The sequence below is a fragment of the Papio anubis genome, chromosome 8 (genome assembly GCF_008728515.1).
Source record: "Papio anubis isolate 15944 chromosome 8, Panubis1.0, whole genome shotgun sequence".
Taxonomy (NCBI): domain Eukaryota; kingdom Metazoa; phylum Chordata; class Mammalia; order Primates; family Cercopithecidae; genus Papio; species Papio anubis.
This window is the reverse complement of record NC_044983.1, coordinates 71,743,864-71,888,042: the sequence shown is the minus strand read 5'-3', so window position 1 is coordinate 71,888,042 and position 144,179 is coordinate 71,743,864. Positions and strand designations below refer to the sequence as shown.

Sequence of the window (144,179 nt, the reverse complement as noted above, 5' to 3'; positions counted from 1 at the left end):
TTGTTTTGTAGAGTTCTTTCACCTGGCTGGCTAAATTTATTCCTAGCAATAAATATTTTTTAATCTATTATAAATGAGTTAGCCTTCTCATTTCTTTCTCAGCTAGTTCATTATGGGTGTGCATAAATAAATACTACTAATTTTCATGTTTACTTTTATCCTGCAACTTTACTGAATTTATTTATCAGATCTAAGAGCATTTTGGTGGAGTCTTTATGTTCTCCTAGGTATAAGATCATATCATCATTTACTTCCTCTTTTTGAATTTAGATGCCTTTTATTTCCTTCTCTTGGCTGATTGTTCTAGGTAAGACCTCCGGAGGATTCCTATGTTGAATAAGATTGATGAAAGTAGAAATCCTTTTCCTATTTCAGTTATTAGAGGGAAGGATTTCAGCTTTTCCCCATTCAGTATTATGTTACTGTGGGTTTGTCATATATGGCCTTTATTACACTGAGATATGTTCCTTCATTGCCTAGTTTGTTGAGAGTTTTTAATCTTAAAGAAATTTTGAATTTTATAAAATGCTTTCTCTACATTTATTGAAATGATCATGTAGTTTTTGTCTTTCATACCGTTGATATGATGTGTCACATTTATTGATGTGTATATGTTGAACCACCCTTGCATTCCAAGGAGGAATCCAACCTGATCATGATGTATCAACCTTTTTATATGCTGTTGTATTAAAGTTTGTTAGTATATTGTTGAGAATTATTGCATCTGTGTTCATCAGGTGTTTTGGCCTGTTTTCTTTCTTTCCTGTGTTTTTAGCTAGTATTGCTGTCAAAGTATGTTGGTCTCATAGAATGAACTAGTGAGAATGGTGTCCTGTTGAGTTTTTTGGACTATTTTGAGGAGAATTTGTTCTTAGTTATTTGAAAGTCATCCAGTCCTGAACTTTTCTTTGTGGATAATGTTTTATTACTGATTCAATATAATTACTTGTTATTGGTCTGTTTAGGTTTTCTATTTCTTCCTGATTCAATCTTGGTACTTGGTATTTGTCTAGGAATTTATTTCCAGTAGGTTTTCCAGTTTGTTACTGTATAGTTGTTTAGAGTGATCTCTGACGGCATTTTTTTTTTTTTTTTTTTTTTTTTTTTTTAGATAGAGTCTTGTTCTGTCACCCAGGGTGAGTACAGTGGCACGATCTCGGCTCACTGCAACCTCTGCCTCCTGGGTTCAAGCGATTCTCCTGCCTCAGCCTCCCAAGTAGCTGCGACTACAGGAGCATGCCACCACGCCTGGTTAATTTTTTTGTATTTTTAGTAGAGATGGGTTTTCACCATGTTAGCCAGGATGGTCTCAATTTCCTCACCTCGTGATCCGCTCGCCTCAGCCTCACAAAGTCCTGGGATTACGGGCGTGAGCCACCACGCCTGGCCGGCCTTTTGTGTTTCTCTGCTACCTTTGAAATGTTTCCTTTTTCATTTCTGATTATGTTTATTTGTGTCTACTCTCTTTTTTCTTCGTTATTCTAGCTAGAAGTTTATTGAATTTATTTTCCAAAAGAAGTTACTTTTTATTTTGTTGAGAGATATATATATATATATTTTCTATTTCATTTAGTTCTCTGATATTTGTTATTTCTTACTTTCTACTAATTTTTGGATTGATCTGTTCTTGCTTCTCTGGTTTCTTGAGGTGCATCATTATATTGCTATTTGAAATATTTCTACTTTTTTGATGTAAGCATTTGTTGCTTTTCTTTTAGCAATGATTCTGTTGTATCCCATAGGTTTTACGTTTTGTTTAGATTTTCAGTTTTTTCCAGACATTTTTTTATTTCTAGCTTAATTTCTGTCTTGACCCAGTGGTTATTTGGGACTATGCTATTTAATATCCATGATTGTGTACAGTTTCCCAAGTTCCTCTTGTTATTGGTTTTTAGTTTTATTCTATTGTGGTCTGAGAAAATACTTGATATGATTTTGGTTTCTTTTCAATTTGTTGATAATTGTTTTGTATCCTAACCTATGGTCTATCCTGGAGAATTCTTACGTCCTAATTAGAAAAATGGGTATTCTGTAGCTGTTAAATGAAATATTCTGTAAATATCTCTTTGGTCCACTTGGTCCAATGTCCAATTTAAATCCAATATTTCTTTGTCAATTTTAGATGATCTGTCTAATGCTGAGACTGAAGTGTTGACATCTACAACTATCACAGTATTGAAGTCTATCTCTCCTTTAACATTTAATATTGTTAGCTTTATATATGTGGGTGTGCTCCAGTGTTGGGAGCACACATGTTTAGAATGGTTACATCCTCTTGCTGAATTGATCCATTTATTATTAAATGAAGGCCTTCTTTGCCTCTTTTTGTAGTTTTTGACTTAGTTTGTTTTATCTAAGAAAAGTGTAGCTACTTTGACTCGCTTTTGGTTTTTGTTTGTATGGAATATATTTTTATGTCCCTTTACTTTCAGTCTGCATGTGTCTTTACAGGTGAGGTGAGCTTCTTGTAGGCATCATATAATTAGGTCAAGTTTTCGTATCCATTCAGCCGCTCTGTATCTTTCAAGTGGAAAGATTAATCTGTTACTTTTAAGATTATCATTGATATGTGAGAGCTTATTCCTATTATTTTAATAGGAATTGATTTCTGATATTAAAATAATTAATATCATTATTTTAATAGACTTCTGGTTGTTTTGTATATTTTCTGTTCCTTTTTCTCTCCCTTATTATTTATCATTGTGGTTCAGTGGTTTCCAGTACTCGTAACATTTGATTCCTTTCTCTCCCTTATCTGTGTGTTTGCTTTACTAGTGGACTTTATACATTGATGTATTTTCATAATTGTAGCTATCATCCTTTTGCTTCCAGGTGTAGGACTCCCTTAAGGACTTTTAGTAGGGCTGGCCTACTGGTGATAATTTTTTTCCACTTTTGCTTGTCTGGTAAAAACTTCATTTCTTGTTCATTTATAAAAGATTACATTATTTGGTATATTATTCTTTATGGCAGTTTGTTTCTTTCAGCACTTTGAATATATGATCCTATTTTTCTACTAGAGTACAAGGCTTTTGCTGAGAAGTCCACTCTTGGTATCACGGGGGTTCTCTTATAAGTGACTAGTTACTTTTATTTTGCTATTTATAGAATGCTGCATTTGTCTTTGACTTTTGATCATTCGACTATAATGTGCCATGTAGAAGACCTTTCTGAATTGCTTAGAAATCTCTAAGTTTCCTGTATGTGGATGCCTAAATCTTTTGTTAGACTTTGAAAGTTTCTAGCTATTATTTTATTAAGTAGGAGCTTTTAAATCTTTTTTTTTTTTTTTTGTCTTCACACTCTGGGACACCAAAAAATTTGAAAATCTGGTAATTTTATGATGTTACATATGTTGTGTAGACTTTGTTTATTTTTTAAATTCTTTTTTCTTTATGTTTGTTTGGCTGGATTATTTCAAAAGACCTGTCTTCAATTCCTGAATTAATTTTTCCTGCTTGATCTAGTCTATTGTTGGAACTTTTAAATGTATTTTGTATTTCGTTTAATAAATTCTTTAGTTACAAAATTTTTGGGGGGGTTTCTATCTCTTTGGTAAATGTCTCATTTATATCCCAAATTGTTCTGATTTATTTATATTCTTTTTTCTGTATTCTCTTGTATCTCATCAAGCTTCTTTAATATCATTATTTTAAGTTCCTTTCCTGGAACCTTATAAATCTCTTTTTCATTAGAATCTGTTGCTGGAGCATTATTGTGTTCCTTTAGAGGTGTCATATTGTCTTGTTTTTTTTACATTTCTTATGTCATGTTGATATGTGTGCATCTGGTGTAACAGTTGCTTCTTCCATTTTTTTTTTTTTTATTTGTTATAGTGGAGGAGAACTTTTTTCCTGAAGATATATCTATGCTATAGATATATCTAATTGATATCTATAGCATAGATATAGATTTGAAAGAGTGCTTTGGCTTTGATTCAGGGTATATGAAGTAATTTAATCTCTGCATTATTTCTTCAGCCCTAAACAGTGTCAGTGTTGTCTTTGGTTTTCTTGGTGGTGTAGGGTGTTGTTGTAGTGAAGGCTGTGGTAAAGTTTCGATGGAGACAGGAACTAGATCTACATAGACTGTATCTTTGGGTCCCAGTGGTAGCAGTGGTAGGCTAAGCATGCCTGTCCCCAGGGTGGCGTGTGCTGGCGCCAGTGTTATTGGTTCTAGGTGGGCTGATTCTTGGTCTTCCAGGCAGCTTGCTCAGGTGCCAGTACTAGCAGTGGTGTACCTGCTGGGTGGGCACATTTTCAGGCCAATGGGAAGCAAGCATAGCATGAGCGATGGCAGCAGCAATGGCAGGAAAAGCCTCTGGCTCTCAAGTGGTCCATTCTGGTGTTTGCGGTAGCTTTAACAGGTTGAGTAAGCCAGTATCCAGGCCCACCAGTGACACATGAGGGTGTGTACCAGATGTGGTGGTAGTGGCAAGTTGGGAAGGCCCAAATTCAGTCCCCCAGGAGCAGTGCCAAGGTAAATTTGTGGCAGACTCAATTGGGCAGTTCCCAAGCCCCCAGACGCCATGCTTGGGCCCTGACTGGGGGCAATGCTGGGCTGGGTAGACCTTTCCTCTGGCCTCCTGATGGTAGATACAGGCGCTGGCTGTGGCGGGCAGGGAGAGGATGATCTCCCAGGCCTCCAGTGGAATGTTCTGGTAGAGGCAGCAACAGCTGTATTGCAGCCCTGCTACTGAGGAGGGTCGGGCTGCTTTTAGCAGCAACAGTCATACGTAAGTGGCCGGGTAGCATGCAATTCACTCATGTTTTGGCCCGGTGGTGGCAGCCCACGGCAGTTGTGTCTGTAGGCAGGGGAGTTTGTCCTTGGGGCATGTGAAAATGCATGACTGCTTCACTGTAGGCAGTGGAGTAATTGTCAGTGATTTGTACTTCAGCCCTGGCAGCAACAGCTACCTTTGGTGGTGACTGGACGTGGGGAGTGTCAGTGGGACTGCATGGATATGAAAATGCAGGAGCTGCTGCGCCACTAAGCAGGATGCAGTATGGTGGGGTCTGGGATCTCAATATGACACCTGCTGTGGCTGCTTAGGATTAGGGGTGTGTGGGGCCTGTCTGGAACAATGCTGTCTTTTAGTCTCCAGGCAGCTTCCCTTGTTAGTCTTGGGCTGTGATAGTCTAGGGGCTCTCCTGTGGCTAGGGTTGAAGAAATCTGCAGTAGTCATGTAGGCTTCTGGGATACTCTTACTTACCATTTTCCTTCATTGAGTCTCCAAACTCCCAGCTGATCCTGGCAGAGCAGGGTGCCTCACTTACCTCTCCTTCCCTGTCTTAGGTGTTCTCTGTCACTTCTCTGTTGGATTCCAATTTTCTCTCTTAGATGATCTATTTGAAATGTGATTATACTTGCTATTTTGGCTCTTCTCTGTGGAGAAAGCAAGTACCAGGTGCCTGCAATCAGCCACTCGAAGCTCTTCTCTAAGTAAAGCCCTGTTACCTGGAATTTTTTATGTTAAAATGTTTTTAACTTAATTCACTTTTTAAAATAGTTATAATGAAAAAAATAGTTACAATGCAGTTTCCATCTGTCAAGAAGTTTACGCATTTTATCTAAGATGTTGGATTTACGGGCCTACCACTGTTCATACTATTCCTTGATTATCTATTAAATGCCCATAGGATCTATAGTGATGCCTGCTCCTTTATTTGTTATATCTGTAATATATTTTCATTCAGATTTTCCTTTGTCAGGCTGGTTAAGAATGTATCATGTTTTCTGATCTTTACAATGAACCAGGTTTTGGTTTCACTAATTTTTAAATTGTTTTTCTGTTGTTAATTATACCAATTTCTACTTTTGTCTTTATTTCCTTCCTTCTCCTTGCTTTGGGTTTAACTTGCTCCTTTTTTTTTTTTTTCCTGGCTTCTTAATATTGGAGTTTCTGTTATTCATGTGACATATTTCATCTTTTCTGTATAAACTATATATTTCCCTTAGCTACATCCTCCTAATTTTTTTATACTGTGCTTTCATTTTTATTTAATATAAATATTTTCTAATTTCCCTTAATATATTCTTTTAGACTGATGGACTATTTAGAAATTTGTTGCCTAATTTACAAATATTATTAGTTTGCAAAGGCTTTCATAACAGATTGGGTGACTTAAAAAACAGAAGTTTATTTCTTATAGTTCTGGAGGTTTCAAGTCAAGATAAAGGTGTCAGCAGGTTTAGTTTCTTCTGTGGCTTCTCCCCTTTGTTTGCAGATGACTGGCTTCTTTCCGTGTTCTTGCATGATCTTTTCTGCATACGCATGCCTGGTGTCTCTGTCTGTCTTAATCTTCTCTTCTCATAAGGACATCAATCAGATTGAATTAGGACCCAACCTAATGACTTCATTTTAACTTCATTCCCTCCATAAAGACTCTATCTCCAAATATAGTCACATTTTGAAGTATTGGTGGTTGAGGCTTCAACACATGAATTTTTAGAAGATACAATTCAACTCATAACTCAAATATTTGGTGATTTTAAATGTATACATATTTCTGTTATTGATTTTTTATATAAATTCTGCAGTGTGATTTGTATGTTTGTATGATTTTAATTATTTTAATTTTGTTAAAGTTTACTTTATCCCCAGAATATTCTCTTTCTTAGTGAATGTTCCATGTGCACTTGAAATAAATGTCTATCCTGTTATTGTTAGGTGGAGTGCTCTATAATTTTTTTTTTTTTTTTTTTTTTTTTTGGAGTCTTGCGCTGTTGCCCAAGCTGGAATGCAGTGGCATGATCTTGGCTCACTGCAACCTCTGCCTCCTGGGTTCAAGTGATTCTCTTGCCTCAGCCACCTGAGTAGCTGGGATTACAGGCGCACGCCACCACGCCCAGCTAATTTTTGAATTTTTAGCAGAGACAGGGTTTCACCATGTTGGCCAGACTGGTCTCGAATTCCTAACTTCAGATGATCTGCCTGCCTTGGCATCCCAAAGTGCTGGGATTACAGGCATGAGCACTGTACCTGGCCAAATGTTAATTAGGTCAATTTGGTTGATAGTGGTATTCAGCTTTTCTATAGCCTTTGTGATTTTCTGACCAGTTGTACTATCATTTACTGAGTGAAAAGTATACAAGTGTCTGACTATAATTGTAGAGTTGTTTATTTCTTTTAACAGTTCTATCAGATTTTGCATGTTGTATTTAGAAGCTCTCTTGATAGGTGCATATACATTTAAGATTGTTATATCTTCTTGGAAAGTTAACCTTTTGCGATTACATAATGTTTTCCTTTATCCCTGATGATATCCCTTGTTTTAAAGTCTCTGATATTGATATAGCTATTCCTGTTGGGTATGTTTTTTTTTGCTGTTGTTGTTGCCATGGTTACATTCAGTGCATCACAAGTGTTCAATTTCTCTGTCTTATTTTATGTTTAGAATGGGGGCTAGTTTGCCAGAGGATTATTTTTAATAACTACTCCACTTTCAGCTCTAGGTCTTCCTTTTGTGGACATGCCTCAGAGAGTGTCTCTCCCTGCTCTCAGATAGCCTGCTGTTACATGCCATTCAGTGCTTGCTTGCCTGGTGGTGAGAGTGGGAAGAGAATGTTCTCTGCTCTTCTATTTTCAGTTTGTGGCAGTCTGAGGCATCCATTGTTTCCCTGGGTGTCAGGTATAGGGCATTCTCATTTGTGCTATCCTGTTCACTATAGTAGTAGACTTCTAATGGTCTGGTTTCAGGGTAAATGCATGTTCTACTGCAAGGGTAAAAAATATATACATATATATTTATATATATATTTTTTTCCTTTCCTTTTTCCTTCCCTTAGCTTCAGTTGGTCTTCATAGTGTCCAAAGGGCAACAAAGTTTTCTGTTCTTTCCAGGTGGTTGAAGGCTTTTGCTTTTTTAGAGAGATAGAGAAGATGGATTTGGGCAGAGCTTTTTGCATTTGTTGTAGTGATTGATGCTCCCTTCCCCAATCCTGCATTACAAGGAACATTTTCTCAGAACTCTTGTCCTGTCTTTGTTCTTTCTTGTGAGTATCTAGTGATGTACGTAGAGAAGAGCTGTGAGTGAGTGTGAATATTTCTTGTGTCTGCAGCTACTAGGGCTTCTATATTTTTATGCTAGCCACTTTAGCAATGTGTTAAAAAAATTAGGTAAAATGTTACCCAATTTTATGGTGTCCAGCATCATCTGTCACTGGTGAACAAGTGGTCACATTATGTCTCTCCTTTGATACATCTGTATTTCTTTAGGTTAGTTAACTTTTAACCTCAGCTCTCTGAGGAGCTTAAGAAAAGTTCTGAACTTACTTTCTTGCCATTAGTTTTGTTGTATGGAAGGGAGTGATAATCTTTCCAGTTTTCATCTTAAGTAGATGCCAAACATCTCAAGATCTACTCTTAAAAATTCAAAATAGGCCGGGCGCAGTAGCTCACGCCTGTAATTCCAGCACTTTAGGAGGTCAAGGTGGGCAGATCACGTAAGGTCAGGAGTTCAAGACCAGCCTGGCCAACATAGTGAAACCCCGACTCTACTAAAAATGCAACAATTAGCCGGGTATGGTGGCAGGTGCCTGTAATCCCAGCTACTCGGGAGACTGAGGCAGGAGAATCACTTGAACCTGGGAGGTGGAGGTTGCAGTGAGCTGAGATCGCGCCATTACACTCCAGCCTGGGAGACAAGAGCGAGACTTCGTCTCAAAAAAAAAAAAAAAAAAAAAAAAAAAAATCAAAATGGAAAGTGATATTGAATTTACTTTAGATTTGAAACTATCCTATCCTACTTTGAGTCTAAAAATATGCCTGAACTATTAAATATAGCTTTGGATTTTAATAGGGTCTTTATGACATCAAGATGCTTTAAGATGTTTCTTTGATGTAAAACTTTTAGGAAAATAGTCAAACACACTTTTTATTAAACTCCAATCTTTAGTGTTGCTTTCAAAGATAGCCATCACAGAAATTTGTTATAAGTATTCTATTTTTAATTTTTAGAATGCCAAGATAAATTAGCCTCTTTTTATGTACATACTTTCTTCCTTAAAATAGTTCCAGAAAATACTGACTTCCTTTGACATAAACTTCATAACATACCAATAGGTTGAGTTGTTTATGCACTGAAGAACCCTATTGTTGAATATAATCCTAGGAAATTTGCCAACTATGAAATAGAGATGATTTGGCTTACAGGTCATCTTTTAAAGTCTCTACAGGGAGTTAGTCAATCAGCCAATACTTCAAAAGAAAGACCACTTATAATAACATATAATATACTTTAGTCATTTCCATTATTTCGTCTTTAAGTTCTTTCAAGGATCAGTCCAATTTCAATTACTCATTGATCATTTTTCCCATTTGACTTACAATGTTTATATACATGAGTCTTGAACAATGTGGGGGTTAGGAATGCCAACACCCCATGCTGTCAAAAATCCATGTATAACTTTGACTCTCCAAAAATTTTCAACTCTTCAAAAACTTAATTATTAACAGTTTAATGTTGATCAGAAGCCTTACTTGCAACTGAAACAGTAAACACATTTTGTATGTTATATGTATTTTATAGTATATTCTTATAATAAAGGAAGCTAGAGAAAAGGAAATGTTATTAATAAAATCAGAAGGAAGATAAAATGTATTTATTGTACATTAAGTGGAAGGAGATCATCATAAAGGTCTTCATCTTTGCCGTCTTAATGTTGAGTAGGCTGAGAAAAAGGAGGAAGAGGAAGGGTTAGTCTTGTTCTTTTGGGGTGGCAGAAGCAGAGGAAAATCTACATGTAAATGGACCAACATAGTTCAAATTCATATTGTTTAAGGGTCAAGTATATGTTTACCATCAGTTAATTTAATTACATTGGTTGCTTATCTCAAAAGAAAATTTGAGCTTCACTCACTTCATAAAATCTTTGTGGAATAATGGAAATTAAAATTTCTTTCTTGTAGTAGTATTTTTTAAAAACATAATTATTGATAGACCCTGGCTTTAATTATATTCTAAAAATCATTTATTATCAGTGTTAATATCCCTTCTAGAAAAATCCTTATTAAGTAGCAACAATGATTTATTGAATAGCTAAAAAATATTATGCACTTTAATGAACAGTGGATTTGCAATGATTTTTACTTCTATTTTTAGCTTTCATTTTTATTGCACCTGACCTGTTATTTATCATTTTATTTATTTGTTAATTAGCCTAGTTAAAAATGTCCTTTGGGAGGAACCACTTCTAGTAATAGTGCAGTAGTAAATTCAGAACAATACTGACATTGAAAACACCTAGAACAGCTAGAAAAATAAAGCTTTTGAAGACACTGGAAAGTTAAGAAGCTAATAAGGAAATATGGGGTCAAGATATAAAAGAGTTGGAGAGGAAAGAAACCTAGAGAGGTGAGCCCATCATTTTAGAAGGCTCTTACTTAGGAGATTTTTTACTTAGGGGATTTTTCTGATTACTGCAGAGGTGGCTGAAGGGTTGAGAAGCTGAACAAAGCTTTGACAGCCTTATGGAGCCTGAGGACAGAAACTGGAATCCAAGGCCCTCAGGCTTTATGTTAGGTCATAAAGGTCTACAAGATAGGAGTAAGGGTTAATCAGAAATAGTTTAGTCATTTCAGGGACTAAAGCACAGTTTCTGCTCATCTCCTTGGAATTGGATTATGTGATATGAAATTCCAAGTGCCTGTAGCCATCCGCAAGTACAAAAGTATATTCTCTCTGAAGGAAAGTATAATCATTCCAGGCCTCAAATTATTTCTACGATATTATAAACCTTGGCACTCTGTCAAAGTAACAAGGTATATAATAAGACTACATGATGTAGAACCAAGGAAAACAATAGAAATAGAAATACAGTCTAAGCTATCACAGTAAATGAAATAATGAGACACAGAATTTGAAATGGCTGAGCTTGATATAATTAAGGATTTCAAGACAAGGTTGAGAATTTTGACCGACAACTAAAATGTACAGAAATAAGACAGATGAAAATTCAGGAATTAAAATAATCAGTAAACAAATTTACAATTATGAATGTGTTTAACATTACATTAGACACAGATGCAGACAGAATCACATAATGTATAGAGCAGAAAAAAGTATCCGGAAGAAGCATGGAAAAAGAAAAGGATGAAAAATGCTTTTAAAAAGAGCAGGAAATATATAAATAGTATGTTCAGAAGACCATGCACAGATGTAACAGGAGTTTCAGAAGGAAAGAGTAAAGCAAATAGGCAGAATCAATGTTTGAAAAGATAATGCTGTTGAGAATTTTCTGACACTGATGAAATACATCAAGCTTCAGATTTAAGAATCACTGTGGATCCCATGCAAAATAAATACAAAGAAAACAAGAGCAAAATTGCAAAAAAGCAATTATAGAGAGAACATTTTAAAACCATTTACTGACAAAAAATATATTACTTTAAAAAGAGCAAAAATAAGCTTGAGTTCTGTTTTCTCAACAACAAAAAAATAAAAATCAGAATATACAGAAATCATATCCTTAAAGTATTAAAATACATTGGAAACTCTTTAATATGTTAAAGTTGTACATGGATGTATATACCTATAGGAAGAGTCATGAGACAAAAAGAGATCATGGCAAATCAATGTCATAGGGGGCAGGCATAGAGGGAAGCCGAGATGCCATAAGGGAGATTTCATGTGGCCTGTGAGACAGAAAAGGAATAGCAGGTTCCTAGATTCTAGGAAGTTCTACTATGCGCTCTATTTTTTCTTTAAACATATTTATAGACTATTTGTTCGAAACAAAAGAGCTACACTGGAAGAAAGTTAAAACAGGAGTCAAAACTGTCAAAAATTAAAATTGAAATTAGTTGCCTAAAGATTATGAGAAACACTTGGGATGCTGCTCTGTAATGATTATTTCTTCTCATAAGGTTAAATGGTAATAATATACTGTGGTTATGGTTTTTAAGCAAATTTTAAGATGTCTGTGCTCCTTCCATAAGAAAGGCTAAGCATCTCAGAGAAGAAAGAAAAACACAGTGTGTCTGCAGATGTTTTACCTGAAAATGTTTCTCTTTTGGTTTTGAAAGCATGCTTCCTTGATATTTGTTCTCCTATAACAGAATACGAAACTATTGCTCCTCAAAGTCTTAAAAGTTTTGCTGAATCTCACCATTGTTGCAGTATCTACTAAAAAAAAAAAAAAAAAAAAAAAAAAAAAAAAAAAAAACAACCCTGCAAGTGTTCAGTGTTCAGTGCCCCTTGAAATGGTGTCCCACTTTGGCCTTCAGAGGTGGAGTGGCAGGGAGTGGGTAACACTAGGATTCCTACTCCTTTCATTAGTAGTGACAGCTGTATGGCTCAAAAACTTTTGGAAAATTAAATGATCACATTTACATGTAGTTGGCTAGAAGCACTGCAGTAACTATTTGGGCTTTGTTACATCATCTGAATGAAAAAAAGAAAGGCAGGATAAAACCTGCCTTTAGTTTTTCACCCTTCGATTAAAAAACATATTAATGTATGGTCTGGTTCAGAGACAGAGGCAGTCCCTAATTTGGTAAATATGACTAGCTGTTTTTGGCATTTGCTGAAAGGATTTACAATCAAACGGGAAAGAGAAGTTGCAGGCAGTGGTTCTCAAAGTGTGGTCTAGTAAATTTCATTTTCTCAGCATAATTATATTTTTATTAGAAATGAATTTTAATATTAAAATGTAGGAAGTTTTCTAGGACCTTGACTTTTTTTATTATGAATTGACATAATAACTGCACATATTCATGAGGTACAGTGTGCTATTTTCATACATGTACACAATGCATAATGATCAAATCAGATTAATTACCATATCCCTCATCTCAAACATTTATAATTTCTTTCTGTCGGGAACAGTCAGAATTCTTTCTTCCAGCTATTTAAAAATATCCAATAAATTGTTGTTAATTATATTCACTCTATGGGGCTATAGAACCCTAGAAATTATTTCTACTGTCTAGCTCTAATTTTATATTCATTAAGCAACTTTTCTTTATTTTTCTCCTCTTTCTACCCTTCTCGCCTTCTAGTAACCACCATTTTACTCTCTACTTCTATGAGACCAACGTTTTTAGCTTTCATGTATATGTGAGAATATGTGGTATTCGTCTTTCTGGTCCTGGCTTATTTCACTTAATATAATGTTCTCCAGATTCATCTGTGTTTCCATTAATAAAATCATTTCATTCTTTGTTATGAATGAATAATATTTCATTGCATATACATATACTGCATTTTATTTTGTTTGTTTTTATTCCAGTACCATACTGTTTTGGTTTCTACAGCTTTGCAGTATATTTTGAAGTCAAATAGTGTGATGTCCCAGCTCTGTTATTTTTGTTCAAAATTACTTTGGCTAATCAGGGTCTTATATGGTTTCACACAAATTCTATATATTTTTTTCTATTTCTGTAAAGAAGGTCACTTATATTTAATTGCAAGATTGCTTTGGGTCATTTTAACAATACTATTTTTTCCAATCTCTAAACATAGTATGTCTTTCTATATTTTGGTATCCTCTTCAATTTCTCTTGTCATTGTTTTATAGCTTTTCTTGTAGAGATCTATCATGCTGCTGATTAATTCTCAGGTATATTGTTTATTTACTTATTTATTGTTGCTATTGTAAATGAGATTGTTTTCTTGTTTGTTTGTTTTTTTTCCACCTATAAGAAATTTTCATAATAACACTAGAGATGATTTACCTTTTCTTCACTAGTTTTCCAGCAAATACACAGTGAGTTTGTCAGGTCCTGTGCAATGTGTGATGATATCACAGCAGATTGAGTGCTGAACAGATATGAGAATCCAGCTGTCTTCTATTAAGCCAGGTATTAAATTTAAAAATCTAAAAAATAAACATGTAATTAAAATTTAAAAAATGAGAATATAGCTACTTTTTAAAACAAAGTATATCATTTATAATAATATAAACTGAGCTTATTATGGTTAAAATAAATTAAGAAATAAATACCTTTAAATGCATGCTTTTATTTTTAATAGAGTGGTCATCAGTAAATATAACTCACAAAAACAAAAATTCATTGCAGTGCTCCATAATTTTTTACAGTGTGCAGAGGGTTTGAGACCAAAACATTTTAAAACCTCCATATTAAATACTCCTCAATGTAATAACCAGTCCTTTTATTTTTCATACATTTTTATTAAAAAATATGTAGGCTTCATATTTACTTTAACAATCTTTTCAGGTTTCTTTAAGCAATTAAGGGTATTTAATGCTAGTTATTATTTTTAAATTAAACACATGATTTTGGTTGTTTCTAATCTTAAACCCATTTTGCTCATTATTATTGCAAAAAAAAAAAAATGCTCACTATATGTCATACTTTCTGCCAGTACTTACAGTCACCAAACACAGGTCATGGTACACCATTTTCTAATAATTAGGATGTAGTAATTTTTATTGGCCAAAGTCTTATTTAGATTTATTTAAGGACAATGTAATGAATATTTGCTTTATACGTTTTGTAGGCACTGTAGATAATAAAATAAATAATATAATGATGGAGGACATAATGTTTCGTTTGGTAGGAAATGTTGTGTAAAATTGCCAAAAAAATAAGCAATTTCTAAAGGAAAATATTGTGTCTTGAGTTTAAGACCTTTAAAAAATATATAAAGTAAGATTGGTGTTTAGTATAATCAATAAAGTTCTCAAAGGAATGATTGGGGCCTTGAAGGAAGTGTAAGATTTGAACAAGTTAAATAAAGCTATGAATGCTTATCATTTAAGAAAATAGTAAGATCGAAAGCACAAACAGCATAAAGAATGGAAATAGCAGGGTAAGGACAACCAAAATCATCCAAACTTGGGAAAAAAATCAAAGAAAAATTCCAATTTGTGAGTTGGTAAAAAGGGAAGTAAATACACAAGTGAGGAATAGAAAAAAAAAAAAAAATATATGTCACGTTTGAAAACATTGTAATGCATAGAAAATAAAATGTAATAATTTATTTATTTCACAAATATCTGTTGAGTGTCTAACAGGGTTAGACCCAATGTTAGGTGCTTAGGATCCAGTGAAGAGTAAGGTACAATATCTTTCCTGAGCAAGCTCATTTGGTAATGGGTCCGTATCATGAACAGGAATTAGGCAATAAAACGTGGAATAATTGAAGCTATCAAGGGAAAATTCTTGGCTAAATGTAGACATTCTTTATTTTAAATTTTGTTATAATATTATAGCTTTCCCTATTTTTAAAATTATTAGACTATTATGGGTTTTATCATTTTATTAGATACGAAATTTTGCCAACAAAGATTACATAGTATAGCTAATACTTGTTAGAGGTGTTATGCCACATTTTATCATTTTCTCAATGCAGTGAACACCTCCATTATTCATAACTCACTAGTGTATAGTTTGTAGTCTGAGTCATTTTTTGTGTAGTTTTATTCTTTCATATAAACAATTAACAATTATTTGCTGACTGAGTGCTATGTTTAGGCAAAATTTTAAGCTGGGCTTTAGGCCGGGCGCGGTGGCTCAAGCCTGTAATCCCAGCACTTTGGGAGGCCGAGACGGGCGGATCACGAGGTCAGGAGATCGAGACCATCCTGGCTAACCCGGTGAAACCCCGTCTCTACTAAAAAATACAAAAACCTAGCCAGGAGAGGTGACAGGCGCCTGTAGTCCCAGCTACTCGGGAGGCTGAGGCAGGAGAAAGGCGTAAACCCGGGAGGCGGAGCTTGCAGTGAGCTGAGATCCGGCCACTGCACTCCAGCCTGGGCGACTTCGTCTCAAAAAACAGAAAAACAAAACAAACAAACAAAAAAGCTGGGCTTTGAAGAGCAAAGAGCATATGGAGAGACATAAGTGGCAGGAAAAGAGAGAATAAAGGTTTTATAAGTGGAAGAAAAGTGAAAAATTCCAAGAAATAAACAAGGTGATAAACCTGTTTAACACAAAGGGAAAATAATATCATGAATTATGAGGAAATATATGGATAGAGTTGGGCATACTCTGGGAAGCCTTAAACATTATAAGAAAAATTTGAACCTGAGCCAGTGTGTAATAGAAAACTATCAGAACATTTTGTACTAGTAGAAATGACATGATTATATTGGCATTTCGGGAAAACTTGTAAGATGTCTCACCCATTGTATTTCTTAATTAACTATTCTCTAAGAAAAATAAAACAACAGAAATTAAAATGGTAACAATACAATCATTATTTTATGTATTCTGCTGAAGACTTACTGTCCCACAATGCCATCAAAAGTATTAACTGGGAAGCTCCATTTGTTTTTGAATCTTCAGGTTGGTTACTATTATAAATTTCATAGTATATATGGTAATAATATATACTGTAATATACATGTTATGTTTTATAACATAATATATAAATATATATTGCAATATATATAGTAGACAACAATTTTCTACCATATATATAATATACATAATGTTTAGTAGACATTTTTGAAGACAATAGTAACCAACCTGGAGATTCAAAAACATAATCTATATATATAGAAGACAAATGTATGTATTATAAATATATATGTAATATATAATATATATAATTTCAACATATATAGTAAAATTATAACTGGAAAATCTATGTATACACACAATATATTCCAACTATACATATGTATTTTCCATGATCTTACAATCTATATCTTTCTAACACTTACGACAGTTTTGTTCGTCTAATGAGTTTCAATACCAAGAACTATGGGGAACTGGGATAGACATTTACCTCAAAGTATGTTTTAGTTTGTAGGCATTGTAGATATGTAAATAACTAACAAATTACAAGGCGATATATAAATACAAAATAATGTGTCTTGAATTTAAATATTTTTAATGCAAGGGCAATGTTGATGTTTAGTGTAATTATTCTTTTTTTTTTTTTTTTTTTTCTGAGATGGAGTCTGTCTCTGTCGCCCAGGCTGGCGTGCAGTGGCCAGATCTCAGCTCACTGCAAGCTCCGCCTCCCGGGTTTACGCCATTCCCCTGCCGAGTAGCTGGGACTACAGGCGCCCGCCACCTCGCCTGGCTAGTTTTTTGTAATTTTTAGTGGAGGCAGGGTTTCACCATGTTAGCCAGGATGGTCTCTATCTCCTGACCTCGTGATCCACCCGTCTCGGCCTCCCAAAGTGCTGGGATTACAGGCTTGAGCCACCGTGCCCGGCCAGTGTAATTACTCTTTAAAGTTACTAGAGAAGTGAGTTGGGCCTAAAGCTATGTTAGCAATAGAAGGACCTATTCTAAGGTCTTAGAATTTATAAAATACGTTTCTTCTCATCTTTTAATGTAGAGTTATTTTCTGCATAAATGAAAGTATTTGCTTATTTTGAAATGCTTCTATTTGGATAAGAATTCAACATATATAGATTATTTAGGAAAAGTATAAAATGGTTTTTAATGATTAATTACTTTAGAATAGATTTGCTCAGTTCTGCCAAATATCTTAAACAAGTACTATTACCTGACCTTACCCAAGCTGCCAAGCCTTGTCCACACCAGACATCCTAATCATTTCCATCTGATGCTGGATTCAGCTTCAAAATTTATACAATATGAAGATCTACCTTGTCTCTTGCAATCCATGATAATTGGCATCTTCTTTCTAAATTAGAGAATATATTGATAATACGTAAAGTCCTAACATTCTTTCATGCAAGTTGAAAATTGTGATTGGAAAATCTATGTACTTAGATATACTGATGCTGTATGTGTTTATTCCAGTTTACTGGCCTATATTAGTTTGAGAAATAGAAAAGAAACAGCTTGAATACTTTTTTAAACTTTTAGTACCTTTCATTTCTTTAAGTTGTAAACCAATAAAGATGATCTGTTTTAAAAAGCATTGCCTAAGTAAACTCAACTCAATGTTTAATGGTACTGTGAAAGAAATTGAAATCATTCCCCTAACTGATATGGTAAAATGTATAATTTATGAGCTTTTCATATCAATCTTTTAAAATACTTTTCTAGATAGTTTCAAAGTACATATTTGCATTTTTATTACTGACTTCAAATATGTGGTATTAAAACATAAAACAATAAATGACAGAGACAAAAACTCATGATATTCCCTGAAATTATAAAATTTCATATATATTCCATATGTCTTAAATTTATATATTAGTCAGCATTCTTCAGGAAAGCATGCACACACACACACACACCACACCACACCACAAACACACACAATGGTCCTTCAGAAGTTCATGGAAAATGTGTATTATCAAAAAGCTATCATGAATTGCAACTTTTTTTACGCAAATATAGACTCATACTAATTTATTATAACATGTTTGTACAGAAGAGAATCTAGTTAGAGGCGTTAAGAAAGATAAGATTAATTTGAAAAGAGCCCCCATCAGAGTAACCTAAATTCTGTTAAAATTGACACAAGAATGTGGTAAACATTCAAATTTGTGCTGAAGTTGAGGTGGAAAAATGATGAAATCATTGATCCTTTACGAAAAGTTTATGGGGACAATGTACCAAAGAAATCAACAGTTTACAAACAGGTAACTTGCTTTCAGAAGAAACAGAAGGAACGAGGCAATATTGAAGATGAAGCCTGTCATGGCAGACCATCCACATCAATTTGTGAGAAAAAAATTCATCTTGTTCACGACCTAATTAAAGAGGACTAACAATTAACAGCAACACAATAGTCAACGCCAAAGACATCACAGTTACTTCAGCTAACAAAACTTTGACTGAAAAATTAAAGTAAACTTTCCACTCAATAAATGCATGCCAAACTGTTGGGCCCAGATCAGCTGCAGATAAGATCAGAAATTTCATTGGAAATTTTACACAATTGGGATCAAGATGCTGAAGTGTTTTATCAAATAAATTGTAACCACAGATGAAGCATGTCTTAATCAGTATGATCCGGAAGACAAAACACAATCAAAGCAGTGGCTACCATGATGTGGAAGTGATCCAGTCAAAGCAAAAGCAGACCTGGGAAGAGCAGAGGTCATGGCAACATTTTGTGGGGATGCTCAAGACATTTTGGTGGTTGACTTTCTGGAGAGCCAAAGAATGATAACATCTACTTATTATGAGAGTGTTTTAAGAAAGTTAGCCAAGCTTTGGCATGAAAGAGAGACCTTCTTCACCTCGGCAATACTCCTACTCATTTCCCTCATCAAGTAGGGGCAATTTTGTGTGAGTTTTTATGAGGAATCATTAGCATGCACCTTACAGTCTATTTTTCTCTAACTTCTTTTTGTCTCCTAATCTTAAAAAATATTTAAGATATTAAAGAGAACCCATTTTTCTCTAGTTAATAATTTTAAAAAGACTACATTGACATGGTTAAATTCCCAAGTCCATTAGTACTTTATGGATAAACTAAATGGCTGGTACCATTGCGTATAAAAACGTCTTGAACTTGTGACTCAGGTGATCCACCCACCTCAGCCTCCCGAAGTGCTGAGAGTACAGGCATGAGCCACCACACCCGGCCAGTCTGACCAACATGCTGAAACCCCATCTCTACTAAAAATAGAAAAATTAGCTGGGAGTGGTGGAGGGCACCTGTAATCCCAGCTACTTGGGAAGCTGAGGACAATCACTTGAAGCTGAGAGGCGAACGTTGCACTGAGCCGAGATGGCACCTTTGCATTATTGCACTCCAGCCTGGGTGACAGAGCAGGCCTTCGTTTAAAAAAAAATAAAATACAAAAGTCTTGACCTTGATTCTGAGAAATAAATTTTGTGTTTCAAATTTTATCTTTTAATTCTATTTTTTCTATGAACTTTTCAAAGTCTTCCTTGTATATTTGTAGATTTATCTTAAAAAGTCAACTCATGATATTGTGGAAACTGCCAAGGCTGAGATCTGTAGAAAATTCAGAGGGCAGGAGCTAATGCTACAGTGTTGAGGCAAAATTTCTTCTTCTCTGGAAAACCCAAATATTTGTTCTTAAGGATTGGATGAGGTCCCACTCAACTTATCAAGGACAATCTCCTTTACTTAAAGTCAACTGATTGTAAATTACAACCACGCATACAAAATATCTTCACAGCAAAACCTAGATTAGTGTTTGATTAAGTAACTGCATACTATAGCCTAGCCAAATTGGTGAAACTAACCATCACAATAAATGCGTGTTCCTCTGTATGAATAAGTGAGAAAATAGGAAAAGAACAAAACATAAATAAAGCATAAGGAACAGAAAACCAAATACTGCATGTTCTCACTTATAAGTGGGAGTTAAGCATTGAGTATACATGAACATAAAGATGAAAGCAATAGATACTGGACATGAGGCTACTAGAAGGGAGAAAGTAGGAGTGGGGTGAGAGTTGAAAAACTACCTATGAGGTACTATACCCGCCACCTGGGTGATGGAATCATTCATACACCAAACATCAGCAACACACAATTTACCCACGTAACAAAATTGTATATGTATCTTCTGCACCTAAAATACAATTTGAGAAAAAAATCTTAAATATGAAATGCATAAAGCACACATAATTATTCTTAATGAAATGCTTGATATTCATAATAATTAATAGATTAGGTATTTAGTATAATTAATGCAAAATTCAAGTTCACATTAGACACAAGATCAAAATACAGATTGAACATTTACATTTTACCGGTCATAGAGTCTCTGGGATTTGTCCATAATATTATCTCAAAGACTTTATAATCTATAACAAGACAGGTGTGTAGATTACCTTCTGCATCAAGTGGCAAATTTGGAAGGGCACAGAAACAACAACATTTCAAATAATATGTACGGTATCTGTGTTTTTAAGATTAATACGCAATACGGTCAAGATATACTATGGATGAAAAAGATTTTCCAAGACTTTCATTTTTTAAAGAATACCTTAACAATTCCCATGACATAAATTTAGCTCTTTCACAATTTATTATACTTATTTCCTTATCAAAACAGAAAAACAATATTTTTTTAACCAAAGAAAAACATATTCTAAATATATTGTCAGCTTGTGAAAGGCTCATCAGAAAAGACAGTTTTGCTCAGAGAGGATGGAGCAGAAAACGCTGCCAACAGCCAAATCACATTTCTTTTCTCCCTTTTTTGGTCTTCATTCTATTGACAGAATTTGTGACAAGAGCCTGAACAGTTTTGTTGTTTCCAGATTGAAGGGCTTGTATTTGTAGCAGTCGCATCTTTTGTTAGAGGTAAGCACTAGACAAAGTTGACGGAGGACACCATTATCCACTGATATTCTTAAGATCATATTACCTAGATAATCTTCTTGTCTTTCTTCTCCCAAACTCTTGTGTTGGATCCAGGAAAAGAAAGAGGTGCTGAATTACTCTATTTGTTTTGTACGGAGCTGTAATTCAACCCTCATTCTCCTTCATTATTTTTTCAAACCATCAGGGCTAATTGACAGCAAGCCTTTATATCTAGATTTGTTCCCATTAGAAGTCCTTGTGTCCTTGACTACACAGGTAAGGTAAGAACTTTAATTACTGCCGTAATTAGATGTATTTTAGGCAGCTGTGCTTTGGCTTAACCAAAGGGAAATCTCAGAAATGAGCTCTCTCCAACATTGATAGGGATGCTGTTCTTCGTGTTATTTTCTGAACAATAAAAAACTTGGCAAATAGGGAAAATAATAGTTACAGTTTGAGGGAATTGTAATTCTTTCCCAATTCTAACCACCGTACTCACTTCATCCCTAGTTGATTTTGTAAAATAAAATTTCATTTATTATCATTACAGAACACTGAGATCTGTAAGGAAAATACTATAAAACACACCAGGAAGCTCTGAAAAATTCATAACCTGTTGTACTAATAAAACACCAAAAAGAAAGCAATAAATTTTTAATGAAGCAAAATGAGAACTTAATTGATTGTAGATCATGTATTATAACCACTTAGTTTCTGTTGAGAACACATACATATACATCATATGTATATCTGTATGTGTATATGTATGTATATATATGCATATATATGTGTATGTGTATATATATATGCAGATATATATATTACACACATACACTCCTGTGTATATACTTTTAAAAAAGAATTATCTTCTCGATTCAAAATTATTCCTTCAGAATTCAAAAGGCATTGCTCTAATTTGTTCTATCATCTGCTGAAGAAAAGTCTAATGTCAATTTGATCTTATTTCTCTGTAAATTTCTTGACTTTTCACTTTCTTATTACATGTAAGTATATATAAACATAAGATATATTTTAATGTTTTATTCTGAAGTTTCACAAGTGTGTATTGTACCTATTATTATTGTATAGCAAATTATAGTACCAAATTACCGCATAACAAATTATAGTACCAAATATTTTGTTCTGGTTACTTACTGATGTATAAAACATCATGCTAAAATTTAGTGACTTAAAAAACAGCTATCATTTGTTTGTGTACAAATCTGCATTTTGGCAGGGTTTAGCATGGATGGTTAACTTCTGATGTACACAGCATCACTTGAAGTGGCTGAACTGGGGCTGAGGATCCACTTCTAAAGTGGCCTCCTTCATAGCTGGCAATTTGTATTAGTTGTCACCTGTGAACCCAGTGGGGGCTGTTGGCCAGAGACTTCTGATTGTCTCCACATGGGCCTGTCCATGGGATTGCTTTGATTTCCCACAGAGTGGCAGCTGCCTCCTCCAAGCATGTGATCCAAGAAGCATAAAGTAGAAACTGCAAGCCTTTCAAGGTCAAGGCCTGGAAACTGGCAAAGCTTCAGTTCTAACATATTCTATAGGTCAAGTAGTCACAGAGCTTTCCCAGATTAAAGGCAAGGAAACACAGACCTTTTTTTAATTAGAGATGATCCAAAAGAGCAAAAGACTTGCAATGAACTTTAATGTACTATAGTCCAAACTCTGACCACAAATTATTTACACTCTTTTCATGTACAAAATCCTGCCCGCTCCCAAGATCCTAAATACATTAGCACAGTATGATACTGACCTGAGTTTTAGTTTACCATCACCTAAACCAGGTCTACATACAGATGGTGCTCCTAGAGTGTGATTTTTCTCTCTGTTGACCTGTGAAGTAAATAGACAAGTTTCCTGCCCCCGACATTTCCAACACATTATGGTGAAACAGGCGTCAAATAATCACAATGGGCACTTTTCTTTAAAAGGAGAAAGAACAGGAGACATGTAGAATTCAGTTGCCAATAGAAACTGAAATTCAGGGAGAGACATATCATATTCTTGATTAAAACCCAAATCTGCTTCCTGAGAAGGAATATACTTAGCTTCTGGCTGTGTTTTCTGAAGACTTGATTCAGCTCTCTGAGTCCTACTTTTCCCAAAATAAATGGATTGTTTTAGCTGAGAAGTGTTCTCAGTCTTGTTCCTGCCCAAAGAAGTTTGGGAATACAACACCTTTTTAAAAATTTGGACTGTCTCTTTCTCTTTCAAATGAAGCTGATACAGTATCTTTAAACTTTTTCATTTTTTTTACTTCTATTTTATGTTTTATTCTTTTTGAATTCCTATACATTAAATATTAGACACCCATTCTTGAGAATTTATGTGTTTAATATTTTCTGGTTTTTTTTTTAACAGTTCTGCTATTTTTACCCACATTTGGCCATATATTATTAATTTTATAGTTAACCCATTATTTTGAAATTTCAGGTATTTGTTTTTCATAAATTTCAAAAACACACTTAGTGTCTTCTAATTTTTCTATTTGAAGCGTCTTATTCTTGCTTTTGTAGGTGTGCTATATTCTTCAATCTCTTTGAGACTATACCAGGTTTTTAATAAGTTCTCTTCTTTTCCTGAATTATCTCTGTTTCTCTGGGGTAAGCTGCTCTTTTTTACATTTTCTTTTATCAAGGGAAATTATTATCCTTCACTGACCATTCATATTTACAGAATTCAAGTTTTAATTGATTTCTCTGGGCAACTAGTGTGGGTTTCCTTTATTACGGTGTATGTAGGATGGCTATTCACTGTAAGTATCTCCTCTGAAATGGAAATGGAAGGCTTCCTGGAAAGTCTGCATATAATAGAAGCATATCGATGAGCAGGAATGAAAATAGTTTTCCTCTGTGACACTAACTCACATACTAGCAGACTTAGTTTTTTCTAGACAATACATTCAGATGCGTGTTAGTGAGATTTTAATGAATTATCTTCCAGTAACTGCAGAGGGAACTCACAGGCAGTTTCTAGACCCCTGGTTCTCAAACTTTAGTTTGAATTAGAATTATCTGGAAGGTTATCTGGCATGGCAAATACAAAGTAGCCATATGTACTCGAGAGTGTTTGACTCAGTATGTCTGGGCACGGTCTAGGAATTTGTCTTTTAATAAGTTCTCAGCTGGTTGCATGCTATGGATCCATACTTCGATAACCATTGCTCCAGAGAGACTTTCAATTAATTTCTCCCTACTTCAATCTATTCTTCCATCCCATCTTCCTGTATTTGCTGTGCTGCCTTCCCTTATTCTTGTTCTATTATTAGTGTGTGTAACAAACCACACAGTGGCTTAAAGCAACAATAATTATTAATATTCTGCTTGCTAAACTCCTATTTCGGTGGGGCTCGGTAGTGATAACTCATCCTTAATTCTCTTAGTATTAGCTGCAGCAGTTTGAAGGCTGGGGGCTGAAATAATCTGAAATTTCATTTTCTCACATTTCTGGTATTTAAGACCCTATATGAGGCTATTGGCAAAAAATACCACATCTTCTCCATATGGCCTGACACATTCCTCAGTACGTGGTGGCTGGATTTCAAGGGTAATTATCCAAGAGAGCCAGATGGAGGTCATATTACCTTTTATGATTCAGCCTTAGAGGTCATGCACAGTCACTTCTGCTGCATTCTATTTATGCAAGTAGCTACAAAGTCCTTCACAGATTCAAAAGAAGGAGGAAAAACCTTCTTTTCTTTTTTATTTTGTAAACTTTTTTAGTGGAGTAATGGCAAGACTCTAGAAGAGTGTGTAGGAAAAGAAATGTTGCAGTAATTACTGCTATAAATTTCCATCTGTTATTATCCTTACGCCAAGCACAATTCACTTCATCATCACATGCAAAATATTGATACAATCACACCTTTTCCCCCAAGGAAATCCAATATCTCATCCATTATAGCATCAGTTTTATGCTCGAGGACCAGGATTTTATCCACGTCTAGGTGTGAATAAATTTTCTCATGTGTGTTTCCCTTGGTAAAATTTGTTAAGTATAGTTCTCAATCTATAGGCCAGTGAATTAAAAGGCATATTTTCTTTGACTTTGATATAGTCAACAAACAGTGATGGGTGGGCCATAAGATAACCGCTGTACATACTGCTATTCAAAAAAAGAGAAAGTGGGAGGCACACAGTATTCAAAGTTTCATAATTATTCTGGGATCCATTCAGGCACATATTTGAGCTCATTGATTAAGTCTCAGCACCACTGCCTGGGAATGATTCTCCATAGTTTCACTGTCACTTTTAGGCTCTGGGCAGTACTCTCAGAGTCATCCTTTCTTTTCCATAAACAATGACTACTGTTTTGCTGTTGAATAGTTTTATCAACTTGCTTTATGTTAACAGTGATTCAAGGATCTAAAAATTACTTTTCATTTTGTAATGTCACTGTCTCTCTTTGTCTAAGCTGGTGATGTTTCCAACCACACAATTCCTTTTAAAAACTCAGTGGGTTTTCCATGAATCTTGTTGTTTATCTAGCCAAGTTATACTCAACAATCTTTTTGAGGTAAACCATCCTCATTTGGCTTCTTATAAGCCTTCTCATATACAACACCCTTAAAATTTTTAGCCCTACTGTTTAATAGAGAAGATCTGTTAGACTTTAAGAAGGCTTTAGCTGATTAAGTGAATTGCTCAGGCAATCCTTAAGTCTTCTGAAGTATTAAGAATAATGCTATTTCCCACCTTGGATTTGAAATTTACTCAGAAGTTCTTTGTCATTTGAGAACCTCAGATAAACTAATAATATGAAGCATTTTTATTTTTGAACTCAGTAAGACCTGGCTGCTTTATAACTCCTTTCAATCTCACTTAAATGAAAACATTTTAGCTAACCTGTTTCTTTCCCCCTCTCATTTTATCAAAGTCAGTAGGAAGAAACAAGGTGACAATATAAGTATTCTACCTAGAACTCTCCTTAGCTATGTCATCCAGTTCATTAGGTATATTTTCTATCTTCCACATTACCACAGACAAGGTGTGGTTACATTTTTTTGCCACTATGTAACAAGTGTCTCCTTTTCTCCAGGTTTCAGTAATATTTTCCTCACTATCTTTAAGCCATCACCAACAGCCTTCTAGAGGGCCATCAACAATTCGCTAATAATCTTCTTCATGGTCCCATAGTTTTTGCTAATACCTTCCTCAAAGCTCTGACAGCTTCCACCTGCTAGCTGACCCCAAAACCACATGTTTTACATTTGTTATAATAGCACACTACCCAATTAACAAAATTAGTTACCTATTGCTACCTAAAAACGACCCCAACAGTTGGTGACTTAAAAGAAAAGTAACGTTAATTTTGATCATGATATCACAACTTGCTGAAGGTTTTACAGGGATAGCTCACCTCTGCTCCATTTGGCATCAGCTGGGCAACAGTTAAGAATAGAATCATATGAAGACGTTTGCATTTATATATCCCCCAGTTGATACTGGCTGTCAGTTGAGACTTTAATGGGGTTGGTGACTGGAATATCTACTCCACGGGATGTCTCCAGGTGGCTTGGGTTTCCTCACAACATTAGGTCTGGATTCTGTGGACGAGCATCCCAAGAAGAGAGCCAGGCAAAGGCCATATCACCCTTCACAACATCTCTCAGGAGTCACATATCATCTTTTCAGCCATATTATACACATCCATACAGTGAAACAGGTCCACCCAATTTCCAGGGAAGAAAAAGAGATTCTACTGTTTCATGAGGGAATAGCAAGGTTCTTCAGTAGCGTGTGGAGTTGGAAATATTGCTGTGGTCACTTTTGGAAAATACAATTTTCCACACCTCTCTTTCATCTATTGATATGCTTTCACCTATTTTCCATGTTTCAGAATTTTGTGTAATTTCTTATTTTCTTATTTATATCTAATTTTTATTTGCTTTTCTGGGTTTATATATTTAACCATTTCTTTGCTGACATTACAGTTGAGTTTCATGAGAAAAGGTAAGCAAATGCATGACTGAGACCATTTTTTAAAACTGGAATCATTGGCTAGGCGCGGTGGCTCACATCTGTAATCCCAGCTCTTGGGGAGGCTGAGGCAGGAGGATCATGAGGTCAAGACATTGAGACCATCCTAGCCAGCATGGTGAAACTCCATCTCTGCTAAAAATACAAACAATTAGCTGAGCATGGTGCTGTGTGCCTGTAGTCCCAACTACTCGGGAGACTAAGGCAGGAAGATCTCTTGAACCCGGGAGTCGGAGGTTGCAGTGAACCGAGATCACACCACTGCACTCCAGCCTGGCAACAGAGTGAGACTCTGTCTCAAAAAAATAAAATAAAATAAAATAAAATAAAAAATAAAAAAACGGAAATAATCATCTTCATTTTTTTTTGTAAATAGCTATATTAATGTTTTTGAGTAAGAATCCCTTGAACTGAATTGCCTTTAATCATTACAATTGTATATTGAGGTTGAAAATTACATTACAGTAATGTGTCAATTAAATACTGCTAGTTGTGCCCTAGGTAACATTAGCAGCAAACAAAACTTAAATAATATGAATTAACAAGTCATATATGGACAGTAAATTGATATTATCTAAAATAAAAGAATTCTTACTAATTTTTTAACCAATAACAATAAATCATTTAAAGTTATACAGTAACAACAGGGGCCATAATTATAAACAAATGTGAAAGATCCTAATGAGAGACATTTTAATCATGTCCTGAACCATCCTCTCTTGAATTTTGATAGTATTTCTTAAATATTCTGATTCAAATTAACTTCTTTTGATATGTTTAAATTTGTTCCTCAGTCCCTGGGAGCACTTCAGTGTATGCTAGGGTAAAGTAAATACATTCGAATCAGATTAAAATCTTTCATTTTTAGAATTATAGGATTACTTGGAATTTACCACAGAAAACTTGAACACCATACTTCCAGCATAGTCTTGAACCCTACATAAATTTAGGAAATAAAGACAGAGGACCAATTTGATCTATCTCCTACACTAGAACTCTAACCCTTTGCAGGCTATCTGGCGACTACACTTTTTAAAAGGTAATTTTTACACCATCATGCAAAACCACATATCAATTTTTAATTTCTAACCAAATTAACACTTATTACACAATAAAAGTCTTTATTTTAAAATATACAGTAAAATAAACTAAATAAATTTAAATTACTTACGATTTTACTTTAAAAACATGGTAATATTTTATTAATTTCCTTCCATCTCATTGCTTTTTTGTTCTTCGTCTACCTTCCCCTTCCCTGCTTTTTGCATTTCTTTCAGCTTTCCTCTATCATTATCATACACAGCATTTATTTTTTGTCTTCTTAACAGGCACTGAGCTAGAATGCCGTTATTTAAAAGTTTATTATATAGAGTTAGATATGAAAGTATGCTACATCTATGTTTACATAATTTTATATGTTTAAACATAAAATTCATGTGTTCATCTTGTATTTCAAATATTTATTATCACAGTTACACATCTCTTAGGGGAAGCATATTTTTTGGACTCAATTAGCATAGCCTTTTAGCTGAAGATTTTGGTGTTGGAAATTATAGTCTGGGGTGCTGGTAATGTGAACTCACGTGAGCTCTCTGAATATTACTAAGACCCCTCTAAGTCTAAAGGGAAAAGAGTAAATCATGATGTCTATTCGAAGACATTTCATAAGTGAATATCTTTCTGATTAAGAAGTCCATTCAATTTAAATACATTTAAAGTGTCACTTATGACTTATGAAAGAGAAGACACAATTCTACAGGGATATGGGTTCCACCAGTGATTTTTATATTAAAGGAATGTTTGCTTCAAAATATGATCTATATTATTTAAAAGTTCTCCTTCAACTGCATTTCAGCCCTGACTTCAAATAATCATACACACTGTTTTCTGACTTCTTAACAGCACCAAGACACCATCAAAAACCAGTGTACTTGAACAAGTTTAGCTGCTTAGTAAAAACATTATCTCCAGAAAAAAAAGAACTGGGACAGGGACAACCATATACAAGACTTTTATTGTTGTAGGATGATTTTTTTCACACTTCAGCTATTAAAGGAGAATCTCAGATCGCAAAAGGTGTATATTTCAAAGCTTCTTTCAAAGAGAGAGATTCCTTTCTACTACAGTTACCTGAATGAGAAATAAATTGTAAAGGCTAACTGACCAATAAATGGATTTTAAAGGTGCAATTTAGTTGGACTTTCCACCTTTTTCATTTGAATCCTGTTTTGATGACCATTTTTCAGAAGCTTTCAAATGTTTACAATTTATCATAAGGGTCTTCTTTTACACAGCACAGTATCTCCTTCCAGCGGGCACATCCCAGCACGACTCCAGCATTTATAAAGAGGGGATGACTCCTAATAGCCTAGTTTTTCAACTGCGAGTGGAATCAAGGCTAATTGCAACAAACCACCTCAGTTTAGCAAAACTAGAAGTCTCCTGGCCAGTCAGACAAATCCATTAGGATTTTATTGGGTCCTAAAAAGAGTTATGTGATTCCCTAGGATCCAATCCTTGTCAATCAGGCATGTTAAATTGGATTCTTGAATAGGGAAATCCCTTAGGGAGAGTAGATGTTATCTAGATCAGATGCAGTGATTTTTTCGACTCTGCGCTCACTAGGTTCTGTTCTCTCTTTAGTGAACCAATAAAACCATAATAAGTATTGATTAACCCATTACTGAGCATTATCCACTGGCTTCTGCCTGGCTGTATTTAAACACTACATTGTACTTTCACAGTGCCACTGTACAGACACTTGCCTTGCTGTGGCTCTCTTGCCAAAATGGTGCCAAGCGTATTTATTTTAGTGCAAACCAAATATTCCAATTACACTACCTCTGTCAGCTTCCAAGGTGTTCTGCTAGTTTTCTAAAGAAAGAAAATTATGCAATTGCTTTTGGTACAGTTGACTATACGGTAATTCAAGTGTTTGAATATTTTGAAATCTGAGATACTGTTTTCTACTATGAAAAAACATAAAAACCTTATCACAAGACCTAAGTCAGTTAGCCTGTTGATTAAAAAACAAAAACAAAACAAAACTGCTTTTTAAATTAGTCTTGCATGTGTAATCTTTGAACAAATTATGTAATCTTCTAATCATTTATGATGTCAGTAGAGGGAGTTTTCATTAGCCCACAGCTGATTTCATTAACTATTGGAAATGTCATAACATTCAGGAGGCAGCAAAATCATAGTCTGTCTCACGTTGTGAAGTTTTAGTGGACGTGTTTAAGATTCCCCTGTAAATTGACTGTTCATGAGTGAAGGTAAAATTTCTGGCAAGGCTGGTCTATAATATTTTCAGAATTTCCTTGTAAGCAATAGCTTATTCATGGCTCTCGGCTTTTCTTTCCGCAGACTGCTTAATACTTAGAAATGCAAAGATCAACCAGACAAATTAAGTGTGATTAGAGGGGACAAGGTCATGTGCTGAATGGAGATAGGTCAATCTCAGGCATCAGAGCAAAAAAAAAAATAAATAAATAAATAAAAAATAAAAATTCACATTCACGTTATTTTAGTATCTATTTTGTTTCATATTTATTCTGACCACATATGCAGTTTTTACAAAAAAAGTGCTTTGATTAATTGATATATATTTATGTTATTTTGGAGTTTATAGTTTGCAAGTCTATATTACCTTTTGTGTTCATTACAGAATAGTCATTTGATCAAGTGATTTTCAATACATTGTCAAAATAAATTACATTCACTTCATTAGATGTACAGGAAGTGTAGCCAAAGCAGGGACAAGTATTAATTTAGGACTCTGCAGAAACTGACACTGCATCTTATGACCCTGAGGCTGTATTATTCAAGATACCTAGTGATGGAAGGAAGTCTGTCTCCATAGCAATTACCTAAATCTTTTATCAGTCATTTCTGGAAAGAAAATTAGAGCAATTGTGTCAGGATGGTCATATGGGCAGAAATTGCACACTCATTCAAACCACTTATGCCTCTGACTTTGTCCTTGCTTGATGGCTGCTTTTGTTTACTACTCTGTGTTTGAAAGCTTGATTGGGCATGAGCAGATGTGCCAAACTGGAACCACAAAAGGTCGGCCTTTTGTTTTCTTCTCATTTCTTTTTTTCTTCCTTCATTACTTCATTTCTCTTTCTCTCCTTCTCTTTCCTTTCCTTCTTTTCTTTTTCTTTCTTAGCAAAACTATTAAATCTTACTACTTTTGTCTATTAAGCAAATTAGATGTCGTTAATAATGTGAAGAAACTCAATTAGAAATAGTTGAAATACATTGCAGCGGTCCTTCCTCCTTATCATTTATTTATTAAATTTGGTTATTGTTAAACTTAGTAATATTTAGTTATTATTAAACTAAACTTGGTAATATTTAACAGTTAGGTGATTGCCAACTTGGGAAAAGACTGCAAAAAATATATCCTTTTTCTTATATTTTATGACACATGAATATTAATTGATTAGATAATTGATATCACACCAATATAATTGTTAGTGTGAAGGTCCATTGCCTAGATATGATTTAATTGATCTAGAAGTTTTAAAAATATTCAAGCAACTTAATAACCATAGAAGAATTTTAGTTGCGCTGTGGAAAAAGCTTCAAAAATCCCTCTGAACGTTTAGGTTTTTGCACCATTGGAGTTTGAAATAAAAATACAAAGCTTAACTCTTGATCAATAAGAGTTGTAGTTTTCTTTGAGTGGTATGAACAACGCAGTTTAAGCTTTCCCTTCAAGTTCCTTGTTCAGGAAAATTTACAATTAATGGCTTTCTACAACAGCAAAGATATCCCCTTCTTCATGGCTCAGCTAGGGACTTGCCAGATTAATCTATTCCCAGTGGGCTGGCCATGGTCCTTTACTCTATCTGTCTTAGCATATTGATTTCTGAGCTGTCTTATTGGTTCCTAACATAATTATAGCAGGAGTGGGTCTCTTAGTACAGCTAATACATTTACACTATGGCATCTAGGGGAGCTTATTATAACGGCATCCGGTAGTGCTGCTATAGTTAAGGGTCAGTTTCTATTTCCATTATAAACTCCATTTTTCAGGGAGTATATATCTTAGCAGTTTTAATTTATTTAAAGGAAAAAAAAGAAAAAAAAAAAAAAAGCAAAACCGTGGCTTTGTGTCATTCAAGTTCCACATATTTCTGCTCTTAAAAGTTAATAAAACTGAAGTCTCTATCCTTGCCATACTTTTGACATTTTCAGGAAAATAAATGATATTTTCTATTCTTATGGGATCTTTGACTTAGTAACTAATTCGACACATAGTTCAATTGCGGTATCAACAGAAGTGGTTTTAATACCCTAAACACTTTATGAATAGCATATATTATTATGTTTTTATCTATGAAAATGTGTGATGACTTTCAGCTTCCAAAGACTAAGGAAATATGTTTATCCACCTAACAGATAGAGATTTGACAGAAACAATATTTCTTGAAATAGAAAAACTACCATCAAGATGATCTTTTACTGAAATGTTCATAATAGAAAATTCTTTCTAAATATGATAGTATAATATGTAAAGAAATACATGTACCTCATGTAGGACAATTTTGTTCACTTAGCAAAATTTAAGGTATAAAAAAGGATTTTAAACAATTGACTAATAAAAATATAGTTTGTATTTTTGTACATTTAAAAAATATAAAGTTGTCTTGTCTCTAAACCAGCAACAGTAAATTTAGAGTTAGTTAGGCTTCCTAGCCGTAGATGACTCACTCAATTCATAGATGTATATTTGAGACTTCAAACAGTAATAACCTATAACTAAATATTTCACTGTGGTTTTGTGTCCTAGCATCTTAGAATTCAATATGAATTCTAGAACATATGAAAATTTATATGCTTGATTATGTGTATTTTTTTTTTTTTTTACCATTCCTAGAAAGTGATAGAAGATGGTGCTAAAGGCTCCAAGTGAAATTTGTGGAAAAGTTAACTCACAGTATTTCAATTGTCCATGTCTAGATGTATGCTATACAAGCTCTAGTTCAGTTATGGAAAAATGAAATTCATATAATAGCCACACTGGTATTATAATTATTCCTATTTTTAATATTTAATAACAGTATAATACATTGATTAATAGCATTAAATATGCATTTAAATTTATATATAAGTACCATATATAATAAATTTTATGTAATATATGTAGGTAGATGAGCTTTTATGGTAAATCAAAATTTACTTCTCTAAGGAAAACAAACTTGCAATCTGAAAATTCATTTCTAAATTGGATTGTATTTTTTCATTATAAACAAAATGTAATAAGCAAGTTTTAACACTTTCAGTATAATATCTTGAATATCAGCACTTGTATGTTTTCCTGCTGTAATACTGGATTTCATCTGATATTTCTGGAATGTGGTTTGATTCATCCATTTTACATATTTTTATGGAATGCATTGTGCTAAGCACAGATTGGAGAAAGATTAAAAAATAAAATTAAAAAAAATTATCCCCAGTCTATAAAAACTTGAAAGGAAAAAAATGTTGTAAATGTCATAGTCAAGGTAAGTAAAAAATATTGAGGGATCTAAAGCTGAGAAGAGATAGTGATAATTCTAACAAAGAATCAAGGAAGGCTTTACAGAGAACATTATACTGGAAATATGTTTTCAAAGATGGGTAGAAGATTTCACCATATGCTAAGTAGCTTAGAATTATTCTGATTGATTGACTATGTCTTTATTTACCTGTCTTATAACCTTACTTGTATAGGAGGCTATTTTCAGTGTAAGACTATGGCAACATCTATTCTTTTTCTCATTCTCATTTGTTTCTTTTAATTTACGGTAGACTCAGAAATCAAGTAACATATGTGAAGACTAAACAAGAAGCAAAAATTAATTAGTACCTCTCTAATTAATGTCTCTATAATCCATGATATTCAGGTACTTTAATTACTGTACTTTACAATATCTGTATTAGATACTCTGAGCACCTCTTTGCTTAATGACTGCTGCATTCCAGTTACAGAAGGTTGCTAAATATTTAGTTCAAGTAGGTAAAGTTGACATTTAAATGAGGATTGTTACACATTATATAAGTGCAACAGATCAAATCTATGTTCACCTCTTTCTAGAAGATATCACAGCTAGACTGTGGTTAGTTGTACTGATGTGACTGCCAGCTAGTCAATAAAATGTGAGAGAGGGGAATAGGTGCCACTTCCAGGTGATGGCTTTTAAGATGTGAGAATACTTCCATGCTCTCTTTGATCTCCAGGTTAGAAAACATGGCCCTGGTGGGTGGTGGAGTCACAGAATGGAAGGTACTTGAAGGTTCTGAATCATCAAGTTGAGAAGAGCCATGCTTCCTAAGCTTACAACGTCACCAACCAGGATATCCATATGGACTGTTATATGAAGGAAAAACAAACTTTTTTAATCCACTTAATTGGAGGGAGGTTACTGTAATCCAGACCATCTAAAAGAGTACAATATGTTGCATGCATGTTTGACTATATATGGAACTCTATATACATATTAATTACTGGTTCTAATTTTACAGATTGTGTATATTACATTCCAATTTCCAATACTTCAACTTTTAGTTTTTTAAAATGTATTTTTAACAGCTGCTTTTTGTTTTATTTTACTTTCATTTTATTTTTTCAGAGAAATCCTGGGTAAGTTGACTAATGTAATGACTGTATGGGATGCGAGGCTACTAGTGAGTTTTTCAATAATTTGACAAACTCAGTTCAAATAATCAATAGCAGCTTTCGACAGGACTTGTTCAAATTTCTGACCAAATGGACTGGTAGTTTTGTATCCGGCTGATGAAATATCACTATTTCCTGTTATCAATTATACTCTTTAGATCAGTATAAACATACAGATTCATACCATTTGAAAATCAAAGAAATTAACTAAAGATTAAGCTCTCAACATGTGAATTTGAAGTTTATAAACTACATCAAATTAGAATAAACTTTAAAGACTTAGAATTTCAGCCAGCCCTCTTGAGTCACTTAAATTCTGCCCGAATATTTCACAAAATATTATGGTTGGATACTTCATATTAAAAATAAACTTCAACTTGACATTTAAGTTTTTTTTTTTTTTTAAACCATTTTGTGGGTTCTATAGGAAGCATGGAATTGCAGTGGCACAGGAATTTTACAAATAATGAGGTGAAAACAGCTTAACCAAACTTTTTAAATCTTCAAAAGGATTCTACTCTGGTTTATAATAGACGTGCCTACAGATTCTCAATCACAGCAAGATGGCTGGGGACTGCATTTCATATTCACAAAATAGGCTTTTTCTTGGTAAAGATGGTTTTACATGCCCTGTCATAACAAAGAAGGATTGCCAACTATTTATTTCAGTGTTCCTAATTGTTGTCAGAATGTGACCTAAAATCTGACACAGAATTTTTCAAAGTCAGGCTCCCACCCGGCATGTACATTTATCAACGTTTATTCCACACTCACCTATGCAGCAGCACTTGTGAAGGTCTGTTTTTATTTAATTCTCAAGATTTTGTTGTTAATGGGAAAACTGTCTCATAAATTAGGGAAGTGCTCAATTACAAGCCTGACAGAGATTGATTTTGGTTCTGCTGTTGGTCACTACCAGCAAGTGAAGGCCGCAGAAACCACAACTCCAGCTAATGCTGGAGTCACCTCCAAGGTGCTCACTGAACAAGTGTTCATTAAGATGTGAGAACTGTTGGCAGCATATCTGGGTGTTGTTTGTGTTTATAGCAATAATCTATATGAGTATCCCCTCACTATTTAGTTACATGCACTCATGTGACAGAATAATGTAACTTTCAATTTTTTGCATATATTAATAGGTTTTTAAAAAGCCAACAGAACAACTTAAAGGCTTTAGCTATCACATATTTAAAAAGACAATATATTCCAAAGGTCTGAAATTGTAGCTGTCACATTGGAAATCCACAAAATAAAATGACTCACAAACTGAAAGACAATATGCACAAATTGCAAACTTAAAAAAATATCCAACTTGGACAGCTAAATGTCAAGAATTCTTTTCTGAAACTCATTAAAAAATAAGATTCAATCAAGTAGAATTATAAGAGAATTCTAATATGAAATATTCTAATAAAGGGATGCTTTGGTTCTAATCCTTTGAGATAAAAATTATGGTAGAGTTTTAGAAAATAATTTTTCCTTGGCTTTAGGATAGATAATCCATTTGAATAAAGCTTCTATTGCTTTTTTTGTTTAAATATTCAGAATTGCTACATGATAATAAAGGACTGATTTGATGTGCTTGGAAAAATAAAAGTATATTTCCTGCCTCAAGTAATGGATAAGGAAAGTGGCATTTTAAAGTCAGCATAAAATATACCAAAACTATGATTTTTAGAGAAACTATGTTTACTTTAATTGCTAGGAAGACCCATTCCTATTATTCCAGCATGGTGTAGCTAGTCTAACAGCCTCTTTCCTTTACAGTCTTAATGTTACATTTTGATTATTAAACAAGGTTTTTTTTTCTTAGTTTTTGACCGCAGATTACTTGTTTTCATAATTAAATAAGGCAGAATAAGTATAAAAGTTAAGTGTCTTAATTGTGAGGCTTATTCAAGATATTATTGGGAAGGTACACAAAACACTCCCTAAGTCTGATGTTTTGCTTTCCAGGATAAAAAAGGATACATAAACATTTGTATGTATTATATCATTTTAGTATTTTGATCTCTACTTAGCTATCATCAGAAAGCTTCATATTTGAGTATACATACAATTAAAGAAATGGCATATACAAGATATTCTCTTTCTCCTTACCAATTTACTACTAAGTCAGTTAAACATTTATTTATTCTCAACAATTTTATTGCAGAATCTGAAATAGAAATGTAAATACTTCAAACTTTTTCCCCAAAATTGTATTTTGATTATTTTTCTGCTTTACATTGTTTTCAAAGTCACCTAATGGCTAGCCTGGAATATACATTGACTCCAACAGTGTTTTACAAACATGCCTCATGAAATAGCACATTTGTTAGAAGCCGCGGATGAATATCACTATAGTTATTAAATTACTGTTCTTTAAAAAACATTAGACAAATAACAGGAAATCACGCTGTGCAGCAGGATAATATAATAAGGATTCAATTATAAGAGTTATGAACAATAAGTGAGCCTCTAAATGGCAAAGTTGAAAATGGCCTTTGATTGTAACTTAACATTTTCATGGTTTTGAACTTAAATCACTGTGTTTTCAGTGGAAAAAAAAAATAGTGTGTTTATCTATATGGAATATATAATTTTCTATAAACCTATAGAGTAATAGCATTTGAAGAAAATTACTTTGCAGTTTAATTTAATGAATGCTATTTACACTTCCATTTCAGTCTCTAGTAACCAAACGAATGCTTTAACAGCTTTACTGGTTTCAAAGGACCTATGACTCATGCCCCACTCAGTCTTAGTTTACATGAAGGAAACTGAAAATGCAGATGTCACATAGGTATCGGTGAGTGATAAGATGATAAATACTACACTTCATGAGCAGGAGTATAGGACATGGAGAAATTCCTAAAAATCTTAGAAATTCATAAGTCTTATTACTTTAAAAATGTTATCATTCTTATGTATATAATCTAATAATAATTAATTCTTAAACTGCCCTTTAATAATTTCACTGATCAGCAAAATCCTTCAAACATCGTCTCAAATATCATGACCTCTTTGAAGGCATTCTCACTCTCATCACAAGAGTAATTTATTACCTCTGTACACCAGTCCTCTATATTCTGAGACTGATTCTGTGGAAATAATTATAACTATTATTCTTGATCATTGACTCTATACCAGCCATGTGCCTGTTATTTTATTTAATTCAAGATCCCCATAGAGGTAAAAAGAAGTAAGCACTACTGATATTCTTATTCAACAATGAGGAAGACAAACTTATGAAGGCCAAGTGGCACAGTTGACAGTTTAAACATCCTGGAGCTGGGACTGTAATCCAGGTCTTTCTAATTGTAAAGCTTATTCTCTTTCATCATTCTGCTATATTGTTTCTCACTTTAGTTCCAGGTATGAAAATAAATAAGCTTAGCTCAAGGGTAGTCTGGAACATAAATACCACTCTGTGTTAGAGAAGCCCTTTATGCTCCAGATAATCCTTATGCTTGAAAAAAAAAAAGAAAAAAGAAAAAAAAATGACGACAATAAAACAAGTTTCTGCACTTTGGTTCTCTCTACGCAAAGAAAAGAGTAACTTCTAGGAAGGATCCTGAGCCCTGAATGAGAAATTGGGAGAGGAGGGCAAGTACATTGCATGATTGGCCCCAGTTTTCATCCCTCCATTCATCAACTCTTTTGCCATGGCCTCATGATGGGTGTGGTATTATGTCCCTTTCCCTGAGCTTTGAGCTTAGATATGTGACTTGCTTTAGGAAATGATAAGCACAAGTGACAGTATGCCAGTTATGGCCTGTGCCATGAGAGGTCTCACAAGTTTCTGCTTGCTGTCTTGCACCACTGCCATTGCCATAAGAAGAATCTGCACTGGCTAGCCTGTCAGTCCGAGGAGGATGCAGAGCAAAGCTGCCCAGCTGGACACAATCCATAGTAGCTGAACCCCATAGCTGACCTGCAGACATGTGAATGATAGTAGATGATTGCTGCCTTAGGCCACTAGATTTGGAGATAGTTTGCTATGCAATGGGGTCTATGATTAATACACTGTGTGCAAAGAAAAAAAAAATCACATTGAATTAGTATTGGTTCAGCATATACTATTTTTAGTAAATAAAATATAATGAAAATTGGACCTTGCCATCAGGATGTTTTGATTCTTAATATTTATAAAGTTTATCTTGATAAGCAAAATAAAACCATTGCATTCATAATCATTAAAAGCATACTTTTTAAAAATCACGCTTAATCCTCTACTTCTGACATAATCTTAAAGGAGTTGGATAAGAACTGTCTGGGCCCTGTTGGAGTAGAGTAGGTAGGAGAAAAGAGGCATTATAATAGATTAGTTGGTTAATGTGTAACATTCTTCCTTTAAAGATGACATATTAAGACTAAATAAAGCACACATTATTTACAAGGAACCAATGTTGTGAAATTAAATTGCCAAGTGGGACCCTAGCATCACTTTCACTACCATCTACATTATCTAGCTATAATCTGTACCTAACTCAGAAATTCCAGTAGTGACTCTCAAGAATTAGAATTGGGGCTGGTGCAGTGGCTCACTGTAATCCTGGAGTTTGGGGAGGCTGAGTAGGGAGGATTGGTTGAGTCCAGGAGTTCAAGGCTGCGGTGAACTCTGACTGTGCCACTGTACTCTGGCCACAGTGACAGAGGAAGACCCTGTCTCAAATAAAATAAAATAAAATAAAATAAAATAAAATAAAATAAAATAAAATAAAATATAGCTAATATGATTCAGTCCCCCAAAGTTCTCAGGGTAGATTCTTATATGACCATAGCCTAAGTACAAGATGAGACAACAGGGAAAAGGAAAGTTATGGTCATGTTCTTGTGGCCAAAGAGCTACAAGAGTTTTCAAAGCTGAGCTATAATATTTTAACTTATGGCATGATGTTTGTCTTGCCCTACAATAAAACTCAGCAACCCAACCAAATGTCTCTGACCAGCTTCCACTTCATCATCCTAGTATGTAAAGCTTCATTACTATTCCAAGACTTCTTTCTTCTACCACCCCTCTCTTCTTATTCAGAACAACAGCCTTTATTGTTATTTAGCACAGAAAATAGAGATTATAAGGTATGAACTACCTGGATTTTCTGCTCTTCCATTTGTTCACCTATTAGCACTGGCATCAATCTCAGAAATTGTTCTATGAGAAGCAACTCCTCTCACACAGTGCTAATTTATTCATTTGAGCTCTCCATTCCTGAATCCTCAGTCTTTCATTTTTCAGTGACTCCTTTATTATATAAGTATGCGGACATACCTTCCACTTTTATACACTTCCCAATTCAGTGTTCTCTCTAGACTTATCTCCATATAACTCTGCTTTAGAACCAAACTCTTAGAAAGTGTAGATTAACTTTCAGTTCCAAGTTTGTAAGTGCTATTTGTATCAGATTAATTTTTCTCAGATACTACTACAAAGGAGAAACAAAATACAAAATAAAACTACTTAGAAACATTACAGAAGAAGCAATGCAAGGAGAATTTCAGGAGCTATAATTTTACAGGTAACAGGGTATGCAGACTTGAGCTCTGCATTAGCACTTGCTTTTGATCAGGGGTGATTCATCACTTCTTGCTATAGGAGAGTAGAGTTTTTTCAAAAAAGAGGCAGACTCTCTGCGAAGAGTCAAAAGAGTTTAAAACTAGGGGCTGCTAAAGCAACTGGTATTTGAGGTGGGAAATCTTACAGAGGAGAAAACCAGAGAAAAGCAAAAATTCCCCTCAAAACGCTGGCTTACCCTTAACCTGCACAGTCAGAAGTTAAAAGCAGAGAAACATCTAACAGAAAGCAGAAGGTGGGATCCCAAAGTGACAAGCAAAGATTTCAGTAGGTGTGAGGCACTAGAGTGGCAGTGGTTAGAGTTTAAGCTCCACACTGTAAAACATTCCAGATCCTCAACAGGAACCTCAGAAATGCCGTCAACAGTACACTAGAAATATTGACGACTGATTTCCCAACTGAAACAATGAAAATAAGAAAAGAGTGGAGTGTCATATTTAGAGTCCTTAACAAAAGAAACAAAACTGTCAACTTCCAGTTTCCACATCCAGTAAAAATATTCTTCAAGGTGAAGGTAAAGAAAAAGTGCAAACAAGTCAAATGTCAATTGAACAATGAATAGATAAAATCGAGTGTATCCATGCAATGGAATATTATTTGGGAATGAAAAATGAATGAAGTTTTGATACATGCTGCAACATACATGCTGTAAGTCAAAAAGTAACTGCAAAAGAATATTAAATGACAAACTAACTGGCAATAGAAAAAAGTGAAATAAAAAGATTGATATAAGAACTGAAAAGTTGAGGAATCCTACACCAATGATAGAAAAATGAACCTGGTTTTAGAATGTTTCCCATAGAGGGAAATCCAGGCCCTGATGATTTTAATAGTGAACTCTTCAAAAAATTTAAAGAAGAAGAAACGTCAATTTCACACAGTCTTCAATTCTTCCTATGTGGCCAGTGATAGGAACTGAAACCTCACATAAGGTGTCAAATAGGAGTATTAAAGGCCAATCCGTTTCACGTCTAGATGTCATGTATAGATGTAAATTCTTAAAGAAACTATGAAAAATAGAATCTGTCAATATATAGAAACAGGGCAATATGTCATGAAAAAGTAGAATTTATACCACAAAATCAAAGTTGGTTTAACATTAGAAAATCAACGATGTAATTTGCCTCACTAATGAGAAAAACAAAAAGAAGATCATTCACATCTCAATAGATGTACAGAAGGCACTTGACAGAATTCTACAGTCATTTATTTGAAAAATCTCTTAGTTATATCTGGTTAGATATTGTAAGTGAATACATATTAAATTGATAAACAAGAAACATTTAATAAAAATAAATTATTAGTTGACAATAACTCCATAAAGGATAAATGATGGAACAAAAAATAAGAAATAAATAGAAAACAATGCGATTATAAGATTTTCTTTACATAAAATTATGTAGTAATTACATAGAAATAAATTGGATAAATAACTCAGTTTGATGGATAGGAAAATTCACTACTGTTCTACACAAGCTGTCTTAAAATTCTCTGCACATGAAAAGGATCTCAACAGTTTATTCAAATTCTATATGCAGATTGTAATTCCGATATTTATGCAGAAATGCAAAAGGCCAACCATAGCTAATGTAATATTGAAAAAAACAACAGAGGAGGACATATATTACCTGACTTAGAGAGTTACTATAACCTTTAAAGTTACGGTATAGTATTAGTACAAGAATAGACAAATAGACAAGGAAATCAGCATAGGCAATGTTGAAATAGACCCACCCATAATGTGTCACCTATGTTACAACAAAAACAGCTGCAAAACAGTTGTCCAAGGATTTGTTTCTTATAAATGATGCTGTTTCTTTTGGATGTCTATATGGACGAGGGGTAGAACTTGACCCATACATCATACCATATACAAAATTAATCACAGAAAGATTGTAGACTTTTATATAAAAAGCAAAATAATAAGGTTTTTTGTTTTTTAGTAAGACAGAAAAATACTTTCATAACTTTGAGCTGAAAAAAAAAAGACACAGTAAACAGGACACAAGATTTTCACTTTGTTAAAGTTAAAATTAAAAATTTCCCTTTTTATCAAAACATTCCATTAAGACCTAGGATAGGCAAGTCATGATATGACAAAATATATTTGCAATATATTTTTCGTACTTTGTATTTTAAATTTTGAAAAAGTACATATTCAGAATATATACTGGACACCAAGAAATTAAATAATAAAAAGACAGAAAACCAAATAGAAAAATGGTCAGAAGATTTCAATGTGCATTTCACAAAAGAACACTAACGTAATTAGCTTTCAGAAAGATAAGAATGAAAACTCAATGAAACAATAATGAAATAGAGAAACTAACAACCAGTGTGGCTAAAATGAAGAAGATGAAAAACACAAATGTTGGCAAAGATACATAACAACTCTCATAGGTTGTTGGTAGAAGTGTAAATGAGTACAATCATTTTGGAAAACTTTGGTATTTCTCTATTAAAGATAAATGTATTCCCACATTATGGTCTAACAATTTCATTCTTAGATGTATACCCCAAAGAAATGGGTACATAGCTCCCAAAATATAGGCTATAAGAATTAATGGCAGCACTGATTGTAATAACCAAGAATGAGTAATAAATGTAATAACTAAGAATTATTTATCAATAGTGACTAAGAAACTAGTGGCTAAAAACTATTGAATATATTCATATGATGGAATGGAAAAGAGCACATTTTGGATGGATGAATTTTGCGATCAACATTTGAGAGAAAGAGGCCATACACGTGTGTGTGAAGTTAAAGGGCAAATGCAATCTATAGTAACAGAAGTGAGTACAGTGGTTGTGTTCTTGGGATGGGAAGTTTTGACTGGGAGTAGACAAAATGAAGTCTTCTGTGGAGCTGAAAATTTTCTGTATCTTGAACTGAGTATTTGATACCCATGTATAACATAATATTCACCAAACCTGCCCCTTGCAGCTTTTGGTCTTTTTTTTTTTTTTTTTTTTTCTTTTTTTACCACATTTCCTGCCTCATTGCCACCACCACACTATCTCCTCCAACCAGGTTTACCCGTTACCATTCCACTGAACATGTTCATGCTAATTAGGTTCATCAATAATTACTCTGTTGCCAAATTTAATGGATATTTTAAAATTCCCAAATTCCTTAACCTCTTTGATGCATTTCAAATCATGTATTCCTCTTCCCTCCTTCGCCACTTTTTTCTGACCCTGAATACCACAGTCTCTGCTGCCTCCCTGTCCATATATCTATACACACACACACACGTATATATACACACATATATATATATATATATATATATATATATTTTTGCAAGGAGTTGTCCATGTCTTCTGATGCCATGTAGATTGCCTTGTATATATGATCCTTAAAATTCCTGCCCACCACCCACCTACCCCCAGACAGATGTACTACAAGATATTTACTCTGAACAAATAAATTAGAAAAAGGGGCCTCTCTTTTTGGTTTGAATCAGCTGTGCTCCAGGGAAGATGGCCTTGAAAATGGACACAGAGTCACATTTTAGCCTTATTTTTTTCCCTCACCCCTTGGCTAGGAACCTTTATATAGAACTCCACCTGGAAAGCACTTCCTTGTAATACCCCATCTGGATTAATCTTGACAAAATCCCACTTATTACATGAGTCTCAATTCAACTGTGAATGTTCCCATTAAACATTCCAGGCCTTGGGCAGCCTGGCAGGGGCATCTGTTTCCTCTGTATATCTTGCATCCTCCAATGAAGCAGCTGACACAGCGTATTCCAATGGTTTATTTGTCTGGCTCCACTCTAAACTGTAAGGGCAAAGAATGTGTATTTTCCATGTTATAAACTCAGTTATATATATATATACACACACACACACGTATATGTATATACACAAACATATATATGTATATATATACACATGCATATGTGTGTATAAATACAATCAGTAAATATTTGTTGAATAAATGAATAAATGAATCCAGTAGCAAAGGAAGACAAAATAAAAATATCTACAAGAAAAATACAGTAATTTAAATGATAATGTAAGATTTGGGAAAATTGGAATCTCTAGAGTTTTGAAAAGCTGGCCGGGCGGGCATGGTGGTTCACACTTGTAATCCCAGAACTTTAGGAGGCCAAGGTGACAGGATGACTTGAGGCCACTTGAGGCCAGCAGTTTGAGACCAGCCTGGCCAACATGGTGAAACCCCATCTATACTAAAAATACAAAAATTAGCCAGGTGTGGTGGTATGCACCTATAATCCCAGCTACTCGAGAGGCTAGGGCAGGAGAACTGCTAGAACCCAGGAGGTGGAGGCTGCAGTGAGCTGAGATCTTGCCACTGCACTCCAGCCTGGGCAACACAGAAGACACTGTCTCAAAAAAAAAAAAAAAAAAAGTTAATTTAGTTCTGTAGACAAAGTGTTAGCCTAAATTAAATACTTAAAGCTACTAGAGCTTCACTTATATTTATTCAATGTATGCTTGGTAGATTATTTATACCTATCAATGGCTAATATTTTATAAACCAAATAATTAAGAATAATAGTCTGAAGTGGCTTGTTTTATGAATTCAATAATTTACACTTTTAAAATGATTTTTTGGTAATACCAAAGAAGAGCAATATCATCATCTGTGTTCTGATACTACAGCAAGAAAGTTACAAGTAAAATTCACTAACTCATTTATGAAAATAAACAATGGCATAGAAACTGACTTTGAAGATATTTTGCAATATTTAAAATTTTTGTATTTTGAATTTCATTTCTGCATCAATTACTATGAAAAAACTTATCTTTTTAATTTTGAAAATATCAAATATTTAGATTTAAAATTTTGTATGAGCACATTTATTATAGAAGATATTGTGCCAGACACAATAGGTTACATACAAGAATAAATAAGTTATAATCTCCGCTTTCAAAGCATTCCGTCTCAAGGGAGAGAGAGAGATATGCAAACAGAGCTATCAGCTGAGACACAGAAATTACTCGGATTGACTTTCTGTAACGCCTTCTATCAACAGTGGAACCTGACATCACATCATCACTAGGTGTTGGAAACTACAGCAAATTTGTATTAAAAGATGACCATTCAACTATTATTTTGGAGCAATTCTGTGGATTGGATGCTTTCTATCTTTGGTAAACAAGCTTTGAGGAAGAAATAGTAATGGAATCCCTTTGTTTACAAACATTCTCATAGCTAGGTTTTTTTTGTTTGTTTGTTTGTTTGTTTTTTTCAATGTTGATCAAACAAAGAGACTTGGTCTGTGGATCTTTACTGCATTTCATACTTGTCTGTTCATCTGGCATGTGATCTCTCAGGAAACATTCAGTGCTCAGTGTCACAATTGAGGCTCTTCACTTATATTGGCTCTTTGCTTTGTACTTATGTTGGGACATGTGCGTGACATTTCAGTGGGAGATGATTACTTTGCTCTCTCTCTGTCTCTTTGTTCTACTTCTACCCTCACTTCTACCTCTCAGTTTCAGAGTTCTTAGCCCTCTTGAGCAGACGAACTACAGCAACTTCTCTGCCTCTAAAAGTTCCACATTTTGAGGTACACTCAGACACAGGATTGTAGTGGGACACAGATGTGAAAGTTGAGGGTTTAGAGGTTTAAAGATTATTTTTCTCTAACTTGTTGTCTCTGCAAAACATCCCATCTATCTGCTCTCAAAACTTCAATCTTTCCCCTCTTAGTATAAGTTCAATTTACCCAAAATAATATGTTTTCTTCCAAATGAAAGGGAGGAGAGAGCAATGAGAGAGCAAGAGCTAGGGCACACTTTTTTTCTTTGTCAACTTATGTAGAGAAAATGGAGTTTTAGGAATGAGCTTGTTCAAAAGATAAATGACAGAATACTTTTAATCAGAATACTTTCTGTTGTCTGCCATTAAAAAAATTGTAATTATAATTGTACTTAGCTAACTGACTGGTGTTTTATATGGGGTAATAATTAGAGTCACTTTTTTCAGAATTAGGTTGTTTTCAACTTTTTCTGAAATGATAAGGGTGATAATTTGAAGTTTATGAATAAAATAAAATATATCTGATTGAAACAAAGGAACAAAAGGGCCTTTCATTTAAATGATTTTTTCCTTCTATTTTGTTTTAGTCTTGTTTTATTCATTTTTAGCCTATCGCTTAAGGTTTACAGGTGAGGAATGTGTAAACTATTATGTACAAATGACAATGGAGAGCTAATCTATGCTTTTGAAAAACTGAGAGTGAATGCAAGGATATTGAGAAGGCAGAACTGATAGCTTCAAGTAATTGTGTAAAGAAAGAGGATGGCAGTCTTCTTGCCTGAGACTTGGAAACCAGGAGGAGGAAAGTTTGAAAGAAAAACACTGAATTTGAAAGTTCTTCTGATGACTCATGAGAAGCACTCCAGAATGCAGTGAAAACATAGATCATAGTATTAGGAAAGAAGATATACTTAGAGACACATTTTTCATAGACTTTTGCATGGAAATGACAGTCGAAACATTGACAAATGTCTGAAATTACAAACCAAAGTGAAATGTTTTAAAAGAGACAATACTGGAGGCAAGAATGGGAGGTAGTTTGAGGAAAAAGATCATAAATTTAGGAAGACAAGTGAGTCCAAGTTGGTAGAAGTCAGGGCAGAGTAGTCAGGGAAAGAAGAGGTTCAACGATGTCACCCAGTGCTAATAGGAATTGAGAAGATTGGAATATGGAATAGATCCAGGAGAAATCATGGCCCAAGAAGTGCTAGCATAAGGAAAAGTCAAAGTATTTGAAGACTTATGGGAAAAAGTTTCATAGAATAAATACACATGAAAGTCAGAGGAAATAACTATTGAAGAAGTATTGAGAGGCTAGTATGACATCAATCATCACACATAGAAGGCCTTGCCTTAAAAATAAATGATTTGTCTTTCTCTGATGTATACAATGGTGATTATATTGAAGGAGTATTTAGTAATAAGGGAAAAGAGTTGAAGTTGACTCTCATCTAAATTTTCAATATAGTAGGAGATTATAGTATCTGGTTAGAGATACAGAATATAGTATATGTTTGAGGGCTTGAGGCAAGATGTTTGGAACAGTTGATATGTAAATTAGAATTGAGGCAAAGACTGTGGAATCATTTTTAGTATTCAACTAGGATTGGTTAGCACAAATTTTGAGTGTTACCATCTTAAATTCTTTTTCCCTCAGAAATACTTCCAACTCACGAATCAAGATAAATAGATAATGTGCAGTTGAGTCTATCCAATGTTGAGTGAAGACATCAAAATATGACAGAAAACCAAGGGGAATGTGAAAACTGTAAGGCAAGGAGGAGAAACTTCCTTAACCTGTGTTAATGAAGAGAGTAAATAGATTCAATATCACAATAAAACAAAAGCAAAAGAAATAGATAAGATACTTAAGATTCAATTCAATAATAAGTTTTCAAATATTTGTGGGTAGTGGAAATTATAGAAGTTTATGTTCAGATCAAAATGTTTTATTCAGTAATACCTGAATTCTAAAAAGCCAACTCAGAAAAGTATCAGACATTCCTTATAAAACAAAACAAAATATGTAGGTGCTGTAGGAGTGCAATGCAGCATTTAGCATCATCCCATAAGAAGAAGTAAATGGAAAGAATATCTTGAATGCAAATATTTATGTTAATCTTACCAAAAAACAGAATAGCCTGAACTCTTACCAAAACTGCCCTTAGAAGTGCTTGACGTGAAAAAAGAAGGGATAATATATTCAATAGGAGCAGATGTTAAAGCCAGAGAGGAACAATAAACAATGACAAAAAAGCAAACAAAAAAAACAAAACAAAACAAACAAATAAAAATACCTTTAGCCTGACACATTGCAAATTGGAGAAACAGAACTTGCAAGTTCAACAGGGGAGACACTAAGGTAAATGAATGGATGTAGAGAAACAGGAAGCAAATGCTGCCGCCATTCTCTAGTTTTTAAACTGATAACCTACCAAACTTCTGTTTCTATTTGGTTAAGTAGATAAGAAGGGCTCGTCTATGAGAGAGATTAAATAAAATATTTCCCAATTTTCATCTAAAGAAATAAACACTATGTATATTTCATCAAGAGAAATAGAATGAGAGAGCTGAAGATATTAACAAAGGAGTAATTATAATGAAATTCATTACAACTTCAGCAGGAGAAAAACTAATGAAGTGCATTGAGAAATTTGGAGAAGAATGTGGTAGGGGTCAATGGATTCTTGCACTGAGACAAAATATTCTTATGGAAGGAGCACTTACAAAGCAGGAAGGAAAGATGTTTTCATTGGATAGTAGAGTTTTAGCATCAGAGATTTTAGAAATTAGATGAAACTAAAACTTTCTGTAAGAAATGGAGGTGGAATGGAGGAAACAATCGTTGGGATGAAGAAATACAGATCAGTTGTGTAAGCTGTGTCCTTCATATATGTTTTGAAGCCTTCATGTATGGAGACAGCAATTGAGGTAGAAAAAATATAAATCTAGGAGTCGTCATCAGCACGTTAAATGGTCGTAATAATTAGAACTAAAGAAACTGCTATGGGATCAGTAATCCTTGACAGGAGTTGTAAAATGCTCATCTTCATTAACCCCAACATGTATTTCTTGACAAATCATCTCCAAAAGCTAGGTAGAAAAGAAGTATTTATAACTCTTGTTATATATAGGTTGTTTTTCCAAAAAGTTGGCTCTCCAGTGGCTGTGAGTGGCACACTGAGCAGGTGAAAGGTCCTGAAAATAAGGTTCTTGTGTGGGCATGTTCCAGTATCAACAAGGAAATGGCTCACCCACTGTGAAATTACATGAGGATAATAAATGCTGCTCTTGCTGTATAATGAATAGCTAATAAGGGTGGAGTTACACTCTCTGGAGGGTGAGTGAAAGATGGGGCAGTGTGAAAGTGAAAGCAAGAGGACATTTGTTGCTTAGGAGTCATGAGAGGTGGAACTACTTGTATATCTATATACATTGGGAGAGCTTTACAACACTCCAATCTAGCATGACACAATAAGTTAAGGGTTGATCAAGTTCAGTTTTATGTTTCTACAGAGGCTCATATCTAGCACTTAGGACTTATGAATGCCATGTAATTATTCATACCAATTTTTTAGCTGTCATTCTATTTGCGTGTGTGTGTGTGTGTTTGTGTGTGTGTGTGTGTGTGAGAGAGAGAGAGAGAGAGAGAGAGAGAGAGAGAGAGAAAGAGAGAAAAGTAGCTGAAACCGAGTAGCCAGAACATTGGCAAGAAAGCTGCAAGATCTGAGATACTATGAAGATTTTGAGTCAAGAGTTCGAGATTTAAATAAATGACAGTGAGATTTAAATGAACGACCAGCAATAAGAATGGAGAAGGAATGTTACATCTTGAAGATAGGAGCCTCAAAAGAGATTTTACAGGAAGAATCTATATCTTTAAAGGAGCTCTAGGGATCAGACACATACTTCAACTTCCTGCTAGGAAATGTCAGGTTGCTGACAGGAAAAGTAGCTTCCATTTGAAAAGACAGGGAAGCAGCGATTTTAGGAAATACCTCTTTTCAGTTAAAGAAAGGAGTTGGTAAGTAAAAAACTATGATGCTATTATTTGAATGTTTGTTCCCCACAAAACTCATGTTTAAATTTAGTTGACAGGCAGTATTAAAAGAACCTTGAAGAGGTTATTAGGCCATGATGGTTCCACCCTCATGGGTGGTGTTGGTGCTGTTGTAAAAGGGCAAGTTTGGTTCCCTCTTGCTTTTTCTTGTCCTTCGCCTTTCCACCATGAAATGAAGGTCGCCGAGAGGTGCTAGTACCTTGATCTCAGACTTCCCAGTCTCCAGAACTGGAAGCCAATACATTTCATTATAAATTATCCAGTCCGGTCCTACGTTATAGCAGCCAGAATGGACTAAAGCATATGAAAAAGTTAATTGATCACAAACTGGAGCTTCCAGAGGATCAGAAGTTCTCCAAAGGCTGAGAAGACTGAAGTATAGAAAACATTAAGAGAGGGAAATATTACTGCAATACTAAGAGGAGGAAAAGGGGAGGTATGGGCGTCCAGGAGTGACCTCGTAAAACAGGGATGGGAGGTACGGTGGAGGTCATAGCAGTGTCTGACAGGAAGGTGGGTGAAGGATCACTTCTAATACAGGGGTCCAAATAATTTTCTCAGTGCTTCAGCGGCAGTAGCTGCAGCTCTCCAAACCACTCTGGGCACAATTTCTTCAGATAGTTTGTGGTCAGCTACCTTGAAAAGCACCTCCAAGGTTTATATCTTAGTCCTACAAGTAAAAATAGATTTAAGAGATATTAGTAAAAGATAGAGTATGACAATAATCATAAAACAGTAACTTCTCTAGCAATTGTTAGCATGCATATTTATTACAAATTCCTTTAGGTTAGATCTTTTTTGTTTTGTCTTATTTCTCTTTATTTCCCAATCAGATCATTTGTCTTTTAACCAGAGTTAAAGGAAATGGTTTCTTCATCCAAGGAATTTGGAATGAAGACTGAGACTGAGTAAGTAGGTCATGTCTGGTCAAATTCAAGATGGGTATGGAGTGCATACTTATCAGAGGCCCTGAGTGCATGCATTAGTTAGAAGATTAAAAGAGTCATTTTATTGGAGTTCATAAGCTTTGTACTTTTTCTCAGGGCTGTAATTAATTTAGAGAGTGAAATAGAGGTGTAGATTATAATCTAAGTAGGTGGAGGACAGGGCCACCAAATAACGAAAGTCTACCATGTGCCAATCGACACTGTAACTTATCTCCTCATCTCAACCGTATCATAATTCCAGTTGTTATTATTTATCCCCTCACAAAGGATAAATGATTCACAAATTTTCAAGGTAATACTTACATCTTTTGACTTTAAGTTTTGTATTTTTCCTACTTTATCTGTATCTCATTCAAGATAACAGTTTACTTTAGAATATAAAACTGATTCTTAAGGCACAGTAATATCTATTTATTAGCAGTGATATTTCCACTTTGTTTATTATCTCCTTAATTTCAAAATAATAAAACAGGAAAAACAAATAGGAAAGAAATTTGAGGCAAAGAGAGAATTAGGATAGGAAATTAAACCAAAATCATGACTAAGATTAATATGTTCTCCCTGCTAGGTTTTTGCTAGTGGTAGTGTTTTGAGTTTACTAGCAATCCATGGGAGATAGAGAAAGAGAGAAATTTAAAATTGATTTTCCAACAAAGGGGAAAAATAAGAGCAAGGAGAGGAAAAGAGAGAAAGAGAGAGAGAGAGAAAGAGAGAGAGAGAGAAAGAGAGAAACACTTTTATCTCAGTACTAAGACATAAATGTTCTCACATAGGTCCCCATAGAGAACAGTGTAAGATAGTGGAGCAAAACTAATGCAGAATTTGGTTGAATGACAGAGTCAGCACAGGGATATCTCAGAACAAACACAACTTACAGAACGTCATTTTGAGGGTGAAGAATTGCAGTCCCTCCTTGGTCCATCATGAGATAAATATCACAATTTCTTCAAGCAGATGCCCGGCTTTATATATTTTTGACTCTTTAAGCTCCCTTACAATCATCAGCAAATTAGTAACCAAACTCATTTGATTAAACACTGAGCTTTATATCCATTCCTTTAATTTATTCCTACTGTTAATGAAAGGCCGTGAGCCATCATACTTGAGCAGCTGGGTTATCACAGCTGACTTTTAGCCAGTTTTCTGTTTTAGTTTTGCTTTCTTTCAGTCTGTTTGCCACAGTGCAATCTCTTTGGATTAATTTGGTATTTTTCTTGTTGCTCTTAAGATAAATCCAAATGTTGTGAACATGATTTCCAAAACCATGTAAATTATGCATATTATTGAATTTTTCTGGGACCATTTCTTATTGTTCTCCATTTCGAACGTTAAAGTTAGATATTGACTAGCACACTCTTGCTCTGTCTTTTTAAACATTCTAAAACTTCTCTCAGATATCTCTTTTTCTAGGAAACTTTTCAATGCCCCACTTTAGTTATATGCCCTTTCTTCGTACTCTTAGTATCTTACCCTGGCTTCATTATAGTATTTTTCACATTAACTCTAATCTTTTATTTTTCTGAGTTATCACATAATATGAAAAAAAATTAAGCACTTTGTTTCCAAGTATATCTCTAGCACCTTTCTTTTTTCCTAATATAGAGTAGAAAATTAGTAAATATTTACTGAATGAATGAATATAACTAATAAAATTTTATTAATCAAAGCAATTAATCATCCCATAAAAGTAAAAATAAATATAGGAATTAGCTCATGATATTGCTGTACTGTTTCACTCCAACTCCCATGCTAAAGTGGCTAAATAACTTCCACAAAACCTTGGTCCATAACTCAGGGCTGCTTTGTGTCTTCATCTTTCTTAAATACACTGTTGTAAACAGAACTCTTCTTTTCTCTCAGACCTCTCACTCCTAAGTTTTAGCACAAATTGAAACATATTCAAAATTATTCTCTCTCTGGACTCTCTTTTACCTAATGAAGATTTATTTTACATGAGATTTTTAGTTTCCAAGTGAAGACATTAGTTTGAACCCCCCAAATGGTCAATATTCATCTATTTTTACAATGAAATGACTATTCCATCTATTTAGAAATATATTTTATATATTTTAGATCTCTAGTAGACTGCATTGCTAGCCCTTCAAGCACAATTGAATACGTCTGAGTGCATGACCAGGTTCTTTGCCTTGGACAGCTCCATTTTCCTGTAATATTTAGGTAGATTGTCTAGTGCTCACAGATATTATATACTTTTATATTGAATTTGACACAAATGCAATATATTTTTTCTTATATGACAATATTTTCAAATATATATAATCCTTGGAAGTCTTCACAAAAGTTTTAAATTGCCTTAATTCAATAAACATCACATTTGTTATTAAAGCATAATAGATATTTAACGTATTTTTAAAAGTTAGGGAAATAGATACACATTGTAAATTCACATTGAACTGATAAAGGATCATCAAAGATGTAGTGGCATTTACTCAGGAAGTCAAAAAGAAAATGAACCTAGAAACATGTCTTAGACAAAGCATGAAAATGTGACATTAAAATATTTTAGCTTTTCTGGCTACTTTTCTATTTCCTTTTTCCGTTTGTCTCCTAAATTAATACCTAAATTCTAAAATGCAAATAACAAAATAAAGGATAAACTGTTTCATAATTGTGTGCAACCAACCATCTCTTTAACTTTCACAAATTGGAAATATGTATATATATATACACACACACATATATATATATCTCTTTAATATTGTGCAAGTTGTTCTGTGAAATATCTGTAGAAATCACAGTTTCATGCTACATGAGTTTGTGGTTGTGTGTTTTTTAAAGAAATAGTTCAGCAGCTTATAATGTGATAGTTATCAAGAAAGTAGAATTTATCTGAGGGCAGTGAATAGGGTATGTTTGTAAAATCTGTGCTGCAGAAACTGCTAGGGCATAAAAGAGGCGTTGCTTCCTTTTCTTTATAAATACTTAATAGAGATTATGATTAACTCATATAACTTTGTAGATTAAGGTGTTCTAGTAAGATTCCAGGATAAAACCAACAAAAATTTCACTATTGCCAATGAGAATTGTCTAGCAGAGTTTAAACTAGTAATGATTTTCAATTAGTATAACAGAATAAGATAGATGTAGACATCACAACACAAATATTCAATCTTACTTGTCAATAGTTTCTAGTTCCTTAGAAGGAGTTCATCAATTTAAACATATTTTTGAGACTACAATTAGTTTCTCTGATTTCAAGAATCTGTTTTACATTGATGACAAAAGAGTTTCTATTAGTATCCTCTGAAATGTTTATACTTAACCTGATAAAAGTTCTTATTGTTATGAAGATTTCTTACAACTTAACAGGGATTTTTCTTTTTGTGAAATTCAGTAATTTTCGCAGTATATGACTAACCACACATTGTTTAAGAATTCTACGTTTTCATTTGATCTCTCTAGTCTCTAAACTAATTTTGGGGAAAGAAAAATGAGCTAAAACATGAGCCAAGGTGTGTGCTGGCTTGGGTTGCAAAATTCTGTGAGGAAGAATCCAAAAGCAAACCAGAAAACTTTCACTTCATTACAACTGCATTAGAGTAAGAAGTGTAGTCTCCTCTCATAGTTGTTTTATGAGGTGATAATGAAGGGAAAATTCTCTGGCCTAGACAATAACACATATTTTAAAGTAAGATAGAACAGATCACTTCAACCTACCCAACTCAACAATAAAAAGGGGTTTTAATGACATCTTCTGGTTGCGAATAAATAGACCTTTTTAAAATAAAAAGAATGACAAACCAAGCAGATAAGCATATTAATGGATTGACAAAACGTAACGCCACCACACTACACTTTCATACTCTTCCACTGTCTTTTCTCACCCTCTCTCTTAACAATTACCAGGTCTTTTTTTTTTTTTTTCTTTAATACACAGAAGCTTTGGTTGGGGTATATCATTGTGATAGCTGTGATAACAGTAATCCAGACACCTTTTATCAGGTAAAACAATCTAATAATAATAATAGTCTTCATGTTTAGTTTTTAAATTTAAAAGCACTTTCTCATGCATATTTCATACATCTTCTAAATTCTGTAAGAAAAGTGAGGGCTCACTAAATTGATTCACTTGTCCAAAGTCACACATCTACTAAGCAAAGGAGTGGAAAAAGGAACCCTGAAAACAGAATAAAAGTGAAAAATATATTATAAAATTGTTGGTAAAGATAATAGTTTGGTTGGATTTACATGCTTCAAGGGAGATTATTTCTTACATTGAATAGTAAATAGAAGGTACCCAGAAATACTTAAAGAACAAATGAATTAAACAATTAATGAATCAAATGATCTACTTATTATGACTCTGCCTTAGATGAGTTTCTAGGGATTTGAGCTTCTTGTATATATAAAAGTACAGGGAGACCCAGAAAGGGGAATATTACATATGATCTAAAGCAAAAAATATTCTATTGAAAAAATTTTATTTAAATAGAAATAAATAGAGGGGTTTGGAAATAGAAACAAATTTAAGTACACAAACATTATAGGTTCTAACTCACACCACTCAAATGGAAATTATTTCCTTTCAGAAAACGCTAATATGCTTCATACCACAAATGATACTTCCAATCTATAAAAATAAGACATTTAAATAACAATGTAAATAATTATATGAACTGTGATATTAAAAATGCTGCTTTATATTCATAATATATTAAAATGTTAGTTGAGGAAGAAAAGTGCAAAAATAAAAGACCAGGCCTTATTTTATTGGTTGGTATTTTGAGGTATTAATGTTTTGTTCTATGAATTAAATATTACTACATATAAATGTTATGTTTAAAATAAGGAAATATTTTTAAACAGAAAAAAATGGTGCCTCTATAAAGTGAATACATTGATAATGTTGACAAATGAATGTGGAAAGCTGTTGTTCAGCTGCCAGTTTTTCCCAAGGATAGGTAATTCAGGCCCCACTTTTATTCCTAATAGTACATGCTTAGATTTAATGTTGAATGAAGCATGGTAGAAGGACTCAGTGAAGGAGGAAGGATAAATGCTAATTAACTTGAACTGATCTGATGCTCTTCATTAGTGCTAAATATTCCTGAATTGCCACCGCCTACAAATCCAAAACACAAAATCTCCCAATCTAGCTTTGCATATTTAGTAGCATATGGAGTCTTGTCAGGCAGCCAGGAACTTCCTCATCTACTTGATTCTGAAGCACAGGGTTGCCCCTAATTTAATACCTTGAACTGATTCTATTTAGGTTGTAATCTGCCTTAATTGCTATTAAGATATCGAATTGCATAAAACAGCTGTTAAATACCATTTGTGACTTAACTAGAATCATTATGTGGAATAGAAAAAGGCATTAAAAATTCAAAATCACAGTTTATTTTGAGAGCTAATTTCTTAATTAATGGTGTTTCAGAATTTTTCTGAAGTGTTTCAGAGTTTTTGAAGTGAAATATTCAAGAAGATTTCTAATTACAAGATGCATTTCAGAAGTTTATTACCAAAATTAAGGAACAATATTCTGAAAAGAAATATACTGTGTTTATTACTCAAAAAATAAATGTTAAAATGTTTTATTCCTTTCATTTCATCCAAAGTGTGTACAGTTGATGAAAGTATTTACATGGAGAAATTTTATTAACACAGATTAATGGGGATAAATTTGTGCCAGTTGTTGTAATAGGGGCTTTCTTGCAGGGTATATCACAGGAGTGAAAACTTTGAGGTGTTTTCATGGAACCAATTCTGACAGCTTAAAATGCCCAGGAAAATGGCCCAAGAATATGCAACCAGATTAATATGAAAATACTCTTCATGGTGTGCAAATGATGACCTATTACAAAGTGGCTGAGACCTTTTCTAAACTAGAACTCCCATGGATCTAGTCAGATATTGCAATTTCTGCCAGGATTACAGAGCTCATTAATGTTCAAGGAATAAATTCAAGGGTGTAGGAATGTTATATCACAACTGGACACCTTGAGAGAATAGTATGTGAAAATCTCCACAAATTGGACCTGTAACAGTGTTGTTATTACCATAACTTAGGCAATCTAGACTATGCAATTGTCAGTGAAAGAAAAAGTGATATTGAATTAATGGAGTGAGCAGGGTAAATCATCTCTTGATCCTAGACTATTTGGAAATGAACTATATCTCCACCAAAATCTTTCAAAGGTCTTCTTGTCGAAATTTTAGAGACCATCACATTTTCTTCTAGATTAATGTGATATCATATTTATTTTATGAAAGACTACCTTTCTTAAGAGACAGCTGAACCCTCCTGTGACCATTCACCCAAGTCCCTATTTAGGGAACAAGTGATTTTGCTACCTTTGCACAGTCAGGACACTGCGATAGTTGAACATATGTCACTGGGCAGGCAGTGCCTTTGATACTGGTAATGCTAGAGGTGATTTTGGTAAACAGGCGGGATATAATTTGCCGAGTTCCTTTTACTTTTTGCAGTCCTTCTTAGAGCACCCTTGTGTTAGAACAGTGTAAATAATAGGGTACTTATTATATCGTTTATGAATATTAGACTGGTAACTGTCAGAGGGTTATTCTGGTCTGATGTAAGCTTATACAACGGAGAATGTCTTCATGTTATTTATATTAACATTATTGCTTCTATTAAGTAATGGATTAGTTTATGAAAGACTACCTTCCATAAAATAAATATGATATCACATTAATCTAGAAGAAAATGTGATAGTCCCTAAAATTTTGACAAGAAGACCTTTGAAAGAGTATTTTCATATTAATCTGGTTTCACATTCTTGGACCATTTTCCTGGCCATTTAAGATACCAGAATTGATTCCATGAAAGCACCTCAAAGTAGATATACCTTTCGAGAAAGCCCCTCTTAAAACAGTTGGCACACATTTATCCTCATTAATCTGTGTTAATAAAATTCTATTTATTATTATTATTATATTTTGATACATGTAAATATTACAACTTGTAAAGTTTACAGGTAAATCCTACATTTTCACAGCCCTGTTCATGCTAATTTTAAAGCTCTCTTAATCTTATAGTAAATGCATGGTATTTTTGATTCTGTGTTTAGACATTCTGTTTTGTTCTTGTATTAACCACTTCTGATGTTTTGACATCTGGGGACTTGCTGACTCTGAAGGGATTGTTTGTCCCAGGCCTAGCCAATTCCTGGAATAGTAAATGACTTTTTTTACTATTTAAAAATAGGCACACAGAAATGTGCCTTTCCCATACAAACCAAACAATCCAGAGCTCACCCAAACCCATCACCTCCTCTATTTGCTCACACTCTGGGCCACTATTTCCCTTCCCTGATCACTCCAGGTGCCAGTACCAGAAAACTAGAGAAAATTCCTACACCGCAGAGCCCATTGAAATTATTCAAACCGGCCAATCTTATGCCTGCTTATCCTGCCTCGTCCGTTCCTTCCTCTGGAAACCACAATAAAGGCTTCCACCCACATTCTTCCTTACTCCTGTCTCCTGACTGATTATAGTGCCTTCTCATGTGGCCTCGCCTGGCATGACATCTCCCTTTCTCTTGGAAACTGTGAGTTACAAACTGTCTTTTCAATGCCAGTCAAGTGCTGATCTGCTGGCGTCATCATACCTTACTAATAAAACTTTTTTAAAAACGGTTCCATTCATGTGTCTAATTCTACTCTTACAAACATTTTTATTTTTGTGATTTTTGTAATATTATCAAACATCTTGTAACACAAAGTCCCTCTCCTTATTTTTTAAATCCCATCTTAATATGTTTGGCTGACTTAGGATCCGAGCAAGTTAATATGAGCATGCTCCAGGAAAGATTCTTCCATCATGTCGTACATAAAGCTAATGTTGGAAAATACTGCATATAGTTTTTAGAAATATCCATAATAATAGAATCTAGAATGGTGAAGAAAATGAGTACCAAACTGATGTCAAGAGATTGGAATTTTGGTTCGGAATCCATTAAGTAACTTTGTTACCTTAGAAACATCACTACATTTTCTCTGTCTCTTGTCTAGAATCCTAAAGAGAGAATGAGAGCCCTGCCTTGATAAAATCCCTGCATCTGACTGGGCGCGATGACCACCACTCTGTGAGGCCAAGGAGGGCGGATCACCAAAGATCAGGAGTTCAAGACCAGCCTGGCTAACATGGTGAAACCCTGTCTCTACAAAAATACAAAAATTAGCCAGGAATGATGGCAGGTGCCTGTCATACTAGCTACTTGGGAGGCTGAAGCAGGAGAATCACTTGAACCCAGAAGATAGAGGTTGCAGTGAGCCAAGATCACACCATTGCACTCCAGCCTGGGCAACAGAGCCAGATTCCGTCTGAAAAAAAAAAAAAAAAAAAATTGCGTCTATTTTTCTAATGCTATAATTTTACCATCCATCAAATGCACATGTATTATGCGGGGTAGAGCCTGCCCCAAAGAAGATACCCCATATGAGTTTGTGGGAACGAATTGCTAGTTTCCATGCATCTTGCCATGCCATGCTTTCACTGTACTGGCTCCTTTTAGGCAACTTTGTTTTCAATGTATGTTTTCTCAGGATACTTTCATCCTTATTATAATCACCTATCTTTCCATCTGTTATCTCAGACTAGTGATAAATCATGTCCACCTCCCCAATCCCAAATATTCTGTGTTATAGAATTTTGACATTCAAGACAGGTCCATCTTCATTATGATAGTTGCTTTGAACATTGTGAGGTAGATATAACTGAACAATAACCTAGATCAAAAGAGTTTTATTCTGACTCAGTCATAAAATTGTTAGTCAAGATAAATTAATACAAGGCAACTTAAAATACTAAGAGTAAAATAAATCTAAACGTCTATGATTAAGGCAAAAGAATGATTAACTTTTGACACTTTACAAAATACTGCAAGTATCTATTTTCATGTGCAGCTACAAGGCAGTAAGACAACTCATCATTGTCAACCATTTATTCTGCATGAAAAATTTTGTGACAAAGTGGACTACAAATATACTATCACACATATCAGTGATAATTTTGCTTTTCTCTGAAAGTAACACACTGAAATTCATCATTGATTAAGAAAATAGAATATGCAAGATGACTCTTTTCATTTATCAATCAATATTTTTTTTCAAACTTTTTTTTTTTTTCTGAGTTCCTTTTACTTTTTGCAATCCTTCTTAGAGCATACCTGTGTTAGGTTAACATTCTTTTGCTCTGAATCTGCAAAGGAAAAAAATTTTGTGACATGTTTTTTTGTGTGTGTGGGTTTATATTTCTAACTAGGTGATAATTGCTCAAAATCACACGTGAGACATAAAGATTTCAGACTCCCACAGACTTTAAAATACTATGCTGCTGAAATATTGAAGAAGTACATTGGCAAAGCATTTTCTATTGCCATTATTGTCTTAATAAACTTTGTCTTAATATTTAGATGCAACAAAAGGAAAAAATAAAGTGTACAGTACATATAGTTTCTTTTTATAGCATCGTATCTAACACTCAAATAGTACAAACAGAGCCTATCTATGAAATGACAGTACCATTAAAAAATGAGTCAGCTCCTTACAGCTAAACAGCAAATATCCCTGCATTGCTAAACTATGAATAGAAAAAATAATGAATTAACACTTGGTCTCAGGTACAAGAAGACACCATGAAGTATTAGAGTGCTTCAGAAAAGATCAATGGTATTACATATTTGATTTAATAAAAGTTAAGGGACAGCAGTTCGGGCACAATAGCCACTGTCTATGATGTCATATTCAACAGCATCAAAGCAGTTACTTTTAATATATCAAACAATACTATGACAGATTATGCACCAGGCTGCATATTTGAGCCACTAAGAGCTGAGAATTAGCTGCACTCTTTAAATGTCCCGAGATGCTATTCACCTACTATTTAGAACCTTTTGCAATATTTATAAATAATAAGGAGAACAGTAATGAACATTTAGTAGTACATACTCTTTTTTAGTAACTAAAATATTACTTTAATGTTATTTTATGTAATCAATTGTAGGGTGATTTTCTAGTCTGTCCTTCAAATAATGATGTCCATTTTGAAATGTATAATAATTGCAACCATTTATTAAGCACTGTCCAACAGGACAAACCTATGAGTTGTAGGTACTGTTATATCCATTTTATAGAAAGCTAACTGTGGCTGAGAACCATTACTCTGGTAGACATTAACACGTACCACTCACATCCGCCACTGTTGGGAGTACTATCGGCAGATGGCCTTCAGGTATGAGCTCCTCTGGAACTTTCTCAGTTGATGAGAGCTCCTTTCCCAAGGTTAAACCCCTTCTCTAAGTGCTCCTCATCCAATGACTGATAGATGCTAGAATATAAAGGTGGCTATCCCTAAAGAGCCACTTGAGCTCCAGAGCTCTGTGGTTTTCATCTGGGGCTTTAGTAAGACAGGCATTGCAACTTGACTCTTCCTCCGCCCACTCCTGTCTCTTTCCTCTCTTTTCTACAAGTGTTGGTCACAAGGGCATACCTTCATAAATATCCTGAAAGCTAGAATATATCTCAGAATCTGCTTTCTGAGCAATCTATCCTGAAGCCCAGTTACTTATTGCTCAAGGTTATTTAACTAGTAGGTAATGAAGACAGGATTCAAACGCCCTTGTTCAACTCCAAGTCGACTCTCCCCTAAGCTTCACTCACAGTCTTTTCATTCCACAGACCTAATTCGCAGATTGCTTCATTGGATCTTCAAGATATGCTAAATTCTATTCATTCACAAAGCATTCCAGTGGATGACTAAATTTTCACTGGATTTAGCCACACTCAAATTATCATACAACTGTTTAATAATAGGCATGTGGCAATTTCAGTTCTGATTAAATTATTGTCTTCTCATATCCCCATTTCTAATAAGCTTTCTCATTTCTTTGAAGCTTTCTTTTAGTTTACAAGCTATAAAATTATATGGTTGTTCTAATTATGTACACACATTTGGTGTAATTTAAAAGGCTAACTTAGAAATGCGTTTTTAAATACATCATATTCATATTATATACATTATATTTTTTCATTTGTATCTGCTCAGATTTACTTCAAAAATCTCTGGCACACTTTAACTGGATTTGTATTATCTGTAGCCTGACAGCTCTCAAAATAAGGTTTTAAATATAAAAGCAATTTCTAAGCTTTCAGCAAGATCATAACAATAGATCCATTTGCTTGTGGAATTAGCATCATACCTCAATGCTATCAATATGTCTGTGCAGGTTAGCAAAAACATATCTTGATTGCAGTGAATGCTGCACATCTCAAAACGACTTACTCTACAGGCATCACGACTAATAAACACACGCCTCTTTCCAAAAGAGCATTGTTTCTAGAGGAAATAAACTGTTGTTAGTAATGTGTGTTGATTGTTCAGATCCTCTATTCAATGAAAAATATGGATGGGTTTTATTTGTTATTTTGAGCCTGGTAGAAAATAACTGTTTTTCAGATTTATTTCCGGGAAATTGTATTCTTTGGGAATACAGCAGAATCTACATGGGTAACTGCCCTGTGATCTGGGAACTATTTTACCAGAGCTGCTTGCTGCTGCCTTTACAGAAAATGGGTGGGGAAATTCTTTTAAATTAATTCTTTGGGCTGTTCTGAACCCAGACCTCATCCCCACCTTCAGACGTGCACCTCTGTCCTGGACACTAGAAGGGCTGTTTGAGTTTGGACTGAGCTGTCAGCCTCTCCCACTGGTGTCATCTCTTTCTCTTTTTCTCTTTCTTTCTTTCTTTCTTTTTCTTCTTCCTTTTTTTTTTCCCCTTTCAAAGCCCCATTGTTGCAGAAACTCAGCAATGGGCAGGGACTGAGGAAGTCTTTGAAAGGAGACCTAGCTCTACTTTGCCATCAGGCTGAGCAGCACTACGCAAAACCCACCTCACATCTGTCTAAATCACACTGAAGCGAATGAACTTTTAAACAAATGAGCTGCATGTTTTTCTCTAATGCTTATTACTAGCTGTGCAGTGAGGCTGCACCGATTTCAAAGGCTTTTCAATTCCTGCACAGAACTGCGAGGCTGTGGCAACGGTTCTTTGAAGAGAAAACACCACTGTTGGGACAGGCAGACAGCTTGGGCTTGGCTCAAAGACCTCCAAAAGTGACAGAGAACAGCAGAGGGGATGGTTCTGGCTCCAAGCAGCTCAAGAAATTAATATAAAAGAGGCTTTCCTCTGTCCCCTACTGCAAATATTTTCTCTTGCAAGAGGAATCTTTGGAACTTGTCATACATATGAATTCTCTTTCAACTCAGAGGGGCTAACTTTGATATCAGCCTTTTACCATCAGTCTAGATTTTAGACGTTTTAATAACTACCTTTGAATTTTTTTTTTTTTCTGAAGCTAAGCCTCTCTAATTCTGCTTTTACTAATTTAATATTTGTGGAAAATTCCAAAGTGATTTTTTAGAAATTTTATTCTTTTTGTTTTCCAAAAAATATGTCTAAAAGAATCAGATATAAAATGAAAATACTTACGTTAGGGATACAAACTAAATTTTAAACAACTTAGTGTTTTTCACATGAAAGGAATCTGCAACACAATCTTCAATCAATAGGATTTTAGAATGCTTTGGTATGTTAATTGGAAATCATTCTAATCTGTTCTACTACAGAACTTCTGTTAGGTGACTGGATTAGGACAGTTCAAGTTACACTCTCTATCTAAAAGTGATGAAGCTACATTTCTTCAAGAGTATCTTATAATTTGGACTTTTCACTCATTTATCCCAACTGTTATCTCCTTGATCCAAATTAGTGAAGTTTAACGTTGAAATTTAGGATAAGTCACAAATTCTGGGCAAACAGAAAAAAATCTCTGAAGAAAAGTAGAGGAAAGCTTTATGTTAAATATTTCTAAAACAGTTCCCACTGCCCAATGTCTCATGGAATTTCTGGGAACTCAAAATATCACCTCACAACATAGGGGATATTCATAAAGATGTTAAGTTTCCACAAAGGAACTCAACATGGAATTACATGAATAATCAATTCGTGAAGTCAGATAGACTTGGATTTACTGCTAGATCTGCCATTGCAGAAAATGTGTACCTTGGTTAGTTTTCTTACCATCTCTCAGTCTCTCATTTTGCATTCTCAAAGTCAGGAAAAGATGAAATAATTCACTGAATAACATATAACCGGTAAATATTAGTTCCATTTCCACCTTTTAAACACTTAAAATTATAGTTCAAAGTGTTTTACTTAAATTTTCAGAAAGTATTTGTGACTGACACTTATTAAATCACCACAATTCAATTCTTTCAGAATTATTCCCGATTATCAGATTGTTGTAAATAGTGTGTTACCATTTTACACTGTACAGTTTCAGTAACTTTGAAAATCAACACTACTGAGGTAAAATTTACATAAAGCATATTATGCTGACTTTAAATGTGCAGTTTGATGAGTTTTGACAAATATATATACCAAAAAACTACCCCTCAATCAAGATATAAAACATATTCCAACACCTGTCCTCAAATTCCCTCTTGCTTCTTCCCAGTGAATCCCACCTAGGGATGATCTACTTCCCTGAAGATGAGCTTACTTATTTTAGAATTTCAAATGAATGGAATACCACAGAAGGTACTCTTCGGTATCTGACCTCATTTTTTTTTTTAAATTCATCCTTGCCGTTTTGTGTATCAGAGGGCTTAATTGCTGACTAATATTTCATTTTAGGAATGTATGAAACTTTGCTTATCCATTCACCTGTTGAAGAATATTTGAATTGATTCCAGTTTAGGACTGTGATGAATAAAACTGCTCTAAACATTTTGTACAAGCTTTGTTGTTGACATGTTTTTATTTCTCTTGGGTAAACATATAGAAATGGAATTGTTAGGTCATATGGTAAGTGGACATTTGACTTTGTAAGAAACTGCTGAACAGTGTTCCAAAACGGATTTACTATTTCATGTTTTTACAAGAATTACACAAGAATTCCAATTGCTCTGTATGCTCACAAACACATGGTATTGCCAGTCTTGTAGGGGTCTGCTTGTATCTCCTTGTGATTTTAATTTGTATTTCTCTGCGATAATGCAGAACATCTTTTAATATGCTTATTAGCTTTTAGCATATTTTGTAACATGTGTATTCAAATCTTTTGTCCATATTTTAACTTTTTCATCTGATTTTTAAAGTTTGTTTTATATTCTAATGTAAATGCTCTTGTCAGATATATACTGCAAATATTTTATGTCAATATTTGACTTATCTTTTTACTTCATAGCAATCTCTCGTGTAAAGCAGACTTTACATTTTATACATTCCAAAATATATTTTTCTTTTGTTACTAATCATCTATGTGTCCTTTCCATGAAATATTTCCTTAGATTAAGGTTATTCAGATTTTCTCCTATGTTTTCTTCTAGAAGTTCTGTAGCTTTAGTTTCACTTTTGTGTCTATAATACATTTTGGGTGAATTTTTGTGTGTGGTATGTGGTATTTTTGAGGTTGTTTTGTTTCCATGTGGATATTTAATTATTTAACTGTTTTTTTTGGGGGGGGGGAAATATTTTATTTTCTCCATTAAATTGCCTTAGCATCTTTATGAAAAACTGATTTTCCAAGCATATGTCAGTGTGTTTTTGGAGACACACTATTCTATTCCATTGATTCTTACTCAGTCCCTTGACTAATATAGCATTATAGTAAGTCTTAAAGCCATGTAGAAGTTCTCTGTTTCTGTTTGTTTTAAATCATGTTGGATATTCTTCCATGCATTTTCATATAAATTTCAGAATTAACATCAATTAATACAAACAAACATGCTGGAATTTTAATTGGAATTGTTTTGACTCTATAGATAGATTTGGGGAGAAATAAACATCTTAATAATATATCCTTTAAACCAACAACATGGTATACTTCTCCATTGATTTAACTCTGTTTTACTTTCTCCCAGTCATTTGTAATTTATATGTTACATACATATTTTGTTAAATTTACTTCTAATTATAAATCTTATACCTTTGAAAGTGGCATTTTAAAATTTTATTTCCCACGGTCAATTGCTAGTATACAGAAGTGCAATTGACTTTTTATATTCATCTTGTGACTGTTACCCTGCTAAACTCACTTATCAGTTTGGTAGTTTTTTGTTGATTCCTCAGGTTTTTTTCTGTCTAGATTATCATGTCATTGTTAAATAAAATGTTTTATTTCTTCATTCCAATCGGTAAGTCTTTATTACTTTCTTATTACTCGGCTAGTGCAGAACAATAGTGAATAAAAGTAGTGAGAGGCAACATCCTTGGCTAATCTGGAAATTTAGGGGAAAATCATGCAGATTTTCACAATTAACATGTCCTTTACTAAACTGAAAGTTTCATTCTATTCATATTTACTGACAGTTTTTCTAATCAATAATGGGTTTTGAATTTTGTTATTTTTCGGTATGTTTTGAAATGATTATGTTTTCCTTATTATATTATTGTAGTGAAATTCATGATTGATTCCTGAATGTTAAACTGACCTTTCATCTCTGAAATTAATGTACTTGGTTATGATGTATTATTCTTTATACAGTATTAAATATATTTGATAAGAGATAATTAAACATTTTTATAAACATAAAAACTGATTATTTAATTATTCTTTCAGTTAAATTCTTCCTTCTTTGCTTTGGTTTTAATTTGTTATTTTTCTAGTTTATTCAAGTGAATACTTGAAAACATTGATGTTATCTGTCTTTTCTTTTTTTTTTTATTATTATTATACTTTAAGTTCTAGGGTACATGTGCATAACGTGCAGGTTTGTTACATATGTATACTTGTGCCATGTTGCTGTGCTGCACCCATCAACTCGTCAGCACCCAACTACTCGTCATTTACATCAGGTATAACTCCCAATGCCATCCCTCCCCCCTCCCCCCTCCCCTTAATAGGCCCCGGTGTGTGATGTTCCCCTTCCCGAGTCCAGGTGATTTCATTGTTCAGTTCCCACCTATGAGTGAGAACATGCGGTGTTTGATTTTCTGTTCTTGTGATAGTTTGCTAAGAATGATGGTTTCCAGCTGCATCTATGTCCCTACAAAGGACACAAATTCATCCTTTTTTATGGCTGCATAGTATTCCATGGTGTAGAAGCTCTCTCTCTCTCTCTCTCTCTCTCTCTCAATACTACTTCCTCAGCATCTCAGTTTATTTTTGTTTTGTTTTGTTTTGTTTTTTGAGACGGATTCTTGCTCTGTCACCCAGGCTGGAGCACAGTGGCGCGATCTCCGCTCACTGCAAGCTCCGCCTCCCGGGTTCACGCCATTCTCCTGCCTCAGCCTCCCGAGTAGCTGGGACTACAGGCGCCCGCCACCATGCCCGGCTGATTTTTGTTTGTATTTTTTTAGTAGAGAAGGGGTTTCACCATGTTAGCCAGGATGTTCTCGATCTCCTAACGTCGTGATCCTCCCGCCTCTGCCTCCCAAAGTGCTGTGATTACAGGCCCGAACCACCACGCCCGGCCCATCCCACAGGTTTTGACCTCATGAGTTGTAATTAGAGTTCAGTTCAAAATGTTTTCTAATTTCTGTAATGATTTCTTCTTTAAATGATAACTTATTTATAAGTGTGTAGTTTACTTTTCAAATATTTAATAATTTTCCAGGTATATTTCTATTATCAATTTCTAATTCTGTTGTGGTCAGAGAATATACTATGTATGTTTTAATTTTCTTCAGATTGATTGAGACCCATTTTATGAGATAACATATGGTCTATGTTTGTGAACTTTTCATGTGTACCTAAAAGAAGTTACGTTTTGCAGATGATTCTACAAATATCAAGTATGTATGTTGGTTGACAGTGTTTTTCAAGTTGACTATATGCTTACTCTTTTTTTGGTCTACTTTTTCTATCAGTTTCTGGGAAAGTAGTATTGGAATTTTTAGTTTTAATTATAGAACCGTTAAGATCCTGTGGATTTTAGCTATATTCTGCTTTCAATTTTACCTCCCCCAAAATGTTACATGTAATTCAAATCAAAATGCAAAATTTTATTTTATAGACTCTGCAGAAAGGAAACCATATCTTTAAAATGACAATTTATGCTCACAATACACTCAAGTCTACATTAAGGTTAATGTAGTTAAATGAATTTTAGTACAATGCTGAACTCTTTTGTGGGAGAAAAGTTCTACATAGAATACATGTTTCTATGTTAGTAATATGATAAAAGTATTATTAGATACTATTTGCCCAAGATCGCCCAAGAAGATATAATAGGTCATAGGTATTAACACATGGCTTTATGGAAAAGATGGTACTTTAAAAGTAAAAAAGTATAAAATAGGAAAAGAAAGATAGGAAGAATTTGCTGGGCAGAGCATGTTACAAAATAGTGAACTAAACAGCCTGGTGCAAGGAATTATTAGTTCGGTATCCCAAGATAATAAAATGGGATGCACAAGAGCAGTGTAAGAACCATGTCACAGGGGCATTTGTTGGTCTGTGAAGGAAATTAAGATAATCCTGTAGGGAATTCAAAAATGACTGAAGAGTTTGGAAGAGGTGCTTCCCATTGGTAGTTTAGTTGGATTAGTATGACTTCAGGTTAATCAGGTTAAGAAGGACAAAATTAGAGAAAAGGAGATTAGGTAAGTAGCTACTATGATAGTGTAGTCAAGAAATAATGAAAGTCTCAATCAAGGTTGTGTTAATAGGTTTAAACAAGTGTATGAATTAGAAAAGTGTTTAAAAACTAAAATATGCAAGACTTGTCCAGTGATTGATCATAGAAGGTAGACAAAAAGAAAAACATATTGTCTGCTTTCAATAGTTTGGTGGATTTGGAATGGATTTAGAAGTCATCAGTGTATGAACTATGACTGCCTGAGATTATCACATGGTGAACATGTGGAGAGACTACCAGTCCCTAAAGATTCTGAGATTAAATTCTTGGGGAACATCAACATTTAACAAGTTGGACAAAGGAGTCAGGGTATTCTGAAGAAACAAAGAGAACTAGATGAGAGTAGTGGACGAAAGTGAAAGGGGTCAAGAGGCTGATCATTATCCAATGCAACAGGTTAGTGTTAGTGGATTTGGTAATGATGAGATTATGTGGAAAGTTACGGAGGGCACTTGTCTAGGGATCGTGGGAATGAAATTAATTTAAAAAATGGGGGAGGGGATGGCACAGGGAATACAAATATTCCAAACCAAAGGCATTTTGGTTTGGGGTGTAGTAACACTGCTGATATAGTTATGAACCAATGTTGTATAATTTTTTTCACTTCTCTCTGATCAACAAGTTACCTACTCCTTAGTAACTGTCCCATAATAGATTCTAGCTGCCACCTGAAGTCTTCTCCAAGTCCTTGGACAAGTCTTACCCTCTTATAAGACATAGCAAATGTGGGCTACTTTTTTGAGAAACTTGACTGTACATTTTATAGAGATTAAAGAGATGAGCTTCAGTCTTAACAGATCTGGGTTTGACTCTTGCTTCTAACACAAAAAAAGCTGTAGGTCTTTGGGCAAAAATGAGCCTTTTAGGACTCAGTTATGCCAAATCTAAATTGAGGATAAGAATGTCTATTTTATGGAATTACTGTGAAGAGGAAAACGGATGATGCATTAAAAATGGATAGCATATGCCTCATACATAGAGGCTATACAGTAATCAGCATGCACTAATCCTGTAGAAATTTTTGTTTTTAAGGCATAATTTTGACTATTAATTTATTTCAAATAAAATATTTGTTAAATTTTCTTTATTTCTTCTAGACCTCAGGTATCTAGAAGGTTGATTATTGTGTTCCTCAGATCATGGCACAGTGTCATTCTTCTTTCATTTTATTATTATTATTATTGCTATTTTTTTTCTTTTATAATCAAGATCTCTTTTTCCTATTGCCATAACATCATTCTACTGAGTTTTAGTGTACATGTTTTGTGTTGTAATCTAAGAAAATAGTTTTCTGTTCTTATTTTTTGCAAATACTTTTGATCCATCTAAAGGGTTTCATGTAATGTGACAGTCTATTTTTTTTTTCATGACAATGCATAGTTTTAGATATCTCCATGTTGTATGTAGTCTACATTGTTTTAGTCAACAGTATGTATTATTGTCTTTTCACCTTTTTATATAGTGATGGTCACAGTAATTGCTTCCAATTTCTGCCACTATAAATAACATTTTAATGAACACGCTAGTACATGATCTGGGCTAGCATCACATTTCTTTGGGATATGATTATCCTGAGAGGGTATGATATGCTTATAGAATGAAATAATGCTTAATTTGTCTGATTGGTTCCAGTGTGATCCCAGGCTGACTCTACCAGTCTATGTTTCCATCAGTAGTATAAGAGGGTCTCTAATTCTTTATGTTGTCTCCACTAACACTTGGCATTTACCTATCTTCCCAATGTTTTTCAGTCAATTGATGTAAAATATTTCATTTTTATTTGCATAATCATAGAAATTGACAATGATTTTGAACATAATGTCATGAGATTATTTTTAAATATTTATGCTTTTAAACTTCTCACTAAATTATAGACCTAGAAGAAAATGGAAATTTAATAACATGTTAAGCAAATAAAAAGCAAACACATTGCCCCAGTTCACCTTAGGCCTTAAATTAGAACTACTGGTTCTTTGATTCTTTCATTAAGCTTTACTGTTCTTGATATACATCTTCAAATTATAGTAATATTAAAGCTCGAAGTAATCTTAGCCAGTTAGCCAAAGCCCATGGTTTTAAGAGTGGGGACAGTTTCCAGATGTTGGAAAATTTTCTGAATCATAACAAAAATGTTAAGAAATTTTGGTTTGGGGTGTAGGATCACTGCTGATATAATTATGTACCAGTGTTTTATAATTTTTTCCACTTATTTGTGATCAACGTGTTACCTACTCTTTAGTAACTAGCCTTTAATAGATTCTGGCTGCCACCTTAAATCTTTCCCAAGTCCTTGGACAAGTTTCACCTTCTTAGAACATTCTTTTAAACAGCAATTTTTAAAACAGACATCAAGACTCCATCTCCATCACATGTTCATTTCATCGAAAGGTATATGCCTTTGAAGGGATTTTATTTGAAAGAGCTCTGACATCAGGTGGTCCTTTTGTCAGAGATCTAAATGTTCCATGGATTAAAATGCAAAGGTAGATACATTTTTTCTATTTATGGTAGTAGATTGAATTTCAATTTGGAGTGTAATTTGCACCTTTCTAATTTATTGAAGCAAAGCACCCCTGGCAACAAGGAAATCTGGTTTCTCTGATTTCTTGCTACTCTTCTGTCCAATTAGCTTTGTATTTATTTCTTCCCCATAGCCTAAGCACAGCCCAATTACTTAATTTTATTTTCTAACTCTATTTTGCTTTAGTAGACTCCAAGCAGGAAAAATTCTCACTCTGAATGTAGGATCCCTATATGCCTCTGATGATGATTTGTTTGCTGAATACAATATATGTTTGATTTCAGTTTATCTGTTAATATAGATTTAATTTTTTACTAGTATTATTAGCAAAATGCTACCTTTAAAAATCTTGATGATTCATTAGCTGTAACACTTACAGTGTTCGGTTCATTTTAAACTCTTTCTCCAAACACTGGCATAACAATTGATAGTATAAATTAGCCCAACATTTATTCCTTTCAATTTCCCTCCCTCTCACCATTTTCAGAAGAGGTCTTGCTTAATTTCATACGGACATGAAAATTTATCCTGTATTTTCAACAATGCTTCTTGTGCTACCGATTTATATATTCTATAGGTTTCTATAAAGTATTACTGACATTCCAGGTAGAATTGCAATAATAACCTTGTTATGAATGTGTCTCTTACAGCAGTAACTCAAAAAAATTGAAATATTTTATCAGAATAGAACTAGAACACTAAATCTGTTTTTACCTTTTCATCACCATTTGAAGGGCACAGGGAAAAGGCCAAGATCTCAGCAAACAACATACATTTTTATTTTTCTGTGGTTTTACCCATAGTGTAAAACTATAATATTCAAAATGCATTTTAAATATAATTTCAAAATGCATTTTAAAAAAATCTAAAAATCTATTTTAAAATGTTAAAGAATCTTCCAACAACTCATAGAGTATGGATACAAAGAATATGGGTCTTTCCAGAGAATGGAAAGCTGGGAAAGCAGGGATCTGAGCAAAATTAGTGCTGATCTTGTTTATGGCTTCAGTAAGCAGGTAGAGGTTGAAGTGCTTCTGATTCATAGTTTTATTGCAACTGAAACCTTTACATTTTGCCACATTCAATGGAGTCATCAGGGTAACTAATTGAGACCAAACACTAAACAGCCCAAAAAAGAAAAAAGAAACATAGTTTGGGTTATAGCCTATCTTATGCCCATTTATATTATAAGGGAATCCTCTATTTTGTTGCTATTCTCGATGATGTTCTAGTAGCTATAGAATCACCAGGTCTCTTCTCTGCTGTTGTTGCTGGGGCCCTCAAAGAATTATTTTTGCTTTAATATGTCTTTGAGATCAAATTAAGATACGGAGCAAAACATTTAGTGTCCGCTGGTCTTTGATAACCCAGATTTTATACATAAACTTCTTTATATTTTTTTTAGTGAAGAGGATTCTTATGTCCTATACTGATCTGGTTACAATGAAAAATATGGCCCTAGATTGATTTTTATAATTTCCTGTATAGTTTGTCTTAGCTGGTTCTTGATGCTTAAAAGAAAAAAAATCATTTCTGAAATAAAGTAAGGTGGCTCTTTGTCCTCTGAGAGAAAGCAGGAAAAGTTTTAAGCATTTAAAATTAAACTTTTTTGGTGGTATGTCAAATTATTTTTATTATGATATATTCATCTTTGTAACCCTTAACTAGCCTGAGACTCTGATGGCAGCACCGTTGATTTGTAGAAAATGTTGTTAGAATGTGATGTTGTTGTCAGTACTGAAACTCAGAGACTGAGTAGTCCCCAGAACTTGTTAATAGTGCTAGTGAGTCCTCTGAGTAAATATCTGTGTTTCATCGTTCAGGCAATGTTGACAGGCTTATTGAAGCAGACATTTTCACTGCACTTAATGTGTTTTGCTTCTTTGTGTCTCAATGTTCATCCATGATTTTTGATGATAAGAAGGATGGAAAAGCCACGGTTTCAGGCTGGGCAGGTCGATTCTGAATGGCTCATTTCACTGTAACACATAGGCCCTATTAGTTGATTTCATTGTGTTATCTGCCATCCTGTGATAAAATGGGAGGAGGAGTGCGTTTTCTGTCTTCTGAATCACAGTAGTTATGGTACCAAATCTTGTACCACAGCACATTAGGAATACTCTTGCCTCCCAGTAGGAACAAACTTGAGTGGCATAGCCACAGTGCTCATGTAGAATAAACAAAGATCTAGGATAGGATGAAAAGTTATATCCTTTTCATCTGTGAGCACAGAGAAAATAGGGTACTCTATGAGTTTGATTGTTAAGGTTTTCAGGTTTTGACCAAGAATATTTTCATGAATTTTGCATAACATCCATGATATGGTTTGTCTGTGTCCCCATCCAAATCTCATCTTGAATTCCTGTGTGTCATGGGAGGGACCCGGTGGGAGGTAATTGAATCATGGGGGCAAGTTTTTCCTGTGCTGTTCACATGATAGTGAATGAGTCTCATGAGATCTGATGGTTTTATAAGGGGGAGTTTCCCTGCACAAGCTTTGCCTGCTGTCATCCCTGTAAGGTGTGACTTCCTCCTGCTTACCGTCTGCCATGATTGTGAGGCCCCTCCAGCCACGTAGACATTTAAGCCCATTAAATCTCTTTCTTTTGTACATTTTCCAGTCTTGAGTATGTCTTTATCAGCAGCAAGAGAACAGACTAATACAATCAACAAACTCAATATTATCTTTATTCTTTGTATTTACATTTTAAGTCGATATTTGGCATAGTTAGAACTGTTTGTTGTTTGTTTGTAATTGGTAGAGCATATTTTGATTAAATGCTCAATAGCTACTTGTGTTTTCTCCATTACAACAAAAACACATTTCTTTTTTCAAGTTAATTCGTTTAATTTTTTTTGAAATAGTGCTAATACTTTTTCTAAAGTCTTAGTTATTTGGAATATGCCATGCGCAAACTCTTGACAACATATGATAGTTGCAAGCTTTCTCACCTCACTTCTACAATAGAATTAATTTCCAACATTCTAAAATATTTAGTTTATGTAGTTAATAAACTAATCTATGCATCTATAGTGCTACTAGCTATGTACCATTCTGGGGAGAACTGAGAAAACAGTCACTAAAATAATATCTGACATAACTTAATTCCCTTGTAGAATTTCATTTGAGAAAAGTTGAAATTTAAGATATTTTCAAATATTTTTTAATCAGCAGAATTTTTTTTTCAAATAAAATTCTACATTGAAACCCAGAACAGAAAAGAGGTAAAAGCTGAGCCATTCTGGATGAACTAGTAAAGGCTGTCTGAGGAAACAGTGGCTTATTTCACTTCCCTTTCTCCCTTTCACACACGAGAAACTCTATGGGTGCTTTTAAGGAATATCAACAGATGTGTGGAACACAGTTAGAAAGTATTGCCAAGCTTTGAGTTGCATAGTCTTGAACACAGATAATCAGGAAAATTCTAGTGAGAATCATGAACTTCCACACCCATTCTGCGGTAATATTAACCCATTCCCTTGAGTATCAAAGGAGGCCATGAAAGAATTTGTACTACTATCTAACCTTGCAGTTATATGATGATACCCTCTTATTTCCCTGTTAGTGAAGTGTCAGAGGAATCCATCTAAAACAGAAGTTTAAATAAAATCCCGAATACCTTAACATAATGCTTGAAGGTTCAGGTTTAATAAGAAATAATTAGTCATGCCAAGAACTAGTAAGATCTCAAACTAAGTGAAAAAATGTTATCAATGGATGCCAACACCAAAGTGGCAGGGTAATTGAAACATATCTTATGTATGTATTGGAAGACTCAACAACAACCACCACAACAAAACTTTCATTTAACTCTCATATCTTATACAAAAAATTAACAAAAAAAAATGTATCATGGATCTAAATGCAAAATGTAAAGACATAAAACTTTTAGAAAAAAATAGAAAATATTTGGGGTTTAGGGCTAAGAAAGGAGCTTTTAAAGTTGACACCAAAAGTATAATCAATAAAGGATAAAAATGATAATTTTGATGGCTGCCATCAAAATTAAAATCTTTGGCTCTGTGAATGATCTTATTTAGAGAATAAAAAGACACATTTCGTACTGGGAAAAACATTTGCAAGCCACATATCTGACAAAGTACTAGTATCTAAACAATATAAAGAACTTTAAAAACAACAGTAAAACAAAGAAAAAAAAAATACTAAAATGGAATAACATTGTCTTATGTACGGAAGATGTGGGCTAAAGATAAAAAATATTTCAACAAAGACGATATACAAATGAAAAATAAGCACACGAAAAGATATTCGACTTCATTAACCATTGAGGTAATGAAAATGAAAATCATAACAACATATCAGTACACACCTATTACAATGGCTAAAATTTTAAAAAGCGTAACACTAAATGCTGGCAAAGATGCAGAGAAACTATATCACTCACGTTCCTGGTGAGGATGTAAAATGATACAGCCACTCCAAAAATGAGTTTGGCAATTTATTAAAAACAAACAAATTAAATATATCATTACCATACAACTCAGCAATTTCATTCTTGGGCTTTTATTTTAGAAGGGGAGAAACACCATAGGTTTACACAAAAGCCTAAAATAATATGTGTACAGTGGCTTTATTGGCAACAGCAAAAACAGGAGTAACAAAGATCATCAGGTAAATGTTTAAAAATCTGTGGTATTCAGCCAGGCACGATGGCTCATGCCTGTAATCCCAGAACTGTGGGAGGCCGAGTCTAGCAGATCACGAGGTCAGGAGATCAAGACCATCCTGGCTAACACGGTGAAAACCCATCTCTATCAAAAATACAACAAATTAGCCAGGCATGGTGGTGGGTGCCTGTAGTCCCAGCTACTTGGGAGGGTGAAGCAGGAGAATGGCGTGAACTCGGGAGGCAGAGCTTGCAGTGGGCTGAGATCTCCCCACTGTACTCCAGCCTGGGTGACAGAGCAAGACTCCATCTCAAAAAACAAACAAACAAACAAACAAACAAACAAACAACTGTGGTATTCATAACATGGAATATTACTCAGCAATAAAAAGGATTTAACTATAACCTGGCAACATTTCTAGAGGTTTATAAGTGAAAATTCCATTTCAAAAGATTAAATATTTTATGATTTTATTTATATAATACTATTGAAATGACAAAATTATAAAATGGAGAACAGATGTGTGGTTGTCAGAGGTTAAGGAAGGGTGTTGGAATTGAGCAATGAGATCACTTGGACACAGGAAGCGGAACATCACACACCGAGGCCTATTGTGGGGAGGGGGGATGGGGGAGGAATAGCATTAGGAGATATACCTAATGTAAATGACGAGTTAATGAGTGCAGCACAACAACATGGCACATGTATACATATGTAACAAACCTGCACATTGTGCACATGTACCCTACAACTTAAAGTATAATTAAAAAAAAAAAAAGAAAAAGAAAAAAAGGAAGGGAGTCAGTGGGAGGAAAGTAGGTATAGGTATAAAAAAGCAATATGGGGGCATTCTGAGGTGAATAAAATATTTTATATCCTGACTGTCAATTTCAATATCCTGGTTGAAATACTGTACTGTAATTTTACAAGATATTATTATTGGAGGAAACTGGGTAAAAGGTACATGAAAACTCTCTGAATTACTTCTTAAAACCACATGTAAATCTAAAATTATCTCAAAATAAAAAATTTTAATTTAAACAAAAAACTAGTTGAAAAAGAAATCAAGAAGGCAATTCCATTCACAACAGCTACAAACAAATAACATACCTAAGAATAAATTTCTCCAAGGAGATAAAAGACTTTCACAAGAAAAACCACAAAACTCTGATGAAAGAAAATTGAGAGGATAGAAACAAGTGGAAAAATATTTTGTGCTTATGAATCTGAAGATTTGATATAATTAACATGACCATGCTATCCAAAGCAATGTACACATTCAGTGTAATCCCTATCAAAATGTCAGTGACACCCTTCACAGAAATAAAAAGAAAATCTAAAATTTGTGTGAAACAGTAAGAGACCCTGAATAGGCAAAGCAGTTCTGAGTAAAAAGAACAAAGGTAAAGGCATTACACTACTAGACTTCAAAATATACTACAATACTATGGTAACCAAAACAGCATGGTAGTGGCATAAAAACAGAAACATAGAACAATAGAACAGAATATATCCATGAAATTAATCCACATATCTACAGAAATTAATCCGTGTATCTACAGCCAATTGATGTTTGTCAGAGACTCCAAGAACATACACTGGAGAAAGGATAGTCTCTTTAATAAATGGTGCTGGGAAAACTAGATGTTCATTTGCAAACGAATGAAACAAGACCCCTACTTCTCACCCTGTACAAAAATTAACACAAAATAGATAAAAGACCTAAATGTAAGATCTAAAACTATAAAACTACTAGAAGAGAAAATGGGGGAAATGCTTCAAGACACTGGTCTGGGAAAAGATTTCAGGAATAACACCTCAAAGACATCAGCAACTGAAGCAAAAATGAACAAATGGAATGATACTAAACTAAAAATCTTCTTCATAGCAAAGAAAGCAATCAACAGGGAGAAAAGACAGCCTACAGAAAGGGAGAAATATTTTCAAACACTTCACCTACCCAATGAACTGTATGTTCATCTCCTAACTGGAGATTAATGTAGAAGGAACTCAAAAAGATTAACAGCTTAAAAAATCCAACTAAAAATGGCAAATAATGTGAACATTTCTCAATAGAAAACATAAAAATGACCAATAAATATATTCTTAAAATGCTTTACATCACTTATCATCAGAGAGGTGCAAATCAAAACTACAATGAGGTATCATCTCACCCCATTTAGGATGGCTATTATCAAAAAAACAAAAACTAATACATGCTGGTAAGCATGCAGAGAAAAAAGAACTCTTAGACACTATTGGAGAGAAGGTAAACTAGTGCACTATTACAGCCACTATGAGAATAGTACGGACCTTACAAAAAATAAAAATAAAAACTATAGATAGAACTACCATGTGATCCTTCAATCCCACTACTGGGAATTTATCCAAAGGAAAGGAAAACAGTATATAGAAGAGACATCAGCACCCTCATTTTTATCAAAGCAGTATTCACAATATCTAAGATATGGAGTCAACCTAGGTGTTCAACAACAGGTGAACAGATAATGTGTGCTCTCTATATATACAATGAAATACTATTCAAACAAAATTTAATGAAGTTCCATCATTCAAGGCAAAATGGATAGTACTGGGGGACATTATGCTAAGTGAAATAAACCAGGAACAGAAAGTTTAAACATAGTATGTTCTCATTCATATGTGGAAGCTAAAAAATAAAAAAGTGATCTCATAGAAGTAAAAAGTAGAAGAGAAGATTCTAGAGCCTCTAGTTTCTAGGGAGAGGGGAATGAGAGAATTGTTAAAGGACACAAAATTACAGGTAGGTAAGAGTTCTAGTGTTCTGAAGCATTGTAGGATGCCTATAGCTGACAATGATATATCATATACTTTCAAATGGCTAGAAGGGGGATACTGAATGCTCCTAACACAAGAAAAGATAAATGTTTGAGATGATAGGTATGCTAGTTACCCTGGTCTGATCACTACATATTACATATATCACAACATCACTATGTACCCAATAAATTACTGTGTCAAAAAAAGAATTAAAATGTAAAAATAAAAAATAATATGGTAATTATTACCATTTTTAGGAATGCACATCAGTCTTTTTAACATTTGGAAGTGCGGGAGTTTATCATATTTTAGAAAACACAAATTATAGAAAATTTAAAAAACTAAAACTTTTGCATTTGTTTCCTCCTTATACCATCAGAAAACTGGCAGAATATTTTTAATCAGTGAGACTTTTAGACACCAGTTATGCCTAGTGTCATTTATCATGGACATATGCCAAAGTAAATATTGCCTAATTCTAATGTGTGTTCTTTGCTGAAGAATTTGATTCTCACCAAACATGTTTAGCTACCAGAGAAAAATATCTCTGCATCATAAACCTACAATAAGCTCACACACATTTTTTCTGTGGCTTTTCAGGGAGAAAATATTTCCAGAATAACGATTTACATATACTTTGTATAAATGCAAATATGTACTTGCTTATTCAAATAGTAAGATAGGTTTGGAGCATATAGTACATATTCAGTGAAGACAGAAAAAAAAAAATCATTGTATTTAGAGTGCTTTAGTTTAGAAATAATAAAAATGTCAGTAACTCAGAAAAGGCACCACCTTAACCAAGTTGTGATCTAATACATGAAACTTTAAAGCTTTATTTTATGTAATGAATGAATTTTATTTTAGCAAATCCTGAAAATAGAAGTGCCATCCCATTTGAACTAAAATTCCCTCTTTTGGCCAGGGGTGGTGGCTCACGCCTGTAATCTCAGCACTTTGGGAGGCCGAGATGGGTGGATCACCTGAGGTCAGGAGTTCAAGACCAGCCTGTCCAACATGGTGAAACCCCGTCTCTACTAAAATAAAAAATTAGCTGGTCATGGCGGTGCATGTCTGTAATCCCAGCTACTCGGGAGGCTGAGGCACGAGAATTGCTTGTACCTGAGAGGTGGAGGTTGAACTGAGACAAGATCATGGCATGCACTCCAGCCTGGGCAACAAAGAGAGACTCTGTCTCAAAAAAAATAAATTAGTCAAAACAATAAAATAAAATACCCTCTTTTAAAAAATAAAACAAAAAAATAAAACTAAAAGTCATAGTGATATTACTTCATATTTTAAAACATTATATCAAATTAAGCTACTCTAGGTTAGAATTTCCATGATTTTATACTCACCTCCTTTGCATTTTCAAAGGCAAAGTTATTGCCACCAAGGAAATTTTCTATGAACACTTGAAAGACAATATGGTCTTCAATGCCTTTGAAATTATCCTTTTGTCTCTGACCAGGGAACACACTGAAGAATATTAAAGCAAGAAAGTAACTGAATCTTTCAATGGGCAAAATGATTTGGTAAGGATCACAATTTGGGTCAGATCAGTTATATGCTATTGAAGATCATAAGACAATAGTAATGCTATTTACATCTTAGCATTGTTGAAATATTCTTCTTTGCTTTTTTATTGGAGCCTAGGGAAAATTATGTAATCATTAAGTATAATGGTGCTTTTGAAAAAAGAGATTGTTTCATAAGATCAAAAGACAGGCTGCCAAATTTACCCCCATTCCTTCCTTTTTCTCGGTGTAGAAAAAGTAATTGCTTTCTGTTTATTCTTTGCCTATTCTATGAAACTTATTTTGAAGGTAGTCATACAAAATGCTGGCATGGAAAGTAAGAGGTACTTTTTAGACTAGGTGTTATTTAATTAAATATAAAAAGCTAATTTAAAATAATACCATGCTTACAATAATGAGGCAGTTCTGATTGAAGGCCACTAGAAAGCTTTTAGCACACCCCTCAGAATCTGGCAGTGGTGGAGAGCAGTTGTCTCTTCACAGGTCATTCTTCATCAACACTGACTTATCCTGGGAGATATACTTAACATCATTATAACTTCCATTTTCTCATTTCTCTTTAATTGGTTAGAATAATGTGAAATGACTGAAAGTGTTCTTTTTTGAAAAAAAAATTATATTTAAAGATGTGTAAGAGCCAGAAGGGAATATTACAATCCCAAGTTCTGTCTTTTGCTTTAATTAAGAGGGCAAAAGACAAATAGGGGTATTTTAGAGTCACCTTCATTAAAGCATTAGCTGAACATTATAGGAACAATGGAATACAGCATGGGGGTTATTTAACAGTGTAGAGCTAAATGACCTATTTCATAGGAAAATCAAATGTTTCTTCAAACTTTAAGGACTGTATCAATCTTTTTCCTTTGCCAAATCCTACTGCTTCCTCTCCCGTATTCTCTTTAGTTACATTTGTCAGTTTAATTATTGACAATTACTGCCAATTAATCTTTGAATTATGCTATCTTAAACACGAATCTCTCTTAGCCAATTTGCAATTAGATACTACTATTACCTCAAATGTTTGATCTATGGTAGGTCTTAATTCAATAATCAGCATAAATGCATTAAATAGAGCTACAATTACACAGCTAAGGGGATTCCTCCTTTTGAAAATATTTTGTAACTATGTTACTAGTGTGACTGAGGCTCAAGATCATACTATCTCTAGATAATAATATTGGGGTATTAACACATATAAAGTTTTAAAGGAATTCACAGACGAATGGATTAGGCAAATACAAAATTATACAGTTTTGTTTATTTTGTTTCTCTTTAGCATGGGACTTCTCAGAGCATTTATTGTGTTGATGCTTATTTTAAGTGGGACATGCTTTGAGAAATGCTATTCTTCCCATGGGATTAGTGGAAAAAAGAATTCTGTGTGTACAGAAATATGAATAATATTATCTTTTCTATCAGGCATGTGCAAAATTGCCTGACGAAGTTGTCTGGCCCAGGTGCATAAGAATAATGCATTTAAAAGAATCATCTGCTGCCCATTTTCCATTTGTTGAGATATTTGATCCAAACTATTTCACGTCTCCCATTTAACTTCTTGAATAAAAAATTAAAGCTAAAAGCCGGTCTAGCACAGGAGAAGAGCTGCAGAGGGCCAGCGCTAGGCCAGTGGGCTCTATTTTTGAAGCAGCCTTTTATTTCTGCATCTCTGATATCCAAGGCACAGCTTTCAAAAACACTTCTCTTGTGAGTAGGTTGCTTTTATCTTTCCCGTTTTATTAAAGGAGTTAAATGGAAGGTATTCTGAAACTCCAATTTAGCTTTTATTTTTCAATAAAAATGACAGTCGAAAAACAGTGTAGCCACAGGAGAGGCAGGGCAACCTGGCACAGAGGGGGTGAAAGCCCGCTGAGCTGGGACTACAAAGTGTTTGGATAACAGACTCACCAGGCTTTCTAAATACCTTGGTGAGACACTGTAAGAAGAGGGCAAATAATAGTCTTCATCTTTGCATTCACCAGAGCTCTTTCTACTGTCATGAAATTTTTATTTAAAGAAAACTAAAAGGGAAACCATTAGAATATGATTCTTGAATACTCTAATGTACTTGTTTTGGTTTGATGTGCCTTTGTGCCATAAGTTAGAAAGTATAAATTTCACATTTTTTCTAAGTCAAATAGCTAATCCCCTAGACCTCTCCAACTAATGATAACAGTCATTTGACAGTGCGTCCTTAAGTAATATTTGCTGAAAGTATACAGTAATATCCTAAGTTGTGCACATACACTGACTTCATGAATAATCTTTTTCTGAGATATTTAGAAAATACTTGGGTTTGACAAAAGTTCTCTAATCCTTGATCAATTTCGTAACAATACCTCATTTTTCCCAAGATAGGCAATAAATATTTAGAACAACATTATGTATTGACTTATTTGATTTGATTTCTTACCAGCAACCACACAGGCCTAATGGCAGTCTTATTCACTAACTTACTTTAAGGACGATGTTACATACATGGATGGCACTAGTAATTGGTAGAAGATTCTGGTGTAGAAGGGTGCATATCGAATCTCATAATCCATAACAAATCTTGCAAATATTGTCAGCCACATTTTGAAAAATCCTGAATGAGAAAGGTATTAACATTGATATTGACAAATGGAGACATGGAGGTAAGTGTGAGAATTGAGATGAAGTGAGGGGCAGATCTTTCCATAGTGCAGTTTCAGTAGAGGCACAGAGTCAAACATCCCAGACCCTGGACTCTGCTCTCCTAAGACATAGTTCAGCGATCTGAGAGGCAAGTCTGAATGTTCTACCTGGTTTCACTACCTCTTGGATGGAGATTTTCTAACTTGTTTTGAAGTTAAATAACCTTGAGTTTTGTGTGCAGTCTCATTATACAGCCAAGGCTTCTTCACTTGGCTCACTTCACTGAGCCAAGTTAAAATATTAGTGAGAACAGTTTTTCTACAAGGACGTGCAAATTTCCAAGTTTCTTTGTGGCTCTGAGTCACCCAATGAGAAATGAGTGTTAACAATTATCAACTTATTTCCAATTTTCAATGTAAGAAGTCAAATGGTAATGATATTTTATCAATCAGCTAATATGTTTTCATGCCATACACTACAAGAATCACATGTAATAATTCAAAAGCACTAAAGTGCTAATGTTGAGAGCTTACCATGTAGGATTAAGATTGATAAAGTGATTTCTTCAAATGGTAGAAGGAAAAGAAAAGCACAACAAACTATTTTACTCCTTTTCAAAAGGAACATCATTTAGAGTGTTATGTAAGGATTAAGATCCTGAACTCAAGCTAGACTGAATATAAATATGGATATGAATCCTGTTCTGTGTACCTTTGCAGCAAATTATCTACCTTTCTGTGCCTCAATTTTCTCATTTGGAAAAGGGAATGATAATGCTTACTTAGAGTTATTCTGCATAGCTTAGTTAAAAGAGTTGAAATTAATCAACTGCTTAAAATGTGTCTGAAACACATGTAATAAGGGTGTATTCACTATTAAATATTATTATAATGCGACATGAAGGGTAAGGTACATTTCCTGTTGTTCACCAGATTTTTGGATTAATGGATTGGCACATTTCCCTCTTAATCTACTCCTGGTAACAGCTGCTCTTGAGGATGAAATGTTTACCCAGCCTTCTTTTTACTAGTAGTTTCAAGTTTGTCAAAAAGTAAAATTAATTGGAAGAATACAATCGATAGAATTGATAAGAAAAAAAAATCTCCATGGGCCGGGCGCAGGGGCTCACGCCTGTAATCCCAGCACTTTGGGAGGCGGAAGCGGGCAGATCACTAGGCCAGGCGTTCCAGACCAACATGGCCACCACGGTGAAACCCGTCTCTACTAAAAATAGAAAAACTAGCCAGGCATCGTGGCGCGCGCCTGTAATCCCAGTTACTCAGGAAGCTGAGGCAGGAGAATCACTTGAACCCGCAAGGTGGAGGTTACAGTGAGCTGAAACAGCGCCACTGCACTCTGGCTGCTGGAGCGACAGCGCGAGACTCCATCTTGAAAAAAAAAAAAAAAAAAAAAAAAAAAAAGCTCCATGATGCTAATAGTTGAATTTTCAGAGCCTTTTTTGCATCATTTTTCATGGTGTGCATTCCTGTTTGTCCCTTGGCATCCCTTTCAACATCTAGCAGATTGCCCAATGTATAGATGTTTGATACATATTTATTTACTTTACACATTGTACATAGATACTTGTTACATATTCATTTAATGTGTGAATACAAAATTATTTTAACTTATTGCCAGGGAGAATGTAGGGGGAAAAGGTTGGCTTTATATTTCCAGCAAAACAAGTCGTATCTATACTTTAAAATGCAGTTGTAAAGTTGAATATTTTCAATTTATAAATGATTGCAACAAATAATTGTGAAAATTTAAAAAAATGCAATCACTAAAACAAACACTTTAATGGTAGACAAATTTATGATAAATGTGAAAACTTAAAGAAAACAGACATACTAGGTGGATTACTTAATTTACATTAAAGCACCCGGATTAACTCTTATATTCCTCCTTTCATAATCAAGGAAGTTATCTGCTTTATTCAAAAAAATTCCAGAAACCGTGACCACTTATTTGGTTCTTATAGTTTCCATTTTGTAACAATGACTGATTAATAGGTTGATTACCTTTTGTCTATTTTAATTTGATTTGATTTATTTTTGTTATTATTATTTGTTTTAGAGATGAGGGTCTCACTTTTCTGGGATAGAATGCAATGGTGCAGTCACCGTTCACTGTATCCTCAAACTCCAGCACTCAAGCAATCTTCCCACCTCAGCCTCCTGAGTAGCTGAGGCCACAGGAATACACCACCATACCCGGATAATTAAAAAAAAAAAAAAAAAAAAATGCACAGATGCAGTTTCACCATCTTGCTCAGGCTGGCCTCAAACTCCCGGAATCAAGTGATCCTCCTGCCTCCTGCCTTGGCCTTCCAAAGTGCTAGGATTACAGGTGTGAACCACCGTGCCAGGCCTATTTTGATTTTATAAAACAAAAGTTTCTTAAGAGATGTAATAACACCAGTAATGGTATTCCAAAGAACAGATGATTCTATCACCCGGAGATAAGTAAGTACTTCGGCATGGAATATCAGTTGCAGAACATTTATGACTGTATTAAAGACATTTAAATTTCAGCCTATCCTACTTCCCACGGCCTGAGGAGGTGGAAAAATAGGGTTATTGCCTAGATAATTCTGAGTAATCTTTCCTGTTGCAGACATTGTCTGGAAAACTGTGTTAATTTTCTTTCCTTGAGTCATAAGTCTTTTTTGCTGAAATTTGAGAAACACTTTTTTTTTCAACACTTAAAAAAAAAATTTGCTTTAAGTTCCGAGATACATGTGCAGAATGTGCAGGTTCATTACATAGGTATACGTGTGGCATGGTGGTTTGCTGCACCTATTGACCTGTCCTCTAAGTTACCTCCCCTCACCCTCCTCCCCTCAACAGGCCCTGGTGTGTTGTTCTCCTCCCTGTGCAATGTGGGAGAAACACTGTTGTGACTAGTTGAAGATATTTGGGAACTTCCAAACCCTCCCTAAATTCATCATCAATATTAAAAAGTCTTCTTTCTATTATATTTGTGGCACTTAAACTGAAGCTTAGTTTCTAAACAGGCTCCATCTATTTTGTCTTATGAAAACAATCTACAATCCTTGGGAAACATTCAGATATTGCAAGCATATATTAACTTAAAGGAAAGGCCTCTACATACAAAACTCCTACCCTACTACTCTTCCCAAAAGCAGCCACAGTTAACATTTTTATGTCCAATTTTCAAAATTTTTGACAGTGTACATTCTTGCACAATTTATCTGTATGGATTTGCATAATTTATACACGATAGCTATAGATAACTTTCTGCTTTTAGATTTTTTAGTTAACAGTATATTTTGAAGATACCCTCATGTCAGGGCACTGAATTTTGCATAATGTTACAAAATGTTGTTATACCAAAATTTTTTCAACATTCCTATATGGCTTCATTTTTGCTATTTCATATTGTGTTGTCACAAACCTTCGTAAACGTAAATCTATGTACATGTATTTGGGTATTTTAACAGATATTGCCAAATTTTCCTGCATGAAGACAAACTGATAACTCTTACCAACAGTCATACCCACTTTGCCAACAGCCTAGGTCATTAGCACATCATTTGTCCAAATAGTGGATGGAAAAGCCAGACTTGTACCATAGGTCTCAGGCAAGAGAATACTTACTACATAGTGTAGTAAGAGAGCAAGAAGCTGTAAAAACTGGAAGATTTCTCTGTACAGGAACAGAAGTAAAGATCTAAGGACTAGGAAATGATTTTGTTTAAAGCATTAAATGCTTACTTTTTAAGTCATGTATTCACACTTTCACTAAAATTAGAAGGAAGAATTCCTCCACATTCATCCATTCATCCATCACAATGGATGAGTAGGAAGTCTTAAGACAATGAGTTCAGGTTTTTAATAATCTGTTGCCAGGAGTTTCCACAATGCATGAGCAAAGTGATTTACTTCTGGAAATGGTAGACATAGTGATCTTCAACTAACCATCCAGCTGTACATTGAGTAAAGATGCACAATTGTAAAATGTATCTGTGAATTGATAATTTGAAGGGTCACAATATAGGGGAAAAAAGGTCTAGCGAGTTAAATTCAGTATGTGTCATTAATTTTACCTCTCAGATAAAAAGTGAAAGTTGTGGTAAAGAGATTGAGGAATTGAGGTTATATTCAGCAATCTCATGGGGGTAGAATAAACAAAAATTGGAGTCTGGGGTCTGTAAACGGTGAATGGACTTGTCCTAACAAGTAAAAAACACAACTTTGAGTCATCTCTATCCATAATTAGATTTAGAGAATATGGCCTCGAACCAACTGCCTAATGAAATAAAAAGTATATTCTTTCTAGGAGAAGATAAGATGATCCAGAGCCTTATACGTTTTCAATAATATTTTATACACCAGAACCAAAAGTCAATTTAAAAACTTAGGCATACAAATATGTAAGACTTGAACAAAACATACACACACACACACACACACACACAGAGAGAGAGAGAGAGAGAGAGAGAGAGACAGACAGAGAGAGAGAGAGACAGAGAGAGAAGGAAAGAAAATGTAGGTGATGGAAACAGATCCGTAAAGGCTCTACCTAATGGAGTTATCGGGCATGGCCTTTAAAATAAATGTTTAAAATATGTTCAAAAGTTTAAAAGATAAAAAGAATGTGTACAGAGAATATAAAATCACAAAAAAGAGAAAAATACATATCTAAATGTACAAGTTAGTGGTTGGAGCTAACTGCATACTGGACATAGAAACAATTAGAATTAGTGAACGGCAAGATGGGTTAGAGAAAACACCCAAACGGCAATACTAATAGACTAATAATTCAACACAGTGAAAAAATCGAATACATCCCATTGTAGTACTAGATAAGGAGAGTGAGACAGAATCAGTGTTTGGTGGAGAATTTTTCAAAACTGATGAAAGAAACAGCCATGCAATGAGGAAAGCTTCGGAAACCCAAACTTGATAAATACAACAAAAACCACAAAAGCACATTATAATAAAACTTGTAAAGATCAACAAAAAACAGACATAGAAAACGTATAGTACTTTCAAATAAGCAAGAATAAAACTGTCTCCTAACAACAAAAAAGGAAGCTAGGAGACAATGGAAACCTTCAACATACTGAAAGAAAATAACTGCTAGCTTAGACTTATATATCTAAAAATATTTTCCAAAAATTATGGAAAATTAAAGACATTACACATATATTTAAATTAAGAGTTGATTTCCAGGGGATCTGCACTAGGAAAAAAAAGTAAAGGAAGTTATTTAATCAGAAGAAAAATAATACAACATGGAAACTTGAAGACAAGAAAAGAAATGAAAAGCATAAAGATGTGGGTCAATAAATAAATACTGAATAAAACACATAATGAAAATAATAGTTTGTTAAGTTTAAATTTTATACAAAATAAAAACACTCAACAACACAAAAATCAAATAGGGCTAAGTAGAATTAGAATGTTCTATGATGCATTATTTTGGAAGTTGTAAAAATACCATACTAATATAGAGATTGATAAATCAAAGATTTAAATTGCAATTCTTTTCATAATCACTGAAAAATAAAATATGTGTAACTAGCAAACTAATTAAGGAGAAAAATAAAATAACATAAAAGTTTAATTAATTCAGCCCCCAGAAGTCATGTGTGCAATGTTTTTCTGTTTAGCCAGAACATATGTTGAAAACCAAGATCTATTAGTTGTCTCTTCTCACTCCTGTCTCTTTTCTGATCTTAACACCAGTGTCTCTGAGATTCCTCCAGTTTTGCTTATTTTTTTCCAGTTATTCCCAAGTATTTATGCTAATTTCTCTCATAACAATTTGGCGGTATCTTGAATTTCCTCCTTGTCTCCCGTTTTAATCACATTAGTGTTTTTTCTAGTTATACTGAAGTTTGCCATAGTGTTCTGACTGACAGTGAATGAATACATTCAATCTCTTTTAATGATGTTAGGCTTGTCAAGGGGTCTGAAAACAGACAGGATGAAATCTAGAAGATAAACAGCCCTTTCATGGGCATTGCCAAGGAAGACAGAGGAGTTTATGTGCTCTGACTTAAGATAATTACTTCTAAAAATAAACATAAATATTAATATTCACATTTACATATTTTTAAATCTTATCATTTAGGTTTAATAGTATCAAAAATTACAACATAAATTATAGTTACTTTTAAAGTCGTAGAGTCTTAAGTTAGAGTTATATTTAAATGAATTGATTTACTCTCCTTTGGGATGGATTTATTTAGTGTTATTTTTGTTTTATTCTTCACATACAAGCTTGCAATTTAAAATTATATTCTTACAAAAAGGAAATATCTGCTCTTTTATACTTTTGCAAAACTGATTTTTACCTTTTGGAGACAATTATGTCAATAAATGTCCAAAAGTTTGCATTTTAAGATATATTCATATTTTCCTCAAAGTATAAAAATTATAAACATAATATACAATATATTTAATTCTTATAATTTTTGGTTATTTGTTTAACTTATTCTGCAGCCTGCCTAAGGATGAAGACAACTGATAAATTATTATATACAAGGGAGTATTTCTGGCCCCTCTGTAGCTTGGGGTTTTTTATTGGGAACAATTACTATTTCATAGTGCTTTGGTATGATTTGGAGCACAAAATTAAATGCAACAATTAGAGAGCATAATTTTTATAGAAGTGTCAAATAAAAGTTGTGCTATTTTGGGAAACCAAGAATATTAGTTTGATTTAAATTGAGCACATTTTAGAGAGAACTCTGTTACCTTTTACTGATCTGTGAAGATAATACCTAAAGTCAACATCCAAATGTTTAATACGAAAGAGTTTCTTGAATAAGATACACTTCAACTTGCCTTGAACTATTAGAAGACAATTGCCCTAAACCAATTTTATTAATCAATCATAAAATAAAATTCAACTCATTTACTTTTCTAAAAATCTAAATCTCAATGCTTTTTTAAACATATGTTCCAGTCATATTTTAGGAATTCATTTCTAAAATGAATTTTAATAAGCAAAGAAATACAGCAAGAACTTTTGTGATTTGCACTGCAAAAATATATATATTTTTAAATGGTGGCAGGAAAAGATTTTATTATTCTAGATATTTGTTTTTCATGTTTCATATTCTATTCATATTCTGTGGCTATATTTCCAAAGAATATTGTTTTGCTTTTTTAAACTAAAAATGTCAGAATGCATACAGTAGATGATTTTATATAGCACTTTGCTCGTATATTAGTACTTTACCTTCTACTTCCTTAAATCAATTTCAATCCTTTCTCATTATAATAAAGCTTCCTTGTGCTTCGTTTAGACTGTTCACTTAATTCTTAGTTGTTTTCATTTTCTACCGTTCACAGAATATTCTAAATCATCCCCTTTATTTCCATCTTCTACTACAAATCATAATTCTGATCACTGATTATAATTCATATTATACTAATTACCACAACCATCTCTTTTAATGTATTTATTTTTCTATTCACTTGAGGTTTTATCACAGTTATGTATGATTAAGCAGCAATACATTTTTCTGTGTTCTTGGCATTATTCTTGTTCATTATATATCTTTCTTTCACCAGATTAGTACTCCTCTTCTTTTTATTTGCTAAATTTATTGTAGAGTTTATTTTTATTAATTTGTTTATCAGATTGGCAGAATGCTGGTACTGTAGTCCCCCCACTTTTTTTTTTTTTTTTTTTAGATGGATTCTCGCTCTGTCACCCAGGCTGGAGAGCAGGGGCCCGATCTCGGCTCACTGCAAGCTCCGCCTCCCAGGTTCATGCCATTCTCCTGCCTCAGTCTCCCGAGTAGCTGGGTGCAGTCCCCCTTCATCCACAGGGAATACATTCCAAGATGTCCAATGGATGCCTGGAACTGCAGATTGTACCAAACTCTACATATACTATATTTTTTCCCTCTGATACAGAGAGGGCTGCTAAGTAACTAACAGCCAGGTGATGTGTGGATATGCTGGACAAAGGGCTGATTCATGTCCTAGGTAAAACAGATTGGGACAGTACAAGATTTCATCACGCTACTCAGAATGCTGTGCAATTTAAAACTTATGAATTACTTATTTCTGAAATTTTCCACTTAATATTCTGACCATAGTTAACTGCAAAAACTGAAACTGCAGATGAGGGAAGACTACTGTATTATCAGTCTCACATCATAATTATACTCTTTCTTAATAATTTCTATTGACTTTTACTCTTCCTCTTCTAAAAGTATTTTGAAATATTCTTTTTTAAAAAATCCAAACTATGGTTCAAGACGTCTGAATGAAACCATTTTAATGTCTCACTAAAAATTATACTCACATTCTTGGAATATTTTGAATTGTGTTCTGGTTATATGGGAGTACATTTACCTAACCTACCGTTATTTATTCTTTTTTTCTACCAATGTTCAGTTCTCTCCTTATAAAAGACTATCACTTTAATGATAATCAAATTATCTTTCATAAAATGAGATTAACCAATTCTTACGATTCAGTATATTATCTGTTCTTGGTTTTCTATTTTATGCCCACAGACAGAAAAACAACAATAGTGTCCCCTGGGTATCCAAAGCCTTAGTCTAGAGGAAAACATAATGAAAGTGAGAGTGATAGACAAGGGAGAGAAAGGGAGACTCAGTTTCTTCAGAATTTCAGGTAATCCATGACAGTTTTCAAAGGTTTACTACGTGAACTAAAACATGATTGGGGGAGATATAACTTTGAAATATACTGTAGTCCCTGGGTTCCTATTTGGAAGGTACTACATTCCTTTGGGAGAAATTCACCAACCTGCCAACTGATTCCTTTCCTAGAGCCTGGATTCTAAACTGCTCATGTCAATAAACAAAACTTAGAACCTTACAAATCAAATCTCTCTCTGTAGCTTTTCAAATTTTTTAAATTTAAATTTTATTTCTAATATGTTTGAGAGTCTATTCACTCCTTCCTGTAGTCTTCTATTCCTGCATGACTGGAATCCTGAATGAAGTGCAAAATCTAATTCCAATGATAACTACTCAAATCATTTTGGCAAAAAATAAAATATATCTGAGAGAAGTTTGCCAATAATATTGAATAATATCAGAAAATGTTCATAGACTTTTGAATTAAGTAAAATAACTGGCTACAAAGTTAATCGATAACATGGCCCCAAGTTTTGATGATAAAATATGTATATTTTATCATATACATATATTATGTATGCATAAGCTGAACTCATGTAAATACAAACTACAAATATCAAAATACAAGGAATGCTCTGTCAAATTAATGGAATTTGTTGACTTATTTTCTTGTTTATATTCTTCTCTACTTTTTCTCAATAATCATCTATTTTATAATCAATACAAATCCATTTTAGTGCTTAATACACTTCCACATTCTATTGTATACTCTTAGAATAGTGACTACATCCTATGCATCCTTGAATCACTAAAATGAAAGATAAAACCATCTGCCACATGCAACTTATTCTTTATATTAACATAACTCTACTTATTCTCTATATTAACATAACTCTACCATTAGGCTGTCTTCACCAATGTCACTTTACTAATCCACTGCCTTCATCAACCCAAGTTTACTATTCCAGGAACCTCTTGCCCAGGTTGCGAGTAACTATATTGTTCATTTAGAAGCTTCCTGGAAAAACCATTTAAATGAACATCAGACGCTTAGGCTTTCTAATGGGTAATAGAATCATGTGAAAAGTCTTCAAGGCTCTGTAAACCCTCACCTCAAAACCTTCTCACTAATATAAGCTATTATATGATAGTCCTTTTTTCAATTCTAGTCATCCCTTCCCCTACCACCACTGCATTGAAAAACCCTCCATAAATCAGAGTCTGAAACCCATAAATATCCTAACTTTGCTATTCCTCTTTCAGGAGGCCAGGAAGGCTCTGTCAAGGTAGTGCTCTCATTTGTTAAAAACTTAACTTTGTCATCTGAACAGGCTCACCTGGTGATGGTTCTTTAGGGAAGCCTGCATTTGACCAAGTGAGAGTAGCAGAAGACCTTCCAGAATAGTTTTTCAATAACTATCTGCTGAAATGATGTTCAAATATTTTAATTCACTGAATTATTGTCAATGTCTTAGCATCTCTAGGAATTCTCTAGAGTCTTTGACTCTACCCCTTTGAATACAATCATAGAATAGCAATATACTTAATTTTTAAGTACATTAGTGGGCACATTTCCATTAAAGAAGCTAAATTTATATCTGGATATTTGGTCTCACGTCAAAAAGCATACTCCAATGATTATTGTTCCATCTGAAAAAAATATATATTCCATATGGCTTCTTTTTATTTCCCATAGAAAATTTGATATTTAACTTTATTATAACTAATGGTATTAATTTATTTTCATTGTCTGAGTTTTCTTATAGGGTTTGTTTTGAAATATTCAATTAATAACAGAATTTAGTGAAGCTACTAAGAAATGACATGGATACATGATTTCTGGATGTCCGTCTTTGTAATTATTTCTAGACCTTTGTAAGTAAAGCCTTCTCTTTTCTTCACCAGCTTAACATTAAAGGACTTAAGAATGTGCAATGAGAGTTAAACTTCGAATCACACATGGCAATCAGTGCCTACTCATGCCATTTCACTTCAAAGGGACAGTGTCTAGAAACATTCTTTTTACAAGGCATTGATATATGTAAAGTAAGTATCAATGAATAGATGATGATGGTGTTTCAGTTACAAAAGCAGAGAAAGAAATTGGTCACTGAAGGCAAACTTGTACACCTGGGCAAAGCACTTGCATTCTTTTAAGTTCTGTCAAAGGTAGTACTTCTCAAACTTAAATATGCATGCAAGTCACCTGAGGAATCACAGAAGAATTCAGATTCTCATGTGAAGGTTCTTCACATGAGAAGTGGGGCTTGGCACTCTGCATAATAGAGTATGCAGAGTGGGGTTTGGCACTCTGGATAATAAGCTGCCAGGTGATGCTGACATAGCTTGTCCACTTTCAATAACAAGGATTTAGTTGAAAGAAACCCTGAATCATGGACATACATTGATTTATCTCTGCTCTTCTTTGATTTGGACTCATTAAGCCAACTTCGGATTATAATTTGCCTTCTTTGTTGGTTTATCTAAATAACAGTATTGTTAATCCCAAGATTGTATCCCTTATGGTGAATTAACATGTGGACATTCTAGATTTATGCATTTATGCATTTATTTCTATAGGGTTGGTTAATGTGCATTTGTATCAGATGAGATTAATAAAATAATAATAGCTAAGACTGTATTATTATTGCATCTTATTATTAAAATAATAATAGCTAAGACTTAATACTCTTTGTACTCATTCATTCTCATTCTGCTAATAGAGACATAACTGAGACTGGGTAATTTATAAAGGACAGAGGTTTAATTGATGCACAGTTTTGCAGGGCTTGGGAGGCCTCAGGAAACTTACAGTCATGCTGGAAAGGGAAGCAAACAAGTCCTTCTTCACATGGCGGCAGCAACAAGTACTGAGCAAAGCAAAAGATGCCCTTTATAAAACCATCAGATCTGGCAAAAACTCACTCACTATCATGAGACCAGTTTGAGGATGAACGCCCCAATGATGAATTACCTTCCACTGTGTCCCTCCCATACACATGGAGATTATGGGAATTACAATTCAAGATGAGATTAGGGTGGATACATAGCCAAACTACATCACTATTTGACAGGCATTAAGACTATATACAAGTACAATCTTATCTAATCCTCACTGGAATCTTACTATATACTATTATGAGTCTTCTTAACTGGATGAGAAGATTTGCATTAGGGAAGGCTAAATAATTTGCTTAAAAAAATAAGCAGTAAATGAATAGTAGAACCAGGCTTATAACTCAGGCTATCTGGCCTTCTGGTAGACAGAATAATGGCCTCCATAGGTTTCTTCCTCCTAATCCTCAAATCAGTGAATATGTTATTTTACATGTCAAAAGAGACTTTCTAGCTGTGATTAAGTAAAAGATCGTGACATGGGGAGATCATCTTGGATTATTCAGGTGGGCTTATGGTAATCACAAGAATTTTTCTAAGACAAAGAAGAATACAGGAGAATCAGAGTCAGAAAAAGAAAATCTGATAATGGAAGCAGAAGTTGAAATGATGCTCACTGAAGATACAGGAAGGGGCCATAAGCCAAGGAATGTAGAAGACCTTTCTAGAAACTGGAAAAGGCGAAGAAATACTATCTTCTAGGATCTCCAGAAGGAATTTGGTGCTGCCTTGATTTTGGGAATATACCTTGATTTTGAACATAAAATGAATGTGTGTTGTTATAAGCCACTAAATGTTTGGTAGTTTGTTACAGCAGCAATAGAAAACTCAGACAGGACCTGAAGCTTAAGCTCTTCAATAATCTTTCAGTCTCTCAGAATAAGACAGAGGTAGAGAAAATGGAAAGGATGACTGAAAGCAGCTTCTAAAAGAAAGAAGCAATGCAACTGGTGGCCACTGAGGAATAAACTTTTTGTTTGTTTTAGTTTGTAATGGGCATGATACTTGGCCCTTTACAGACAGTATTGTGTACAACACCCTTGAAAATTTTTTAAGAAATATCACTTATGGCAAAAAATTTTCAGTATTAGAGAATTAATTTGATTTAGGATCATGTCAAAAAATATTCAAGCTAATCATGCCTTGATTCCAATGATGGGAACCTCATTAGAAAATATTTGATGGCTTAAAAGGTAGAAAGGAAGAGATTTTTAAATAACAATATTAAATTTTAAAATGTATTATTTAATATAAATTTTTAAATTGACAGATAAGATGTATGTGCTTGTTAAGTACAACATGATATTTTACTGATTTTATTGTTGGAATTTGAAACTTGTTCTAATGGTGAGAAATGTGTTTCACAAATAATGTGGTAAATGCCAGCTTCATTGAACTAAATGTACAGTATCTGAATTGAGTGCTTTTTGAAAGAACATTCATTCTGAGGTATGAGTTCCAATGATGTTCATTAAAAATATAAAGTTGTTGCTTTACACACAGAGGTCATACATAAATCATTATTACTCTACTTGTGACTGAGCAACAGAGCATTGCAAGTGGGTGGCTCTTCTTCCTGAACTAATCTGCCTGACCCGGGAACCTGGAGCCACCACTTACTGTTTATGCAGCTGTGGCCAAGTTATTACCTTCTGTATGCATCATGTTCCCTCTTTGGTAAAGAGAGATAATAATAATAATTGTATTTCTAGTATAAGGTTATTATAAGGATTAAATGAATGAATCTTTGGAAAACACTTAGAAAGCTTGGAACATAAGAAAACACTATATAAATAAATATTTCTAAATAAATCAGAATTTCTCAACTCTGAGAAATACAGAAAGTCCTATATTCCGAGTGAACAGCATACGCCTAGAATTTAGGTGAGTAGAAGATAATTTGCCATAATGAGAAGTTGTTTTAACTGAAAAATTCACTGTAATGTTTTTTAGCTAATTTTTTAAAGATGTGCTTAGAAGTGTAAGTGGAAAAATTAGGTGGAACCCCAAATTACAATATGTTTACAATTCTTCTCTTATCTAAATTTCCTTAGATAGACTATATCCTGTCTTCCTGTGATATATTATTATATTGACTTTCCATTTAGTATAATCTTCCAACCATTTCAGTGGGTAGCATTCTTTAATACAAGAATACAAACATATTGTCTTCCCCAAGTTTTTGGTCATCTTATTCTCCTTCCATAAAATAATATTTAATGATCTATTTTAAACTGGCACTGCTCCCCAAATGTTTCAGGTTTAGACTGTTTACTCACCCTCCATTTCATCACTCACTATTTTCATTAGCCTCCAATTTGTGAGTAAAGTTCTCTAAAAATTTATATCCTTAACTTTCTAATTTCTTTGCTAAAACTAATCCATAATTATTTCCATCTTAATTTTTATTTCAGTGTCAGTTATAAATTACTCTCTTCTACTTAGTTGGAGATCACTTGAGACTTATTAGTTAATGATTGAAATCTCTGCATTCATTATTATTTTAGATTTTAGCCTTTTATTTGACAATATTTAATCTAATCCAATTCTAACAACATTTGCTGAAAACCCATTTGCACGAAAACATAGTGCTAGGTTCTGTAGGATAAGTTAAATTATGAAGAAAATATCCTTTTCCTTAAAAGCATACTGCTTGATGAGGAATGACATGTACATATATAGCTTTTTGAAAAAGTGAAAAAGATTAGCTCTAGATTTATGCAAATATTAAAGAAAATGGTAGATAATTTCTTTGAATCTTGTGCCCAGTTTCACTGAAATCATAGCTTGGCCTCTTCTGCGCCTCTTGGTGACAATTAGGTCTAATGGTCTCATTTCCTTGTGGGAGATCAGGAGCTAAGCAAAGGATAAAATATTTTAGATCTTTCCATCAACTGTTGTTTGTCTTCATATATGTCACTAAATTTCCCATAACTGTTCATTTCCCTTTACATTATAAGAAATCATAGAAATATTATCACATAAAGATCTTTATAATAATACACTTTTGAATTAGCTACCCACCCTCCTCAAATATTGGAAGTATTAGAATTTCTCAAAAGAAAGATCTGAGAGTTTGTGCTCATACAGAATGACTCCTAGTTAACTGGGGAATGAAGACTATATTTCAGGTTAATGTACATCTCATATTTTCATATAGCTTATACTAATATTATTGCTTTTGCTTTTTCTGTGTTGTTCGTAGATTTCAAAGCTTCAGAAATCTGGTTTTAAATAAGGAAGTCTTTACATGCATTTAAATATATCTAGCCTACTTGATTTGTTACCATTTATTTCCTTCATCAAGAATTCCAAGTAGTGGCCTCTGCATGAGAGCTATTCATATGCTGCTTGAAAACTTCCTGTGTAATTGTTGGTAACAGAAAATCTCATTCTGCACTACAGAGCGTATTTATATTGAATTTTATTTCTACCATCGAAGAACAATTTGTGCTTAATACTCATGTCTGTTCTTAAGAGAGTATAAATATTTGTTTCTATAGGTATGTATAACATATATATGTATATGTATACATACATATGTGTATGTGTATACCTATATGTTATACATATATGTATATGTATACATATATATGTTTAAGTTATACAAAATGTTAAGATAATAAAAATCTCATTTTCTTCAGGAAATTTGCATTAGTACTCCCATAAATACAAAGGTTTCTCTCATTCTATTCTGATCAATGAAAAATGCTTTTCTTGCTACCATCTCCTTTATCACCAGACTAAAGAAAATTGTACCAGCAATAAATAACTGGAATATTTCCCATTAATTTGGATGCTTTTGAAGAATAGCCAAAGGAAATGGAAAATGCAAAATAAAATAAAGTTATTAGATTTTTTTGGTCACAGTTCCTCAAATACCTTAATTGGTTTTATTAGTGACTTTAATTTTTTTTAACATCTTGGAGCTATACCAAAAAGGATTGAAATTATCCTTAAAAAGAATTGCTGCTATCGTTGCCTTCTCTGCATTGTCCTGTGTCTCCAAGAAGAAAACGGTAGCTAGTTGCAGAAATCATCTTCAACTCCAGCTTTGATAATGGAATGACAATGCCAGCATATTATTCTTTATCTTCTCTCCCTTCTAGTGCATGTGAAGGAAGAGATTAGTTCCACTCATGAAAATCTGAAGAATTTATATTGTCTCTGGTTTCATGTGATTATGTCATGTGGGTCAAGAGCCAACAGTTAATAAATATTTACTGAACACACATTACATGATAGGCAAATTGCCACTTAATATCAATGTAGGTTAGAGTCTAACAGTTATAGTGCTCCCTGCTGTACAAGAGTTGGGTATCAAAGGAGGAAGAAATGAAACACTGGAAATATCCATTTATATCGACTGTCCTAATAGGATTTAATGATATTTGAGGATATCCTGAAGAAAAGAATGTGAACCATGTTCACTTTTGGATTGAAGATGAATGAAAACAGGTCTGATTGACTGTGGTAGGTAGCCCCAGTAGGAGTCAGGTGACATTAAAATATACCAGATTTTGATCCTAAATGTCAGGGACGAAGAGAGGTCCCAGCTCTGTATGATACTGGTAAGTGCAACCTCTTTTATCTCTTCCCCAGTAGAATCACACTTTCAAGGATCCTGTTCTATGAGCATCATCCCCTATATTTTCAAATAATTGTCTTCTAATATTGTACTCAAACTGTTATTTGATCACATTAAATCCCACAATTAATTGATTTATCTTACCATTTGCTCCTTTTCTCACCTGGATCTATTATTCAACTTTATAATCACTGATATGTATACAACTCCATAGCTTTCCATGTACCTAGAAAATATGCAAAGTTTCTAAAATCCAAGTTTCTACCCACTTAACACCTGTTCAAAGAGAACTGATCTTTGTCAAAGAAAGGTAAATGAGCATCCTGACAAGTTTCACAGCAAATCTATGACTACTAATTTCAAGTGGCTATAAAGTCTACGTAGTACAATAGTCATTCACTCTCTTACTCTTCTAGAAAACTATTTTACACCTTGGCCTCTTTCTCTGAATATATTTTCCCCGTTCTTTACTCTCTGCAGAAGACGTGTTTCAAAAAAGAAATTTCACATACTACCATATTCATATCTACTACTCTCTAGCTGCCAGATAGCTCTCATCATCATAAAACGTGCCTCAATATATTCCACCAACAAATAGGAAAATAATTGCCTCAACCTCCCCCTTCTGTTCCTCTTTTCCACTTCAGATAAAAAACGTTTGAAGCAGTTGTTAGTATACATGTCTGTACTTCCTCTCTTTAAACTCCTTATATTTATCATTTTCCCCATCACTCACAAAAAACAGCTGTAGTCAAGATTATCAATTATCTTGGCTTGGGTTCCTCACAAAGTAGATCTAATCAAGATTATCAATTATCTTGGCTTGGGTCCCTCACAAAGTAGATCAGGAGGCAGGACCTGTGTACAGGTAATTTATTTGTAGGTAAGCAGAAGCACAGTTATGGAAGTGGAGAAAGTGAAATTGGAAAGTGACAAAAATCACCAGAAGTTTTATGAACCAGCAAGATTCCCCTCATGGGACACTGGTACCCACTGGAACCTTCTGAGAAATTGTGTGGCACATACCTGGGAAGTTGTTACCAGTTGGATACACTCTGAACCTGAAGCTTCAGGTGAACTAAAGTATATGGGACAGGGCATCTGCACCACTCAGTCTTATTTCCTCCATCTTATTAGCAGTTTCCTTTTCTACGTTCTCCTTCTTTAAATAATGGGATGTCCAGTAGTTTTAGGGTCCAGTTGTTTTGGGTAATCTCATCTAATTACAGATGAGAATTACATATAACAAAATTTTAACTCCAAATTCACATATCCAGTATCTGCTTGACATGGCATCTCCACTTCGATTTTAGTAGCTCTTCTGTACAAACCATGTAAAATATTTCACAGCATTCCCCTCCATCTTGATTCCTCTAATCTTACCCAACTCAGTAAATAGATGCTCCATTTTCAGTTTTCAGGACTGTTATGCTCCTTCCTTTAGCATGTACTTGGCTCACTCCCTTACTTTGTTCAGGACTCTCTTTAAATTACCAGAAAGAAAAATCCTACAATGAAACTATGTAAAATAGGATTATAACCACCCTTAACTGGGTCCCTTTTTCATTATGTTAATCACCACCTGAGATATATATTTGACTTGTTTATTATTTGCCAAGTGCTAGAATGTACATTCCTTAAGGGGACAAGCTTTTATTCACTGCTGTGTCACCAGCAGCTAGTACATGGTCTGGCACTTGTTAAAGACTCAACAAATATTTGTTGAATACTTGAGAAAGGGTGTCTGAAAAAAGCTAAAACAAACAAACATTAAAAATATGGAGTTTGACCTGTTGGAGGGGAATTACTAATAGGTTTGAAGAATGGAACACTGTGACGATGCCAGGAACAGTATGGCAACTGACAAAAGACCCAATTCTAACACAGGTACTTATGCAGCACATATGTGCCATGGGAGAAAGGACTTGGTGACTTTAAGAACTGGCAATACTTTGACACTTAAGTGACACTTAGGTGAATGTAGAGACTACATGCATTTTTCTTATCTTTCTATCTCCTCATTGCTTATGTTCAATTACAGAAACAGATCATTGTGAATATCCACAATTGAAATGGTCAAAGCACGTTCTACACCTTTTTAGTTCCTCACATTGTGAATCCTGTTTTTCCAAGGGGAATAAAAATAACTGGGGAAAAGTCTCCATTTCTCAACCTTCTTTGATACTAGGATACTGACATAAGAACTTAACATTTCTCAATCAGACACACTCATGCAAGCCTTTTATTTATAAGTTAGCTACATGAGGGGAGGTTCTAAATGTAGGGTGTCCATTTTGCTGGTGAAAGAGTTAGTGAGAAAGAGTTTCTAATGAAATCCTGGTCACAGGAAAGTAGCATGGTTTAGAGGTTGTCAATGGCAGCCATCTCTTTGCTAGATCTGTGGTGTGATTTGGGGAGTTGATTTTGGCAGCTCAGCCTAATGTCTGTTCCTTTAATTCTTCCAGTAACTTTGTAAACACTCTATTATGTTTTAATCATACATTCGTGATTAAAACAGAATAGTCTGTTATCTACAAGAATGCTAAGTAATGCACAGGTACACATATAGCCAAGAGTGACACAGAAGGAGCATTCTGATTTACTGTGGAAGAGCAGTAATAAGAGCTGGATGCCATTATCCTTAGCAAACTAACGCAGTAACAGAAAACCCAATAATGCATGTTCTCACTTATAAATGGGAACTAAATAATGAAAACACATGGACACATAAAGGGGAGCAACACACACCGGGGTCTATTGCAGGGTGGAAGGTGGTAGGAGGGAGGGGATCAGTAAAAATAACTAATGGGTACTAGACATAATACCAAGGTGACAATCTATACAACAAAACCCTATGACCCAAGTTTACCTATATAACTAGCACATGTACCCCTGAACTTAAAATAAAAGTTTAATTTTAAAAGAGAACTTATAGAAACTTTCTAGTTAGAATTTTTTCTTTAAAAAATATTGACTTTATTTATTATGAATTGAGCTTACAAGAGCCCCAGGGTTGAAGGGCAGATAACAAGTGTTTATGTGGCATCAAATGTGACACTAAGAATGATCACTCTCTTGACTGGGCGTGGTGGCTCACACCTGTAATCCCAGCACTGTGGGAGGCTGAGGTGGATGGATCACCTGAGGTCAGGAGTTTGAGATCAGCTTCACCAACATGATGAAAACCCCGTCTCTGCTTAAAAAAAAAAAAAAAAAAAAAATTAGCTGGGCATGGTGGTGAGCCCCTGTAATCCCAGTAGTAGAAGGCTGAGGCAGGAGAATCGCTTGAACCCAGAAGGTGGAGGTTGCAGTGTGCTGAGATCACGCCATTGCACTCCAGCCTGGACAACAACAGAAAAACTTCATCTCAAAAAGAAAGAAGGAAGGAAAGAAGGAAGGAAGGAAGGAAGGAAGGAAGGAAGGAAGGAAGGAAGGGAGGGAGGGAGGGAGGGAGGGAGGGAGGGAGGGAGGGAGGAAGATTCACTCTCTCTGTCTCATATCTGTAACCACTTCCTTCTTCATCTATATGTTGACCAACCTGATGAACATCTCTGAAAATTGCTAAGTAGGAAATTGTAACCATGAACACTGATTGAGAGGGTCTCACATAGTATTATGAATAAAAAAGAAAAGATAGAGATTTAAAGAATAAATAAATCAAGCTTATGTGTAGAAAAAAGTCAAAATAATACATCATAATGTGAGCAGTGGTTGTGGTTGAATGATGGGACTAGCAATATTTTTTGTCTATCTACTGTTGCACTTTATTTTCCAAATTTTCTTTAATGAACAGATTTTTATAACAATAATAAGCATGTAGAAGGTCCTGAAAATAATACTCTTTGTCTTATTGATGCAATCCCAATCAGTTCCATAACTTAATATGGGCTGGCCTTCAGAAATATAGTGACTATAATAGTGACTAGAATGAAATCCTGGTATATGAACTGGCCGTCAGTTGAAATGTCAGGAAACGGGCTGCTTGATTATCAGTTTGCCTGGTTGTACTGATAAGCAATGGCTGGGACTACTGTAGGGCCATAGTGTGTGGATATTAAGCAGGGAGAGATAGGAAGACATTTTTCAATGAGCTAATTCTGTCCCACACTTAATTTTTTATGGTCAACAAACCATAGCTTGGAATCATGATGATTTAAACAATAGTGTGGTGTATATCTTTTCTCATTGTCTGGTAATATATGTAATTCTGGGGTTTAGAAAGATACTGGGTATCCTTAAAAATTCTACATCTCAAAAAATTCCAATGTATGCCTACTGGAATGCAGATTTTAGTTTATAGGACCTTATATGTCTTTATTACTTTATCCATAGCACCCAATGTAATATATGGCACATAATGGGTACTCCAGCACCATAATCATTTGTTAAATACATCAGTGAATGAACACAGTTCAAAATTATTTGAGAAGCACAAATGCTTAAAAATCTAAACTGTGCAAGATGAAAGATTTCAAACTATAAGCAAAATAGTTCTGATTTCATGAATTGCAAAGATAACTTTAAAATAGATTAAAAGTTTCATTCTTTTATATTTTCATCAAAGTGACTACAAAATGACAAATGCCATACAATGTGTTTCATAAACAGTTGTCAATTGCACCAAATATACTATAATATAAATCACTACTATTTCTTTTAATCTCAACAATTGATCATGTACAGGTAAATGTGACTGTGTAGTCACCCACATAAGTTAATACTATATCAAACATCACTGCAGTTGATTGGGCTTAGCCTCAGCTCTCTGGGCTTTGCGAGGTAATATCAAAAACATAGTTTGTAATTAAACTGGAGAAAACTCTTGTATGTTGAGTTTCCAGAATGGAGATTGTCCATTCAACTTTCACTGTCAACATTTTGTGTCAGTTTTATTTTTGTAGATGTCACAAACTCATAGTCTTACTGAGTACCAAGATTCTTTTCTAAAGCAGCAATCAATGTATTCAGGTAGTTAGGGTAAAAATCCTACGATAATAACACCTATGTGAGTTTCATTTTATTCAGCTTCTAAGCATTGGTGCTACCTAACACATGAAAAGCACAATTACTTAGCATCACAGTGAACATAAAACCTCCCATTTTAGAAAGGCAGCTACAACAACAATGAATATTCTCCAAAGCACTAAGAATCTTCAGTCTAATGAACAGTCTTTAGTCCTCTTCCTCATTGGATGTTCATCAGCATTTTTCTCTCTTTTTCAAAAACCTTCCATTACCACACTTTTACATGACAGCCATTTTTCAACAACACGAGAAAGGCTGAAGACGCTAAGTTTAAGTAAATAAATTTAAACAAAACTATATGAGAACAATATATTTCCAAATATTTCTCTCCTTAACTTTTACCCTCTACACCCCAAATATTGTAAACAGATTAGACAAGGATGAAAGATTAATGGGGTTGGGTTTGGAGTCAGAAGACCTAGTATCTAACACTTGCTCTATTATTTAGTAGCTATATAGCCTTGGGCAAATTTTAAAATGTCTTCAAATTGTGTATCTTTATCCATAAATTACTGATAATAAAAACTTAATGTTATGAGACATCATGGGGATAAAGTGGGATTCTATTACAAACAATATGTTATACTGGTAGTTATTAATTTTAATTGATCAAGTTTATTTGGAACTATATCTTCAAAACAGAATATATAAGCAATTTTTCACAACTATAGTACACAATTATATATCTTTATCTTCCAAAATACCAGTATTGTGTTATCCAGTAATCTTCATATATAATTTCTAAGTTTTTTTTAGTGCCTGGCACCTAGTAAATTTTCAATAAATAATACATGACTAAATGAATATATTCACAGCCTTCATAAAATTACATGTGATACTGTATCTTACTATTGTTGTAAATGCTGATACCTCTGAAACAGATTTATTGAGAAGTCAACTAAGCCGTGTGGAGAATATTTACATGGCATTTCTTTCATCTCTATGCCGTGAATCCCATTTTCTTGTCCCTAGATTCTGAACTTATGGTCATATTCCATGACTAAAATTTAGTCTGCTTTATATAAAATTCCAGTTTTCCAACTGATTCCGGGTTTCAACCCTTGCCTTCTCCACTAGCTGAATTCATGGCTAGAATGGAGATTCTGCCACTTCTCAATTTTCACTTTCCTTGATGCTAAGCATTTAACACAGGTGATCATTCCCTCCTTCTTAAAAAGATGTCTTCACTTGACTCCTTGGACACTGCATTCTCTTGGGCTTACCCTTCCCCAGTGGCTGCCTGTACTCAGTTTCCTTTTCCAGGTCTACTTCTCTTTCTGCTGTCTCAGTGTTGGAGTGCTACAGGGTTTGCTCTTAATTTCCTTCTTTTTTCACCCTCACTTTCAAAGTAGTTTCACCCTGGCATGGTTTTAAATGCCATTCATATGCACATGCCACGCAAATACATTTCTTTCCTGTTACCCAGATTTACTCAACCATCTTATATCTAATTACTGGCATTTCAAACTTAAAGTGGCCAAGGCAGAAACTCTGATTTCCATCCTCATCCCGTCATCCCCAGCTCAGGAAATGACTACCATTCATCCAGTTAATAAGACCAAAAAGGAGGAATAAACCCTGAATCTACTGTTTTCCTTATATTCCACATTTAGTAAGTTTTTCACTAAGCTCTTTTAGCTCTCTCTTTAAATTTATCAAGATTTTGACTGTGTCTACTGCTCACCATGTCCACGGCACCCAGTTTAGTCCAAACCACCATCTTCTCCCTCCTAGATAGCATAACGGATGCATAGTATAATGGATACAAGCTTGTTTCATCTTCATCCTGCCTTTATTCTAGAGTGCTTTCCTTTTCTGGAAGGACTGAAAATTAAAAACCACATTTTTCAGACTCATTGCAGTAAGAGTTCTTAAATGTGATTTTTCTTTTTCAGTTAGATATGTCGGCTCAAAATTGTAAAGACAGAGTCTTTCTGAATTCAGATATCTTCCTGAGTCTTTGGCTTTATTTTTCCTTTAACACTAGCAAATTTATGGAAAATGAGTTTTCTTCTGCAGCAGTGTCGTAGGGACCTGTCTCTAATTTCCTGAGTATGGAAAGGCAGTTGTGGCATCGCGAATGATAACCAACATCTTGACTCTAGCTTTCTGATTCCTGTATGGCAGAAGTCAGGCTATAGCTTACTCCTTTAATCATTCCATAGAATATGTAAGCTCCTAATTCCCTCCATCAAATTTCTTCAAACTTAAAATAGCTAGACTCATTTTTCATTTTCTACACTGACAGAACTTGTAATTGGTATTCCTGTTTCCACTCTTACCCCTTAAAGTCACTTCTCTACATAGCAGACAGAATAATCAAACCATCTTACTCTACTTCACATCTTCCAATCTCCTCCCATCTCATTGAAAATTGACTTCATAGTCTTCACTATAAGATACAAACCCATTCATGATCTATTCAGTACCTCCATTTTGAACACATCTCCTCCCACTCTCTTCCTTAGTCACCTCACTCTGGCCATTCTTAATTTATTCACCGCTCCTCTAATAAACCAAGTATATTTTGTCTCAAGATATTTGCACTTATTTTCTCTTCCTGGAATGCTCTACCTTCAGATATCTTGCTTTCTTATGCATTTCCTTCATGTCTCTCCATAAATACCACCTTATGAAAGGAGATTTCACTCTAAATTTATGTTACATATTTGCTATTTCTTGACCAATCTCTTCTCCCAGAATAAGAGTCCCATGAGGAAAGGGACTTTTACTGTCTTATTCTTCACTGTCTTTATACCATGTAGAATAATTCCTGGCATATGAAAGAAACTAAAATATATATATGGAGAATAAGTGAATAACTGAGTGATACCATTTTTTTGCAAAAACCTTTTGGCCAAGGAAGAAACCTATATAAAATATAGTCAAATTTTGATGATGGTAAAATAATATAGAGGCTGAAGTTGGGATGTTACCAGTATATCTTACTCGATACCAAACATGCAGATTTTTTTCTTTCCCACTCTTTCAGATTTGTCAGTGCTTAAATGCTTTGGACTGGCCTGAAGATTTCATGTATTTCAGCTTAATCATTTATAAGCTGTTCAGTCTATGTCTACTTCTGCTATATAAAAAAGAAAGTTTGGTTTATGGATCAAAACAATATTAAAATAAATGCCACTTTGGTTAGGGGAGGACCCACCACCAGTCTGCTCTTTGGCTCATATCTCATTTTGCTTCATAATTAACCTCTTCCTGAGCTCAGCACAAAGGTGGAAACACTCTTTACGGGGACAGATTCTATAACTCCTATTGAAATCATTAGGGATTTTGGAGAACACTGCTAGAGTAATGGCAGGAGGGTCAAGCCCAACATGACTACTTTATTTGGAAAATGAGAAACACTCTAAGATATAAACACATGACGTACACTTTATAATATACAGAGATTGTTACTGCTACTGTGTGAGAAGGAAAAAATATGTTGTTAAAAGTATTGTAATCTACACTAAAAGCAAGACCACCATATAGGTCCCTGGCCTTATTTGAACACTAGTTTATTTTTCACAATTGTTTCAGTAGCAGTTAAAAAAAGAGAGACTACACATCAACTCATCATTCCAAAATGGTACATGTATACCTATGTAACAAACCTGCACGTTGTGCACATGTACCCCAGAACTGAAAGTATAATAGTGATAATAATAATAACAAGAGAGAGACTACGTCATTCAGGCATCACTCCTTTTGTTGTTTTATTGTTGTTTTCATTGAATATTGAATATTGAAACCTCAAGTCATTGTTTTCTTATTCAATAGGTAAATGTTGCAATCAACTCATGACAGAAAAAAGGAAACATGTAAGAATGATTAAAATATGTCTTTAATTTGAGCATGTTGACAGGATAAATTTGTATTCCAATGGGTACAAAATAAAAATAAATTACATTTTCCAGATGAAAAAGTTGATTGAGTTTTAAATACACTGTATTTAGTTTTATACACTGTATTTAGTTTTATACAGTGTATTTAAAATGAAATATATTGGATTTGGATTTAGTTTTTAGCATATATATACACACACACATATATATACTGTATATATACTGTGTATATATATGCTGTTATAATATATAATATATATTTTCTATATACAGTTATATACATATACCACATATTTAAAACTAAATCAACTTTTTCATCTGGAAATGTAATTTATTTACATTTCTTTCATTTATTTATTTTTATTTCACACCACTTGGAATACAAATTTATTATTTAAAATATATATTTTTTTACATTTATTTATATATGTCATGGAAGTCAGGAATATAGCATCTTCCTATGGCTGATATATGACATTACTGAAACCTTAAAGGGGTTTCAAAAAACAATGGAAATTGCTCTTCAATTACTGCTCAATATCATCTAGGTCAAAATTCAAATAATTGTTTTCAGCTGACATTGTCCAGTGTTCGAATGGGCAAAATTATATAACCATCTCCTGCACATCAGTTTTGCCGTTATTTGGGAGCACGGTGAGCCTGTCATAATGCTGAACTCTTTAAAATAAGCTCACTGACAGGTGTTGAAATGAAGCTATTCTACGGTTAAAAAGTCTACTAGAAAATAAACATGAGAAAAATAGTTTTTGAGAGCTATGCCCTAAGTGCATCAATAATGTCATAAAAAAAACTTTCTCCTTTTATCATCACACAATCACTGAAATTAGCCGAAGAATGAAGACTTTAAATTCAAAGCCAGCAGATACTGTTTGATTATTGGAAGCTTTGGAATTCAAGTGGAAATGTGATGTGGCAATTCTAAGAGTGTGATTAGGTTTCTTTTGAAATTCGAGATTTGTTTGCATCTTATCAGTCCCTTCTTTTTCATTTTTGTAAAGTTCACAGTTAAGTGCCCCAACTTTAAGGATATAATTCAATGAGCTTTTACAAATGTACACACCCAAATAGCAAAAATCTTAACCAACATATAGAATATTTTCATTACTATTGGAACTTCCCTCATGCCCTATTCCAGGCATTTCCAACTCCTATAGGCAACTGTTATTTCATATTTTTTTAAGGTTTTCATAGTCTTAAACTTCACGTAAACAAAATCAAAGAATGTGAATTTGTATTTGTTTTCTTGCCATAGAATAATAATTATTATTTTTAAGATGTCCTCTTATTGTTGTATATGTTATTGATTTTAAGTTGTTCTTCTTTGTAATATAGACATTTAAAGTTATCAATCTTCCTCTATGGCATGTGTCCTCCAAATTTCAGCGTGTTTTTTTTTTTAAACTAAAAATTCGCTTGAAATATATATATTTTTTTCTTTATGGACCATATGTTACTTAGAAAATGCTTTTAATTTTGAAATATTTCAGGCTTCTTAGTATCTTATTTTTATTGATTTATAATTTAATTTCATTATAATGAAAATGATCTATACAATTTAATTTTTAAAAGTATTAAAAACTTATTTTATGCCCAGAATATTAATTAACTTAAAAAAGATTTCATATGAACTTGAAAATAGTATAAATACTGTAGTTTTAGGGCTAATATCTTATAAATCTTAAGTTACTTTGGTTGATCATGCTGTTCAAATATTCTACATTTTTACTGATTCTGTCTAATTTTATCAATAATAAAAGTGGGTGTTAAAACATTCAGCTATGATTAACAATTTATCTAATTTTACTTTTTAGATCTGCTCATTTTTTCTCCGTATGTTTTAACATTTACAATTTTTGTATCTTCTACTCAATTGCCCTTTCATTGTATAAATAGTCATTCTCTTTTGCTGGTAATATTTCTCATCCTGAAGTCAAATTGGTCTAATATTGTTATAGCTACACCAGCTTTCTTATACTGCCTGTATTTGCATGATATGCTTTTTTACCTTCATTTTCCTTTTAACCTATCTGAATTTTTGTAAGTGGATCAAGTATATGTAATTATCCTTTCATACCTCATCTGACAGTATCTGTCTTTTGTTGACAGTGTTTACTCCATTTTTAATGTAATTATTGGTATGGCTTGATTTAGGTCTGCAACCTTGCTACATATTTGGTGTTTGTCCCATCTTTTAATTGTTCTTTTTCATCTCTTTTCTTGTTTTTTTTTTTTTTATTATTTTTGTGTATTAATTACATATTTTTAGTATTTCTTTTTGTCTCCATCTGGCTTATCAGCCATAACATGTCAGGCTCTAACTAGAATTAATATTTATCCCATATATAAAGTATAAAAACCTTAGACAATAATTAGACCTAACCCTAGCCTTTTCTTTCTTTTCGCACATAATTTATTAATACATAAATTATAAACTCCACAATATATTTGTTTTAAATGCTCAAAGTTTTTTTCAAAGAATTAAAATAAGAGAAAGTTTTCAACATTTGCACATAGCTACTGTTCTTGATGCTTTTTATTCTTTTCTGTAGATCTGACTTTACATTTGCTGACATTTCTCTCTAGCCTGAAGACCTCCTTTTAGTATATGTTGTAGTACAGGAAACTTAGCTCAACTTTTATTTATCTAAAAATGTTTTTATTTCACTCTCTCATGTGAATAATATTTTTTTCTGGGTAAAGAATGTTGAATTGATACAATTTTGCAATGAGAAATTTTATTTACCTGACATACTAGTCTTAGGTTTTTACAGATTTTCCATCTATACTCATATGAATTTGAGCACCAGAAATGTCTATAATTTTTAGCTCATTACCAGCTGTCTTTATTCAGTTAGGCATTGGCATAATATCATTGACTTCTACAGTCATAAATGCATTAATGAAAATTTTTTGTCTTCTATAAAATCATTATTAAATATGTTTTTATCAGTGTTTCTCACATGAAGATTTATAATCCTATTTGAATTTAGAAATAGAAAAAATGTTTATCTAAATGGAAAAAAATTGATTTTTTCGATCAGATAATTATGTGAACCATCATATTTTCCTTTTTACCTTGGGAGTCAAAACTAATCTTAAGGATCAGTCTGAATAACTGCATTAGCATAAATGTTTAGCATAAAACTAAATTGCTTGTCTGTGTATGCTAATGTTCTCTTATTTTAAATGTATTTTTGAAAGTAGGCAGTGTATAAAGTAGACATAAATATACAGATATTTTACATATTTGGTACGATAAAGTAAATCAAACTTTTTATATGTATGTTGAATTCCTTTCCATTGGCAGAAAAGATACTGACATGGACATTTTACCAAGCCTCCACCCCCAGAGTTAGGGCTGTTTGAAAGAGTATCTCTTGTCTAGAGCTATGGCTATGTCACAAGCAAAGGAACTGAAAGTTGAAAGGTAAATAAATAAGCACACAGAATCATCAGTAAAAAGAGAGGCTAGATAATTCTACTCAAAATTTTGAGAACTGGAGTACAACAAATGAGAATGAAGAAACCAAAGATGGAAACATCAAGATGAGGCCCAATGAACCAATAAGAGGTGGGTCTATAAAAACTCTGAAGACAACACCATGCTACTTGTTGCTGGCTTCTGTATGTTATTTCTGACACAATGCTTAGGAAGTCTTGCTCCACTAAAAAAAAGCTGGTAGAACATATATAGACAATAATAATATGTTAATTATATTAAAAATGTGGGACTTATTTTTTTTTATATATATATATTTTTATTATACTTTAAGTTCTAGGGTACATGTGCATAACGTGCAGGTTTGTTACATATGTATACTTGTGCCATGTTGCTGTGCTGCACCTATCAACTCGTCAGCACCCATCAACTCGTCATTTACATCAGGTATAACTCCCAATGCAATCCCTCCCCCCTCCCCCTGCCCGTGATAGGCCCCGGTGTGTGATGTTCCCCTTCCAGAGTCCAAGTGATCTCATTGTTCAGTTCCCACCTATGAGTGAGAACATGTGGTGTTTGGTTTTCTGTTCTTGCGATAGTTTGCTGAGAATGATGGTTTCCAGCTGCATCCATGTCCCTACAAAGGACACAAACTCATCCTTTTTTATGGCTGCATAGTATTCCATGGTGCATATGTGCCACATTTTCTTAATCCAGTCTGTCACTGATGGATATTTGGGTTGACAACTGACTAATAGAGTGAAAACAATACACTGGTTGTTTGTCCTTAAACTTCCCCTTTTCTTCATTCATCAAAAGTGTATCTACTGAATACCTAACATAATGAAGTCATTTATACCGGGGTAAATTAAACATCAATCTAACCTTCAAGAACATTTTATTCATTATATAAAGTTAAATAAGTTTGTAAATATCTAGAGTCCAAGGTGAATGTGATATATTTCATAAGTGATGTACAAAAAACATACTGGCTGGGCACAGTGACTCAGACCTGTAATCCCAGAACTTTGGGAGGCCAAAGAGGGAGGACTGCTTGAGCCCAGGAGTTGGAGACCAGCCTGGGCAACAGGGAGAAACCTCATCTCTACAAAAAATACAAAAATTAGCAGGGCATGGTGGTGCAGGCCTGTAATCCTAGTTATTCCGGAGGCTGAGGCGGGAAGATCACTTGATCTTAGGAGGCAGAAGTTGCAGTGAGCTGAGATCGTGCCACTGCACTCTAACCTGGGAGACAGAGTGAAACTCTGTCACAAAACCGAAGCAAAACAAAAAATACACGCTAAGAAAGTTCAAAGAATGGGGTCATTTCCAGGGAAATTTCCACAGATGATGTCATAGACAACCTAGAGTTTGGGGAAGAGCTAGGATACAGAAAGTCCCAGATATTGGTGAGAAAAAAATCATTAATGCTATGGTCATAAATTTTTATATTCTGTTTTCTTTTGCAATGATAGCAATGCTGGTGGTGGTAAGTAATGATTACATATCCCAATTCAGAGAGAACCTGATACAATATGCCTTCTTGCATGTGGTTAATATTCTGGGAAGAATGATCACTGCATGTATTGCCCATGAAATTGTAATTATAATTATAGCTTACATAATTATAATATAATAAAATATAACTACTTTTTCTGTTGACTTGAGTGGCACAAATACTACCTTTCTTTCCCACTAAATGTAACAAAGATTCCCTTTGTCTAACTGTATGCTGTGATCCTCCACCAGATTTGCCATGATAGTGGTTGAAGAAGGATTTAATCTCGTCTTGGGACAATTTGTACTATTTAGGGAAAGAACTCTGTAACTGAGGGTTACGTAAAGGGCCTGCTGGCCAGCAACTCCCTTGCAACTCATCCTGTAATCATAGAATGAATGACATGCTCATTTATTTCTTTTGAAATACTTATTAGTCACAGCAGTAGGATTTTCCCAGGAGCAAATAGCTGACCAATTCTTGCTGCTGTGTAATAGAACTCCTTGGCCTCAGGGATCACTCTAACTGGGGATTCCACTTGCACAGGTACGTGACACAGCCAAGGATGAAAGCAAAGGTGAACTCTGCCTTTGCCTGCCCGGGTCTCTGTGGGTGAGCTCTCAATAAAGGAGGAAAAGTGTTTGAAGCAGTGGCAGTTACTGGCTGACATAGTGACCAACTGAAGTCCTTAGAGGGAAGAAGGTATTGGGAGAGGTGTTTAAACTCTGCCTGACTTGTTTAGTAACTCAGGCGGTCAGTTTCTCTGCTTGCAAAATGATGGGCATATAAGATCCTTGGGGAATCCTAAGTCTTTCTCTTTTCTCGTTTTTATTAATATAAAAATGAGAGATGAAACTTTTTAATATTTAGACATTCTAACATGTCACATTTATTATGAATTAGTGAATGTCATTTTATATATTAAAAAAAAAACTTTTCTACATGCAATGAATGATGAGGCATTCTGAAGACAAATGCCTTACATTGTACCTTTTCCTCATTTATTTAATGGCACAACACCCATTTTCCCCAGCTTGGCAGCTTTCTTTTACCTGACTTATAACATGAAGACTGTAAGTTTCATGAAGGTAGAAATCTTATCTGGTTCATCTTTGCCTCAATAATGTCTAATGTAATGCCTGGCTTGAAAATCAGTGTTTAATAAATATTAGGTAGGAATTAAAATTATTCAACCACATGCTCATTTGTGCTCATTTATTTAGATATTTCAAAATGATTAATAATTTTCTCAAATTATATGAACTGCTAGCAGCACAAGCAATATAACTATAATCCTCTTTTCCATCTAATTTCTCTACATTATGAGTAGTGAATCAAGTGGAAAATTTCAGAATCATTTCTTAGTCATTGATATCTGAAAATTTCAGCTCACTTATTCAACATTTATTGAATTCTTACAGCACTACAACATGAATAACACCAAAATGTGTAAGTCACAGTCCTTCAACTGACACAAAATAGTTCCTGGTAGAGAATAAGGACTTAGGAATGAAAAGCTTCTTTTTAGTGAGTAATCGTTCCAGTCACTCATCTAAACAATTTATATGTATTATCTCATTTAATCATTAGAAATAAACCAATTAGGTGGGTGCTATTAGGTTGGTGCAAAAGTAATTGCGGTTTTTGCCATTGAAAGTAATGGATATTACATAAGGATTATAATATTATTATCCCTATGATCAAACTGAATTACAATGAAGTAAAATAATTGACCTGTGTTATTCAAACAGTTTGGAATTCAGATAGAATCTAAAGCCTGAAGTCTGGGTAACTGCTGTAGTGATTGTTCTCGATACTGTATACTGACTGATATATATATATTTTTAAGTCCACTGATTCTATATATAAAAAAAAACAACAGTGTGCTAAGGATATTGTCACTGGGTTTTCTTTAGGTGTCAAGGAATGTTCACAGAACTCTCAGGAACAAATTCAAAAGTAGGATTAGTGACAAATGGGAGTCTGTTTGGGAGAAGACATTGCTAGGCATTTATTGTAATTATTCTTTGAAACATAAATAGACGTGGTAGAGAAGATTGCATGCTTTCAGCTTTTTGAAACAAATCAATCTGTGTCTTCTCTCCCAGGGTTTTGCTTTCATATTAGCATACTGGCACCTATCGCTTTCCCCGGCACTTTATTCCATTTTCATTTTGTAATGTTTTCAGGCATGTTGGAGATATTTCTATTTCTACATTCTCTTCCTTCAATGAGTTGATAGGTTTTTAGTGGTAATTTGAGTAAATAAAAGCTTTGCTCTCTAAATTGTGAATTCAGATGAGATGAGTAGTATTTTAGAGAATTTAATGAGTGAAATTAACGAAGTAAAAGCAATGAAAGGGCTTGGTTATGACACCTGATTAATAGGCTTGTAATCAGTAACTAAAAGGCCAGTGTTGGTGTCCAGGAGCTGAGGATGGGGAACAGGTTTTCCCTTGTGGAATTTACAAAATAAAATAATTGATAAGTTCAGTCAATATCTGGTAACTACCTTTGCTCAATGAACGTAGGCATATTTTGGGAGAAAACATCATTGTCACAAATTAGGCATGAAAAAGAACTGGCTAGTGCACTGAAGAGTTCAGTTTTTGAGAAAATGGGAAGAGTCAGTGAATCATTCTAGGTAAAATATTTTAAAAGTTAAAGAAAATATACAAAATAAATGAGGAGAGGTCCTTGATGGATATAGTACAATGAGAGTTATTTGGGTACAAATTATACTTAATGTCATGTAAGTGGCTAAGATCACTGTGAGAATGCAGAAAGGATGGCAAGAGAGAGAAGAAAAGACAGAGACAATGATGGTGAGGGTTAGGCTTGGGTGTTTAGACAAAGTCCTCAGTTGGGGGCAGATGAAAGAAGACCAAAAGATAATTAGTGATAATCTAAAGAAATTACATGTATAATTAAAACTGTCATGCTTGTTATCAAATACTACAACTGGGGTTTCTTATTTGTTGGTTTTTTAAATAATAACTTTTACATCTGACATCTCTCTCCATTCATACAGTGAAATCTCCTTTAACTCTGGCCATATTACTGAGAAAGAAGGCTTCTTCTTAGAAGCGACCGATAAGAAGAGACTTATGGCCTTTGTTCTATTAAACTCTGATTGTGTGCTTTATCCAAACAATATTGCCTAAGTACCTGCTATGTACGAGGCACAGGGAGAGATTTTGATAGTATTTTTTTTTTCTTCCAGGGAAATGTCACATAATTATCAAAGGTTACGAAGAGCTCTGAACCCATCTTTTTTTTGCTTTGATGCATAAATATTTTTGCTTTTGTCCACGGATATTTCTCTTAGCCCTTTTTCTCTAGACAACAGAAAACTGAAGCAAGAGTTAGTGCTGACAGTTTATATGGAAGGTGAAATCCCAAGGCAGTGAGATTGAAGGAAAAGGGGAGTAGACAGAGAAGGATGTGAAGCAATGCATAGTCATGTGTTACAGCACTGCCCCCTGCTTTACACAAATCACACAAATAAGTCCATCGCTCGGCAGGTGCATCTGTTTGGCTATGCCTGACTCTTTAGATGGGCTCTGTGGATAAAACATTCTACAGATAACTCTATGGAAGAATAGAAAGGGAGGAAACTTATTTTCTCATGGTTCTGGTTTTCCACTTAACAAACCTTGCCTATCAAGGAATTAATTAACTGCCCTGAACCTCAGAGTTGTATTTTCTGGTCCTTTTGGCAGTTGTTCTATAAACTAGATGTTATATGCCACATGTTTTATCTAGCCTGGAAGTGATGGGATGGGGGAAGCCTACCTCTTACAGTTTGTGACTGATTTGGCCTTTGATCCAAAAGGCAGAGTGAGTTCAGCCCTCCTGGATAGCACCAGACACTGAGTCAGTAGGCTATGGCAGCAGGGTTGTGGATGACCCCTCTGGGAGAAAATACCATAATGATGGCTGAAGATGAACAAGCAACTATGGTGCTGTAAGGTAACAGCATCAAGAAGATCCAATAGGATGCATTAACCTATACCTAATATGATATTTAAACATTACGGGATTCTTCTTGCACAGTTTCTATGTTACCATCTCTTAGAATAACGAGTTCCACATATTGCTATTTGATAACATTTTTATTTTCCTTTGGTTATTTTCTCATTTTCAATGTCCATATCTTTATTCCCTTACTAACTTTATTTATCTCAGGATTATTTAAACATGCATGCTCTGCCTAAACAGATAGAGACTTTCCTGCGTGATGCAGGGGTATGGTCTGTCAGCATTTCTAGTTATTCAGGCAGTGTGTCTATACACACACCAACTGCATGGGGCTCATTCTCAGCAAAGCTGCTTTAAAAAGTGGGGCGTGGGATGCTTTTCACCTCTACTTACTTCTCATGTCTATTCCCAGTTTTATAATGCTGCTTTTAAGAGCGGAAACACTGATGCCACAAACAAAACCTCTTTACCTCAAGGCTCTACAGTGAATCCTTTCCAATATCAAGAATAATTTGTCACTCCTATTTCTGAACTCTGTAGGGCAATGGCTCCACCATGGTGACCTTGCAGCTTTGCACATGTCCACATAGGCCCTACAGACAAACACTTGGACTTGAACCCAAGCTAATGTGAGTGTTGCCAGAATGTCTTTCAGTCCTCCTGGAACCCAAGAGGACGGGGGGCCAGTGAAGGGCTGCTGTGAGGCCAGCTCCCACTCCCTTCTCCATCTCCCCTGGGTGGCTGATGGGAGTAAGTTTCACAGCACCTTCGAGTTCTGATGGGGTGTGGGGCTGTCTTCCTGTCCCCTCACCATGGCATTGCAAATTATAAAACAACTTAGAGCAGTCAAAACCTGGTTCCTCAGGAACAGGATATCCCACAACAAATGTTGCACCCAATCATGCTCATTTTTGTTTTGATATTGTCCATTTTGATGTGTGGAAAATGGACCATGGAAAACTAGCCCCTGGGGCTATCCTTCCCTTCATTGTCGAGGGAAGTAATAAGCTGAATCTAAAAGTGACACATTATATTTTTAGCTGTTTAATCAGTCAGGCTTGATTTTTGGCCTTTTCTTGTGTGTGCTTGACACCTTCTCTCATTATTTTGCATATAAATTCTACTTTACATAATTCATTTTCTTCTGTTTAATATGTGTGGTTAGTAGTTTAAATGTTTATTTTCCCACTGGATTTAAACTATTTAAGCATAGTGATTGTATATGTTTCGCATTTTTCTCCAGAAGACTGAGTACAATTCATGGAATATAGAAGAAATGTGTCCTGAATAAATATATGAATGAATGATCCATTTATGCATGGATCAAGAGAAATACAGACTACAATATGGAATGTGTTAATTCTGTAAGCAATACTTTCTTACCTGCTGACAATAAATTTGAAAATTGTGGAGTTTTGAATCCCTTTTCATTATAATATGGAGGAACAGGGAGAGAGTTGAAGTGCTGATGCATTTGAAATATATAAGGAAACCCTTAAAAGTTTGGCATTTATTTTGTTTTTCATTATTGGTTAGGGGGAATGATTAAGGCTGCCTTTCATATTCAAAAACTAAACTATCAACTATGAAGGTACTTTTATTTGTTTTTTTAAATAATAAAGGTGGAAGTAAGATGGATTGTTTTTTCAACAAATATTTATTATGTACTCACCATGTGTCAGGCAGTACTATAGATGCTATCGATAGAGCCACAAATAAAATAGGCAAAATTCCCGTTCACATAGAACTTAAACTCATGTTTTCTCACCCATTCTTCTGTGGATTAGTTACAGCTTCCTTCTCAAACTTAAATGTTTGTAAGACTCACATAGGGTTCTTGTTAAAATTCACAGTCTGATTCAGTTGGCCTAGGGTAGGCCCTGAGGTTTGGCATTTCCAACAAGCTTCCTGGTGATGCTGATATGATGATGGCACTGGTCTGCCAACCACATTTTGGTCTATAGGTATTAGAGGACTTACGGATCTATGATCTTGAATCTAATGGGTTTCAGTGTCAGGATCTGTCATCTGTCTTCCTTGTAACTTGACTAGACATTTTCCTAATCCCCTCCTCACAAGCCCTTTTCTACCACCTTATAGTTCTTTTCTTGTTTATAGCCATTTACTTTAATCCTTGCTTGCATTTGGTCATGCTGTCTTTTAGCTGTGAATCTTCATTCCCTTTCTTCTGTTTCTAAATGTTTTTTTTTTTTTTTTCTTTTTGCCTGATTTGCACTGAGAGGAACTTTAGCTTTTGTTTAGTTTACCGCTCTGAATTTTCAAATGAGGACCCTGGTTATTCCTGGGAAATCTTCTCACTACCAGTTGCTAGCAATTTCTAGAAGAGGGAATTGTACATGTTTTATGTACAATTTAAGTAAATGTAAGCTTTTTTTTTTTTTTTTGAAAAACCATTTATTTCTTTTTTAAGTCTGATCCACCTGATTTCATCAAAGGTAATCTGATTATTTCTAGGCAAATTTAGTCACTTCCAGTATTTTCTAGTCATTTCCATTGTAAACTCAATTCATAATTTCTATTCTTTTTTCTTCCATTTAGGACTGTATCTGAAGGGGTATATATGTCAATGAGGAAGCAATGTGACGTTATTCATTATTGTTCTCCAACCATACTGGAATTGGTTGTTCTGTCTTCATATTCACTGATCTCCAAACATCAGCACCAAACTTCCCTGGCCTTTGCTGAAACACACTGCCCAGCTTAGTGCTAAAACAGTCATTTTCCTTTCTAAGGTAACCTGCAAAATTAAATTGAGTTATTTTCTGATTTCACACTAGGCAATCTATGTGCAGCACCTTCTTTTAAAGAATCCTTTGTCTCACTGTGAAAGAACTTTGACAACTTTCTTGGAGCATGCAGAGAGAATCTGACCCATTTTTCTAGAAAACAGAGTCATTTTAAATTTACTGGCCCAGCAATGTACAGAAAATGATGCTTCTCCCCAAAGCTTAGTCTCATTTCAAGACTATAATATTGAAATCAAAGCAAATGTTCCCTCCACCTTTTGGTTTTCTGGGATTCTCTTCTTCTCATTCTAGACTTTTTTTTTCCCTCAGGAAGACAAGGTGCTAAACTTCTTCAGCATCCTGTAAAATCTGTACATTTTTGGGGGTGTTCTCCCACATACCCAACCATGTTTTCTTCTCCACATCAGCTGATATTTATCTAAAAGGAAGTAAAGGAACACATCTTTTTTATTTTGCTTTTTTTTTGTAGCTCATCTTTTTCTCTTACAATCTTTAGGACAAGGAATTAGTTATTAACTTTTCAAAAATTTTTATGTTAATATCGTCAGTATATCTCTGACTTTGATGCCATTAAATGTTTATTTTAAAATAATAAGCTACATGCTGACTCTTCTTTTTTATTATTACTTTATTTTTATTTTATTTATTTATTTTTTGAGACACTGTGTCTCACTCTGTCGCCCAGGTTGGAGTGCAGTGGAGCAATCTCGGCTCACTGCAAGCTCCGCCTCCCTGGTTCACGTCATTCTTCTGTCTCAGCCTCCCAAGTAGCTGGGACTACAGGTGCGTGCCACCACCCCTGGCTAATCCATTTCTGGAGTAAGAGTGATTTGGATTATATAAAGATGTGTCACATAAGAAGAAGTAAAGGGGAAGACTAATTCATTGGACTTCAAAATATAATTCTACCACGTACACAATGTTTTTAATTCCTTGGTGTTCTTGACCTCTGCTCTCAGCATATTTTATATTTCCAGCTCTTTTGTTGCCACTCTATAGTTCCTTACATGGCCCTTGGTGTACGGCATCCATTTTTTTTTCCATTCCAGTTTTGTTGTATAATGAATACAACTGCAAAATGACTGAGAAGTTTTGTTTTATCCATAACCAGAAATTCTTCCCAACTCACTGCCAGCCAAATACATGAAAGTCGGAGTAGATATATGATTGTGTAATACTTAGTATACCTTGAAAGACAGAAGCAGTTACAGACTCATTTTTATAAGTGATATATCTTACCTCTATTTCACAGTCAAATATTGAACACCATGTTGTACAAATTAATAATAAGTAGAGATTAGGACTTTATGAAGATGGAAAAATGTGTTGATAATTAAACTTACACTCAGAGATTACAACTCTCTATATAATACATTTTGTACTTCTCCCAACCACACACAACAGATTCCATATGCCACTCCAAGTGCATGCTTTTTAAAAAATTCATTTTTAATCCCTCCCTATTTTATATTGTTCAGATAGGCTAATTTTGCCTTTTCCTTAACAAAGATTGTATTTAGAAATATAATATGCATAGAACCACACAATGCTTCCCGGAGAGATTGTTTTCTTATGTCAAAGTCCACTTGTCAAATTTAGAGATTCAATGCTATTTTTATGAAATTATCAACATCATTTTTCACAGAATTAGAAAAAACTACTCTTAAATTCATATGGCACCCAAAAAGAAACTGAATACCCAAAGCAATTCTAAGTAAAAAGATCAAAGTCAGAGGCATATACTACTTGACTTCAAACTATACTGCATGGTTACAGTAAACAAATTGGCACGGTTTTAGTACAAAAACAAACACACAGACAAATGGCACAGGATAGAGAACCCAGAAATGAAACCACATACCTACAACCAGCTGATCTTTGACACAGTCAGCAATAATAAGCAATGAGGAAAGAGCCCTCTATTCAATAAAATGGTACTGTGATAACTGGCTAGCCATATGCAGGAGATTGAAACCGGACCTCTTCATTTCACCATAAAAATTAACTCACGATTGATTAAAGATTTAATAAGACCTAAAGCAATAACAACCCTAGAAGAAAACCTAGAAAATACCATTCCAGACATTGGCCTTGGCAAAGAATTTATGACTAAGTCCCCAAAAGCAATTGAGACAAAAACAAAAATTGACAAGTGGAACCTAATTAAACTAAAGAACTCTGAACAGCAAAAGAAACCATCAACAGAATAAACAGGCAAACCTGCAGAATAAGAAAAAATATTAACAAACTGTGCATCTGACAAAGGTCTAATATAAAGAATCTATAAGGAACTTAAACATATCAGCAAACAAAAAAACAACTCCATTAAAATGGGCAAAAGACATGAACAGACACTTCTCAAAAGAAGACATACATGTGGCCAACAAATATATTTAAAAATGCTAATCATTACTAATCATTAGAGAAATGCAAATCAAAACCACAATGAACTATCATCTCACCTCCATCAGAATAGCTATTATTAAAAAGTCAAAGAATAATAGATTCTGATGAGGTTGCAGAGAAAAGGGAACACTTATACACTGCTGGTGGTGTAAATTAATTCAAGGGAACACTTATACACTGCTAGTGGTGTAAATTAATTCAGCCACTACAGAAGGCAGTGTGGAGATTTCTCAAATAACTGAAAAGAAAACTACTATTTGATCCAGCAATCCCATTATTGGGCATATACCCAAAGGAAAATAAATCATTTTACCAAAAAGACACATGCACACATATGTTCATTGCAGTGCTATTCACAATAGCAAAGACATGGAATCAACCAAAATGTCCATCAATGGTGGACTATATAAAGAAAATATGGTACATATACATTTTGGAATACTACAGAGCCATAAATAAGAATAAAATTATGTCTTTGCAGCAACATGGACATAGCTGAGACCATTATCTTAAGTGAACTACTGCAGGAACCGAACACCAAATATTGCATGTTCTCACTTATAAGTAGGGGCTAAGCATTGAATATACATGGACACAAAGATGGGAACAATAGACACTGTGGACTGTTTGGTGGGGTGGGGGGGGGCAGCAGGAGCTAGGCATAGGCTACAAAGCTATCTACTGGTTACTATGCTCACTACCTTGGTGATGAGATCATTTGTACACTAAGCCTCAGTGACACACAATTTACTCATGTCACAAACCTGCACATATACTCCCAGAATCTAAAATAAAAATAGAAGAAAAATAAATAAATAGAAATAACTTATCCATTTGTTTCCCAAAAAAGAATTCAGACATATTTAAATACTCTATTAACAATAGAAATGTTTGAGCTCAATATTTTTTTATTTTATTCAAAGCATTTAAGAAAAATTGGAAAATATATACATATGTTTATGTAGACACTATATATGTGTATATATATTTGTGTGTGCATAAATGTATATACATATAACAAGATATATACACATACAACAAGTTAAAAAATTATCTGTGCTTAGTCTTATGTCACATATTTTGCTGATGGGGTCCTTCGTGTCAGTGTAACAATCATTCATAATGTATTTTTTTGTATTATATATACTTAAACTATGTGTTAGGAAATGTTTAAACAATACCTTGATACCTATTGAAAAGACAGAATATGAAATAAATCTAAAGGCTTTTCTAGAAAATAATTTTTAAGTAGTGATGTTTTCATAATGCTAATGCCTCTGTACTACTGTGTTCCAGTCTAAAAGTTCCATTATGTTATTTTTATAGATATTTTTACTATTAATTTTATATGGATAGACTTTTTTCATGAGCAGATAAAGCACCTATGTTTCTGTAAAGTTGCAACTTATGTTTGTTTATTTAATAATTAAATAAATATTCACTGTGCTTCTTCAGCATTTCAGGTATTCTGCAAATTCCTGGTGAAGAAGATAGTTATGATTCTTACTCTCAAAGAGCTTTCATTTTAGTGGAGATGAGAGGACATTAAATAACATGTAAGGACGTAAGCTCTATGAAGCCTGGAATTTTCTCCTCTTTTGTTAACTGTTGTACCTAGTACACAGTAACCACTAGACACACATTTGTTGAATGATTAAATATAAGAATGACTGAGTAAATATAAGGTTCTATGGAACTATAAAATGGCGAGATGATATTTAATTTAGTATAGGGGTCAAGGAGGCCAACTGCTCAAGTGAAAAAAAAGGTAGGGCCATAGTAATTAACCTTATTGGAAAATTCTGAAGATGGTAACCAGAAGTAAACATAGACTAGCAAAGGAAGAAAGCAGTCAATACTCATCCCAGATGACCTCAGGAAACAGAGCAAGAGTTGATAAGACATTTGATCTAGCGCATAAAAGGGATTTAGTGAGAATGGAATGAATCAAGCCTATGGAGAAGATGATAGAGATTCAAGTGTCTGTCACTTATAACACTTGATTAGAGGGATTTGTCTCCAGGTCCCAACTAAGGGAACACTGATAAATGATAATGGAGATTTTCACCCCAATACATTTTGAAATACCTTTCTAATTGTTCCTTAACTCTATTCTCTCCCTACTTTAATCCACCCTACTTATGCTCACAAAACCTTCCTCAATAGAACAAGTAGCAAATAAGCATTGTGGGAAAAACTGTTCAGACACAATAAGTGATAATAACCCCAAAGTCCCCACAGTTCTTTTCTTTCACAAGGGAGTGTGGTCATCTATGTTAATCATGTCTAGGTTCCTATAATTATTTCCAAACCCCAAAACTATAATGGATGAAGACTTACCACAGCTAGCACCTCGGAGTCATCTCTAGAAACAGAATGGAAAAAGGAGAGGAGTTCTTTGGCCTATAATTTGGGGAATAAATTTGCCTTTTAGATTTTTGCTTGTAAGTCAGCATTCAGGACACAAATATTATCACTTTGTAGCATTGCTAGAGGAAAAATACCTGCTTTCTTATTATCTGTTAATAGCACTAACATGATCATTCAAGTTACTGCTGTTTTGGTGAACACGGTAGCTCAGAAGATCATGTCTTAGATTAATTTCTTAAATTCTCTTGAAGGAAAGAAAAGAGTAGTCAATTAGAATTTTATAAGAATCATATCCTTCCAGAAGTTGACACTTGGTCAACGCAATGACTGTCAAAGAGCTAAAGGTCTATCTCCTGGAATTAAACAAGAGGCTGAAGGAGACAGAAATAGGCCAAGCTTCTGTTTGAAAGTGGGAGAAACTTTCTAGGGCTTCAGGGTTTTAAATCCCTCCAACTGCTTTTTAAAATTAGCTGTTTCACCCAGATTTTATTTAGAGTTCTCAAGTTTACTCAGTCTTCATTAAAATTCAGAGAAAAACTGGTAGAGTCAAATATCAGTAGGAAGTGGGCCCAATGAAAGGTCAGGTCTTATTGAGAGAATTTGGATCAGCTCAACTTTAATGACTAAATGCAGTCTTCTTAATTTTCTCTTGCATCAGCATTTAAACAGGGATCTGTACAATCCTAATTACTGACTAGAGTAACATTATCTGCATTTATCCTTTGTTAACAGATATTACTTTTGCTTATTTCAGGAGCCCTGCCAGAAATTACCTACTGTATGCTCAATTATCCACCTCCCCACAGCAACACATTATTTTAATATAAACTTTTCACTGTAGTCAGCAACTATTGTGTATTTTCTTTAAATTGAGTTGTCATATCTTATTATAAGATATAAAAGGAAATGGCTGGAACACTTAGGGTTAGGCAGAGTCATTTTACTGTGGTTTGGCTTCTATTTTCAGCATATTTTCTATCCAGCAAGACTTAACATGACCACGAGAAAATAAAAATATCTATGAAATAAACAAAATAGTTAAAATGAGAAATATGTACTGTGTATCAATTGGGCTTAGCCATTTTAAAAAATTAAAGGCAGATCCTACTTTGTGCTAACCTACTGTGCTGGGCAAGAAATGTAAATACATCCTTATGATGAAGATTAATCTCTAGGTTAAATCAGTTTCAGGTTTCCTGCCTGATAACAAATCTCATTTACATTCTGAATACCAAATGGGATTGAGCCAAAAATGGTTACAAGCTATGCTTTTTGTTGTTGTTGTTGTTTCCTTTTCTAAGTCCTATCTGAACATAGAGTGACAATCTTTAAAGGTCCTCATTGATTGTGGTTTATTATTCAATTATCTAAATGCTGAGCTCAAGAGTAAATGGGAATTCCTCATTACAATCTTACTATGAAATCAAGAAATGTAGACTAAATATGTCAAAATATATCTTCCACAGGATCTTCTGAACCTCCTGACGTTATAATATTGGTTATGAAAATATCACGCTAGATAATTAAAACAAAGATTTTAAATATAAGATCATTTCTAGTTCCTGAAAAAGTGATCAATTATAATCTATTATCTGCTTTCCCACAATGCAAGTAATAGCTTATTTTAAAGGAAGGTGAAAGAATGCTAATGAATTATTCACCAGCATGATTATTGCTCCCTTTTAATAATGTTAACTTTCTGTATAATTCACACTCAAAAGTATGACTTCCATTGACCAACATGTAAGTGTTTGATTAATCAAGGCATTTGAGTCTTCTTTATTTCATTTTATGTTGGAAAGGACTATTCCATACAGTCTCCTTCAATAATTAGGATAAAAATGTTATATTCCACAAGGATATGCTGATGACAATAATTTTCACCCAGATAAATCTCAACACTTGTATTTTCTATTAATTTTCATTTTGTAATAGCATCGTGGAAAGAGCTAAATTCATATAGCATTTACATGTTTGAGTTCAAATATATTATTTTAAAGGTAGCTGGGTAAAAGAAGAGAAGTCTGTTGGCAGGCTGTGGGGAAGCTAAACTATCATATCTTAGTTTACATTTTGAGAATCAAAATGTTCAAGAATATTTTTATCCCATTTTTGATAGGGTCCTAACTTGGAAACACTGATTTTTGTAAATAAATGATACAGAACTGTTAGTTTACATATTTGTTGAAATTTGAGTCAGTAGAGTATTCTTCATTGTTTGCCAAGTCTTAATTCTCCAGGAAAGTATGTAGTATGATCTTGACCCACGTTTTTTTTTTTTTTTTGAGACAAAGTCTTGCTCTTATCCCCAGATTGGAGTGCAGTGGTGCAATCTTGGCTCACTGCAACCTCCGCTTCCCAGATTTAAGTGATTCTCCTGCCTCAGTCTCCTGAGTAGCTGGGATTACAGGCGCCCGCCATCACGCCCGGCTAATTTTTGTACTTTTAGTAGAGACAGGGTTTCACCATGTTGGCCAGGCTGGTCTCGAACTCCTGACCTCAGGTGATCTGCCCACCTTGGCCTCCTAGACTGATGGGATTACAGGCATGAGCCACCCAACCTGATAGATTCAATTTTTTAAAAATGGCACTATACTTTGTTTACATAGCCTTTGATTATGTAGGATGTTCTGCAGACCACTTCAAATGATCTCAGATCAACTGTGAGTTTAGAACGGATTTCAACAATAAGTTAAGTGAGCTCTCTTCCCTCTAATTTCTTAAACAGTAAGAACACATGTTTCATTAAAGTATACAATATTAAATAAGATTACATTCAGAGAATGTCTGTATCACAGCTAGCTATTGATGCATATAAAACTACCCAAAATTTAGTGGTTTATACAGCAGTTATCTTTTTTGATGACAGTTCTGGACAGTTGTTTCAACAGGTCTCAACTGAGTGTATCTCGTGCACCATCAGGAATCAGTCAGGGGTCTCCCCTGGGATTTCAGCCAGAGAATAGGTTTAAAATCTGAAAAATGTGGTACAAATTCCAGCTTCTCTACCTCTGTACCCGTGAACAAGCCATTCAATTTATTTAAACATCACTGTATCCATGCATAAAATAGTAGGAATAATATCTACTCTACAAGGAAAAAATTGGGGGCTTATTTTCGCCAGAATGTAAATTAGATTGAGTGAAAGATACCTCTGGTTAGAGACACTGTGTTAAATGAAAAAATCCCATGCCTCCTTTTATATATTTCTACCTTAGACTCCAGTATGAGTCTCTTCTATTCTAAATGCAGTAGTGGAATCAACTAGTAAAGAAAGGGTTCTAAAGGCAACTTTCTCTCTGCTGGTTCCTGGGTGTATTTAAACACCAGTTTTAATGAACGTGGATTTTCCTGGGATCTGGTCATCTCCCCCTGATTGTAAGCTCACAATGGATCCAAAGGTTTCTATTCAAGTCAAAGTACGTAGCTCTATTTAAGACAGGGGCCTAGACCACATGCATTAGCTTGACTTTTATTTGAGCTCCGCTTACATTTTCAAAAATGTATGTGATTCTTACAAAAGACATTATTTCATTCCTGGTTTGCAATTTTTAAAAAATATTTTAAAATTTCCTATGACACTACTAGGAACTCCAATGGAAGGGGGAGGTGAGTCAAGCATTCTTGGGCTTCTGGTCATAACCCCATAATGACACCACCAAATAATTCCTGTAAATCCTAATACCTGCTTTGCAGCATTTTGAAGATTGAAGAGTATTCAATCAACTTTACCTTAGGTGCAGTGGTGTGCGCCTATAGACCCAGCTACTCAGGAGACTAAGGACAGGAGCTGTATGATCACGCCTGTGAACAGCCGCTGTGTTCTAGCCTGGGTGACATAGCAAGGCCACATCTCTAAAAACAAAAACAAATAAACAAAATAGAGTACTCAATCAGCTTTCGTTGCCTTCCTCTTTTATAACTCAACTTTTAGATGTTTCTTACGTGAAAAATAAAGTTTACACACTTTTATATATGACACTTAACTTGGGGAAAATATAACAATTTTATTACTCATATAATTTTCACAAGTTCAGTAGGTACCTGAATGCAGCTGATTCCAGGTTGTAGCAATAGCCAGAAGAAATACAGGCATCATGTTATACAGTGAAGTATTAATTTCCAATAAAATTCCTAATAATTTATTTAAGCACTTGTCGAACCCCACTATGCACCACATTGGAGTTTGTGAGTATAGAGAGAAAAAAACACAAACCTTACATTCAATGAGTTTACTATCTAGTGAGTGGGTTGGGGCTGGGGACGATGACAAGTTATAGGCAGGTACACCAATACCAAAATGTGATGATTTCTATTGTAATGGTAAGTAGGTGGTGCTATGAACACACAAAGGAGAAGCATCTGGCTTTCTTCAGTGTGCATAGGAAAATTTCAAGGAGTAGTTTTCTGATTTTCCTTACTCAAGCTTGACCCCATGGGTACCCTCTCCTCAACACTCCTAAATCCCTCACATATATTCCTCACCTGAAACTAGACCGGATGTTCTTAATGTTTGCATCCATATCCCGTGCTAAACATTTTCGTGACAATCCCCCATACTATGTGCCTAAATAATAAAAATTAAGATCCTTACCATGACAAAACATCCCTTGATGACCTGATCTTTGCTCATTTTGAGTTGTACTTAATCTATTCCTTCCCATTCTTTATGTTCTCCTAGTAAACCACGTACCCATCCTTCATGATGTTGCATATACTGTTTGTTCAGCATGGGATTCCCTTAAGACCATCATTTCCTTGGCAAACGTAAATTTCTTTTTCCAAATTCCGCTGTCATATTTTCTCTTTTAGATGGTCTTTTTCTCACCATTTCCTTTCCATTCCAAGAAACCACCATCACTATAACCAAAATCATCTCTTCTCTACTTCATTCTGTGCCTTACTATTTTCTATCTGTGAGATGAATACAGTCATCCCTCAGTATCAGTTCCAGGAGTCCTTGCAAATATCCAAAGCCATATATGCTCAAATCCGTGAAATAAAATGATGTTGTTTTTGCGTATAACCTACACACATCTACCTGCATACTTTAAATCATCTCTAGATTGCTTACAATACCTAATAAAATGTAAATACTATGCAAATAGTTGCTATACTGTGTTTATGGAATAATGGCCAAAAAAGTCTGTACATGTTCAATACAGACACTTTTATCTGAATATTTTTGATCCTCAGATGGTTGAACCCACAGATGCAGAACTCATGGATATGAAGAGCCAACTCTATGTCAGTCTACAAGTCCATTCCTCCTTTCCTTTCCTTTTTTATTTTTTATTTTTTATTTTCGAGACAGAGTCTCACACTACAGACCAGGCTGGAGTGTGCAGTAGCACAATTATTGCTCACTGCAGCCTTGACATCCTAGTCTCAAGTGATCCTCCAACCTCAGCTTCCCCAGTAGCTGGAACTACAGATGTGCACCACCATACCCAAATAAGTTTTTGATTTTGTAAAAACAGGATCTTGCAATGTTGCCCAAGATGGTCTCGAACTCCCGGACTCAAGTGAACCTACCAACCCAGCCTCCTACAGTGCTGAAAATACTGGCATGAGTCATCGTGCCGAGCAAGTCTTTCTCTTTCACCAGACTTTGAACTATTTGAAGACTATGACTACTTACTATCTACCTTGTAAAATGCCAGGCACAGCAAGTAATTTTCAAAGTATAGGAATGAGTTAATATCAATTCAAGAAATTATGTCATGGAAACAGCAACAGGGGTCAGAGGCACAATTAAAAGTGTAGAATTAAAACACAAATTGGGTCATTTTTCTTGAGAAAGTAAAGAATAGAGACGAATATGAAGATTTCACTTGCAATCCAGCTTTGGTGATGGAGAAAATATTGGTCTTATTTCTTCAAGTATTGATTTTTTTTTTTCACAACAGACTTGAAATTTTGACATAGCACAATATTGTTAGGGCTGATCCTCATAGTAAAAGTGAAACAATTATTAGAACAATTATCTGGGAAATTTTGGCATAAAAATGAAAACTATTCATTATCTGTTAATAAAAGAAAACTTAGTTCTTAATTTTTCTTACAGATTTTCATAAAAGTGGTTCTTTTAATTTGTTATTGCTGTTTGGTTGTTCATTGCTATTCATGTTTCAAATAGTGTTTATTATTATTATTATTATTATTATTATTATTAGTGAAGTGAATGATCTGCCTGGGTGGCTTATAAAATTCAGTGTTATTTCCTTCTAATCCTTTTCATATATATAATTGCTCAGTTACTATTCTACGAAAGACAGAGAGGTAGAAGCTCAAGTTCACAAACCATGGTATTAAAGTCTAAATTTCAATTGTGCTAATTTAGTAGGCTGTTTAAATTATGTGATTTTTTTTTAACAAAACTTCATAGAGTTCTTGCAATTTTTCAAACTGACATCCCAGACTTTCTGGTGAAAGGCAGAAATGAGGGTTTCGAGAGTATTCACTGACATTCAAACTCTTTAGGAATGTTAAATTACAACTACGAAGGCACAGGGAGATAATTTTGATGTTCAACCTAAAATAGAATGATTGATTTTTATATGCAAATTCTATCTTTTGAGCACAGTAGAAATCCACACTTTTGTATTCTAGGGAAGCTCCGCAGGAACTTAATTTATAGGAAATGATGGTTTCTTTTGAGGGAAACATTTCTTATGGAGACATCTACACTGAAGTGGCTGAATGAAACATGATGTTTTGATTACTTGAGAGTGTGATTCGAAAATATCATTGTGGGGGGGTATTGGTGTCAAAACTTTTTAAAAATAAAAACTAACATAAAGTGCACCCCAATGTTTTGGGAGAGGTAAAAAAAAAAAAAATGCATGGAGCTAATACAGAGCTATTCCCTGTAATGGGAGATTTGATAAAATGCCTGGCCAGTTCCATTTGTATAAATGGTCTGGAATGGTTTATGGTCTCACATCAGTTCAGTCATTTAAATGCCCTAGTCTAGTTCTCATAGTTGAGCCTATATGAATCCAAAATCAGGCAACTAATCATTCATATTGCCCTAAGCTGCAACAGTGGGAAAAGCAGCATATAAACCAGATGAAACAGCTTCATTTACAATTACAAAAGCAAGGGCTTTCACAGAACAAAAAGCAGTTTTGCTATAGCAATTCCATTTTCTAGATGCCATCTTATTTATTTGAGAAATATGCAAAAACACTGAAAATGATTTTCTTTTTTGTGTACTACTTTTCAGTTGTTTTATTTAGAAGCTTGAAAGGAGAAGAGAATGTTTAATTGATTTCAATATAATTCCATTTTATTTTTACCTTCATGGCTATCTAATTTGAGAAACTTTTTACTTTGGGTCAGAAAATAATTATCCAAAACAATTGTTCACAACACTACTGGATGCCATCATTGTTGTATTCTTTGATATTATGAGCTGAAATCACAGCAGATTCTACTGTTACAAGATATAACCATAAAATGTATGAAAGTGCTATGGATAAAATGATTTCTCATTATATTATCTTTTGTATATTTTAATTAATGTAGACTTTCTCTAGCAAAATATGAATTTTTACACAGAATATAAAGTGTATGTTACATTAGTAATGCAGTTAGAAAAAAATTATATCAAATAATGATAATGTGTTTTTTTCCTCAAGCACTGACATAATTTCAGTGGTACATGCGGGTCAAAGATCATTGGCTGATGACATTCAAAATAAATTGGAAATAGAAGACAAAAGAGTGTACTATGCCAGAGACCCTTTATAGAGGAAACAAATTGTAACAATTTATTATATTTTTTTAATTGGAAAAGAATTTCTTAAACATAGGTTTAAGGTAAGGGTTTTAGAAAGTTGACTCTGTCATCAGATTTTGACATCTGTTAACTGGTTTTATAGAACAGAACAGTTTTTAAAGCTGGCTTCAGAGATCATTATGTAACTATATACAAGAACCAATAATGTCAGCATGCCATAACAACAAGTCACTGTGGTTCGATTTCAAATACTGCTGTGCGTTTAATAGTTTCCTGAATGCATTGTGTTTTTGTCCCAACAATATGATTGCATTTTGGGGCACAAATTAGCAGATTAGTATTGATAGTTCTTATATTCGATTAAAAAAATTCTGTATCTTGCTCTACATTTTCAAGTCAAACTTTTCTTTTCCCCGGAAAACTGTCACATTCTTAAAACAAATAATCTGAAAATGATTTCATTGTAGGATCCATTATATTATATTCAGTTTATCATTATTTTTTCTTTCTGTTTCCCTGTGTCTTGAATGTCAGACTATGTTCTGAAATGAAAAGATTTCTGATTAGATATTTCCAAACTGAATATGAAAAACAATTATTTAAATTATGTATGAATAAATTTAGTATTTAAAATTTTGTTTTGTTCTTATATTTACTTATTTTCCTTATGAACAAGTATCAAGAATTATTATTTTTCTTGCCTGGAATGATGCATTCCATTGTGATAGGAAATGATATATTTCACCTCAAAATATAGTCTTGGACATAAAACTAATTATGTTCTTTCTATGGATCTAGTATCCTAGCTTTATAAAAGATGTTCATCAAACTTTGCTTATGATTTTTGCTCAACAAACCCCAGGCTCACACATACAGAAAGTAGTTGATAAGTCACATTATGCAAGAGGGATGCAAAATTCAATTTTATCCATGTAAAAAGCCCTCAAGCAATATTTGTTGGGTGAGAAAAATATAGACAGCAATTTTTTTATATTGCTCTGGTGTTGCATCTGAATATCATAATGCACTCTAATCTGCTACATACATTACAAATCCAGCCATAAGAACACACTTAAGATCCCCAAAGTTAACCTCTGAAGGGAACACTAAAGCCAAATACTCCTTAGATTTTCATTTCACTACATTAGCAAAAATGTCCTGGGGAAATGTAAAGGCCTCAGCTCATTTTGCATTTCCAATTGTCATGCATAAACACATAAAATAGGATATGGACGATTTGATCCATGGGGCATATGGATTACAAATAAATATGAAAGCCTTAATTCTTCCAGCTCCTTTTCACTTTTAAAATGTACTCTCTATTATACTGGTAGGTGATTTTACCTCCTCTTAACCATGCAAAAACTATAGTGTTTCAAAGCTGCAGATTAGTGATGGTGGCAGCTTATTTCTTTTGGTTATCTACAGCACCATCTTAGTGTCTTGAGGCATAAAAAAATATTATCTGTGTGACAGTTATGGCTGGAGCCATCTATACTGTTCTTGGTATCAGCACTCGAAGTGCAGTGAATAGAAATCATTCAGTTTAAGACATTTGGCATAGTTTCATCAAAATCACAAAGTGCTGCAAGTTACTACTAAGGGTACACAAAAATTTTAGAGAGTCTCTTATGCGGAAAAGCATATAAGTGGTTGGAGTTTGCTTTTAATGGGGCTTACTCACATAGATTTGCTAATCTTTTGTAAAGGCATTGACCACAGCAAGGCAACCTATATGTCTGCTTTGTTTCTTTACTTAATTTTCATCACAAATAATGTGCCACTCTGATTGCATGAAAGCATCAAGAGTGTCTTCAATTACTGCATGCAGCCTCTGCTCACAATACCTTCCTTCATCCTGAATCTGGAGGATGATGCGAAGAGGCAGGGTGGGTGAAGGAAGGGGAAATGCAGAGCTGGTTATGTATTACAAATGTCAGGCTACAGAGAAAGTGTATATATTCATATAAGATAATTTCGAAGCCAGAGTTGTGATTGCAATAATGGCTCATTCATATCTGCATTTCATTTAAATGCACTGTTTTGACTCACTGAACATTTGTCAAAGATGGTACAGCTAAACTTTTTCACATGACCACTGAGGTAATGACAGCATTACATTACCAGGAAACTGCATGACTTGCTGATACTTCCATTTCCACAGCAGCTTATGAAATAATCAAAATGTGTGCGTGAAATGGCTGCCTGTTCTGAATTTATTTTAATACAGACGGGCTTACGCTGAGAGAAAAAAAAAAAGTGTTGAACCCCTGACACGAGAGACAATGACTTTGCACAAAGCTGAATTTTACTAGCAGAGAAGATGGATATACGAGTATTAGACTTTTCATAGCTATAGGAAGGATAATCTTTCAATCAGATTAATGAGAAAATATATTGCATGGGCCCTACAGCACTTTTTGCTTTCCAGGCTAATGCATGATTTAAATCCCCAAAGTACATTTTCAGCATTACAATATCCTTTGATAATAATGTCGCTTGCACAAAGACAGATAAAAATAAAACAGTCCCCCTTGATTTTCCATTTTAGATTTGAAGTATATTTTCTGTTCTTTGCCGGCAATGAAGTGAATTCTATTGAGAAGAGTCACATTTAATAAGACAAAGAGAATTTTCTAATTATGCTACCTGTCAAGATTGGAATCTATGGGATTGCAATTGCAATTGAAGAAACGGAGGAAGCAATTGCATATAGTCCCGTTTACTTTGGTGTATGATTACTATTTGCACTTAGATATTGCTAAATGTAAATCAAGCAAAAACACAGAAGCACACATTGAGGTAAACACCAAAAGGCGGGTTTCAGAATAGATCCTACCATTCACATTTCAATTTTCAGTAACCAATTTTCTGAGATTTTCTAATTCACCTATTGAAAACATAAACCAGTGGAAATAAAAAAAAGGAGGGAGGTAACCTTCATGCTGTGTTCTATAAACTGCTACTGTGAAAACTTGTAATGACAAACATTCTTATTCAATAAATATATATTCATAATTATGCATAATAAATATCCACTAGAGGGAAGTAACTTTCAGGAAAAATACATACTAGGGAAAATAGATACAATGACTCTAGAATACTTCTATACAATTTTGTATTTTTACCTAATTTGTATTACAACTGTGTAGCAATCAAAGAAAATCTCACCACTATTCAAATGCTTCCCCAGAAGTTATCACATGCTATTCTTCGTGAGCCTCTGGGGAATAGTTCCGTGCGCCCCATCAAACATTACTCTTTTTTTTTTTTTCTCCCAACATCACAATTGTTGAAACACTATGGCATATTAAACAAGAAAAATAAATATTATGCTTTCAATGATTTCTCATATGCTGTGTATAAATGAACTGGCATACAATCAATTATTATAAATATTATCAGTTAAAAGAATAATTGTACTACTAATACTCAGATAATAATTACAGTAAGTAGGAATTTACCAAAATCACATTTTCAGAAATACAATGAAAAGAGAAAACATAATTAAGCAAAATATATAACAGCTGGCTTATTATTAGGGACTTAGTTTTTAAAGCGTTAACCTTTGATGTACAAAAGTGTAATTGATAAATCTATTAGGTTCCATAAATACACTAAATGTTGATGCTTTGCATAAGTTTCAAATAGGTGTTTCTAACCGTCTAAGCCATATTTTGGTTTGTTGACCATGTAGAGAGAGTAGAATATTCTCAAAGCATTAAAGCATTAATTTAAAAATTAAACTCTTCAAATGATTTTTAAAATAAGCTATTAGATACTTCAAAGGAAATCCATCAATTAGTATAGAGCCACCAACTTAATATTTTTACAGCAAGAAAGTCATTTGAATTAGTATATAATTTAAAAATTACTGTTGGAACAAAGGTCTGAATGTGTAATGTTAAGGAATGCTTCATTCTATAGCGACTGTTTCACAATATAATCTACTCACATTTTATGGGCTGTATTATGTGCCCTTAAAATTAATTTGTCGTTGTCTTGATATTCAATAGCTCATAATGTGACAGTGTTTGGAGATGGGTCTTTACAGAGGTAATTAAGTTAAAATGAGGTCATTACAGTGGGCCCTAATCCAGTGTGACTGGTGTCCTTATAAGCAGAGGAGATTAGGACACAGACTGTGCAGAGGAAAGTCCATCTGACACAAACAAAAGACAGTCATCTACAAGTCCAGGAGAAAGTCATGAGAAGAAATCAGCCCTGTTGACATCTTGATCTTAGACTTCTAGCCTCCAAAATTCTGATAAAATAAATTTCTGTTATTTAAGCACCTAGTTTGTGATACTGTTATGGTAGCTCTAGCAAACTAATACAGCGCATCACATAAAACCTTTAAGTGTGCAAGGTTCAAGCCTCTTCTTAACATTAATGCATCTACCTTTGAATTTTTGCATGATGGACTTATCATAGGATTACCTTGCAAGCTACTCACATACCCTGCTTTTAAGTTCTCTGTTTCAGTTTATGAAACTCAATTCTTAGCAAGTTTATGCAATCATGTATAAAGTACAAAGTCAGATTAGTAGAGGTTGTCTATATGGTCCAAATTCTACAGATATATTGGTATCCAGTGACTTACATGTTATTTTGATCATATCATTTACAATGATGGGACTAATTGGATATTAGTAAAGCCAGGTGCCACATAATGACATTTCAATCAAAGATGGACCACATGGACAAAGGTGGTCTCATAAAATTATAATGAATCCAAAAATTTCCTATTGCCTGGTGATGTTATCCCCACCTAACATCATAGTACAAGGCATTACTTACATGTTTATAGTGATGTTAGTGCAAACAAACCGGTGCTGCTAGTCATAAAAAATATAGCACATACAATCATGTATGTACATAATACTTGATAATGATAATAAACAAGTATGTAACTGGTCTATTAATTTACTATGTTCTACTTTTTATTATTACTTTAGAGTGTACTCCTTCTACTTATTAAAAAGATGTTAACTGCAAAACAGGCTCATGCAGGTCCTCCGGGAGGTATTCCAGAGGAAGGCACTGTTGTTGTAGCAAATAACAATACTATGTGTGTTACGGCCCCTGAAGACTTTCCAGTAGGACAAGATATGGATGTGAACGACAGTGATATTGGTAATCCTGACCCTGGGTAGGCCTAAGATAATATGTGTGTTTGTGTCTTAATTTTTAATAAAATGGTATAAAAAGTAAAACTTAAAAATAAAAAGAGAAAAAGATTAATAGAATAAGGATATAGAGACAGAAATTGTTTTTGTACAGCTTTGCAATATGTTTGTGTTTTAAGTTGGGTTATTGCCAAAGAGTAAAGAAGCTTAAAAAATGAAAAAAGTTTATAAAGTAAAAAAGTTACAGTAAGCTAAGGTTAATTTATAATTGAAGGAGTAATTTTTTAAATAAATGTACTGTAGACTAATGTACAGTCTTTATAAAGCCTATGATGGTGTACAGTGATGTCCTTCATCTTCACATTCACTCACCACTCGAGCAACTTCCAGTCCTGCAAGCTCCATTCATGGTAAGTGCTCTATACAGGTATACCCTTTTTTAACTTTTACTTTGTATGTTTACTGTACCATTTCTATCTTTAGATATATTTAGATATACAAATACTTAACATTGTGTTACAGTTGTCTACAGTATTCAGTACAGTAACATGCTGTATAGGTTTGTAGCCTAGGTGTGTAGTAGGCTTTACCAGTTAGGTTTGTGTAAGTACACTCTGATGTTCCCACAAGACAAAATTGACTAACAATGCATTTCAGAGCATATCTTTGTCTTTAAGTGTTGCATGACGGTATTCATTTCATATTGTGCTAAACAAATTCTACATGTGTGTAATGACAAGAGTTCCATGGGATAATGTAATTTTGTCCAAACTGACTGCGATGGCTAATACAAATTAAGAACGTAATTTGAACTAACAAGAGTATGCTACAATCTGAGTTGCTGAATAATAACTGACACTAAAAATAACGATAGCAATCACATATTAAGATCTAGTATGTCTCAGACACTAACATAAACAAATATTGTTTCATTTACATCTCACAATCTTGTATTTTATCCACATTTTGAAGGAAAATGGAGATTTTGTGAAATTTAATCACTTGCCTAGCTCACATAGCTGGTAAATACCAACCTTGATTCAAATCGAAGATGGTATGATCAGAGAGCCAGGCTCCCAGAGTCTCTTAGTAATGGGTGATGATGGTGGCTTAACAATTCCTTCTACAGTTCTTCATATTGAACAAAATTTAGGAAAAAATCTTCTTCCTAATTTTGCTAACTTAAATTATAAAAAGTTAGAAATGCAGATAAGTAAAAGAGTAAGATGGTACCAGATCCATTTCAGATATTTAAAACTCTAAGAGGATAGGAAGCAAATATTCAACTAAAGGATAAGAAATATTTATGATAGGTATTATTTAATAATGATTCAGAAAGATATACTCTATTAGGAATACCTTAAAGAGTTCAATATTTGGGCTTGTTAAAGGCTCTGTGACAAATGAGGTTATCCATTCTTTAGTTCAGAATGTTTCCTACGAAAGGGAATTAGTCATCTTATCCTTTCCTGGGAGCAGGGGTTTGGGCAATTTTATATTTTTAGAGTAAACATTCCAATAGAATTGTCTGTAATATAATATATGTCGATCGGAAATTGTAAGATAGAGAATATATTTGAATCAGATACAAATTCATTTTACTGAAAGCAAAAGAAAATGTAAATAATGGTGGCTGAAATAATTATTTATTTATCTTACTTTAACAGAAGCTCAAATGAGGGCAGCCCTTCAAAGTGCAGCTGCTCAATGACCCAGGTTTGAGGATCCCAGTTCACTATCTGTCTGCACCATCACTGGTGGCATGTAGCCATTATGTGAATGCTTGTTACTTCGTGGTTGTAAAATAACTGTCAAGCTTCAGGTATTAAGCCCATAATCAAAAAATAAACAAAGAAAACAAAACAAAGCAAATCAGGAAGCAAAGGTTGAAAAGCCCAGGTGTATTTTACTACTTTTATAAATTTCCCCCTAAGAGCCACTGTATGACTTTTGCTTACATTTCATTGTCTATGTCTAGCTGTAAGACAACATACAGCTGTAAGAGTATCTGAGAAAATAAGCATTTTCACTTTCTGGCTTTTATAACATTGAATCAATAAGAAAGGAAGCTGGCTCAGCTTTTGGGTTTAGGCTAAAAAATTATTAAACAGTATAACTAATTCATTGAAAATAAATACCTTGTAAAGTTCCTTAACAGTAAAGCAAAAAGAGCATTTGTACTTTCCTTCAGACAAATAACGGAGGAGAGAAGAGTGGATACTGTGGCCCGTTTAACAGTCTTCTTACTGGGAATAGGCACGCAGAACTCACCAGAGTTTTGCAGAGTATGCAAAGCAACAAATCAAGCCAATTTTCTGGGAGACTTATACAAACAAAAGGTGGAAGTGTACAGAAAATAAATTTTAGTCTAAGAAATAACACCAGACATTATTAATGAAAACAGTAGACCCACAGAATAGACATTAATGCTTATTTTCTGACTGGAGGTGATTTCTCAAACATAGGCAAGGAGGGTGGAACAAAGTAGAGTTTAAAATCTTAGTTGAGGAAGCAACGCTTAAGAGTTTTGAGAGGCAAAAGTTTCTACAGTTTATAGGGTAGAATACCAGAGAGGAGGGAGCAAAACAGAGAAAGAGTATCATCATATCTTTTTCTGAATACCAATCTGTCACGCATAGTGTAAAACTTCCTGAGGCTGGCAAAGAACAATTATATGAAAAAAAAACATCTAATGGAGATCTATAAGCAAAACAATTCCAGAGCACTGAGAAAGATCTGGGAGTAACACAAGTTCTTGTCAGCCAGAGAAAGGGAACTTACAGTATACACACACACACACACACACACACGTTTTTGTGTGTATATATGTATGTATATACATACATATATGTATACATACTGTATACATATGTGTATATATACAGTATATATGTGTATATATATGGTGTGTGTATGTGTGTGTGTGTATATATATGTTTTCAATAGAGACCAAGATAGGTCAGGCTTTAGTAGTCAAATAAAAGTATCTCTAGACTAAAGACAACCAAATCCATCTTATAATAGCTGAAAATCTCCCATTGTTATGCAAGGAGTTTAACTGCCTGCCAGAACAAAGAAGGATATTCTATAAAGAGATACAACATACAAGCCAGAGGAGGAACAAATTTGAGAAACCCACAGTCCCCAATCTCAAAACTTACTAAAAAACTACTGTGATCAAAAGAATGATGAACATATACACCAATGAAATAGACTTGAGAGTCCAGAAATAAACACATGTGTCTTTGGCAACCTGATTTTCAACAAGGTACCAAGACTATTCAATAAAAAAAGTGTTTTTCTTAAAAAATAGTATTGGGAAAACTAGATATTACATGCAAAATAAAGTTGAACTGCTACGTTACAGCAGATATAAAAATTAATTATAAAGATGTACTAAATATAGAGCTAAAACCACAAAACTCTCAGAAGAAAACATAAAGGTAAGTCTTAATGACTTTGGATTTGGCAAAGGAGCTTTGATATGAAACCTAGATATGAAGGCACGAACAACCAAATATATATATATATATATATATATATATATATATATATATATATGAATATATATTTGATGTTATCAAAATTAAAACTTTATGCATTAAAGAACATTATCAAGAAAGTGAGAAAGGCAATTCATAGAATGGCAGAAAATATTTGCAAATCACATATTTGATAGCATTCTGGTATCCAGAATGTATAAAAACTTCTCGTGGCAAAATGAAAACAAAAACAACTAACTCAATTAAAAAATGGACAGAGTCGATTTGATGTTTTTCTAGGGAAGACACACAAATGGTCAATAAACCCACGAAAAGATGTTCAATATCCTGAGTCATTAAAGAAATGCAAATTCAAACCCCAATAATATACTACTTCAGAATTACTAAGATGGTCATTATAATACTTTTTTTAATGGGAAAGAAAAATTTTTTCCAAAGATGTGGGAATTTGAATCCTTGTATACTGCAACATCCCAGGCAGAATTCTTTCACTTAGAAATAAGTATTTATTATAAGATCCATTATTATTTTTTCATGACTTAATAATTCATTTCCTTTTGGTTTTGAAAACATTTTATTGTACAGATGTACCACAATTTGGTCATTCATTCAGCTACTAAATAGCATCTCAGATGCTTCCAATTTTGAAGATTTTAAATAAAGCTGCTGTAAATATTTGCATGAATGATTTTTTTGTGGGCACAAATTTGCAGATCAGTTGGATAAATACCTGTGTGATTACTGTATCCCGTGATAAGATTATGTCTAGCTTTGGAAGAAATTGCTAAACTGTCTTCTAATGTGGTTGAAGGATTTTTTTATTTCCACTAATAATGAATGAGAGTTCCTGTTATTCTGCATCCTCAGCAGTAATTAATATTGTCAATGTTTGGGGGAGTTTAGCCATTTTAATAGGCATGAAGTGGTAATTCATTATTGTTTTAACTTTGTTCTGTAAAAAAAATTATGTTGAGAATCTTTGTATATATCTCTCTTCCATTTGTATATATTTTGTCAAGGCATCTTTCTAGATGTTTTGTTCATTTTAATTTTTTTATTGTTGAGTTTTAAATGTGCTTTGTATATTCAGATACAAGTGTTGTGATTTGCAAATATCTTCTTCCGGCCCATGGTCCATCTTTTTATTTTCTTAGAGTCTTTTACAGAGCAGAAACTGATAATTTTAATAGAGCCCAATTTATCAATTTTTTCTTTCATGAATCATGCTATTGGTGTTATATGTAAACACTCATTTTAAGGCTAAGGTTACTTATATGTTTTCCTATATTTTCTTCTAGAAGTTTTATCGTTTTTTGTGTGTGTTTTCTTTGTTTGTTTGTTTGTTTTTACAGTTTGGTCTATGATTCCTTTTGAGTTAATTTTTGTAAAAGGTGTATGATCTTTATCTTGTCTAGCTTATTTTTTTATGTGGACATCTGATTGCTCTAGCACCATTTATTTAAAATGCTATCTTTATTTTCGAACTGAAGTAAGAGGCTCTCTTTCCTGTACTGAATTTCTTTTGCTTCTTTGTCAAAGATCAGTTGACTTTTTGTGTGGATCCATTTCTGGGCTCTCTATTTTGTTCAGCTGATCTATCTGTTTATTCATTTGCCAACACCACATTTTATTGATTGTCATAGCTACTTGTAAGTCTCAAAATTGAGTACTGTATTTTCTTCATCAGTTAGGTGTTAGCTATTTTACATGTTTTGCCTTTTCATATAAGTTTTAGTCTGCTAGTATTTACAAAATTGCAGAGATTTTGATTGGAATAGCATTGAGACTATAGATTAAATTGTGAAGAACTGACATCTTAACATTATTGAGCCTTCTAATCTATAAACACAGAATATGACAACTTTTACTCAGATATTCTTTATTTTATTTATCCAGATTTTTATAATTTCCCACATGTAGAGCCTGCATGCATTTTGTTAGATTTATACCTAATCATTTCAATTTTGGTGCCATCATAAATGTTTCTTAAAAGTAAGCAAGTCCAATTGTTAATTAAGGGTGGTAAGAAAGTAACTGGCCTTTGTACATTAATCTCGTGTCCTGCAACCTTGACATACGTGCTAATGTGTTCCAGTTTTTTTAATTGATGGACTGGGATTTCCTTCATAGACAATTATGTCATCTGTAACTAAAGATATTTTACTTCTTGCTTTACAATGTGAATACCTTTATTTCCTTTTCTTGTCTTATTTCTCTAACTAGGACTTTGGGTCCAACTTAGTGGTGAGAGCGGATTTCCCTGCATTGTTGTCAATTTAGTGGAAGGTGTTCAATTTTGCATCATTAATTACGATGTTAGCTGTAGGTTTTTTGCAGCTGTTCTTTATCAAAGTTTTTAAGTTTCCTTTATTCCTAGGTTTCTGAGACTTTTTCATTATGGATGTCTGTTGGACTATAATGCTCTATCAGTATCAGCTAATATAATCGTATGATTTCCCTTTTTGAGCCTTTAATGTGTAGGAATACATTAATTGACTGTTGACTGTTGAACTAGCCTTGCATACTTGGAACAAATCTCCCTTGTTCATGGTGTATAACTATTTTTGTACACTGTGAGATCTTTGCCTTGTTTTTTAATTGCATATTCAATGCTGAGACATTGATTATTTCTGAGATCTCAAAGAATTTTTGTGTAATGGTGTCTTCCATCCTTAGTGTATAAAGTATGCCAGGTGAGATACTGAGTTTCTACTCTTTTAAAAGTTTAAGAAGAAAGTTGGACAGTACTATGGTAAGGATATGGCTTATTTTACCCCATAAAACTCATGTTGAAATTTGATCCCCATATGGTGGTGTTGGGAGGTGGGGCCTAGTGGGAAGTGTTTCAGTTATAGGGGCAAATCCCTTATGAATGTCTTGGAGCTATTCTTGAAATAGTGGTTTCTCATTTTCGTGCGACTGGATTAATTCTCACGGGGATGGGTTAGTTCCTGAGAGCGTGGGTTGTAATAAAGCCAGGACTCCTCTCAGGAATCTCCTTGTTTGCATGTATCTGCTTCCCCTTTGACCTTCTCCACCAAGTTGTCATGTAGTATAAAGACCCTTTCCAGAAGCCAGGGGCATGCACTTAAACTTATTAGCCTGCAAAATCATGAGCTAAATAAACCTTTTTCCTTTATAAATTACTCAGTCTCTGGTATTCTTTTATGGCAACACAAAACAGGCTAAGACAGATAATCTTCAAATAAATACATGAACACCAAGTACAGCAGAAGAAAGAAGGCATACATGAGAAGGGCTGATAAAAGGTGATTAGAGATGATAACAATAGGAAAATTATTACAGCCAAAAATTCAGATGATGAGAAGGAAAGATGAGATCTTCAAAAATATGTGTCAAGTTTTGAAGAAAAGTGGATCGAACTGGACTGGAATAACTTATTCCTCGTAAATTATTAAAACCAACATGCCAAACCCACATTTCTCTCTTGAGATTCAGTAGTCCCTCTCACTTCTGTTTTTCTACAAAAGTACACATTTAAGTTACAATTACATTTCATTATTCATAGAAAATATACATATGCTTTTTATTTTATAAAATTCCTTTAGCTGGAAAACTGTTTTTATGCAGGTTCTGATTGACATTTATTTTATCAGCCTTATAGAAGGTGAAGGATTCTTATTTAAGAAAAGAGGATTCAATACAAATAGAGCTATTCTAAGATAATTTCCCCATCTTATCATTCCATGACAATTTAGAAAAGAGTCATATTATGATTTCTTTCCTTTGCAAAGTTTTGAAAATGATAA

The 144,179-nt window shown here is 34.1% G+C and overlaps 1 long non-coding RNA gene across 1 annotated transcript; it reads right to left on the bottom strand.

The window, feature by feature from the left end:
• Positions 1 to 44,799: 44,799 nt before the first annotated feature.
• On the bottom strand, positions 44,800 to 125,998 carry LOC108587266. The gene is made up of 3 exons (XR_002523855.2): positions 124,004 to 125,998; positions 79,809 to 82,572; positions 44,800 to 50,598 (listed from the first exon to the last, which is right to left on the bottom strand). It is a non-coding gene; the product is annotated as an uncharacterized LOC108587266 (long non-coding RNA).
• Between the last annotated feature and the right edge of the window lie 18,181 nt (positions 125,999 to 144,179).